Source organism: Amphibalanus amphitrite, unplaced genomic scaffold, assembly GCF_019059575.1.
Source record: "Amphibalanus amphitrite isolate SeventyFive unplaced genomic scaffold, NRLGWU_Aamphi_draft 000674F_arrow, whole genome shotgun sequence".
NCBI lineage: Eukaryota > Metazoa > Arthropoda > Thecostraca > Balanomorpha > Balanidae > Amphibalanus > Amphibalanus amphitrite.
In genome coordinates this window covers 92,409-234,337 of record NW_024882168.1, presented here as the reverse complement: position 1 = coordinate 234,337, position 141,929 = coordinate 92,409, and the positions used below count along the sequence as shown (strand labels likewise).

The 141,929-nt window shown below is 53.4% G+C and overlaps 5 protein-coding genes and 1 long non-coding RNA gene across 10 annotated transcripts in view; 3 read left to right on the top strand and 3 right to left on the bottom strand.

Moving 5' to 3' along the window:
- LOC122364399 (kin of IRRE-like protein 3) overlaps positions 1-37,857 on the bottom strand; it is a 62,978-nt gene extending 25,121 nt beyond the window's left edge. Inside the window, exon 1 of the mRNA XM_043334723.1 lies at positions 37,596-37,857. Coding sequence (XP_043190658.1) covers positions 37,596-37,656 — 61 coding nt within the window. The 5' untranslated portion in view covers positions 37,657-37,857. The remainder of the gene's footprint in view (positions 1-37,595) is intronic.
- Positions 37,858-51,887: 14,030 nt separating this feature from the next.
- On the bottom strand, positions 51,888-69,205 carry LOC122364394 (DNA replication licensing factor mcm5-like). Its single transcript, XM_043334707.1, has 15 exons — positions 68,696-69,205; positions 68,272-68,398; positions 68,010-68,138; positions 67,599-67,771; positions 67,064-67,219; positions 66,557-66,638; positions 66,202-66,315; positions 65,672-65,801; positions 65,156-65,349; positions 63,350-63,490; positions 61,981-62,157; positions 57,500-57,612; positions 55,989-56,117; positions 55,092-55,362; positions 51,888-52,618 (listed from the first exon to the last, which is right to left on the bottom strand). Exons 1-15 carry the CDS (start codon positions 68,845-68,847, stop codon positions 52,517-52,519), a joined length of 2,190 nt encoding a protein of 729 aa, XP_043190642.1. The 5' UTR covers positions 68,848-69,205; the 3' UTR covers positions 51,888-52,516.
- A 2,279-nt stretch (positions 69,206-71,484) lies between these two features.
- Positions 71,485-78,045, top strand: LOC122364388 (pecanex-like protein 4). The gene is made up of 12 exons (XM_043334698.1): positions 71,485-72,035; positions 72,349-72,490; positions 72,758-72,784; positions 72,942-73,098; positions 73,583-73,614; positions 73,816-73,921; positions 74,248-74,372; positions 74,647-74,869; positions 75,143-75,379; positions 75,669-75,772; positions 76,052-77,311; positions 77,965-78,045. Exons 1-12 carry the CDS (start codon positions 71,746-71,748, stop codon positions 78,043-78,045), a joined length of 2,784 nt encoding a protein of 927 aa, XP_043190633.1. The 5' UTR covers positions 71,485-71,745.
- Positions 78,046-78,069: 24 nt separating this feature from the next.
- LOC122364387 lies at positions 78,070-81,028 on the top strand. The gene is made up of 4 exons (XR_006253546.1): positions 78,070-78,208; positions 78,548-78,734; positions 79,187-79,336; positions 79,738-81,028. It is a non-coding gene; the product is annotated as an uncharacterized LOC122364387 (long non-coding RNA).
- An 808-nt stretch (positions 81,029-81,836) lies between these two features.
- On the bottom strand, positions 81,837-85,451 carry LOC122364405 (dnaJ homolog subfamily C member 16-like). 4 transcript variants are annotated; one of them, XM_043334730.1, is made up of 3 exons: positions 85,290-85,440; positions 84,735-84,757; positions 81,837-83,211 (listed from the first exon to the last, which is right to left on the bottom strand). In XM_043334730.1, the coding sequence occupies exon 3, from the start codon at positions 83,168-83,170 to the stop codon at positions 82,562-82,564; it is 609 nt and encodes a 202-aa protein (XP_043190665.1). In that variant the 5' UTR covers positions 83,171-83,211; positions 84,735-84,757; positions 85,290-85,440; the 3' UTR covers positions 81,837-82,561. The 4 variants fall into 4 exon arrangements, with proteins under 4 accessions (XP_043190665.1, XP_043190664.1, XP_043190663.1 ...); XM_043334729.1 differs by lacking the exon at positions 84,735-84,757 and having other exon boundaries at positions 81,837-83,201; positions 85,290-85,451; XM_043334728.1 differs by lacking the exon at positions 84,735-84,757 and having other exon boundaries at positions 81,837-83,186; positions 85,290-85,427.
- Positions 85,452-86,257: 806 nt separating this feature from the next.
- On the top strand, positions 86,258-140,720 carry LOC122364396 (interference hedgehog-like). Of its 2 annotated transcripts, none has more exons than XM_043334719.1 (17): positions 86,258-86,269; positions 92,770-93,150; positions 115,415-115,524; positions 119,209-119,314; positions 119,791-119,917; positions 121,306-121,513; positions 122,741-122,963; positions 124,263-124,468; positions 125,040-125,299; positions 125,640-125,757; positions 126,157-126,382; positions 127,089-127,329; positions 130,600-130,741; positions 131,089-131,280; positions 135,120-135,325; positions 138,484-138,703; positions 139,550-140,720. In XM_043334719.1, the coding sequence occupies exons 3-17, from the start codon at positions 115,446-115,448 to the stop codon at positions 139,585-139,587; spliced, it is 2,592 nt and encodes an 863-aa protein (XP_043190654.1). In that variant the 5' UTR covers positions 86,258-86,269; positions 92,770-93,150; positions 115,415-115,445; the 3' UTR covers positions 139,588-140,720. The 2 variants fall into 2 exon arrangements, with proteins under 2 accessions (XP_043190654.1, XP_043190653.1); XM_043334718.1 differs by lacking the exon at positions 86,258-86,269 and adding an exon at positions 86,626-86,957.
- Positions 140,721-141,929: the final 1,209 nt, after the last annotated feature.

Here is a 141,929-nt window from a genome sequence, read left to right as displayed (position 1 = left end):
GGCAACCTCAAAGGTCAGCGTTTACCACGTGCCATGAACTTTTCGCTAGAAAAGATCTGCTATATTTATTATCATAAAGCTGCGAACGACCCATAAACAACAGCAAAGGTCAAACAATACGCCACCTCGTATTGCTTGACCTCGTATAGTTTCGGACTGCCTCACCAAACGTTCTCTTAAACTCCAATACGGAATTTAATCAATATCATCCCGGTAAAGGTCTCTAGGTCTATCGCCAGTGCACCACTCTCGCTGCTGGTAACTGAGCTATGTGTGTGTGCAGCTAGTAACTGGGTAACTGAGCTTAGTTACTAGCCGTAACCTAGTAACTGAGCTCAGTTACTAGCCGTAACCTAGTAACTGAGCAGCTGGTAGCTGCTGCAGCTGGTAACCAAACTGTCACAGCTGGTAACCGAGCTACCGCAGCTCACGGCTGCTGCAGCGGTGGCCCGTCGGTACAGCAGGCCAGCCCAGCTCGAATCCGCTATAAATGTCGAAAGGATGACGTCATTCTTGGAAGCATGACGTCACCGACCGCTTATCTATCAGCAAGATGGAGGAGGGCCGCGCCGGGACCGGCCCGCCGAGCACATCTAACGGATAACGCTGATGACTTTTAAAGCCGCCCAGTTAAATTCAGACACCCGCGATCCCGCCGGTCATGCGATCTGGGGACGATATGGGACACATTTAGCTTGATTTGGGGCTCGAATAGAGGGAGCGGAGGATGGCCAGCACGAGGAGGGAGGGAGGGGCAGAGGGGTGGGAGGAGACCCGAGTCGTGGCGCGGTTGACGACCCGGGTCCAGGGGGAGGGGACCGGGCTTCGGCCGAGGCGAGATAAGACACGCACAGTACACAGGCCGCAAAACAGGTCGGGCAGTCCAAGGCGCGCGCTCAGAGGCGGCGGACAGTGCGGAAGGGTGGAAACGAAGCGACAGGCTGTGGAAAACGATCGTGCGGTCGCAGAGGTGACGGACAAAGCGAGAGAGTGGGAATCGAGCGTCGAGCTAAGCGCTGTAAAACGAGCGAGCAGGAAAAGTAGACAAGGCCGGGAGACAGGTTTGTGGAGCGACAGAGTACCTGGTGCTCAGCAGAGGGGGACCAAGGGAGACGGACATGGCCGGTAAGTCAGGCTAGCGTGCTAGCGATACTAGTCATATAAGGAGCCTGCTGCCTGCATGGCTGACTCGCCGAAAAGTCAAGCGAATGGATTATGCTGATGCTGTGAACGAATCAATACCAGTGGGATAGACCGTTGTGCAGAGACGCACATGGCAGATGTGTGTGTCCAGAGTCATTGATAGTGAATAACTGATACAATACCACCCTCTCCATCTGGGTATGGATGTATATACCGGCTTGTCGTCCATGTCACAGTAACACAGAGCGGAGAACCAACATGTCTGAACCATGTTGACCCAGTTGAATTCGCTGTTCGTCAGGTACGACAGAACCGTACCGTCGCTGCTTCTACACATGGCTGAATCGTGTGGGTTCATTAATGCGCCTGGTATGCCTGACCCATACCGGTGCAAAGCAGCAACAATCAACATGCATGAACCATGTAGACCCAGTTAAATTCACTGTTCGTCGGGTACACGGGCTCATTTGGCGACCGGTTTGCCTGACCCATATCGCAGTAAAACTCGCCGACGCAGCGCCAAGCCACACATGCCTGAACCATGTGGGCTCATTTATGCGCCGGGTACGCCTGCACCGTATCGGTGCGGCAATGCAACATGCCTGATTCATGTTGACAGAGTAAAAGTCGCTGTTCGTCAGATATGCCTGAACCATATCGACGCAGCGCCAAGTCACACAAGCCTGAACCATGTGGGCTCATTTATGCGTCGGGGACGACTGCACCGTATCGGTGCGGCAATGCAACATGCATGAATCATGTTGACACTGTAAAACTCGCTGTTCGTCGGATATGCCTGAACCATATCGATGCAGCGCCAAGCCACACATGCCTGAACCATGTGGGCTCATTATGCGTCGGGTACGCTTGCACCGTATCGGTGCGGCAATGCAGCATGCATGAATCATGTTGACACATTAGAACTCGCTGTTCGTCAGATATGCCTGAACCATATCGACGCAGCGCCAAGCCACACATGCCTGAACCATGTGGGCTCATTCATGCGCCGGGTACGACTGCACCGTATCGGTGCGGCAATGCAACATGCATGAATCATGTTGACACAGTAAAACTCGCAGTTCGTCAGATATGCCTGAACCATAGCGACGCAGCGCCAAGCCACACATGCCTGAACCATGTGGGCTCATTTATGCGCCGGGTACGCCTGCACCGTATCGGTGCGGCAATTCAACATGCATGAATCATGTTGACACTGTAAAACTCGCTGTTCGTCGGATATGCCTGAACCATATCGATGCAGCGCCAAGCCACACATGCCTGAACCATGTGGGCTCATTATGCGCCGGGTACGACTGCACCGTATCGGTGCGGCAATGCAACATGCATGAATCATGTTGACACAGTAAAACTCGCTGGTCGTCAGATATGCCTGAACCATATCGACGCAGCGCCAAGCCACACATGCCTGAACCATGTGGGCTCATTCATGCGCCGGGTACGACTGCACCGTATCGGTGCGGCAATGCAACATGCATGAATCATGTTGACACAGTAAAACTCGCTGGTCGTCAGATATGCCTGAACCATATCGACGCAGCGCCAAGCCACACATGCCTGAACCATGTGGGCTCATTTATGCGCCGGGTACGCCTGCACCGTATCGGTGCGGCTATTCAACATGCATGAATCATGTTGACACAGTAAAACTCGCTGGTCGTCAGATATGCCTGAACCATATCGACGCAGCGCCAAGCCACACATGCCTGAACCATGTGGGCTCATTATGCGCCGGGTACGACTGCACCGTATCGGTGCGGCAATGCAACATGCATGAATCATGTTGACACAGTAAAACTCGCTGGTCGTCAGATATGCCTGAACCATATCGACGCAGCGCCAAGCCACACATGCCTGAACCATGTGGGCTCATTCATGCGCCGGGTACGACTGCACCGTATCGGTGCGGCAATGCAACATGCATGAATCATGTTGACACAGTAAAACTCGCTGGTCGTCAGATATGCCTGAACCATATCGACGCAGCGCCAAGCCACACATGCCTGAACCATGTGGGCTCATTTATGCGCCGGGTACGCCTGCACCGTATCGGTGCGGCTATTCAACATGCATGAATCATGTTGACACAGTAAAACTCGCTGGTCGTCAGATATGCCTGAACCATATCGACGCAGCGCCAAGCCACACATGCCTGAACCATGTGGGCTCATTTATGCGCCGGGTACGCCTGCACCGTATCGGTGCGGCAATGCAACATGCATGAATCATGTTGACACAGTAAAACTCGCTGTTCGTCAGATATGCCTGAACCATATCGACGCAGCGCCAAGCCACACATGCCTGAACCATGTGGGCTCATCTATGCGCCGGGCACGCCTGCACCGTATCGGTGCGACAATTCAACATGCATGAATCATGTTGCCACAGTAAACTCGTTGTTCGTCAGGTATGCCTGAACTATATCGTCGCAGCGCCAAGCCACACATGCCTGAACCATGTGGGCTCATTTATGCGCCGAGTACGCCTGCACCGTATCGGTGCGGCAATGCAACATGCCTGATTCATGTTGACAGAGTAAACTCGCTGTTCGTCAGATATGCCTGAACCATATCGACGCAGCGACAAGTCACACATGCCTGAACCATGTGGGCTCATCTATGCGCCCGGTACGCCTGAACCGTACCGATGCGGTGATTCAACATGCATGAATCATGTTGTCAGTTCAATTCGCTGTTCGTCAGGTATGCTAAAACCATATGGACGCGGCGCCCCGCCTGCCTAAGATGGAGCCAATGACGCTATTCGTTGGGTGCCGGGTGACGTCACCAGAACAAATGCACACATCAAAGCATTGTCACTGTGATGGTCGCCGGGGAGTGCCAGCTGTACTTCCGCGGACGGGGCTCCCCCACCCATTCCGCTGCGCGCGCCCACCGGTCGGGCGGCCAACACTCGGCCGTCAGCAGTAGTAGAGCCGTTACGTCACGTCGTGACACCGCCGCCGGGCGTCGCGGCGTGTAAAACCACCGCCAGTTCACGAGGGGGAGGGGAAGGCGCGGGAGGGACGCAGGGGTCACCTCTGTGGGGCCAAGTGGTTGACCTTTTGTCCGATAACACTGGGGAGGGACCCACGACTCCCGCAGTCGGTCGGGAGCTATTTGCACAGGATAACCCCTCACGCAGTCAGGGAGGACAATGGACGCAGCGCCCATTTAAGCGCCCGGAATGCCTGACCCATATTGGCATGAGGAAGCGATTGATCATGCATGAACCATGCTGACCCAGTTCAATCACTGTTCGTCGGATATGACTGAACCGTACCGACACGGCTTACAAGCCACACTTGCCCGAATCACGTGAGCTCATTTGTGCGCCCAGTCTGCCTGACCCACATCGGCGTGAGAAATTGATCTATCAAACATGCATGACCCAGTTTGACCCAGTTAAATTTGCTGCTCGTCAGGTACCTATGCCTGAACCGTACCCCGGTATGCCTGAACCTTATCGGCGTGAAGAATCGATTGGCCAAATATGCATGAATCATGTTCACCCAGTTAGAATTCGCTATTCGTCAGGTATGCCGGAACCGTACCGACGCGGCTGCAAGACACCCGCGCTTGAATTACGTGGGCTCATTCATGCAACCGGTATGCCTGAAACATATCGGCGTGGCGAGTTTGGCGTCTTGTTATCGATCATGATATGAACGATAACGCGATTTGGGTGCAGACGGCCATTAACAGCCAATACTGGACAACAGATCTGGGGAGCGTACGGTATGAGACGCCCTAATCAGTAATAGGGCCCACCTATTAGCTTGATTTGGGGCTCGAATATAGTGAGCGGAGGATGGCCAGCACGAGGAGGGAGGGAGGGGCAGAGGGGTGGGAGGAGACCCGAGTCGTGGCGCGGTTGACGACCCGGGTCCAGGGGGAGGGGACCGGGCTTCGGCCGAGGCGAAATAAGACACGCACAGTACACAGGCCGCAAAACAGGTCGGGCAGTCCAAGGCGCGCGCTCAGAGACGGCGGACAGTGCGGAAGGGTGGAAACGAAGCGACAGGCTGTGGAAAACGATCCCCTCCCACCATCCCCAATAGCAACTTTCAATCCAAAAATACCGTCCTATAGACACATTCGTCGTCGGCCTAAGTCTTGTTATCGATCATGATATGAACGATAACGCGATTTGGGTGCAGACGGCCATTAACAAGACAGTAAGCCAAACTATTTTGATATTTTTACTTTTCAAAATAAATAAATTTTCTAAGTGAAGATAAGAAGCCAATTATGGGGCAGCCAACCAGTTATCTCTAACGAGCCTCTACGAAAATCCCTTCACCAAGACACTGATAGGAGTTGGGGTGATTCTGGCTGACATCCAGCCCCAAAGTCTGTTTTGATGCCCCAGTCCAGCAAATGTTGCGGTAGTCACTGCAGCGTGCCAGCAGCGATTTGCCACATAACAAACTTCCGCGAGAGTTTTGTCAGAAACTCCATTAGTTTTATCGCAGAGTGGAGGCTTCGGAACTGCAGATGAGATCCAGACAAGAATTGCCCCATTTATCAAGCAAATCGTTCTATTTGCGGAAATCCCGGCTAAAAACGCGAGTCGAGGGCTAGTCCGATAAACAGTCCTCTACAGACCACAGCTGCGTCTGCTGATAGTTCTGCTTTCCACAGCGCCGCGTCTCCGCGTCTGTCCTCTATCCGGTGTCCAAAGCTCACGGCGGAGTTCGCTGCAGCCAAGGATCAGCGCAGTTGCAACGCACAGCCCTTACGTCAGTCAGCCGTGCTTGCGCAGGACTGCTCAGTGTAGTGGAAGAAATGCAGGACTTATGGTAGGGTACTTTGCCAGCGTCTCAATCGGGTTGACCTCAGTCAAGCAGAGCGCGTATCGGGATGCGTTTATTTATTGAGATCGTAAATCAGTCGGAAAATGTTTTGCGATAATTTTGAATCCTAGTAAAGATTATCTAGTGGGCAAATGAAAGAAACTCTGATACTTTCGAGCATCGATATTCAGAAAAAAAACATTTTAAAATTGGAGAGAAAAGGAGACGGAAGAGAGAGAGAAAGAGAGAGAGAGAGAGAGAGAGAGAGAGAGAGAGAGAGAGAGAGAGAGAGAGAGAGAGAGAGAGGGAAGGAGGGAGGGAGAGAGAGATTCTCACTCGCTCCGGAATTCCCTGCGGCGTTGTCTCTCTCCAGGTGACGACAGGATGAGGCACTGTGTCCCGACACGGTGAGTGCCCCGCCAGCACCCGGTGTCAGTCCAGTCGTCACCAGCAGCTCGCGGTCTGTCATGGTCCGCTGCGGTCCCACACGTGACTTTCAGTGGTTCACCGCGGTCCGTCACGGTCTGTCATGGTCCTCCACGGTCTGACGTGGTCTGTCATGGCCTATCGCGGTCTGCCATGGCCCGCTGCGGTCCTCTATGGTCTGCCACGACCCTCCATGGTCCTTAAATGGTTCACCGTGGTCCGGCGCTCCACGCCGGCCGGTTGTGACGGAAGATACGGCGCTCCAAACCCTCCCAAAGGACGCTTCTGCACGAGAGCAGGGCGTTAGCGGCAGCCAGGCGGGCTCTTCACATCAGCAGCCGTATAATGTGAGAGCCGAGAGTTGGCCGAGCCGCCGAGAGAAGTTGGGCCGATCTTAACAAGTGCTGATAAACTAGATCGAATGGTTCCAGTGCCGACATCCAATCGTTCTATATTGGAATGTGTTTGATTGGTCTGATATTTGAAACTAGTTCGAACGGTGGTCCGTAACATAGTACGTCATAAATTCTTTTGATATTAACTTCCTGTAGGAGATTCTTAGAATCACGTTTATTAGACTATTTGAAATTCGAGGCACTAGTTAGCATTAACTAAATATTTCCCATACGGAGTCGTAATTATATAATATAAGGCGTCTCTACTATGACAGAACGTCTTTTAAGAACACAATTTCCGCTTCTGTCTTCTATTTTGTCCTAACTAAACCCTAACCATTCCAGCGTTTCCATTTCAAACATTACAAAAATAGCTACACAGCATCTCTCCCACAAAAACTTCACCCGTGGTGCCGGTCTCTGAAACCCGCGGCGTTTTTTTCTACATAAAATAGCCCCCTCTAAGGTCGTCGTCGCCAGGGCTCAGGGAGCGTGCCGTGGCGCCATGTCTCCACCCGTCTGGCGACTGTGAGTGACGGGTTTTATTCGGGTGCGCAGTGTGTGCGGTGTCGGCCGGCGGACGGGCGCCATTGTTGTCAGCGAGTAGCGCCCGTCAGCGGGGCGGTCATCCGGCAAATGGCGGCGTCCGGAACTGGCCCAGCTGCCGAGAGGGACACCACAGAGCTGCCGAGGATACGCTGAAGCTGTGGTGAGGGCTAACCAAACTCGGAGGGCTATTCCGCAGCTACAGAGAGAGACGCCAGAGCTGCAGAGAGGGTCGCTAAAGCTGCGGAGAGGGTTACCAGGGCTGCGGAGGGACACCGCGAGCTGCCGAGGGTCGCTAAAGCTGAGGAGAGACACCAGAGCTGTAGAGGGTCGGCACAGAGCTGCGGAGAGGGTCGCTAAAGCTGTGGACGGACACCGGAGCTGTGGAGGACCGCCAGAGAAAATGCAGGAGAAGGGCCGCAAGAGCTTTGGGTGTCACCCTAGAGCTGTAGAGGGACGGGGCACCGTCCAAAGCTACATCAGTATCGGGAACTACATCAGTAGGCGGAACTATGGTCAAGCGTACCCATTTTCGGGAACGCATTTTCGTTCCCATGTTTGGGAACGATAAACCCAAATATGGGAACGCCATGTAGGCATTATTTAAAACAAGAAAAAGAACCGTTAAATGACGTCCAAAAAATATAAAACGATCGTGAACCGCCTGATATTTGTCTCAATATTGTTGGGAAAGAGTTAAATATTGTAAGGCCCATCGTATTTTCAAATCGTTCCCCTATTTCTAAAGCAGTCCATCATCCGGGCCGCGAACCCAAATTTGGGAACGCCCTCGTACACTGGCGCTGCAAGCGTTCCTTATTATGGGAACGGCGTACCCAATATTGGGAACGATTTCACCGACGCCTTTCAGGGGCTCTTTTCATTAACAAGCATCACATCCAACGCCGCAAATCATTGTTAACACAACAATCATCAGATGACCTTTCCGGCAAGACCGTCGCATGTTTCGCCCGGTCTTCTGCGCTTTTATTCCCGTCGATCTCGCAGCGGGCACGCCCCCCTCTGCAGGATTTCGTAATTCACAACGCTCAGCGATGTTCAACAAGGTCTTCCATACTAGAGGTGGCAAAAGATGAAAATTTTGGGAACCAGACTCGAACCAGACCCGGCTGGACATTTCTGGGACCAGTCGGACCCGGTCTAAATTGGAACCGGAACCAGTTGGAACCAGTGGCGGCGGAATAGGGGGTGCAGGGGGTGCAGCTGCACCCCCATCGAAAAACATGGGGGTGCAAACATATCTTTTTGCACCCCCAAAATCCGTACAAGGGGCCCGTCGCACCATCCAATACATTTCTCCTGAAAACCAGTGATCGGGAAACGAACACTGATGTGGAATCATCCGGGATGTCCAATTATGGTCAGGAGAGCCCCATGCTGGTCTTTGGGCCCCCACACCGGCTAGAAGTGTCCCGAGCCGCTTTTGGTGCTCCACGCGGCATCTGAGGGCCCCCACGACGGCATCAGAAGGCCCTTTTATGACGATCTCTGAGGGCTCCCACCTGAGGGCTTTGTCCCCTGGGGCCCTACAACGGCCACTAAGGGCCCTCATGACGACCGCTGAGGGCCCCACAGGACTCCAGGGCCCCACTGGTCTCTGGGGGCCTCTACGACGGTCTCTGAGGGCTCTTGTGACGGCCCTAGACCCAACTCAAGTCTGAGGGCCCATTTGGCTTCAGACGGCCCAGCGACGGCCTCTGAGGGCCTCAACACAACCAGGCTGCAGGGGCTATGCTGGCATCTGAGGGCTCTGCAACGGTCTATTGAGGGCCCTAACAACGATGGCCTCTAGCGGTCTTACCAAGGCCTCTGAGAGCCCTGCAAAGGTATCTGAGGGCCCATGAAGACCCTCAATATCGCCAAGGACCCTCATGACGACCTCTGATGATCCTCTCGAAGGCTTCTAAAGGCCCTCACAACAACTTGAGGACCCCAGGACGGTCCCTGAGGGGCTGAGAGCCCTGACGACGACCTCTCTGGGCCCTCACGATGGTATCTAAGACCCAACGCAAGCTCCAAAGGCCCACACTGGCGTCTGAGGGCCCCACGACGGCCTCTGAGGGCCTCGACGCAGGCAGGCTCCAGGGGCCATGCTGACCTCTAAGGGCCCTCTTGACGGCTTCTAGGGCCTAACGAAGGTCTCAAGGGCCAACGCTGGCCTCTGAAGAACCCTACGACGGCCTCGTAGGGTCTCAACTCAACGCAGGCAGGTGCCAGGAGACATGCTGGCCTCTGAGGGCCCCACAGAGTTCAGATTCAGAGGATCCAACGACCTTTGTGGACCTTACGAAATACGAAGGTCTCCGAGAGCTCACGCAGGCTCCTGGAATTCCACACTGATTCTCAGGCCCCATGTCGGCTTGTTGAGGCACTTTATCTGCTCTTGGTGCCCCGTCGCCGGCCTCTGAGAGTCTCAATGTCGGAACTTATAGGGCCATGGGCCCTACACCGGCTTTTATGGCCCCTACATCGACTCTTAGGACTCAGGACCCATGAAATGTGGGTCTAAGCAGCTTCTAAGAATCCCCATGCTGGTTCTAGTAGCCGCCAGCCGAATATTAGGACTCACACGCGAGCTCCTGGGACCCCGTGCAAGTGCATACCCCAGGGGTCTACCTGCCTCTAAGACCCCACACATACTTTCGGGGCTCAAACGCTTGCCCCTGAAAGCCCCACTGAGACCCCTTTCCTCTATTCAGTCCTCCATACCGGCTCTTTAGGCTAAACATCGGCTCCTGTGACCTCCATCCCGGCTTTGGAGGGCCTCCATACAGGCTTTTTTGGGGTCCGATGCCGGTTTCTGAGAGCCCTCAAAAGACTTTCGAGCCTATACTGCCTTCTGAAACCTTTCAGCAACTTTCAAGGGACCGACCCTGATCGGAGGGCTCATTCAGTCTGGGGAGTCATGTAGGTCTCTGGAGGAGTCCCTATGTGGTCGGTTTCCAAGGGGCTTCTAAACACGGTCTTCTTGGAACGGTCTCGTAGGACCCTCAATGGTCCTCTGCGGATCCAGAAAAGTGGTTTGAGACGCTACGGGTGGTGGCTAGACTAAAGATTAGCCGATAAAAAACTAGCTGCATTTGCTTCTTTATGCTTTCATTATTTGAGACAGGTAGGTACACTGCAATTTCACACCTTCTACAGAACTTGTGAGTTGTGTGTATGGGGATAGTTTCTCAAAACCTTCGTTTTTAACCCTCGCCGGCACAGGGGGGGGGGGTGATGCAACCCCCCCTAAGGTTTTTCGCGAATAACTCACGTACAAAGCGGCCGATCGCGACGAAACTTTCAGTACCCTCGCATTGATCAATTTTACACCTACCCTGAAAATTTCATGACCCTGACCCCAATGACCTTTGACCTGTGATCTCTTTTCTGTGACCATGTTTGGCCGAAATCGCGGTTCGGCGCATGTCGGCTCACATTAGCCGCGCGTTTGCAAGCTTTTCGTGGTTTCAAACGTTCAAACATGTGATTTTATGTTGCTCCCATGCATTAGGGTGGGTGTCAAGGTCACCTGAAGGTCAGGTCAGGTCATTGACCTTTGGTGACCTCGGGTGACCTCGGTTCACTTTTTCGAGTTTTACATGTTTCTAGGCTAGTTTTTGGAGCTGAATTCGAATTTACCAACCATTTGAACATTTACGAAGTAGTTTTGGTGCCTTCGTAACATGTTACGAAACTGTCCGAGGCGGTTGACACGTATTACGAATACCCGTCACAACCCCTACCGGTTGACCTGACCTGACCTGACCCGACCTGGTCTAAATGCTTAAAGACATCATCTCTGATCAAAACTAACACGATATTCGTGATCAGCACCCCGGAAAACCACATAGCAGCCACACTTTACGACTTTCTAACAGGTCCCGATTTTCCCGGTTTTCGGGTCATTGACCTGACCTGGAAGGTCACCCGATGACCTAGGACCTTAAAATTGGGTATCATCGACTTCCTCTCGTGACGGGCAACACGCTCGTTTTTTCCGCGAAGCTCTAGCTCGATCAGGGGCCAAACGCGAGGGGGGTCGTACCACCCCCCCCCCCCCTTGTGCCGTCGAAGGACTCAAAATGGCCTGTGCCGGCGAGGGTTAATAAATCAATAATAATCACTCAAAAAAACTGAAGGGGGCCCCAAAACTTCCAGAGGGGCCCCTTGAGAAAACTTTGCACCCCCATCCAAAATTACCTTCCGCCGCCACTGGTTGGAACCGTTCCCCAAAAGTCAATTAATACAAACTACTTGTAGGAATCATTAGTTGCATCATGTAAAACAGCCTATTTCCCACTGGGGATACTCATGAGCTACTGTGTGCAAAGAAGCATTCACTACATATTTTGCAATAATGTGTAGTGTGCAAGATGTAGGACCCGGTTGGGCCCGTCAGAAAATTTCCAGGAACCGGTCTGGACTAGTGATGTCAATTACGGAAAATCGGAATACCGATATCAAACCAAATACCAACCAAAATCACGAGAAAATACCGAAACCAAACCACCTTGGGAAACTGAGAGAAATACCAACTTTTTACCGATTTCATAGCCTCTTATACATTAGTGAGGGCTTATGATACCAACAAAATACCAAACACATTACGATTGAAATAGCAAATACCAAGTTGGTATCGGTTTGGTATCGGTATACCAAAAAGTTGGTATCCGATTGACATCTCTAGTCTGGACCCATATGGGTCCAGACTAGAGAGGGTCCATATGGGTCCAGACTGGACCCATATGGGTCCAGTCTGGACCCATATGGGTCCAGACTGGTTCTTTGGACCGGGTCCTCGGGTCCACATTTTGCCACCTCTATTCCATACCTATATCCACCGTCCGCGCCGAGGGTGGAGACATGTCAAGCACCTGTCTGTTTATCACCGATAGTTGACGAGCACAAAGAAGTATCCAAAAATGGGAACGCTGAATATGTTACACCCTCAAAACACCTAGTCCCAATGAAAATCTAATTTTTTCCTTTCTTAGTGAGTGTAAGTGGCAAAAGGCCTGGTAGGATGGGCACGAGGAATGATCGAAATCAGCATAAAAATTATAAATAAGCCACACAGAGCGACCTATATAAGAGAAATTCCCCAAAAACGATCATGCTTAGAAACACGGAAGACAAAAACCACGCTCATGACGCTCCTTATAAAGCAACGCTAAACAGCTAGCATCCAAATAAAATATGTCTTTCCGGGCTGATTAAATACAGCTGAATAATTTTAAACCACTGAAACTGAGTTTACAACAGTAGTTCGGTAGAATCGTTGACGTTCCACGCGGTCGTGCGCCCCGACACCAAAAGTCAACAATATTACCTCGGGACTGTCCGCGTGTTCGCTTGCATATGTCAGCATCTGGTGTCGCTAGTATGAAACTTCATAACCAGGCGAAAATTATTATACTTGACCTCAAAATGTAAAAACGCTTCATTTTCCTTAAAATTGCATGTTAAATGTAGTATAACCCATGTTTTCACCATTCCGTCATTTCAAAAAATCATTAAAAATATCATTCGACGGTCAATTTCCTTGTTCAACGGTCAGATTAAAGATAATTTTATAGAGAATTAGTAGATACTTAAATAAGCGTGCACTTTTTTGAGACGTGGTGCACTTTTGAGTTTTCGTGGACGAACGGCCGAAAAATTGCCTTCCGTTCTCATAAATGGGAACGCCCGTTCCCATATTTTCTTCTGACTTCGCCAGAGCGGACGATCTTGAAATTCGACAGCAGTATAGGTTGCTATGTTGTAGAGCTAATTCCCTTATTCGTAAATTTGCTTTGTGTACGCACTATGTGAAGAAATACTTGTACGATATTTACTGTTCTAATATTAGCAACATGCACCTGTGGCATTCCTATCACATGTCAGATTTGAGAAAGTTTAAGGTCTGTTTTAATAATGCTGCCAGGATGTTTTTTGGTTACGATCGATATTGCAGTGCCTCGGAAATGTTTGCTCAGCAGAATGTAGATGGCTATGACGCGGCTCGCCGCAAATCGATGTGGAATTTTTTGTCTCGAATAAGCATGTCAGAAAATCGTATCATATCCACGTTATATCATAGTGACTTGGCATGCACATCATCTATGAGGAAGTTGTGGTCAAGAGCTCTCTATGGCTGGTGACTGTCATTGTTGTACCCATGTGTAAAGTGTGAATATCCCCATTCCCATTTGTGGACCACGGGTCTGTAAATAAAGTATCTCTCTCTCTCTCTCTCTCTCTCTCTCTCTCTCTCTCTCTCTCTCTCTCTCTCTCTCTCTCTCTCTCTCTCTCTCTCTCTCTCTCTCTCTCTCTCTCTCTCTCTCTCTCTCTCTCTCTCTCTCTCTCTCTCTCTCTCTCTCTCTCTCTCTCTCTCTCATATTTGGGAACTCCGTTCCCAAAAATGGGAACGTTCCTATATTTGGGTACTCATGACCATAGTTCCACCTACTGACATATGGTCGCCGAAGCTGTAGAGGGCTTCCAGGCTGCAGAAAGGAGCGCCAGAGCTGCAGGAGACGGTTCACCAGAGCAGGGGGAGGGCGAACAGACTGGCCAAGACTATCACTCAGAATGGTCGAGAGCACTACTGAGGAGCGTGAAGACCGGATAGTCCGTCTCTCAGTCTGAGGACGGTGAGTGTACCCGAAAATGGCCCATGTTCGGCTGGTTTGGAAGCATCGGTGGTTTTATGTAGCGGCAATAATTCACGACAGTGCTGACATTCATAGTCACCAGTAGACATTGTCTGAGTTTCATTAAGGACACTACCAATTTATTCCAAAGAGCACCAGCCCGACGGGTGCCACTCAATGCTCCGCGTATGACGCTCAGTATGACTGACTTGTTGTGACACTGCGTGAGCCTCCGCATCGGCCCAACGCAGCCCACATCGCGCCTATGTTGAAAACAGACCACATGCGAACACTAATAGCTCGCATTACTCTTGAAAACAGCTCAAAGCTGCCGCACGCGTGCCGTGGTTGCCGCGAACGGGTGGCATTGTTTGTGAGTGGTGTGAGCCGTCAGTCGACTGTATTGGCGTGGAGGGAGGCATAGACACGGAAGGGGCATTACCGCATGCGAGGATACGTTCTCCTTGTTGGGCATACGTTCTCATTTCGGAACCATCATGAAAATGTGGAACAGAATACAACATGTGAGATAGTTATATGCATAGTGAGAAACGTTTCTTATGCTTCAAACAGCGTCACCACTTGACAGAATCGGCGTTTTCTCCAACGTTTTCCAACAGCCCGCTCCCGTCTGCCGTCCTTTGCCGCTCTCTGCCGTTCCCACACGCCGGTCGGTCCTGCCTTCTGCCTCGTCACGTCAATACTCCCCGTGGGATCCGATAAACTGGGCCGAAACAATGATTTATAAATGCGCTGCCAGGGAGAGATAGACGTAGCCCTGAACTTCCAGCAGGTATTGATGGAATAGCACTTTTCAGAGGTAAACTGATTTAGTGATCTAATAATGGTACAATTATCATTATAATGGACTATAAATCTAAAAAGACACTTCTCACGGAAACAACACAGGAACCCATATTTGCGAAAAATTATAAGTGTTGCATAGCACAAGAAAGTACAAATTATAAAGCACCGCGATAGAAGGATAAACGGCAGATAAGTCAGAGCACATTCAAAGACACCAGTCACCCAAGCATATGTAAAGTGAGTAATTATTAGTCTGTCCTATGACTCCATGCAGTATTCGTAACGTTCATACCACAGAGCGCGACAATCATCCATCAGGTCAGCGGGCAGCCAGTACCGTCACGCCGCTCCGCTGAATGGGCCATTGTTCATACCGACATCTCTATACAGTACAAATGCACCAATAAGTGTCGTATAAATGTCTCCATAAATAACGCACCACCCCTGATGACTGTCAATGAACACAGTCGAATGAATGCCAAAACGAGCTCCAATGGTGTATAATGCAACATTTGAGGGGTACACCCGCCGCCGGCACATACATTATTGCCCGGCGTGGCACGTGGCCGGTATCCACTGACTTTCCCCATGGCCCGGCGCTGTATCAGTGGCAGCTGCCATGTCCCTCCTCCTGTGCCGGTCTGACGAGTCACTGCAAAAGGTCGATGTCGGGGCGTGCCGAGCCGCGGCCGACGGTCACAGCCACCAAATTAGCACCGTTAGCGTGTCGCTATGGGTCGGAGCGTGGGCTGGTGAGAGGGCCGTCATCTGGTCATATGGAGAGAGGTCGCTAGGGAGGAGACACGGGCGCGTCTTAGGAGATGACGGCAAGGTTAGACCGGCTGCAAAAGAATTGATGAGTGATGAATTATATTTATCGGTTGCATGAGCATTAATAATGCACCACAAAGAGGATTGAAAATGAGAAGTGCATTTCCGTACTCACGAAACCAGCATAGCCTGAGCCCGCGCTCAAGGGCAGATCACAGAGCAGCAAGCATCTAAAAACGAGGCAATGGGAAAAACAGCCACGAATACAAACCCGCTTATGCACCCTAAATCTCGGCATTTCCTGCTCGCGGGTCGGCTGAGCATTATTCCCCGACCTCGCATTACCACAAGCCTCCATAGCTGAAAACAGTAAGCCAAGTCCAATCTCGAGTGAGGCCACAGTTTGTCCAGTCCACATGCAATCACATTTTCTCTGCTGACAGCCTCTATTGCCGCAGCTCCTTTTGGCCGTCACCTCGGCACGCAATATTTCCCAGGAGAGTGTCATCAAGGTACACGGCTGAGGTAACCCAGAGGAATAGAATGTGTGACAAACACAAGTGCACAGCACACTAGCGAATGTTGCATCATTGCAAATTGTCAGAAATAGGTAAATGTCGTCATGAACTCCCACCGTTTGACGAAGACGTTGCTCCTCACCCATCGTGGCTTGGTTACAGACATTCTCAAGTTCTGTGTACTAAGAGTATCACCGTTAATACTACTGACGCACAGACAGTTGACACGTCAACCCGTGTGACGCGTCACGCCGTCACACGCCGGGTTAAATGTCACCGCGCCGTCCGTCCAGCTCGAGTCCCGTGACAGGGGACAGTGACGGGCCGTACTGCCCGTGACGGGGGACAGTGCACGGATACACGGCACGCTCCGCCGCAGCCGTCCGTGTCATTTCACGGCCCGTTGGGCATTCCGCCACTCTGTCAGCCGCATTCCTTTACACGCGCCGCGTGCTCAGTGAACCAGGGCGGTCGGGGTGAGGCCGACTCAGGTTCGCTCGTTCACCGCGCCGGGAACTCGTCCTTCTGTCTCGGCAGCTCCAGGACACTGGCACTGGAAGCCTCTGTACCAAACTGTCGGCCGTGGGGGGGACGGTACAGCGGCGCCCGTGTCGAAACGCCGAGAGCAATTTGTCACAACCAATGTCATAATCTCCGATAAGAGCGGAAAGAAGTGCTGAGAAATGGACCGGGCTTTCTCAGGCTCGGACGAAAGCACTGCGAAATTGCCTAACGCGACGACGAGGTCCAACAAATCCCTCTGAAATGACGGGATCACAGGCGCGGGGGAAGACGCACAGAGGCAGAAGTCAGCGCGTCTTTTGATTCCGGGCGATGTCTCTTGTCTAATGAGTTCTTCAAAGTGTCGTTCACCAAACAACAGTTGAAATTGTCCAGATTTTAACTAATTTGGAAAGTACAAACTCGTTTACGATGGTGTGAAATCAGAAAGAACGGAAGCCAACACGATGTTGAGTTGTGTAAAGATCCACGATGCGCTTTTCTGAAATTTGAAAAGTATGTACAGCCCACCGCTAAAGTAATGTAGGGTTTTACCAATCTCAACGGTTGGCTTTGACTGGCGATTGTTTAATGCGGAGTGATCGAAAAGAAGATGTCAATAGCTAAAGTTGCAGCTGCAAGGGTGACGATACATATAAGCTACATTCAAAGTTTCATTGTAGTCTGGCTAATCGTTCCTAAGCTTCAGAAGCAGAACATACCCATGACTGAAACCCCACATTACTTCTGCTGTGGACTGTACATACATCATGTTTGAAAACTCAACGCATTGAGCAGACAGCAAAGAAGTGCTGTGTCATGTGGTGAGCAAATTGACTCACCATGGGGTTCCCTTACTGTGAATGGTTGGTTGTCAGGAAAGGTCCATACAACAAGCATGCCTACAGTCGGCATACATTGATTTCACTAGTCATTTCGAGGCGTTTACGCCATGATTTATAAATGCTTACAAGTCGTTAATGGGCTCCACACTTACCGTTAATTGGCCCGTGGGAACAGGCACCAGGGCCACTCAGTCTTACATATTTCATTCAGGCGTGCGTGCATGGTGTACCCTATAGTGCGTGTCAACACGCAAACCTTTCCGGCGTTTTAGAACGCCTCCAAGTTTTACGGAGGTGATGAAGCCTTGAATCAGTAACCACATCAGCTGAACCTTGTATCAGGTCTTCGCGTAAGCCCTTGCACCTCACTGTTGGTAATAAATAATAATCTATCAAGTATGCAGGACCTCATTACTTGGATGGCTTAATGCGATAAGTTTAGTAGGGTTAGAAGCTAAACGTGTAGCAGTTTTAACTCCTTAGTTTGTTTAGGTCAGACAGGTAGGACCAGGCCAGGTTTGAGTTCGGGTCGAGTCAGATCAGGTCAGATCAGTTCAGCTCAGGTCAGACCATGACAGCTCCCCATCAATCCTGCCCGGGGCGGTGGACCCATCAAATATTGAGCGCCATCGAACTGAAATATGCAGCTCGGTTCAGTAGGTCACACGGTAGCAGTAGAGTGGGATAGTAACAATGGTGAGGGGGGATAGGGGTGATAGGGGGCAGCGATGGCAGTGACGGTGGTCGAAGGAGGGACAGCAACAATGGGGGGGGGATGTCGGGGGGTGGCGATGACAGTGGTGTTGGTAGGGGAGACGGTGGCGGTGACGCCCAAACAGCGCTGCCAGTGGCTGTGGCGGACGGAGGGCAGTAGCCAGCAAATGGCACTTACATAGCTTTATTTAACATTAAACACACCGTAGCCAGTAGCCACCGTCTCATCGCTTTGATTGAAGTTCCATCTGTTGACCTGAGCCCACTGTCCCTGCGGCAGAAAACACCCCGACGAGCCAAACACATAAAAACTGACCCGCACGTGACCTGAGCGAAGTGCCCTCTCCGCCGCATCGGTCACGGTGATATTCCCAGCTCGGCGCGACGCTGGTTTCCAACCAAACATCGGCCACTTAGCATCACCATAAAACCATAATCAGACTCTATCTTGAGTCCACCCGAAAAGTTGGTCCATTTCGCCACGTGATGGGAAAAGCCAATAACCACATGGCTTTGAGGCAGTAACGACCATACTTCAGGTCACAACTCTCCCATAAAATTCACAAAACTTCCTGACAGAATATGGCACATTTGTATTCGTCGCGCACTCCGGGCGGCGGGCGGCGCGCCATTTCACGTCTGCAGTGCGCGGTGTTCGAGCCACTCTGACGGCCGCTGCTGCTCTGTATATCAGAGACAGTGCGATCGGTGGGTCCCGAGGGACTGCCCCGAGGGGAAATCCGTCAGAGGAAGGCCATCTGATCGGACAACGAGAGGTCAGCTGATCGGGACAGTGGGAGGTCAGCTGTCCGGACAACGAGAGGTCATCTGACCGCGATCTCCGACGGACCGACGCTGCATGTCATGGCATGAAAACGGCATAATGCAATATAACGACGGTCGACGCGGTTGAAACAGACTTGAAAAATAATCTGCATGATCTGACTCTGTTTTCTGCGACAAAAAGCAACACCGCATCCCCGGAGCTACATCGAACACTGGCATCAGCCGTCAACTCCATAATGTGGTCGTTCGCATACTCCGCCGTACCACTTCCAATCAAACCGGACCAAAGATCAAACCCAAAAGCCACATTTCGGCGATGAAGGACGCCGTAAATCCAAAAATGGAAAAGAACGACCGGTCATAAATTTCCTATATATCCGCGGTGGCCGAACCCCCGCGGAGACACAAGCTTCCGCACTTGGCATTCACGGGCGGCGCTGGTGTGTTAAATTTAGCGCCGCGGACTTGCCGTTTGGTCACCGTCCATCCTTTAGAGTGGACAAATATAAAGCGGACGAGTTTTGTCACTGGCGGTCGTGAACGGAGGACGTCCGTCACCGCTTTCTCGATGAGAAACCACGCCGGTTCTGTGTATCGTTCGCGAGCATAGCGAACTTGACGCGGCATGCAAACTGGTAACGTCGTCGATCGCTGCTTTATAAAGGTCAAACGAGCCATGATGCAAATGTATCGATTTGACGTGTCATGAATTAGGCATGGCGTCGCGGACAGGCGTTGAGTTGATGAATTGGTAGGCTGTCACTCGTTGGACCCGCCGGCAGGACGGAAACCCGGATAAGCCGGAGCATTATTCGCCGTCACGAACACGGAGGACATGAATTTGTCTTAATCATTCCAAGTTATTACATTTTCACTCACGGAGAAAATTACAAGTAGTCCGCAGCAACGGCTAATCAATCTCACGGCCCGGTCCAACATCCGCCAAAAGTCGCCTCGAATAAGTGGATACATGCATCACGCCTCACTAAAAACTTAGTGTAAATTTTCTAACAAGAATGAATGTTTCGGCACACTAACAACAAGATATAAAGCAATAAGAAAACGTTGTTATAGCACGGTGCAACATTTTTGATATATTACAATGTCGAGCAACTGACGGCTCGGGGGTGGTTGAAAATAACCTCAATCATAACCACTGGCGCCTCAACGGCTTATCCATTAACGCTGCTGTGCCTCTACTCTGTGAGACCAAGGATCACATTAGCGGCCTATCCATCAACTCTGAGAATAGAAGTAGCCCGAAATATTTAGATTTATAGGCAGCCAAGAACATTAAATTATGTGGCCTTTGTTACATGACCGACCATAAAGCATGCTGCCAGCTCTAGCTGGATGCATATATTGAGCCCGGCTTGCATACTTACTCTAAATTTAATAACCGTGATGTCGTGCTCAAAACAACTGTTATATGGCAGAGTGATGGGATATGTTAGACTCAGACAGTGATGTAAATGTCTCTGTGTTATCCTACGATTCGATTCAAAACTAAAGCGCCCTGAGTGGAAGGAGTACGCCCTGCATCTCTGGTCTCGCTATGCTGAACCGGTCTCTTCTCCTGAGTCATCACCGCCACATTTCCCTCTATCCTCTTTGACACCGCCAGTTTGTTCCGTGACATCCACTGACACTGACGCAGTGTGACAAGCAGTCGTGTCCCTGATATCCATCGAGTTCACCGTGGCCGAGACAGATCCCCTCGCCACCGCCGGCGGACGGTCGCCGCTGAAAGAACCAATCGGTCACACGCTCTGAGCAGGCCTGAAGAAGTGTCGCCGCCCGCGCATCAATTCCTGCCGGATCACGGCGCCATTCAGCGCGGCGTTGAACCCTCCGAGCGGCCGCGGATAATTCATCACAGGCCCGATCGCGCCCAGCCCAGATATTGTCCGCACCAAACAAATGGTCCGACCACTGCTCCCCAGAATGGTAAAACAGAAAAGGAGGCATAAATAACGACTGCATGTGCGATAAGCGCGCTGTAAATCTTGCCATGTGAGCAGTTCCTACTATCAACATTTTCGGACACATTGCACTTTTGGTTGGTCACTGTAAGCATCAACATCCCATTCGGAATGAGAAATTTGAATTTCCAGCACACTGCTATAAAGTATTACATTTTTACGCCTTGCTGTCAGATCAAATTGGGTTATATTTCTCTTTAAGTGCGAGGTCATCTTATAAACCAACTATTTTGGAGAGTAAATATTCAACTTCCTACAGTCTAATGGGACACTTAACGTCACCATGAACAAGCAGAATTTCGCTGCTATCTACATTTATGGCTCACCAAGATTAAATAAAATCGTTATTAAAGAGAATATGTCAGCCAATGGGGCAAGCGCCGGTCAAGCGAACGTTAAGCATCGTAGAGATCGCTGATATGGTATAAATTCGCGCATACCTAACAACAAAATATCTTTGGATTTCATTAAAAAGGGAGGCAGGCCGGGTTTTTAGTTCTGACCACCGTTCTAGAGTACCAAAGCATGGTTCCTAGATCTGAAGTAAAAATAGCAGCCAGTCATTTTCCGCAGACGACATACAATTACTCATGTTATTAATCGTTGCTACCATTATGCAAATAGCAAGAACGCTCCAAGAAAAGGCAGCCTGTTCAAACAAATGTTTTAATGAAAACAGTGACAGGTCAGCATGAGAACGGCTGTAAAGCTCAACCCAATGACAATGCCATCCATCTCTCTCCAGGCCCAACGTAAACCCCCCTCAGCCCTCCTTCCAGTCTCAACAAAGTTCAGCGACATTCCCCTCCCCATTCAGTGGCAGTCCTTCAAGCCTATCGCGACAGCCTCCTCCAAGTATAGCAGCTCCTTTCAGCCTATGCCACAAACCATCCAAACCTATGCCACAGCCCCTCCTAGCCCCCTTCCAGCCCCATCCAGATCCAGTGACAAATGTCGCACCTCCAGCTTAGCAAGCATGTAGTGACAGCCCTTCCCAGCCCGGTGCCGGTTCCATCCCACTCAGTAACACCCCTCCCCCACTTCCCGTCACAGAGTTAGATCCCCCCGACCGACAGCAGCAGGTGCTCGCTTCTCCCAGTGATGGCGCAATGAAATGTGGCTGCATCCCTCCTCGTCTCAAGGTAAGACCAGTTGACACGAACTGCAGGCGAACTGGAGCGATATCCAGCAGTGGCGGAAACGGCTACAGCCGCGGCTCGATGCGCTTCCATGCTGATGCATGGGTTGTTATTGTTGGTAAGCCAGATGATATGTCAGGATTCCATTGAAGCGAATCACTTTGAGGAGGCCTAAAAACGTTCCCACCGGTGATTCAGAGACGTTTGTGAATGTGGGATACGTGTCAGTGTGTCTGAGACAGCTTGGACCAGCATCCGTCAATTCATCACCAGTCCCTTGCTGTGAGGGCAGCCAAGAGGGGACCATTTATGCGTCTGACCTTGGTTTCCATTGGAGCGTCTATGAGCTGGATGTGGGAGGGGGACCTCGGCCCGCTCTAGCAGTGCTCCATTGGCGCGAACTTCCGCCGAGTCTCATAGAGATCTCAGCGGAGACACTTGACGTCAGGTCCCTCATCCGGAGCCATCGCGAGCTCCGTTGGACCGTGAACACAGGGTTAAATCAGGACAACGTTCACTAAACGTCCGACCAAGCGCGCACGAAATGTTCGAACCAGCATCCACCAAAAGTCGGGCCCCGGCGTGCAGTAAATGTCCGAGCCAGAGCGACGGCTCAATATTTTCTATGCCGTGCGAAACTGTATGGTGCGAGGAAGTTAGATATATCGAACGTTTATATGTACAAATCCAATACCTAAACATTCTAAGCCCTTTAAAATCCTGAAACGTCTTCTCACGTCCACTTAAGACTTCAAACGTCTTTCCACATCTCCAGTCCTAACGTCTCTCAAAGTTCCATAACTTTTCCAATTTTTCGAACGTCTCCCAGCATGTTGTCCATACTCTCCAACGCTAGCCATGGTCCTACAACACCTTCTAACGTTATATTGCATCTCCCAACATCCCATAAGCGCCTGCAACGTCTCACAAACGTGTCCTACCATCCCCAAACGTCCTCCAGCGCTGTGCCGCCAGCGTACGACCGCAGGGCTCTACCGACCGGCGCCGTCTGGGAAAGAAACGGCGTCGTTGGCTCAACTTGAACGGCGGTCGGATACTCAGATAACGGCAGAGTCGTGAGGGTGCCCCCCTCTTTCACCCCTCCCCCCTCGATGGATGGTGATGGCCCACATAGCCGACGTCAGTGCGCGGTCACACTATGGCGATACGATGATATTGTCAGGGCCCCAGGGAGCTCCCGAGATTGACTTCCACCGTTCGGGTGTTTGATGGTGATAGGTATGCGCCGGTGCTCCTAGAATAAAGATACCTACCTCCCGTCACGAAGCTTATATTCAGTGACAATTAATGCAATTAACGGCATAAGTAATAGCATGTTAAGCACCAGTACTTAATGACTGTAAATTAAAAAAACTAACGTTAAGTTGCGCCTCCTGTCGGTTCCGTCGCTGTCTGCTGCAAAGTTAGACTGCAGCATTGGAACAAACTTAAACGCTGCCTCTTCTTCCGTCCCACATTTCTCTAGCTGCCGATCAAGAAGCAAATCGAACATAAACACAGTGGTGCTTATATACATATGCTAAAGAAACACTACTTTAATTCACACTCCGATAAGCCCGCCGTTTTCCTCTCCATCCAATCTACAAATAAGGTCCTTGACAACTTCTCCGGGAAGAAATGGATTGCACACTGGATATGGTAGATTGCAGCTATTCACTGCGTATCCCAATATGACAGCTTGTTTATCGGTAGCGTACAGTTCGATTTGTGCCGTCACCGTGTCGATTGGAGCCATTCATTTCAAACTCTCACCCTGATGTCTTTTGCCCGCAAATGGATCTCAGAAGTCCGGAACATTGGCCAGACTTGTGAGGGAGTGGCAGGAGATTTCGCAATCCGGTCTTCACAAAGCGATTTTTCAGGCACGGCGCTCGGTAAATCACATCAGGTGAACGTGACCGGAATTTTCAGCAGAAGTTTGCGATTGTTCGTCAGTTTGTCTAGCGTGATTGCGCCCTTATCAGTCCACGTGCTACACAACACGTGGGCTTGAGAACCGAGACAGGGAACCACCAGCAATCAGCAAACTATACACGCATAAGCGTAGGAACCATGGGTGCAGTGGGTGCAGCTGCACCCACAATAATTCTCCAGTGGGTGCAGACAATGTATTCTGCACCCACAATAATCTGAACCAAAAACCCCTTTTCTCATCAACACTACTTCCCATGCAGCACGGCAAATTCAGGATATGTTGCCCACTATTCATCTTTCGAAACATTTGCTACTGTGATGGTTATTACTTACATTTGTGCTGAAGAAAAAAAGGAAATGGAGCATGTGATTGAACACATACTGATGTCCCACTGTCAAAATGTTTAGCCCGATATCTTCGAAAATGGCTAAGTTGGCCGCTTTTACTTTTTGCGGTAGTCAATTTTGACAATCTTAACCCTCGCATGTGTGCGGCGCTTTCCAGCTTCTTATGTGTAGGGGAAGGGTATGCACACCAACTTCTCAGTATCCAGACCAACTCTACATTTGTTTCAACGTTTGTTTCTTAACCAGTTTTGGAAACTTGTTGCCGCATGGTTATTTAACCGGCGCCTAACTTGTACTGGTCAGCTGGTCAGCATACACATGGTCAGCTGCGCCCATGACGTCAGACTTGGCGGACCAATCAGCAGTCGCCGCCAGCCGTTAGCGGGCCCCGGCGCGGCGGTTTCAAACCAGCAGTTGTCGCGCGGCCGCCGTGCAGCCTGGAGCAGCGACGAGGGCTGTTCCAGCATTTGTGCAGTAAAAAGTGAAATCTGTGAACTGTGGTGTTCGTGCTGTGAGTGAGGCCCCCTATGGCCTGCGGGACGCACTAATCGTGCCTATACCCGCGATCGAGACGCCTCCCTTCCCCTGCGCGCGCAATGTAAGTGGACCAGACCTGTGCATGCACATGTGAGCAGATGTTTTGCGGTCGGTGTTTTTTTATATATAAATACATTTAATTGTCTTTAATTCAACTCTTTGTATTTTCAACTTAACTGATGGACATATATGGGCTGTAAAAGCTAATCTGGTTGGCGATCATGATTTATTCGAATTATCTGCGTGATCGTGCAACTGCCATGATTGTTATGCTTAATGTTCAGGAAATATTCGTCATACGGGCATGTTATACTTCTGGCTTGATGCGGTGCACAAAACCATGTTCTTCCACATATAATTTTCGGAATTGTCTCCAGTCAATAGTATTAATTACGTGACCGTAATAAATACTAATGATTCCAGAAACTTTCGAATGGATGTGTTGTATGCATTCATTCACATTCATTGATTATATAACCCATCAGTATTTCGTTTCTTGTCAGCGCAAGCCTTTGAGCATGAGCAATAACTGATGCCAGTCATGGTTTTGTGCACCACTTCCAGCCAAAAAATAACCTGTCCGTATAGAAAATATTTCCTGAATCAGTATCGTGGCAATTGAAAACGAACGCGAATCGTAAGTTCTTAAGGTTATCAAGTATCAACGCAAACAAAGCGATTGTAAGGAAGAGCAAGTTCGAACAGAGTGTTAGTACACTTACTTGTTGACAATTTGTAAGCTAGCAATGTCCAGTCAAAGGCTAGGCTAGTTCATCAACAAACCAGGGATTGGTGAACCGACAAGGAAACGACTATGCCTATCCAGAAGTTGGTAGGTCCACAAGGCCCAGACTAGTACTCAACAAGGTGACGCCTATGCGAATTGGAACCAAACTTGTAGACAAACTGTTAGTTTGTTGGCCAACAAGCCTGGGGTTGGTGAATCGACAAGGTATCGACAAGGTGACGCCTATGCGAATTGGAACCAAACTTGTAGACAAACTGTTAGTTTGGTGGCCAACAAGCCTGGGGTTGGTGAATCGACAAGGTATCGACAAGGTGACGCCTATGCGAATTGGAACCAGGGGAGGGGGTCGATCGGACCCCCTGCCGTTCGGCACCTGATCGAGCCAGAGCTTCGCGGAATAAACGAGGGTGTTGCCCGTGGCTAGAGGAAGCCGATGATACCCAATTTTAAGGTTCTAGGTCATTAGGTGACCATCCAGGTCAGGTCAATGTTCCAAAAGTCGGGAAAATCGGGACCTGCTAGAACTGCGTAAAGTGAAGCTGTTGTCGGGTTTTTCGGGGTGCTGATGACGAATATCATGTTAGTTTTGATCACAGATGATGTCCTCATGCATTTAGGCCAGGTCGGGTCAGGTCAGGTCAGGTCAACCATTAGGCGTCCTACCAGTACCGGCTATCCAGAGTAGATGTCAACTACCACTGCCCATGTTACGAAGGCACTAAAACTACTTCGTAAATGTTCAAATGGGTGCTAAATTCGAAATCAGCCCGAAAACTACCCTAGAAACATGTAAAACTGGAAAAAGTGAACCGAGGTCATCAAAAGTCAATGACCTGACCTGAACTTCAGGTGACCTTCACACCCTCCGTGATGCATGGGACGAACATCATTTCACATGTTTGGACGTCTACAATCACAAAAAGACTGGAAACGCGCGGATAATGTGAGCTGACATACGCCAAATCGGATTCCGGCCGAACATGATCTCGAGAATCAGGTCACAGGTCAAAGGTCTTTTGGGTTAGGGTCATGAAATTTTCAGAGTAGGTGTAAAAATGATCAACTCGAGGGCACTAAAAATTTTGTCGCGATCGGCCGCTTTTTGCGCGAATTATTTGCGAAAAACCATGGGAGGTCCATCCGACCCCCCCCCCCCCACGCGAGGGTTAATGCTTCCAAATGCACTTTCAGACTTCAGTACCTTTTCGACATGGTACACCCTCAAAGCTCGTAATGAGCCTTCGCTCGGCTGTCGCTCCCTACCCCCCCCCCCCCCCCCGCCTCACCGGCCATGGCTGGATTTCTGCACCCATGCATCCACAATGTTCCAGCCGTTCCTACGCCCATGTATACACGTGTGCCAGCGCCGCACGTACCAACGCCGGCCGTCGTCGCTTAGGCTTATTTGATGACAAAAGGAAACCTGGAGACTTCTTGAAGTGAGGCACACACATGCCAAAAGATTGAGCTAGCTATGCAAAGGTGTCTTGTTTTAAATTTTCTAATCTATACTCCTTTACGCAACACCATTGCTCTATGCTCAGTGCTCACGCCTGGTATGAGCTGGGCTGGGCGCTGCAGAGCGCCAGCCACTTGTCACTGACAGCGAAGACAAAGACAGTAGCCGCGGACAGCCGAAAACAGACGCGAAACCGGAGTCGGGGCGGGCGGAGGTGGCGGCGGCAGCCGACGCGCGCCGTCCACGCGTCCCAGAGACGGATGGCCGGATGGACGGCGAGCCCCGACGCCCGGCACCCGGCGGTGGCGAGCCCCGGCGCCGGGGCGGCGAGCGAGTGAGGTGCGGCGGTGGCACGCGCCCCATCAGAGAAACGGCCACTGATGGATCGACGGTGACAGCCGAACGAATGGAGAGGAAACGCGCAGCTTAGCGGACGGGTGGGAACGGGACAGCATGCTTACAGCATCGGGTGACACACTCGGGAAATGTGGGATTTGAAAGGATTCTTCCAAATGGCCTTCAATCTTCCCCATCTCAATCTAACCACGTGTTGAGGCGACGGGTATCCGTCAAACACAGAAACGATCATTATGTCGGTCCAACTCTGACAACCAGCCCCTCAGGACGGACTGTGCCGACTGCAGGGTGTCTACAGCTCTCCGGGACGGATGCAGTAAGCTCTCCCCGCCACTCACTCAAACCCAGACCTCCCCGGGGCAGCAGAAAGCGCCTCCTCCAAACCCTATACCAAGCAGTCACTCTCAGAGTAACCATAGCGATAGCTGAGGCGCCCCATTTCCTCAGTAACTGTCGACAGCGCCGACAGACGTCCATCGACCGATCGCCTGCATAACTCTTAGCACCGCACTCACCCGCTGTAAGGACATCTCAATACGAGAATTCAGAACGTCGACCGATTCGACGACGGCCTCTGTCGTCACCACTTGGCGCCGGGAAAGCTTTTGTCAGATCAGCGACCGAAGCTAATGCTCCGAGGCGCGAATAAATCAAACATCAAAAAGACTCATGGACGTCGGTTCGACCCAGTGCTTTACAGTCGATCGGGTGCCGTCACGTTCGCTTACTCGTGGAGGCATGTCCTCTGAAGATATATGCATGTCGGGAGAGCCATGCCAGTAGGGTGTAAGGCCCATTCAGTCGAGAGCAATATCCATACGGACGTGGGCCGGATCGGCCGGTGGACCTCTCGTGGGAGGCCTGGACAAAGGCTCGCACCGGACCCGGGGGGCAATAGGCATTGATTCTGGACGGCACGAGACGGACGACCGACCGACCGTCGTCGGGCGGGGGCGGGGGAGGGGGAGGAAGAGACCGCCGTCCATTCGTCATATCAGAGCACGCGGCATTGACTGGCACGCACGTTAGGGGACAGAACGCGCCAAATACGTATATGGCGTGCGGTGACCGAGAAATTGCCATAATGCGCGAAATGGCTTCAGCCAAAAGAGGAGCTCTTACCACGGACAATACGTTTTCAGGCTCAGTCACATGTCTTCCTTGAAAGTCAAATGGAGGTATATACGAGTATTTGTAGATTGTAGAAGCTGCATTTCCTACCCTTAAAATTTAACCAAAAACGTTTGCTTTGCTTCTTCATTCTTGTGGCTAGCAATAAGCAAAGCTGATAATGACATCAGTCTAAGTGAAGTTAAAGGAAGGGTGCCACCTTCCGAAATTTTTGTTCTATGAATCTATTTTACTTATTTGAATTTTTAGACGTGGTTAGCGCGTCCACAATATACAAAAAACCGAAACATTGCATTTAATACATTGGCCAAAAAAAAAAGATCGTTGTTTATATCACCACTACAACTCAAGGTCGTTTGATGTGGCAGCTAGGACGGCTGGCATATCCTGTTGTCATGGCAACATATCATTCTGCCATTTGCATTGATGGCGCAACTGAGACAAAAAGATGAACAAATAAAAAGGAAGAAGATAACATGATTTGAACTAAGTTGTAGGTAACCAAGTAGGTAACTGTTGGCCATATTTGCCAACAGTTAAAGAACATCAAATAAGTCGAGTAAAGGTTTTTCCTTTACAATGCTTAAGAGATCTATGGAACCCTTCACCCTTCATGCAACTTACTAGAAAAACTTCCCAATTAAAATTTTAAAACTTAAGTGTATACCATAAAGAAAAAATATACCCTTTCAAAATGATAAAACATGCTTCAAAAGTATAACTTTTATACATACCTTTGCTGATTTCATGTTTTATAAAATACCCTTAACACGACGAGGAAATGGTGCTGAAGATTTTTGCCTGCCCGAATGCTGGCAGCAAAACTCGCAAATGATAACTTCACGTGCGGATTCAATGCTGACCGTCTCGAGCATAGGTAAGTGAAGCCGGTTTTTAGGTTCATGTGAGGCTAATCTTGTAAAAACTGCGTTGTGTCCAAAAGGTGGCACCCTTCCTTTAATCAAAGCTAAGCTCGACCCAGCTGAACATAGCCTAAATATCATCAGTATAGGTACATATGGGCATCATAACTCCCCAGGCCTTAATGAAGTGTCGAGTGCATTACTTCCGTTCCAGAACGCACTCCTACGAGCGCCATTTGTAGCTGCAGTGAGCGCTGGAGTTCAGCCGAGTTCAAAGAGCATCCACTGACGCATACGAGGAACTCAGCCATTCATGAAGCGAAAACTGGGGAAATGCATAACGGAGCACGACCAAAGTGCGTTGCATCAAATAACCATGCATGATGAAGTCAGTGGTACGTGTTCCGTATGAACTAACAGCTAACTCTGAACGCTAACAATCTATTTAGGACAGAAGACGAGTGCTTTCTTGAGTTAAGATTGATGATCAAAGGCGTTCACTATGACACTTCGGTTGGTCTCGCCGGCAAAATAAATGTCCGTTTGAATGAAAGAGTCCCCGGAGCAGTTTATCACAGACTCGTTTTGACTTGGTGCATGGGGCTACAGCCTAGCATTCCGAGCAACGAAATGAACCAATGGCAAATATTTATACAGTATGCTTACAACAGACGAACTTCAGCACTGCAGCATGAATGTTATACAATGGGAAAATGCCTCTCATGACTGATGTAAGGATTATCGGGAGTGCGAATAGGAGTGTAACGATCTCCAGCGTCCGGTCAGCACGTGCTCAGAAAACTCCTCGACCCCAACCCTCCCCCCTCTACCCCCTCCCTCTCTCCCCCGACCTCGACCCCGAGCCGACCGCCCCGGTCGTGGGATGAAGACTAGCCTCTCCGGCGCCGCAGGGATCACATCAATCTCCCCTTAGACTGCCGAGGCGGTCAGCAACTGCCCCGACGAGACGGTGCCGGGCGGTGGGGCGGTGGGCGGTGGTCGGGCGGTGGGCGATGGGCGGTGGGCGGTGGTCGAAGCGGCGGGGCAATGGGCGGTGGGGCGGTGGGCGGGCGGTGAGGTGGTCGGGCGGCGGGGCGGTGGGCGGTAGTAGAGCGGTGGGCGGTGGGTCGGTTCGGCGAGGCGTTAGGGTGGTGGCGGATCTGTATTCTGTCTGGGCGGTGGGCGGTGTCGGAGCGGTACACACTGGTCGGAAACGCCCTCACGAGAGGCCACGGGCGATTCCGGAGTTTTGGATTATTTTTTATATAGATCGATTTGAAATTGATCAAATTATTATACTTAGGCCAAAAAAACTAATCCGGGTGACCAGAAATAGCTGTAATCAGCCCCCGAAGATGGGATATCCCAGAACTCGGAAACTGACGCGGAGCAAGAGGTTTCTTGAGCCGGATATTCAGAGTCTTATTGCTGATAGACACCAAATTGAAATCCCACATATTATGCATCAAAATGTTCGTTATGAAGTTGCCGACTGGTCAGTGCAAAATTTTTGGTATACTTTTTCCCTAACTAAGATGTACTATAGCTTTTTTATGAAGGTTCTCCTACAGTGATTCTGGAATATAACTGCAAAGTTTAGGTAAGGAAACAACAGGTAGTCCCATCTAGTTCCACTCTGATTTTTTGTGAGATGAAGTAGGATTTAAATTTACACCAGGGCAACATAAAAGCTAACTGCGCATATTTGCGCAAAATTTGCAGGAGCCGCTCTTCCTACCCAACTACCGCCCGCCCCGCCCCAGTTTCGGCTCGGCCGCCGCGCCCGGCTTACGGTGACCTGTGTGGCCTGCACGCATCCATGCGTAGTTGACTGGTCATTAAAACAGATGCGCTTGAGTTTATGAATTTTGTGAAAAGCGCGTTTTATGTATGCACTTATGTATTTATTGACATCAAAAGCCTTCCACATATTGCGTGGCGATTACGGCTTGCATTTAGAGAGCCTTGCTATTGACAACCATCACTCGGCTGAAGAAAGTGGAAATTGAAACCTTCGTGAATAGGTATAAGACGCTGCAAATATAGGACACCTGTCACTGACGTCGGGTTACCTTGGGCCGTCTTTTTACATTAGATCACAATTCCGGTATTTAACCCTGGCCGGACCGATTGGTTTTCTACATTGACCGGGGAGTGTTGGTACCACTCCCTCGCCGTTTCGCCTCTAATTGAGCTAGAGCTTCGCGGTAAAAAACAAGCTTGTGTGCCGTTATAAGACGCAAAAATTAGGTACTACCCGATTTTAAGGTCTTAGGTCAGCCAGTGACCTCTTAGGTCAGGTAAGTGCCACAAGGCACGGGCTCGGTTTTAGGTTAATTACTTTGCCAAAAATGGTCGCACTGCCGCGATTTTGGCATCATCGTGTTTGTCTAGCTCAGGCGCGTTGAATGCTTTACTTGGTGTTCGGGTGAAGTCAACTTAACCCTCGCCGGCACAGGCCATTTTGCGTCCTTCGACGGCACAAGGGGGGGGGGTGGTGGTACGACCCCCCCTCGCGTTTGGCCCCTGATCGAGCTAGAGCCTCGCGGAAAAAACGAGCGTGCTGCCCGTCACGAGAGGAAGACGATGATACCCAATTTTAAGGTGCTAGGTCATCGGGTGACCTTCCAGGTCAGGTCAATGACCCGAAAACCGGGAAAATCGGGACCTGTTAGAAAGTCGTAAATTGTGGCTACTGTGTGGTTTTCCGGGGTGCTGATCACGAATATCGTATTAGTTTTGATCACAGATGATGTCTTTAAGCATTTAGACCAGGTCGGGTCAGGTCAGGTCAGGTCAACCGGTAGGGGCTGTGACGGGTATTCGTAATACATGTCAACCGCCTCTGACAGCTTCGTAACATGTTACGAAGGCGCCAAAACTACTTCGTAAATGTTCAAATGGTTGCTAAATTAGAATTCAGCTCCAAAAACTAGCCTAGAAACATGTAAAACTCGAAAAAGTGAACCGAGGTCACCCGAGGTCACCAAAGGTCAATGACCTGACCTGACCTTCAGGTGACCTTGACACCCATCCTAATGTATGGGAGCAACATCAAATCACATGTTTGAACGTTTGAAACCACGAAAAGCTTGCAAACGCGCGGCTAATGCGAGCCGACATACGCCGAATCGCGATTTCGGCCAAACATGGTCACGGAAAAGAGGTCACAGGTCAAAGGTCATTGGGGTCAGGGTCATGAAATTTTCAGGGTAGGTGTAAAATTGATCAATGCGAGGGTACTGAAAGTTTCGTCGCGATCGGCCGCTTTTACGCGAGTTATTCGCGAAAAACCTTAGGAGGGGGTTGCATCACCCCCCCCCCCTGTGCCGGCGAGGGTTAAGGTGTTAACCTCGGGTCAAGGTCAGGTCGGAGCCCCTCAGGTCACGAAAATGGTTGAAGGAGGTCATATCGCATATCATTCGATTCGGCAGTTCTTCCTGAGTCTAATGGTGGCTTTCCCGACTCTCTAGCTCCATCTGATCAGGAGTTATTGACGAAAAACTTACATGGCCTTAGTGACGTCATAAATGACGTCACGCAAAGTCAACAATGCTAAAGTCAAGCACTGGACCTTGCAAGGAGTGCATGAAACCATTCCCGGTGCCCGAATAGCAGCTCCCAATTTCCCTTGTTGACTTAAAGTGGTGCTAGATCCTGCATTATACTCAATTATGACGTCATAACTTAACAGATTCACGTCATATATTTAGTGCTTGACATCCAAATGATAGATTACATATGGCAGAGAAGGTATGCAAAGTTTTATGAAGTTTGCTTCACTAGTTGTGGAATAACAAGCAAAAAACTTCTGCGGAAAAGCCGCTGGCCTCTCGCTGGAGCGTTTCCGACCAGTGTGCGGTAGAGCGGTGGGCGGTGGGCGGTGGTGGCGATGGGCGGTGGGCGGTGGTCGAAGCGGCGGGGCAATGGGCGGTGGGGCGGTGGTCGGGCGGTGGGCGGTGGGCGTTGGGCGGAGCGGTGGACGGTGGGCAGCGAGCGGTGGGCAGTGCTCGGACGGTGAGGCGGTATTCTGGCGGAGGTCTTTAGTCCGTGGTCGGCCGACGCTTTGTAACTTGTTAACGGCGCTTACAGCTAGGAGTCTCGTCGGTCGCGTGGTCGACTGTTGGATCGTTAGAACGGGCAACAAGTCGGCGACGCTGCGGCGACAAAGCTGTGACCTTTCCGTGGCGACAAGACGACCTTTCCGCGTGTGCACCGCCATGCAGCGGCTTCCTGTGTTTTCACTTGTGTCCGTTACCTAATGGCGGCACGATTCAAAGACGTTGTTGCTCCATCGAAAACACTGAAAGGTCGGTGGCCGATTAGTCGGCTCAGTAAGATCCATCCACGCAGTCGGATGCATTTCGTGTTTCCTGTTCTCCCAACTTCAACCAGTTGGGAGATCACAGGGCGCTGAGCGCACAACAGACGGCGCCGCTCTGCACCATCGCACATTGCACAACCCGTCTTCACATAACGTACTTAGCGCTGTACGTCAGGCGCATACCAGTTACCACGTTATATCCACGCGGCAGATATAATGAATGCGACGTCGTGCCTGGCGCCGGCTGTTATTCCCGCACAGAATGGCGCAACGTTAGTAAGGCCCGACCGAGCATATTTTGAGTTGTGGACTGTTTTCTCCAGAGAGAACACAAAGTTTGCCACCGCCCCCTGTACAGTGCGCCAAAGACGAGCCGCCGCAATGCCGCATGCATTATGCATATGCATATGCATGCCGGGCATAGATGACTACTGGGGGCGGTAAATATTGTATGTGAAGAGACCCTTGTGCGCTATCAAGGCGAGGTCTTTCCGGGCCGGGTCGGCCATTTCTTGGATGAATGGTCAGTTTCGTCCGCGGCGGGTCGTTCAGACGCCTCTGAATCTGCATTCCGCCTCGAACTAGAATCCTGCACGGGAAGAATAAATCCAATTACGTTATCCACTTTCATTCATCCATGCCTTGGTTAGTATCAGCAAGGCGGGGCAAGCATAGCCAATGTTATCCTTACTCATAGCGCCGACGCCAGGGGCGGATCCAGAAAATCTCCAAGGGAGGGGCCATTAGAAACCAGGAGGCCCCCCCCATAATCCCACCTGTTGGAGGCCCCATCTTCCCACTTGTTGCCCCCCCCCCCCCCCCAAAAAAAAACTGCGTCTATTGAGCTTATCTAGCTGTTCAGGCAACATCTCAACATCTGTGCAGGCTTGGAGGCCCTCTGTGCAGGCTAGGAGGCCCTGTAAAAGTGGTCATTTCTGTGAGTATAAGAGACCTCCAAGTTATGAAAAGCTTTACCAATCTTCTAACAAAGAAGTCTTCTCAGCTAGTCTTCTAAGAAATAACTAAGTGGGTAGGTTAAAAAAAAAAACTCATCGGATTTCGGCCACTTTATTTTCAGGAGGCCCCCTTTTCAGCTTTTTAACTTTTTAACTTTTTATTTTATTTTTGAAAAAAATCGGCCAAGGGGGGGGGCCATGGCCCCCATGCCCCCCCCCCTTGTATCCGCGCCTGGCCGACGCGCTCCCCCAAGACCATGGAGATCTCCGTTTCCCCAGCACCCTAGGGAGAGGCGATTGGTGTACACATGATCTGCGAGGATCCACGCCGGCTCTCCCGTGTCTACAGGGATCAATGGACGAGGGTGTGTGCCCAGGAATTGCTGCGAACACAGACGGATATCGCGAACAGCCCCTTGAGGGTGGAGTCATGTGGTCACTGGCTGGGAAAAGGTTATATAGGTGAGGGCAGTGATGTAATTGAAACATTCACAAGCGAATGATGTAAGACAACGGATAATTGAGCCGTTAGTCTAGACTGGTTCAGCATAAATGATAAATGTCGACCTGTGAACATGAACGAGTAACCACAGCCGTTTAATATCACAAATATAATTGCATAATGCAGCATGAATATGTTGGGAGGTGAGGTGTGCGGAAACTTCCTGTCATCAAGTCAGCGAGGTGCACGTTTAGCAGTTTGGGTTAAACGACCATCATAGCAGGGCTCATTTAGGGCAGTTCGCACGGCTCATTCGGGGCAGTTCACAGTGAAATGGAGAGGATATTAGTCTTCCGCTGATGACGGGGCAGCGTCTGGCCACCGTCGTTTGGAGGTCGCCCGAGTGGGGTCGTCTCCCGCCGCCGCTATAGCCGCTCACTTCTCTCCGTCTCCCTCAGTGCCGTTCAGGCCAGATTAGAGACCTGTTAGAGCCATTCAGTCGCCGCCAGAGACGGCCGAGCTGTCCGCGGACCGACATTCAACCTCGGCGCGCTGGGAGGGTCCGACTGAGACGGTCCCAGACGCTGCCAAAACGGTTCGTGCTCACGAATACGGCCCGTGAACGGGAGCTTATTCGGGCCATGGGCCGCCGAGGCGGAGGGTGGGTGGGTGGGCTTGATGGGGAGGCGGTGAGCTCAGGCACACGCTAAGGTCGGCTCTGGTATGAGGTCAGGTGCTCACAATGGTGGAGGCGGGGTCGGGGTCATCAGCAGTCTCGGCTCCATGTCGAGCGAAAATGAGGACGGATTGACCAATGATGAGGTGCTTTTATTTCACGATGAGAGCGTAACTGACCGCTTTTGCACAAAATGAGTGCTAAACGTGGCCTAACGACCGGCTCAACGGCTCAATTCGGACTACCGTTACGTCCAGGTGCATTAATCATCGCTCGGTGGATCATCGCTCAACCCTTTAACCCTCTTTGTAGCCATTTATATCGCGCTTTACATTCACTCGCCGCTAATGCTGCACTGTCGGAGAATACGACGCCCAGTCTCGAACGAAGATTTATGAATGTTTCGACTCATTCGTTCATCGGCCTGCTGAGATTCTTTCTGCGGCAGCGATAGAAGTTCCAACAAATTCACCACCATCAGACCTCAGGAGAAAGCCCGCTGAATTTTCGGTAGTCCGGACACGCTGTTCGGGACATTAATGGGCAGTGTATCAAGGTGAAAGCTCCGCGCAATATGCATGCGGTGTTCTCGTAAATTACACTCGGTCTGGCGGTAAGTGCCCGAGGCGATTGTATCGGTGAAGCAGCGGGCGGCGGTCGGCAGTTTACACCGCCGAAATTTGGCCGCAGGACCAGAGCGATACTGCGGCGGAAACGGCGGTGCGAGGCACAGAAATGTAACGACTCGGAGACGGTCATAGCAGGGTGCACCGTGCTGAAAACATTTCGTGTATACCATAGAAGACAGAGCGATTGAAATACCTCATACATCCTTGCAGTGACACCAATTTAGAATCTTGTTTGAAATGTTAATTGGGAGTGAAGAGAAGCAAACCACAAATTACCCCATCCAATCTTAGTGACAAGTTACAAGGAATCCAAACGTACGGCTAACTTGCATACTAAATCAGTCCTCTTACGTAACCACAAATCCCGTACCAGCATCCGATTATATCGTAGCCAATCCATTAGACAAAATTAGTATTACGCAAATAGACATGCCAGTTAATGTGTCAAAGACTCGGCGGGTTCAATGAGGTTGCAATTAAATATGTGAGGCGAGGCTGCATGGTTTCGAACTGGGTAAATGATTGCTCAACATGCCCATCCCTCACGCCTGGATTTCTGCCCGGATCCAAACGGCGAGGATTGTCCTCAAATGACATTCATGCTTTCAACTAGAACTGCATATAATTCAAATTCTATAATTTCAATTATAAAATTTGACATGTCCGTGCGAACTTTATCAAAGGCTAGAGACCGGTGGATCTTGACTAATGTGGTGTTGGTTTATAGATCCCTTGTCATCACTGATCAGTCGTCAGCATATTCTTTCATTGTCAGTTGGATTCGCTCATTCCCAGTCGTTCGGTACGACACTCACCGACGATCTGAACCACCCTGATCATGGGCAACAGCTGCGCGCTGGGGATGGATGATTTGGAGCGGCCCGCACCGTCAGACGCCGGCGAATCGGGGGCGAGCGCCACAAAAACATCCCACCTCGGAGATCAGTCACCGCGCGAACAAAGGACCTGAAAATCCGCCGGTCCGGACCGAACGCCGGGCGCCGAGAACTTCGTGCGATCATGGCGAGGCATGATCATATACTGGGTGAGAACGTGCAACGGTGCGGATCAGAGACCCACGCCGGTGGGTGTGTTGGTAGACCGTGCGCGCCGGCTCACCACGCGGTGTGGCGGCGCGCGTTGGCGGTCGTTCCACTCACCTGCGTTCACTAGAGCGAGACCAGCGGCCAGGAGCAGCGCGGCGGCCCACTCCGCACCCATTCTCCTAGTGCGAGTCTATCACCTCACATCTCACACCAGCGCGTCACCAACGCTCACCACTCACCACCGCCGCCGCCGCACCAACACACATCACCACCACGCGCCAGTCCCTCTCACGGCCACCTGCGGACGCCGCGCGGCACGTACCCTCCCCTCTGCCGGTCTGGGAGCGACTGATCGGCTCCGCGCACGCCGACGGACAGCCGCCCGCCGCCGACCGCCGCCGGTCCGCCGGTCCGCCGGCCCGCCGCCTCAGCGCCGGCGGCGGCCGCGTGCGGCGGCGCGCGCCGGGGCGTCTAGCCCTCCGCCCAACCGCCCGAGTCAGCGCCGCTGGAGGCGACTCCAGTGAATGTCGGCAGTCGGAACGATCGGTAAATACCTGGTAATGAGCCGAGCAGACGTCGGCGCGCCATAACAAGGGAAGATGTCGGCTGTTTTGACGTGCACTGCCGCCATTGGAATGCGTCCCGACGCGGCCGAGAGACTCGAGAGGTAATTACCCTAATGCGACCTCCTTTGAGGCCTTTCATATCTTTCTTCGGCAGGCCGGCAACTTCTGTTTGAGACTGCATCACAGAAGCTACAAGACGGCCGCTTAAATACCTACGGAGAACAGTGAAGTTTGCGTTGCAAGTTCTGAGTTTTCACGTTATGACCTTCCACGCACTGATAAAACGTGTGTAGGACCGAGGACGTATTGACTCCTATTCAATTACCAGCCACGCCACCACCACAGCTGCTACCAAAATCACACCCTCGTCGCGCCGCGGGGGGGGGGGGGGGCGAGGGGAGACGGGAGACCGCCACGGGCGTCCCCCGGGGATCACGCGCCACGAGGTGACACCCCGCCACGTGCCCCGGAACTGCCGTCAGCGTTCGCCGGGCGCCCCTGCGCCCCTGACACTCCCAACGGCGCCCCTAGCACGCCCAGTGTGGTCCAGACAGGCGCTCGACGCCCGCGGGGGTCGGCTCTCTGGTGCGGATTCCTGCTGGGTCCCGACGCGTTCTGTCAATCTCAGGAACATCATCGGGGTAGGCACTGTCGTCGGCATGATATTTTAGTCGTCAGGTGTCACGCTGGTCCTCCGGGTATGATTTACGTGTACGTACGTAGAAGAATCTATGCTACCTAGTTACTGCTGAATTCATGAAGCAATACAACCGGCTGCCGTCTCTGGCACGTCACGGATGGAAGCCACCCTGCTCACAAGCCGCTCGCGTCTCCGATTTGTCGCAATTAGCTCCACATGCCAGCGTCATCCCGGCGCGTTTGTCGCCATCGCGCCACGCTCGTCTCGCCAGGCGTCAGCGGAGGGGAGGAGGCCGACCCTCTGTGAGGGTAATCGATCAGACGCGGGGCAAGCTGCCGTAAAAAGGCCCGGCGACACCACGGGGAGCGATGGGGAGAGGTGGTCGTCCGCGCCACGACCGCCGCCACGCCCGGAGAGCGCGCCGGAAGTGCCGCAGTCGACACTCGACGGCCCGCGGAGGCGGAATGGGGAAACAGGCACGGAGAAATGATGAGGAACGCAGGGCGCCGCTGCGGAGTGTTTTTGCAGGCAGCGGATGACAAATGTCTCTGAAAGATGGTGGGCGCTCAGATCCGATAGAGACAAAAGAAACGGACTTTGTGGCTTACAAAGTGATATTGGAATTTGGAAATATCAGGGCCAGAATTCCAAAAAGCAGTTGTTCCCATCCTTTGCTATAAAAGCAGCAGCTTATTTTGAAATTTACAATAGGTACCTATACATTTCCAAAACATTGAAGTGTATAGCTGTACTGTAAGCGTTTAGTACCTACATAGGCACGCACAAGGTGTTTTTAATAAGGACGTTTTGCCATCCGAGTCTACAGAAAAACTCTCCTTCACATTCTGAAAACACAAACTTTGTCTAGCAACTTTCGGCAGCTCGTCTCAGCCTTCAAGCCCGTCACTGTGCAGGACGTCTCCCCTGCATTTTCCGACACTCTTTGTTCGACGCTGTGTTTCCCCAGTTAATCAGCCGTGCCCTGGAGCGTGCTGTCCTGAACTCGGTGTCAAGCTTGATCAAAAGTCATTGAAGATTACGTCGGGGCCGTCGTCCGAAGCTGGGCTTTGATTAGCTGAGTTTAAACTCAAACAAGCTCGCTGATTCACGGTGCAAAATCACTGACCCGAGAACACTTTAACTTCTGGATGAAGACAGGATAGAATCGAATTACGCTTGGTAATTATCATCAATGCATCTAATGTTTTCAACCAGCGATAAAAATTGGTAAGCATTATAGTTAGATGACATTGATTGGAGGCCCATAGTCACGCCTATAGACAACACCTCACCACAAATGCTTCCCAAAATTTAGCATCACGCTAGTACCTTTACGTAATTGCAAAAGCGTTGCTGAACACAGAGCAGCCTATTTCTCTAGGACCTGACGCCTTATTCGGATTCACTTTCGGAAATATCGGAGCGCTATTCATTCTTCCCCGAGTTTCACGACTCGGACTGGCTAATTATGTATTCTGTTCATCTTCCTTGATGACAAGCTCTAAAGTGAGTTACGGCTAATTTGCATGACAGTGTCTTTCATAATACATTTATTCGCATCTCAATTGAAAGGCCTTTACGGTAGTTCGGAAGTGCGCGAGGTGACTACTGGCGGAGGGTGGTCCGATATTCAGTTGAACTTTGTCATTTCAATACAAGCCGTCCAGTCGGAAAACGGTGCAGACAATTCTACTTCGCAATTTCACAATTTGATTGCCATAGCGAATCAAAACTGCGAATCACATCAGGTACATGCCAATAATAATATATTCCTCATGTGGGACCACTAATATAAGTTGTCCTATAAAATATAACTCCTAATTCATGTAGCGAACTCCAAATCATATAGGACAGTTCTAATCGTGTTACACGATGCAATAGGTTCCCTTAGTTGGTATAGCGTCACTAGCTGTCCTCTCGTCGATTCTACATATACCTCAGCGCGATTCTGGTCGCATCCATTCTCAGGGATGCAATTCCAAGCGGCGCCTATCCATCACACACACTCGGGCCGACACATGTCGCGGGCCGGATCAGACGCCTCCAAATGAACCGGCCGCCGGTGCCAGCCGAGACGGACGGCGGGCATTATTCCTGCAGGGGCGGACCGCCGCCCATCTGCTCGGCCCCTCTGGATCGCCGTGACCCCCATCTGGACACAATTTATGACGCCGCAATGCCTCAGACCAGCCGGCCGGCGCCTGAAGCCAAATCTCAACAACATCCGACCAATAGGAAGCGCGACCGCAGCGATTTAGTTCAACGAGCCTCTAGCCAAGTCTCGGCCCTTTTCTCAGAAACCACATTTACTAAATGAGCAAAAAGATTAACGGCCTTTTCAAAGGTCGTTTGTTCGATTAGCTGGTAGAATTCAAAACTCTTGCCCGTCATAGCAGAGACTTGGTGCACGCCAATGAACGATCACATTACTTACCTACGAACCTTAAAGACGAGAACAAGCGCCACATTCTTATTTGAGCGGAGTGAAAACCCGGATTGAATTCGCCAAAAATCAAGCTTTTTTTGCAGAAATTGTACGTGGGGTCTGGTCTACCGCGCAATGGATTATTAAAAACGTCCTGACTCTGTAGGTGAAGTTTGGAAAAGAAAAACTGCGGAGACGCCACAAAACGCCACAAGACTGTGAATACATCCTGAACATGCTGATTACTTCAGAAGCCCTTCAATAAGTCTTCCCGATACCACTAACCGGTTTACGATTTCACAGCGTGTCCGTCAAACCGCACGTCAACCCGTATCTCTGCTAACCACAATACTACTTTATCAGCACCGAGTTATCCGGCATTTGATTTACTAGTACCAGAGAACAATGCTCGGCGGAGTGAGGACACGATAACGTCAGCCGATCCATCCCAGCTCCCCATTATATATCACGCCACCAAGTGAGTGACCACGGCTCTCCATTGAGTTTGCGGCAGTAAGTCCAATTTCCGCCGGGTTTGATTGCGGTGGCGTCTGCGAGATTGCTTAGCTACCCAAGAGAGCAATGACCAGCGTCTGACGATGGGCCGGTCGACCACTGACGGCTCAGTCCAGTCTGTCTGTGACCTCAGAGGTCGAGCAGGTCACCGGACAGCGGTCAGCGACTCCGACTGGACATGGTAAACCCGTCACTCAGCCCTGACAGCACGACCAGCCCACAGTCCGGTCCCGTCTGGTTCCACGAGCGGATCAAACTGCCGCGACGCCGACTTCTTTCAATTTACTTCAATTATCCAGATTTGTGATGTATGAGTCGGCTGAATCTTTGACTTACAGCACGCACAGCGATATATCCCGGACTGTCTGGCAGGCCGAATTTGGTCCGGAGAGCCAGCTCCGGCGCGCGCCGGAACTGCGTCCGGAAGTTGGAGCTTTCGCAGTTCCGAGCTCCGCTGACCGGAAATGAGATGCCTGTATCGCACACGGCTGTCCTAAAGGCCCTAACAAGCAGCTCACTTCTGTGCGTCACCCATAAAAATAAACAGATAAGTATGAGCGTAAGGCAACGATGCGGTAGGTAGCTTTATAAGATGTCGCACACAATTCACTACATTAAAAAAAATATGCTTTGACTTCTCCATCTGTTAAACGTTAATACTTTTTCATTTTTAGCTTCCGTTGAGGCAAAAGCTTTTCAGCCAAAATTAAGATGCGCGCAGGAATGACGATAACGGCCAATTACCTGTCTACCTCACATTGTGCTGAATAATTAGGATTACTTATGAGCTAAGGCATGAGTGAAATTAAGCCCCAGCGATCAAACCAGACCTGACATCCGCCAAACGCCTCCATAACCTCGGGCATGTCCCCAGGCTCTCGTTAAATTGGCGGAGCAAGCAATCAGCGTCTGTCGCGGCAGCTGACCGGACCCGTCGCAGTCGGACACACAGCGCATCCGGCCGTCACTGTATTCCGAAAACCACTGACTCCGGCCGCCCGGCTCGCGGCCGACCCGAGCACCACGTGACCGGCCCAGGCCAAGGTCACCTGAAAGGCGCCGCATCAACAGGCGCGCCCTCGACATTTCCCCCCTTTTCAAAAAAAAAAAAAAACGAAAACGTTTTCTACACAGCACAACAAAATATGATGCAGTCACACATAAGTACAACAGAACAGTTGGCGCACATAAACACCCTGTTTTCGACGTTTCCGGTTTCACACAGGACACTCAAACACACGCTTCATATTTCGCATGTGCGTACGACGAATGCGACCCCGATCATCCTGTACGTCTACATGGCGACGGCCCACACGTTGCACCACAACATAAGGTCCCAGCCAAGGATCATCCATCTTTGACCTAGCTCCAAAATTTTTACACAACACGCGGTCACCAGGTCGATATTCTACATCCTTAGCTCGGTGCCGCCGGTCATAATAATGTTTGTATTCACACATTCGCTCAGACTGCCGCTCCCGAGCTCGCTGGAATACCTCCGATAATAACCGCAACCTTTCAGAAATGAAATCATCTGAGTACTTTCGCACTGGACGAGTAGCTAAATCAGAAATAGGGCTATGAGGGTATCGTAAAAAGTACAAGAAAAATGGGCTGAATCCGTGTGTCCGGCATGGCTCATTGTTCAACGAAAACAGGATTCCCGGAAGGAGCAGCTCCCAATCGGCCCCATTGGAAGACGACAGTGCTCTGAGACGCCGTTTAATGTCTAAATGTCGCCGTTCAATTTTGCCCACTGCCTGATGGCAATAGCCCACACTGACTCTGGTCTGAACCCCAAAGAAGGTACACATTTCTTTAACCCTGTTATTTTTCAAAAGGTTCGAACCAGCATCGCATTCCGTGCGCTCAGGCGGACCAAACGTCAGAAAGTGATGAGCTAGTGCATCAGCTACACAGTCCGCCGAACCCGTTTCTAACGGGTATGCACTAACAAATCCTGAAAATTTGTCAATACAAGTAAGCAACTGACATTTTGATGAAATGGTACTACGAGGCATAGAAACGATATCTATGACTAGGACCGCATTTGGGCAATCAGCCCCCTGTGGTATCAAAGGCGGATTTTGAGGGCGTGTGTCCTTTTTCTTGCTGCAGCGTCTACAGGTACGGACGTATTCCTCACAAAGACGTTTCATACCTGGCAGCCACACCCGGCGGCGAAGTACCTCGCACATCTTACCCGCACCGCAGTGCGCCGCTGTGCTCACGTCGTGATGACAGCGCAGAAGCTCGAACCGTTTGGCCGCCGGCCACACGATCACAGGCGTCGTCTCAAACTCGCGCTGATATCTGACAAGCACCCCGTTCTGCAGCGAGAATTCCGCTATACATTCCCGTCTAAGCGCCACGGGAGTGGATCGAGGCCATTTACCATGCCGCAGACGGTGAGCGATGGATCTGCAGTCCCTATCATGTTTTTGGTACCAAATCAGCGATTCTCTGGTAAGCGACAACTGCGATAGAAAATCTTCAGAAATCAGGTTAATTTCCCCTGATTCTGAATCCTCGTAGGCTTTGCCACGACGATCTGCTTCAACAGGAGTTGCAAAACCAGCACCTCCGTCGCCCACAGACGCCTCTTCCCTCGCCGGCTGAGGATCCGGTGCTGTCGGCCCGCACCGGCCTGAAACACCGCTCTCTGTGGCGGCACCATCCGCGGCAGCCGGACCCGCCGCGCTGCCGCACCCAGACGCCCGTCTATCGCCGCCGGAGGCGCCACAGCCGCGCTCCGGCCGGCTCAGCGGCTGCCTTGATGCACCGCCCTTGTCAACTCCCTCCGGGGGGGAGTGAACCGAGTCCTCGTCTGACACATCCTCATCTGACACAGACATTTTCCCGTCAGTCCGCTCATGAAAACGCGAAATTGCGTCCACATGTTGCATTTGCGATGCAGGCCTATGCTCGGTTTCGAAGCGAAATTGACTCAAAAATGCTCTCCATCGAATCAACCTCGGGTTCACGCAATCCTTGTTTTTCAAAATTTGTAGGGCGCTTTTACAATCACAAAGCCACTTAAACTCCGCGTCGGCTAGATACTTGTACCACTTTTTAACCCCTTGAATAAAAGAAAAAAGTTCCAACTCGAAAATGGTCCACTTCCGTTGAGCCCGGCTATACCTGTGTCCACTGAAAGCGATCACCCGCTCTCTGCCATCAGGGAAAATCTGTGCGAGCATTTGACCAGACCCAGTGGACGAAGAGTCCGTATATAGGAGAAAAGGGTAGCCCCTCTTTGGATAGCTCAATATTCTATTTCCGCACAGCTCTGCTCTTAGATTATCAAAACACCGAGTTAATTCATCATCCCAATAATACTTCTCGGCGTTGCATAATTTTACCAGCGGCTCGGCTATACTTGAAAACGAGGGGACATATTTTCTAAACCAAGAAAATAAACCAAAAATTCTCTTCGCTTCTCTTAACGATTCGGGGCGCGGCATGTCCCGGATCACGCGAATCCTTTCCGGATCCATCCCGATCCCATCTGGGGTAATCAAATGGCCCAGATACTTAAGAGATGTCTGAAATAATTTGCATTTCTCAGGCGCTACTTTCAATCCTGCTGACTGTAGCCGCTCAAAAACAGTATGAAGTAACTTAAAATGGTCTTCTACGGTCTCAGACACCAATAGGATATCGTCACTGTAAAGGTAACATCCTTCAATGTCCCCCAACACTTTTCGCATTGCAAGGTGCAAGAAGTACGAAGACTGCATACACCCCATGGGCATTCTCCGAGGGTAGTACGTCTTACCGAGTGCGTGGAATGCGCAAATCTTGCTCGACTCGTGTGACAACTGAAGACACCAAAAGGCGTGGCGCAAATCTAGTGATGAAGCCACTTTCCAACCTCCCAGAGAAAAGACGAAATCATCTATTTCAGGAAAAACAAATCGCTTTGGTAGCAAGCATTTATTCAGCGCCCTTAAATCCTGTACAATGCGATATTCATTCGAACCCTTTGGAATCAATAAAATAGGACTGTTCCAGTCCGCCGGCTCACCTTCCTCTAACACCCCGCAGGACTGTAATTCATCAAGCTGAGATTTTAACTGCTCCTCCCGAGACCAAGGAATAGGATAGGGCTTGACAAATTGAGGGCTTGTTCCTGGCTGTAATTCTAAATTTACGTCATCACCCCTAAACTTGCCAATGTCAGCATAGCCGCGAGAAAATACCTCCGGGAATGTAGCTAGTAAGGCAGCGAGTTTGTCCCTTTGTGCGCCTGTTATCGGGTCACCTATCACAAATTCCGACAAAATTTCATCTGTGTCCTTGCCAACAAACCGCCCATCATCCGCCGAAACCGAGTTCACCTCAATGTTGGGCTCATCGGCAGGCTCGCAGCCATCAGGAGCGGCAGCGGCGTCACCCTCACACATATCAACATCTGCGACTGCTTCTGCATACCCGATCACACTCCGCCTGTGCATTGTAATCATCTGATTAGTGCGATTCCTAATGTATATTGGAATCACGTTGTCGGAGAGGGGTTTCAACAAAGCATCAGCCACTTCTACGTTACTGGACCGCTGTCCAACGAAAAGATATTCCGCATCCGACAACTTCCGATCTATCTTAACCTCTAGGCACACCGCTGAACGAGGGGGAACATTGACAGCCTTTTTCAGCCTTAACTTAATCTTAGCACTTTGAGAAGGGGAACAATTAAGAACAACATGGTTATCAGACAAAAACCGCCACCCGAGCACAACATCATGGGTCAGGTTGTGCACAACAACAAAATCAACACCTGTCAATGTTTCACCATTCCCCAGCACGTCTACACTGAGACGACAGGTTCCCAGCGTGTTCAGACTGTGTCCAGAAGCAGATACTAATGGGACGGGCGGCTCCAGTTTCGCGTTAGGGGCGAGGACACTGAAAACTCTACTGTCAATGAGATTTTCTGTCGCCCCGGTGTCTAGAAGGCAATCACTCACCGCGAAACCGTTGATGTTCACTTTGGTGATAGGAAGGTTTACCACCGTCCGCCCCGGCGCACGTTTGGGCAGTCGCGTTTGAGATGCCCGAAGCCTCTGCACGCATAGCATTGCGGCGGACGTCTGCGCTGGTGCTGTTCGTCCTCTGGTGAGGACGAATCCCGCCTGTCGACCGAGGACCGGCCCCCGGCCCGCCGGCCCGGCGAAGATCGCGGTGACGGGGCGCCCGAAGCGCCGCCGCCCGGTGACCGGCCACGTGAGTCACCGCGGCTCCGCCACTCGTCACCAAAGGGCCGCCGCCCCGGGGAGCGGCCGGGAGACCGGCCACCTCGACCCAGCGGCGGGCCTGGTGATCGTCGTCGGAATCCACATCCGTCGCGCCCCGGAGGCACGTTGTAGCGTCGAGAAGTCGTCACACGGTCCACGCTTTGACGCCGATCCTCCCGGGCTCGAGGCGGCTCCGGCCGGCCGTCGGCCGCGTCCACAGCATCACACTCGGCCCAGTGAACTCTGGGCCCCTCGGCCCTAACACCGCCGTCCTGAAGAGCTTCCTCTCGCAACAACTCGTCGACAGCTGCCTGAAACGTCGCAACACCCTGGCGAGAGAGGAGGAGTTTCTCCTGGTCACTGAGGCCCACCAGCAGATGTCGGTAGAGAGCCGCCTGATAACTGGTGCCACAACAGTTTTTCACTTTCCCTGTCGCGTCGAAAAACTCGGGACATGCCAGCCGTATCATTCTCTTCACTTCCAGAGAATACTCGAGGGCCGACATGCTGCCCTTCTTGAGACCGCTCAGCTGCGTGGCAGCGGCCGCTGTAGAGGTAGTAGAAAAGGCGTGACGAAGGGCTGTCGTCACCTCTGCCCCAGCGGCTGCGCCCTCGACGACTCGCTGTGCCAGTCCGCGGCATCTGGCTGCGATTATACTCGGCAGCTGCGACACCGGAATACCACCCAAGTGAGATAAGCGCTCACACTGTTGAAGAAACGACTCCAGAGACGTTGAGCCGTCAAACAGCGGAAAATCCCCAAGTGCCACTCGCATCACCGGCTGGCTGCCAGCGTCGGCTGCTTCGTCCGGGTTCCCCATGGCCGAATATCACCGAGACACTGTCTAATAGTCACAGAAAGCGGCCACACCGACTAACCAGACCGATCCCACCGCTGCCACCATGTCGCGGCAGCTGACCGGACCCGTCGCAGTCGGACACACAGCGCATCCGGCCGTCACTGTATTCCGAAAACCACTGACTCCGGCCGCCCGGCTCGCGGCCGACCCGAGCACCACGTGACCGGCCCAGGCCAAGGTCACCTGAAAGGCGCCGCATCAACAGGCGCGCCCTCGACAGCGTCCGCGTTCTTGGAAACTTGTGATGGAGGGTGAACGAAAGCAGAGCACGCAAATAATGGGACTACACTGACAGAGATTGAACAGAGCAGCCGTAACATGGTAGAATGGAGATTAGAAGCGAACGGAAAACGAGTAGGAATGAAACCATCGGAGCTGAGGGTGAGGAAATCTCAGGAAAACAGATCAGCCTGAAGGAGACGAATGGCGCATCATTGTCGCTATTCTCCCGCTCGATGGCACGGTCGGCTTCTGGCGCCGACTGAACAATGCCGAATGAATCGGACCGGGGAGCGGGATCCGTCGCCGGGAGGAGCTCCAGTCAGCGCCGCTCATGCCGAAACAGCAGCACAAAGCGGCCCAACACGGCCCGATCATCGGTGGGTGGTCGACCGGCAAGAGACGATCGGTGTGTGAGGGGGTGGGGTGGGGGGTGCCATACGCGGTCTTAGCTCAGCCATTGGCATGAGGCTAGGGAACTGAAACCAACTATAAGACTGGGATAAAGGCAGCAAATATATGAATCACCTTGGAGTGCGCGTACCTATGATAGATATACGAATTAGTGTAAATCCAATGATGATAATTTTGGGCTTTTGGGCGCCCGGACTGCAGAAAACAACTCCGTGAAATGCAATGCAATGTTAGAGCTAAAAAATAGCTAACATGAATCAGATGCATTACACATTACGTCGTTCATTTGGCACACATCTCCGAGCGTTAGCGTCACCCTTTTTATCGCTAAAACTAGACTGAAGCCATCAGTGTCTCGTTATACAAAACAAAGATGATTGGGGCTTAGCGTTGCTACGACCCAATGCTACGACCGGCCAGCAACTCGCGTCGTATTCGTCGATACCAAACATCTCGGGCACAAAATCCAAAGACAGTTTCGCTGAAAGCGTCGCCCCGGTAGCGGCGTGGCGTTTGGTTCTCAATTTGAGCCCACATTCGCGGCTATGCAACAACGCCAACAGCCACTTTTGTTAAACGGTACGAGAACCAAACTAGAGACAGCAATGGAGAAATGAAACACGAAACATTCGATCAGATAACATTACATATTAACACTCTAAGTCCTGTCAGAGCGCACATAGACAACATTTTACAGTAAACCAGCGACGAAAGTGAAAGGTTCCTTCCAAGTTCCATCGCCCAATCGTTAACTGTTTTCCCGTGTATCAGACCCCTCCAGATATTGACCCAGCCTTGAACAACAGTCGCCACAACACGGCACCGACAAAGCACCCGCCTCAGTTGATGAGAGACGTACCCCACGCAGACAAGGAGTCGGAAGTGTTGAAACAAGTGGCTCGGTCCCGACCAGACAGCCTTTGATCCGCTCGCAGTCGACAAGTGCCAACAAGTCGGTTGCGCAGGCCCGTCTGTAAGTACCCACTTCCACGGACTAATGAGAAGATCAAGAGGCTGCAGGCTGAACGAAATAATGTGTAACATGCCGAGCTCTTTATCAGAGTGCCACTGTATGAAAAACACGCCTAACTCGCGTAAGTAAATAATGGAGATGTAGGGGATTGTGGTGATGTTTGCTTGTTATGAAAGAATGAGGTGAAAACCAGGAGATACTTTTACATAATTTATTTTGGTGCAAAACGGAAAGCTCCCCCACAAAGCTGCAATGCCTACCTAGTACCTATCATATCCCACATTTATTTTATATGATGATTTTGATATCTAAAAAACCACCAACTCCCATGCTGAACCGAAAGTGAAGTAAAACGCTGCGGTCGTATCTATCTCACTCATCCTCCGTCGTTCCGATCCATCACCTAATGAAAGAAGACCCGAGTAAAAACGGCCGAATGAAGACAAACGACGGGCGCAATTCGTATGTGGCGACGATCCGAGCCAGCCCCGTGGATTCAGCAGCGCTGCGTGGTGGGATACATTAGAAGATGACATCCCTTTATCGAAAAGGACAATAAAGGTAAGAAGAATCGTTGACTCCGCTTCAGTGAAGCGACACTCGCACTGGAGAAAACATACCGACAACGTTACGCCAGCGAGGGAGCCGCGAGGCAGTGCGGCACAGTCTATCTGCAGGCGCAGACTGCTGCTGCCATCTATGGGAGATGACATTAACTTCGAGCCCGGCTGCTCGCTGCTCGACATGTAAGGATCGTAACAGCACCGAGTCAATGTCAATCGCAAGGCACATGTGTCAGTTGTCACGCTATAGACCTTTGTATACCAGACCTATGATAGAGGTCTATGTACAGATTCACAGAGGTCTATCATGATCACACATTCATCACGTCAACCAAGACCGAGGGCTGTCGAAAAGGGCGCAAGCTTTTCCCTTTAGATCATCCCTTCAGCACCTACTTACTTGCTACTTACCCTTCTCAACTTCGGTACCCAGCGCATGAAGGAAGGTCATTTATCAACAGAATGATACATAACCTATCAGATTTAAAAACATACGTATATGAAATGTTAGGTGAAACGGTTATCGCTATGCCAATGAAATACTTCGCGTGCCAATGATCCGCATTTCCCCTGCTGTTCTATCCTAAGTCGCGCACAATGGTGCGCCGGGAGCCCAATAAACCCGATCATCCACGAACAGGCGTCCTCTGACCTCTTCACGGGGCAGATGAGCACCTCTTCACCCCTTATACGGCTGACGATGTTTTCGTCACACTCGTCCGTACGGTCTCCGAGCCAATATTGAGCGCTAGAAGGGTGTGGGGAGAGTGGGTGAGAGGGAGAGAGAGAGAGAGAGAGAGAGAGAGAGAGAGAGAGAGAGAGAGAGAGAGAGAGAGAGAGAGAGAGAGAGAGAGAGAGAGAGAGAGAGAGAGAGAGAGAGGAGAGAGAGAGAGAGAGAGAGAGAGAGAGACCGTGCCGGCTACGATTGTGATGGTTCAGTAGTCACATCGTGTGACCCTATTTGGTTATCCAAGGGCACCAGGGAATATAGCGTAAGTGATGTGAAAATCAGGTCACCATGCCTTTAGGCTGTGATTGTGGGTCCAAGCGCAGTAATAAAGCGTAAGGTACTCGAGGTCTCAACCGATTTTGCAGCCTTGTTTACCACTACTTTCCCTCATCCAATATCGCTTATCTTCTCTGCTCCATTGACAGGACAATCTCACAAATGTCTACGCGGCTAACAAGCTCAAAATTCACGGAAATAGCGGACCACTTTCAACTTTGCATGAAATGTGCCCGTAGGGGAGCGTTGAATCACGTCACGTATTTCCGGCACGTACACGCAAACACCACACGGTGTGGGCACAGGGGAGGACGGGCCCCGCACGCAACAGTCGGACCAGCCGACCCGCACGGGTCTGCTCGACAAACACCATTTCTCACAGGCACGCCGGGCGTCGATAAAAAGCGGCATAACTGGCGCGTCTGTGGCGGGCAGTGGCGCAGCCTGCCGCCGACAAGAGCAGCCATCAGTTATTGTCGTCACTCGAGGATAATGCCACAGAGAGGAACTGTGGCGCTGCTGTCTGCTCTGTGTTATGAGAGCATTGCAAGAAAAAAGATAAAACAATGTAGCAAAGAGAAATTCTATAGATTAACATAAAAAAGGTCTGAAAATAGCGTGACGAACTACAAATTTCTTGAAACCCACTGCGAATAAAAAAAAAACAGCTATAATGCATGTGCCTATCGGATATCTAGGGGCCCAGCGGCTTATTAAAAGCTGATGAATGCGTGTGATTACGCTCTATTCTTCGCGAAAGCTTGGAATCAGCGCTCCATGTATAGAAGTGTGCGGAAATTGCGTTTTCCCTCGAGGGGCGCATGGTCCAGATAGAGGCTTTTCGAGATTGAGCGACAATATGAAGACGCTAACTTTATGGGAACAAAGTTCAGATACTGGAAAACTCATCAGCAGAGGAGCACCTGTCAACCACCGAACACAAACTTAAACTCAGATCAGCCTTTCATGTAAAGAAACCAAACAAACTGATAGAAAAACGCGCCTGTATTTGGCCAAAACCATCGTATCAAGCCTGGGGCAGCACGGACAACTAACCGCAGCATCACTAGCAGGTACACGGTCCAAATACAACAGTTCAGGCGCCGTGGCACGCATGCACCTCAGTCCGCGGACATGGGACGGGAATGTAACGGCCGGGCTGGGACAACACAATGCGTCAGCCATCAGCCGGTGGTCCCAATCCTGGTCAGAGACGGGCTACCTCCTAAGGTACAAGGCGGTCTCAAAGACAGGCTCTGTAGCCTAAGTACGTGACCAGAGCAGCTTGGTCCTCTCTTGGTCCCACTGGTGCCATACACGGCTACGCAACGATGAGAAACCAGTGCAGATACCTCACTGCTGACATGAATTCACAAGCTACGCTCTTCTCGCCACAGGACTGTACTGAGAGACCCACAGACCCACTGCGCCGGGTGGGTGGTCCCCTGGCTCACCGCACCAGTGTTGCCCTCTCGCACTTCGTTCACACTGGAAGATTTAGCACAATGCCGCCCCGTGCTGGCGACCGAGGTCCGCCCGCCCGACTGTACACATTTCACGCGCCAGAGAACCGGAAGAGACACGGAAGGAGGAGGGGGGAGGAGGGAGGGAGGGGACGCTCACTTGAGTCGGTAGAGCATCTTGCGCTGCAGCCGGTGCTGGAGTTCGCCTCGACGAATCATGAAGTGCAGGACTTTGTAGATGGCACGCTCGGGGAATTTCTGAAACAGCACAGGAATACACCTGGTCAAACACACTGCAGAGAAACAATGGAGAAATAATGCGTCTTGTGATGTGTTGTTTGAAACGATTCCTGCGGCACGCCAAAAGGGGACTGAAGAGATAAGTTAAGAGGAGACGAGCTAAGATGAAAGGAGAATAGCCGAAGGGACGTGAGATGAACGAGAACGATCAAACCTGCGTTGTGCGACCGACAAAGCCTTGGGAGACAAAGGTACGCCACACACTGGGTCCAATGGGACGAGAAACGCGGGCTGAAAGTAGAAACAACGGGCTCAAAGAGGAAACGTCGGCTCAAAGTGCGCCTTTGTACAAGAACAACCGACACGACAGAGACCTAGCCGCCACAGAAGAGCCACCACAGCCAGGCTGGAAAGTCTAGACTGGATCAGGAGTCAGGTAAGAGTAAAACTGGGGAGTCTAGAGTCAAGCTAGAGAATACGTTGGATAGGGGACCCAAACGGTGCGGCGAACAGAATCGAAACACATCCAGCTCCGACCGCGGCAGAGAAAACGGCCAAAGTTCGGTCTGCATACGGTCCTCTGGCCACCGGGATGGGGCAATGGGAGGGGCTGACACCCAGCTACCCCCTCCCCCCTCTGCTCATCAAAGTGAGCAAACAACAGTCGCCCTCTGTAGCCGTCAGTGTATAAACACGAACCAGGGCACAAGCTTACAGCATCCCGACGGATGGCTCGACCGGGAAACGTTACCACAGCGCCATAAATGTGCTATTGCTTGTGGTAGTGCATTCAGTCAGATCATTGAGAGCGATTTGTATTCCGGCAAGTGAGACGGGCTTCCACTTATCAGCGACGAAATAAGTTCTACAGCAATCAGCATGTCAAAACAAAATAAACAAGAACTGGAAAGAATTATAACCGCAGACAAAGCAATATACAACACACATTGTTAACTACCGCTGCTTAGAGAATCATCAAGTACAGACGCCTATCGCCGACCCTCCCCCCCCCCCCCCGATCTCAGTGGCACGCCCCAGCGGTCTGGCTGAGGCAGGGGGCGGTCACAGTCCCCTCGCTGATCGCCCGGAGCCATTAACACAAATGGAGAGCCACCCCCCAGTGACCTACATAAATAATGTGTCCCGAGACCTGCCGACGAATCGCTCGGTAAACGGACGTCATGTGGAACAAATACGAACCATTTACAAATTTGCTTATCACAAAATATCTGCACGAGCCACGTCTTCAGTAACTACACCTAAAAAAAACAACAAGAAATGGAAATGTATAGTGGATAAATATTGATTGCGGAGCGAGCGAAGCGAGCGTAGTCTTTCCTTAGATTAACGGAAATTTCTGAGTATGAGCGGCCGGCCGGCCGGCCGGCCGGCCGGCCGGCCGTGGTCACGCTTTTGCGAGGCTTATATCTCAGCAACCACTTGACCGATTTACTCGCGGTATTTTTTTGTAGGGTAGCTTCATTCCTTCTACCAAGTATTGGACTATTCCCGATGCATGTGGGTGACCCCTTATGCACGTGCCACGTGCAAAACGAAGAGGTGTCACTTTTGTAATTGTTGCAATATCTCGGTAACTACTTGGCCGATTGCGCTGAAAGTTGGCATGTAGGTAGGCACCCACTAGGCACTGCATATCCATGTGCCAGAGTTGGGGTGCTGCTGCACGTGCGCACGTGCAGGGGTCGTTTCCAGATCTCGGGAACGGCTGGACCGATTGCGCTCAAATTTGGTACATGGATAGGGACCGGTTAGTAGGGTGCCGTGCACAAGTCAGTTGGGACCCATTTTGCACGTGCGCACGTGCAGGGTACCGCTTCCAGATCTCGAGAACGGCTGGGCCGATTGTGCCCAAATTTGGCACATCGCTAGAGACCAGTTAGTAGGGTGCCGTGCACAAGTCAGTTGGAGGTACCCCCTCGCAATTTCGCACGTGCAAGGCCCACCCTCTCGCTCGCTCCGTTAGTCGCCCCAAAAGGCGTTATACTGGTTAATAGGACGTGTGTAAACGGAATCGCCGAGTCATGACAGTAATAGAGGCAAGTGCCAGCAAAGTGTCCGTCAGCGGTGCCCCAAATATGCGCATGGTAATTGAAATGAATAGGTAGGCACCGCTGCCGAGGACAGTGCGTGATGACCAATGATTTCTGCGCTAACAGCCGTCAGCGACAGACTGTGGATACGCCCGGCAAATAAACCTAGAAATAAACCATGTCGGTTAATAGATGTGCTAGTAGTTCGGCGCCAGATGCCAATGAAAGACCAATGCTAGTTGCTAGCAAACAGTGTACAGCAAAAGTCAGTAATCAAGTGGAAGATCCATAAAAATAGCTGTCACTCGTGTCATCAATAACAGATTCCTGGCGCCCATCCCGTTTGGGCCTCGCCAAATAAAATGTTACCTTCGTTTCTCATTCCTCGCTCCCCCATCCAACCACCCCAAATTTACCCACAGAGCACCCCGCCAACGCACCTGTTTGAGGAAGTCCTGCACCACGGCGTGTTCCGACACCTGCGACCCGACCGCGAACCGGCGCTTGATCTGCCGCTCGATGTGAACCAGCATATCGTGGTCCTCCTGCGTGGTAAAGCCCTCGGCGCCGGCCAGTCCACCCGAGGTGGCGGCCTCCAGAGTGGACACGTGGAACAGGCGGAGGGCCTCGTCCACATCCTCACCAGTGGCGAACGGCTGCAGACGCATCTTGGCCTGAGACTCGGAGACGCGGATGATGGCCTCCAGTTGACTGTGGGGAGGGGGGGGGGGGAGGGGGATCATAAATAAGCCAGGTATGCGATGATTTTGAGAATGATCGGCTGTGGGTCGGCTGTAAAGGTCGTTCTCCACGGTACATGTTTTGCGCGTTTTTAATGACGTTTTAACGCTTTTTTATGTTTTGCGAGTTTTTCATGATCCGGCGTTGATCTGTACCATTAAATTACACGGTGCCATCTCCACGGCGGAAGATTTGTCAAAAAATCGAAAAACGCGTGGCTTCATAAAATCAAAAAACTGCAAAACTCGTAAAACGCGTCAGGTTGTGTCATGCAAAACTCGTAAAACCTTTAAAAAACGCAAAACTCTCATTTGTAAAACGCGCGATTTTATCCATTAGGGTGTGTTACGAACTGAGAATGGAGTGAGACATATTTCGGGAAAATATAATACAATATAAAAAAGGTTTAAGTCACCAGAAAACACAAGCATGCTTGCCCTTGGTAAACGTCACCGTGAGACTTGAAGCCCCAAACAAATCGATGGAGTTTTCGAGAACTCGCCCCTCCTCTCAAACATAACAGAAAAGTCTGGTACCGTTCATCCCCATCCCGAGTTTCAAAATCCGCCCCAAAAGGTCGCGCCGCTGTGACTCACCGCACGGTGATGGGGATGGCCAGTCGCTTCTCAGACTGGTTCTCGTGCTCGCGCGCGCCGCCCCGCATCAGCACGTAGCGGTTCTTGAGCTTTTCGGCGGCCTCCTCCGACACGCGAGGGCCGCAGTGGCTGTGGAAGGGAGGGACATGTGAGGGACGAGAAAACAAAACACGCGCACACGGAGCGCAAAACACCTCACCACACAACTGACACGCGCAACACATACATTTTGGAGTGTGCAATGCAGGGCGTGTTTCTAAACAATCATACTGTCAACACAACGCGCTCTTGTGTCGCTAACGTAATGCTCCAATGAGAACGACATGCAATCATCGATTCGGACAACGAATCCAGGCAGCAATGAAATTACGACAGAGATTGCAAAAACTATGAGATATCTGCTGATACAGGAAGTGGTGGTTTATCCTGTAGGTACTGACAAATCAGCACCACAAAAACCATCAATTTAGTCCAAGTTGAGCTAACCACCACAAATCATTATCTCTCCCGTACCACGTCACACATCGGGTGTTATTACACCCTGGGGGACTATATCTCATCGAAATACACCCGGTTAATAAGTCGGCCGGCAGTCCGCATAAAGCCAGACGAGCCATTACCACCCCGGCGGCCGATAACTTCCCTCGGGAGGAACTGGTGGCGAGCATCGCTGCCATAAGCACACACCCACGTGGCTGGTTTATCACTCGGGGTGGGATATTGTTTTATGGTCAGATACGATATTAGTGATCAAGTTTGAACACACATCGGCATCGGTTGCCATAATTTTAGAGGTAGTCATTTTGGAGCAGCGCCGGTTTTGCCTCATATTGGCATAGGAGGTGGTTATGCATGCTTACTATTTGCATCATCCCCTTCCTCTGCTAACGAATACACAATGCTCCTTTTTATACATTCGGAAGTTGTATTCCTTTTAATAACCCAATGACACGGATGGCATAATCGACTCCTGTATCACGAAAGAGACTGAATCAGTCCACATTTCGACACAAACAGCCTATCAGGATCCCCTCACTACGACATGCAATGCGAACAGAGGGGCGTCGACCCCAATTATTGCGTTTGGTGGCCGCAGGGCGTCCATATATCCCAAACAGACCCGACGACAGCAGAACTGTTTGATATGCGACTGTGCGAAACGGCTCAACTCACGATAAATCAGAATCGGAGAGAATAAATCGTGTAAATCAGTGTACAGTAGCGACGAGGGCAGTGGTCTGTGGTAGGCGTGAGTCAGGGGATTTCCAGCTCTGCAGCCAATGGAGGGGAAGGAAACCGGGAAACGGCCAATTATATACGCTGAAAATCATACAGAACAGGCCCAAAATGTGATAAAATAAGGAAAACTACTCCGGCCCACACGGCCTGACCAGTAACTTTTGCTTTCTCACGGCATCGAATCCTGTCTTTCTTTTTTCCCGTCCCGCTTCACGATATGCTCCTCTCCTTATTCCACAGTAAACAATAACGTAAATATAAAGGTAGCATACCTGCGGCAGTAGGCGATGTACTTTTTGAGGAACTCCAGGGAGAGCTCGCCCTCGCCGGGCGGCTTCTCCTGCAGGGCGTTCATGTGGATACCCATCACGTGCTTGGCCAGGGTCTGGAGGAAAAAGGGCACAAGGCGCCTCGGTTAATCACAAGGCGTTGAGCAAGGCGTTAAGCGCAGACGTTGAACATCACATAACACACGTAACAAACGAACAGTGACACTTCCCCGGGCTTGTTCAAGCGTGGTAAGCTCCCAAAAGATGGAATACAGCTGTGAGCTGACTTAGCAGCCACGAGTGTTACCCGACCATCCAAATGAAACAATTACGCGGTAATTCGCCATACTTTGCGCGATATGACAGCCTCCAGAAAGTTGGAACTAAGCCCGGGGGAAATTACAACGGTTCCGGGGAAAAGCAAACGTCTGCCATTGCTACCCAATCTACAAACAAAAATACAGGTGGGATCCCCACAGCCATAATTGCATAGAACGTAACAGTGTCCTGAAATTGATTTTTCGGAGAGTGTGATTGAAGCTGCGAGGACGTCGCTATTTCAAAAGGACGTCGATATCGGTGCGGAGCCTAAGCCACTGAAGCCCTTACCTAAATCTCTTAAAATTAGCGATTTTCACTGGCAATATTGACTAATACCACCTCAAGGCACCTCAAATGATCATATATAGACACAAAGTAATGCCAGTTTACCCCTAGTAAAATACAAAATTCAAGCATTCACCACAAACACCAAAACAACACTTTGAAGATGTCTAGTTCTTGTCCATGATCGTACATAACAGTCAACAACAAATATGATTCAACAAAAATCAACCCAAGAGCCAGCGGCTATCACTAAATATTGACGTCATAAGAGGGATATCATATCGAGCAAGAGGACTGATGTAAAAAAACAGACGTCCAAACAAAGAGGTGGAAAACGGCTCGGAAAATTAATTTCCATAGCTTCCTTTTATGAAATTCAATTAAGAAAACTCCAAGGTGGACGCTGAATTTTTCTTGGCTGGAAAAAATGTGAAATCATTGTGCACTTTTCAGTTTTGTACCGACGTCGATTAAATGGGAATAACAAGGTCAATCGACGTCCCCAACATTGCGTGTATTTTTAAGCCAAGGACGACATACTTGAATTAATACTGTTGAAATTCGGTGGCCTTATTTTAACTCAAACAGATAAACATTAAACTTTTTCCCCAACCACTATCAACATATGCAAAATTAACTACTTTTAAAGGGCATGTTCAAGGGGCAGCGCTAACCCGTTACTGTGACCTTCTGAGGGGAAAAAATAATTAAATATGTTACAGTAATTTGATACAAAAGGTATGTTGCTTGCTTATAGATAAATGTCCAAGTAATATATTCGCATGATTAATTTCTATCTATACACTGCACAGTTACTAAAACTGAAAAGTGGAAAACGACGTCCTCAGATCCCTCTATTCCGACATCTTTTCTCCTTCATATGGCAGCATTACCTTCACATGGTAAAGGAAAAAACTTATCCATATCTGACGCACAGAAAACAAAAATAAAATAAAACCGCGTTGTTTACTGTTGCGGCAGTTGGCCAGGAAAGACGGTCGTCAAGTTAGATGTAAGTGAATCCTAATCTATAATCTAAGATTCGGAATCAGGTGAGCCCCTACGATTTAGACCAAACTTGGTCAGTGGATAGTACGTAACGTCCTGATTACGATGCAACCAAAATCTAAGCTCGGCCCGCCATATTTACGAAGTTACGGATGTTTGAATTTCAAGGTCATTCGGGAGAGCCCCTACGATTTCCGTCAAAATTTGTGTACGGACACTCTAGATGCTCCTCATTACGAATATCACAAAATTTAAGCTCGGCCCGCCATATTTACGAAGTTACGGAGGTTTGAATTTCAAGGTCATTTGGGTGAGCCCCTGCGATTTCCGTCAAAATTGGCATACGGACATATTACATCCTCCTCATTACAAATATTATTAACCCGCGCCCTGCTGGGGGGGGGGGGGGGTGTTTGAACACCCCCCCTTGTGGTTTTTCGCGAATATCTCAAAAACAGCGGCGCGGAGCGCCGCCGTTTTTGGTACACCTTATCATACATCAATTCTACACATGTTGTGAAAATTTCAGACCAAGGTCATTCAAGGTCAGGTCACCAGGTCACTTGAAGTGACCTCACCTCATAAAAACTTTCAATGTCTGTCATAGCTACACCGAGTGACCGATCGCTTTGAAACTTTCAGCGATTGCTAAGAGCAATAGCATGTACAAAATGTATATCTCAGAATTTTGATATCGATGACCTAAGGTCAGGTCAATTTTGCGACCTCCCCATTATAAGTCAATGGGAGAAAATTGAAATGCGCCTCTTTTGGATGAAAGACATTATACACACTCCCAAACACCGAATTACAAGTGGTTTAGACACACTGAACTTGAAAATGGTGTCCGTGACCCTTGTTTATGCCCTGAGGTCATCTTAGGTCACGAATGGTATCTAACAGTTTTTCGCAAATGACTTTTGATAGAGGCATGCTAGAGCGATGAAAACGCCTTAGATGTGTTCAGCTCGACGATACGGATCGACTGATATGCAACATGACCCTTTCCGGTCAGGTCATGACCTTGACCTGAGGTCAAATTTTCAAGTTGACCTTTCAAGGTCAAGTTATAGTTCATTCGATGCGTCTTGACGAGAGGAACACGATGCCGGTAAAAGTAAGCTCGTACAAGGCTTGGGTCAAAAGTTATTGCAGAAAAACTGTTTTCGAAAATATCGGCTATTTTTGCAGTTTTTGCCCCCTGCAGGCAAAACCGTTGACCTTAGGTCAAATCTGAGAGAATTACTCAGAAAGGGCGTTAATAGGGCTATCGAATGCGCTTTTCCGCGGCGCTGTAGCTCTATTGGTTCCCGAGTTATGCGTTGGCTTCTTGGAAATTTTCGACATTCGACCTGGAAATCGGCGAAATTTTGCCTTCAATGACCTCTGGTGACCTGACCTTTGACCTGACCAAAAAATTGACCGAAGTGATTTCGTCATTATTTTTTACGCTCTTTCGAACGCCGCCTTCCGCGTATCGCTACGTGGCCCAGGAGCCGAGTTACAAGGGGGGGGGGTGTTCAAACACCCCCCCCAGCAGGGCGTGGAAATCCAGGACCCCCAGCAGGGCGCGGGTTAAAGTTAAGCTCGGCCCGCCATATTTTTCAAGTTACGGAGTCACAAAGTTACGGAATTTCAAGGTCATTCGGAGAGCCCCTCCGATTTTCGTCAAAATTTGTATGCGGACACATTACATGCTCCTCATTACGAATATCGTAAAAGCTAAGCTCGGCCCGCACTATTTCAAAAGTTACTGACATTTGAAACTCACTGAAATTCAAACATCTCTAACTTTTGAAATAGTGCGGGCCGAGCTTAGCTTTTACGATATTCGTAATGAGGAGCATGTATTGTGTCCGCATACACATTTTGACGAAAATCGGAGGGGCTCTCCGAATGACCTTGAAATTCCGTAACTTTGTGACTCCGTAACTTGAAAAATATGGCGGGCCGAGCTTAACTTTTATGATATTTGTAATGAGGAGGATGTAATATGTCCGTATACCAATTTTGACGGAAATCGCAGGGGCTCACCCAAATGACCTTGAAATTCAAACCTCCGTAACTTCGTAAATATGGCGGGCCGAGCTTAAATTTTGTGTTATTCGTAATGAGGAGCATCTAGAGTGTCCGTACACAAATTTTGACGGAAATCGCAGGGGCTCTCCCGAATGACCTTGAAATTCAAACATCCGTAACTTCGTAAATATGGCGGGCCGAGCTTACATTTTGGGTGTATCGTAATCAGGACGTTACGTACTATCCACTGACCAAGTTTGGTCCAAATCGTAGGGGCTCACCTGATTCCGAATCTTAGATTATAGATTAGGATTCACTTACATCTAACTTGACGACCGTCCAGGAAAGGGGAGTTGAGTGTTAGAGTGAGTTTTTGAGGACTTAGGATATATTTATTGTCATTTTGCATAGCCGTGTTTTTAGGCTACAGAGGTGATATTTCTTTTTGTTAGTTTGCTTTTGGTGTTCGATATACCTATCGACTTTTATCTGTCAGGGACGTCGTTTGGCTTTCCGGGACGTCACAAAGAGAATCTGTTAGGTGTGGGTTTCCACCCAAATTCACGAAAATCAGGACACGAACGTAATACACCACCGCTATTTCTCATCACAATTTGACTCAAAGGCCATCGCGTTCCAAAATTTTGACCCATTTAACCCAATCATTAAATACAATGCGTTTAACACAAAAGATGCAGAGGAGTCATAATAAAGTCACAAAACGGAACAGCGCAATCGCACGGGCTACTCCAGGCCTCGACGAGAGTCCCTCAGACCGCTGGCAGCCGAGCGCGATGCCACAGCGCGAGTGACACCCCCAGGCCCCTGCTCTGCTGCCGCGGACTACTCACCATATCCCGAGTGGGGTCGTGCTCGTCCTTCACGATGAAGATCATGTCGAATCGAGAGAGGATGGTCGGCATGAAGTCAATGTTCTCCTCTCCTTTGAGCTCGTCCCAGCGGCCGAAGATGGAGTTGGCGGCGGCCAGCACGGCACAGCGGGAGTTCAGCGTGGTCGTGATACCCGCCTGAGGTCACAGAGGTCATACGGGTCAACACGTTGCATACAGGTCACGTTAGGTGGCGGGTTAGAGGTCAGAGTGAGGCGGTCCAAAGGTCGAGCGGAAAACGGCCGGCCGGATGAAACAACTCGGGCCGCTTATCTTCAAAGAATCAAACGCAAAGTTCAGCCCCGGAACATCGGAGGCAGTGGCAGTCACGTGACATAGATTCCGGGTCGAGTTGTTTAAAGGTCATCGCGATGCACCGGAAGCGATGTACGGAAGACGTCCATTTTAGGCACAAATCATCGGATTTTTTTTTGCGACCCAACAACTCAGGTTATAACACTCACAAGGCATCACCAGCAGCATGTAATGATGCGGAAAAATATGGCATCGCTGTAAAACTTACGCCATTCAATGATTGCTGGGTCCATAATTTGCAAAATTAGACAATAATCGCCTACTGTAACCCGTATCTCCGAGTTCTAGGTGATACTCGTCACGACACCGAAAGGAAATAAACCCCCATCCGAAGAGATACCGGGAATTAATCAACCGCTGTTTCCTTTTTCCATTCTCTCATCTCGATCACTGTTGATCTACCCACATTTCCGGTGTACTCAGAACACGCATATCACGGCGTAATTTTCGGCGAAGAGCCGCATCCGAAGAAAGGACGGAAAGAAGGGAGCAGGGAGTAGAAGGGCAGAGAGACCGTGCCCTAGAGGATAGCGTTACTGAAGGGACGAGTGTCGATTGTCGAAGTCAGAGAGACTGGCGTCCGTAGTTTCCCGAAAGCTTTTCAGAGTTGTGCGAGTTGCGGACCACGATGGTGCAATGATGACACGGTCGTCGGGAGGCCGAGTTCATTAGACGGGCGGACGCAGAGGCTCTCAGGACCGTCCTCTCGAATACCGTCCAGCGGAAAATAAGGGACTGACTCGCGCGGAGGGAGAAACAGTAGCAGACAGATTAACAGAGAGATTAACACCGGCAACAAACGTGGCGAAAGTCACCATACAAAAGCCGCAATATATGACACAGAACACGCCGAAAAACCTGTCGACGACGACAATAACTTTTCACACATTGTTTGGAATCGTGTTCGATATCCTATTTTCCAGGGAAGCCAGAAGAGTAAATGTCTTTGAGATATTGGATTGCCCAACCCACTACATCCAGAATAGTCATGCACGGTGAATCGCCGAAGCGATACCTTGGCGATGGAGATGGTCTGCTGTTCCATGGCCTCGTGGATGGCCACGCGATCCTCCTCCCTCATCTTATCGAACTCGTCGATACAGACCACGCCTCCGTCGGCCAGAACCATGGCGCCGCCCTCCATGATGAAGTTACGCTGTAATCACAGAGGGGACAAACGAGGTCACCAGCTGAGTGGATGGATGGGGGGGGGGGGGGCAGACAGGGGAGGGGATCACGACGCTCGGATCTGAGTCAAGTTTCTGCGCTCTTTGACAGCTTTTTACCGAATGTTGGAGCAGAATTATCATCCAAGCTTGAATCGATTTTCACCCAGACCATAGCTCGCATAGTTACTGCGACCACCAATTTACAAGTGTGGCAACGTTTCATAAAGATACGTGTTGGACAGATTTGATTATAAACGCAGTATAATAATTATCTGCGAAATTTCACGCTACATAGTAAAATACTGGTGAAATCCACAGAAGAAAACTGACGAGGGGCAACTCACGTTCCACGGAAAATGGACTTGTATGACCAATCAGCGCGGCAACTCCACAAACAAGTAATTCAATCTCACATTACCCATGTAATTCCGCAGCATATTACCGACTAGGCAAACACAAATCAATTCCGACCGACGCCACCTCCTCACAATCGCCATCAAAGTCTGAACCACCGTGCGAACGATACAGCTCGGCAAACACGCATCCTGGCAACACCATTCAATACCGCCGGGCGCGGGGAGCCGCGGTAAGTAACTCACGAGTCGTACCGCCACTGCGCGGCTTGCACACAGAGTCAGCGGCACGGCCCAGCGGTCACATAAATCCAGCGGCGTCAGATAGCCGGAGGCGTATTTCTCCGCCCGGCGAGTTGTTCGGTGCATAAATCGCCGGCAGCAACATCTATTGTCGCTCCGGACAACTGGGCCGTCCATCAGGGTTCGCGGAATTCGCCGCCGCAGTCACTGCTTAGAGGGCGTGGCCGCTGTCTGGTTTACGGCGTATTGCCCGACAGTGGAATTAGTGCCCGAGGAAAGTGGACTCCGTGTCCGATGGAATTAAATGGAAGCACAGCTGGGAATCAAATGTCCCCGTGGTGAGCTGGCTGGTTCACATTATTTGGATACTTTGATTTTACATCATTTTGTCATACCGGAAAATTGTTTCCAGTAAATAATTCTCAAGTGACCAGTGACGACCACCGCTGACATCTGAGCCTGCAGCTACATTTCGTTGCAGCTACACTTTCTGAAAACATTGCGCCAAGTTACGTCCCTCCTCAGACTTCCGCAGACTTGCCGCCGGCCACTCCAGTTTGCCGTCCAAGTTCGTGGCTAACGGGGTGTCACATCGCCAAAAGTGACAGTCAGATAAGGGGCACCGGGTCGAGAGGATGACAGGCTGGACAACGACGTGACTTGTGCTCACGCGTCTCGGAGACTTTTCACGGCAACTTTCGAGGCTTCCCATGCCAACTATGCCGACTTTGCACACCAACTATGAAGACTTCCCACGTTAACCATGTAGTTATATCGGCTTTGCACGCCGAGTTTGGCGGCGACGAACCGTGCGATCAGTAACATAGCACTGGGTAAAGGTTAGAGGCCACAAGACAGAGTTTCAGAATCACAGACTATAGTTCAACTTCTAGCCTTGAGTTCTACCGACTTCGGGTGACAGACTACGTGCTACAAACTCATACTGGTAGCAAGAGGACTACTGATGGTGTTACAGACCCCTCTAAGCGGCGAAAATGCAGTCGACCTCCCACAACACCCAACGACCCTGATGCCCCCGGGTTTCGCGTCACTCACCGACTGGGGGTCCCTGATGACACTGGCCGTCAGACCCGCCGCCGACGAGCCTTTTCCAGAGGTGTACACGGCCACGGGCGAGACGCGCTCCACAAACTTCAACAGCTGGGACTTGGCCGTTCCCGGGTCACCCAGCAGCAGCACGTTGATGTCACCGCGGCGCGTCAGACCGTCCGGCATCCGCTTGCGGGAGCCTGTGAAATATATATGACGTCATTGGAGCAAAACTAACGTGGTAGGGTGAAGATAGTGTCAAATGGATATTTAAAATTTTCCTTGAAAGTAGTAATGGACCAAGTTCTGGCAATTGCCAGTCATATGAATATTGAACGACATAAACCCTGCCGAGTTCAGCAAGTTTTACGACCTTGTAAGCCTGATTGCTACCAGCTGCCAGTCGAAAAGCAAAATCGGAATAAAAGCCTGAAAACGTAAGATAAAACAACGATTTTATAGCCATAACCCAAGCCACACAGGCCGTTCTTCCTACCCTACCCCATCAGCGGCGGCACCCACCGGCGAACAGGAGACAGGCGATGGCTCGCTTCACGTTGGTGAAGCCGTAGATGCTGGGCGCGATCGACTTGGCGATCTTCTCCACGACATCTGGCGAGGCGGCCAGCGCGCGGAACTTTTCCTCCTCTTCCTGTCCGTGAGATGGCAGCACTGGTCAAAAGAGACTGGCAGAGCGATGCCGAGACGTGCGGACACCGACGGCTAATATGTTATGAATATATGAAAATACGGAAGACGTACTTTTTGCTTCAGCATGGTCCAGATAACGTCATCATGTGACCCTCTCTAGTAGATTGCTCTACTATCAAATACTCAAGATCTTGATAAAAAGCGGCGACTTTAATACGCAACGAGAATAGGCACACCGCACCGACAAAATCATACGGGAACCCGCCATTCCGCGTCCCTTTCACTCATCAGGGCACCTCACGATTTTAACGGCTCCTTGTCGCTGTGCTGGTAAAAGCCCACAGACGCAGACCAATCCCCAAACACATATCGCTCTGCTACGAGGGAGTTTCGTCACTGACCTGGGTGAAGTTGATGGTAGATGTCCTGCCGGCTCCCTCGTTGTTGATCTGAATACCGATCACCCTCAGGTACGGCGCGCGGATACCGGCGCCAGGCTTACCCTTGTCCTGCTTCTGAAAACACGAACACAGGGTGGCGTAAGGCGTGGATCTACAGAAGTGAGCAAGACAAACACAGGACAAAGAGAGATAATAGGTAGAGAAGTTTAGCATCGCTAAGCAAATTCGACTTATGAAATATGAACATTCCGACAGACAGTACTCCAATCGCAATGGTGCTGAATTTTCCCACAAACATTTCGATCTTCCACCGCGAACAGTTTAAGTTCTCGCGCCGCAGCTCTGCCGGACTTACCTTAGCGCCCTGCGTCTTTTTGATGGAGTAGAGGCCGATGATGGTGACACGGTTTCCCGGGACGGCACGCTCGCACAGGTACCTGAGTGAGGAGTGGCGCGGAATTAGACGAGTATCAGACGACGTTAAGTGAACTATACATTATACAAGTCCTGAGTGAGGATTGACCTCTTCGATTCAACAACTCAGCTCCGATCGACCGATAAAACTCAACTCGTCTGAGCCAGTTCAGTTATTCTGCCGATCAATCCCTCTGATCCACCCGACCTATTTGCTATTTCATAATCGTAACTGATGAAACGCAACCAAATCGACGGCCTTTTTGACTATTCTCATGTGCTCCTAACTAAAACCGTTATTTTGAATAACCTACATCGACAGGTAATTTGGAAAAACTCGCCTCGTGATCGTTCAGACAATCCCATCACCCGGACCCATCCCGACAAACATTCGACCAGATCTGCTCCGTGACCCGTGTTCCAAACCATCATACGACCCCGTCCTAACCTGTCGCAGAAGAGCTGCAGGTGTCGCGGCATCTCGCCCTGCGGGATGCTCTCGGGCAGTTCCTGCATCTTCAGCACCTGGGAGTCCACGCAGCGACACTTGTCCGGCATGATGAAGTACGGGTCCAGCGGACACTTGGGTCGGCCCGGCTGCTCACTGCGTCAGGGGATACACACAGAAACGTGAGAGCACGCAGACGAAGGGAACAAAGGGCATGTAGTGCAAACACGTAGCTAGATCAGATAATACTCGGATAAAATGTCGGTAAAATTTGATAAGCGTACGACGTACGGCAGTGATGAAAATCGGTCATTTCGGCCGCGAGTCCGTCCGATATCGGTAAAACGAATACTACGACCCCGATATGACGAAACATTGAATACCCGAACACCGCACTGCATTTACAGCATATCCCATTTATCGTGTCAACACATGCAGCACCATACCCGCTGGTCAAACTCCAAAATGTCCATACCAGCCCCTGTCACGTGTCACGTTCCGTTCTCCCCTAGTCCTGTCCGGTCCCTAAACTCACGTGTTGCACTTTCTGGGCAGCTGGTAGCCCTCGAGACCCGGCCGTACGGCCAGGTTGGGGATGACGGTACGGCAGGAGCGGCACTGCACCGAGAGCCGCGTGGCCTTGGCCCGCACACCGGACGCCGCCACGATAATACCGGGCACCTTCACCAGGTGGCTGACCGCTTCTGACTGGAGGGCAGAGGGAGTATGGGAAATGTTAGTTGTTTTGGAGCAGGCCTTTTGGAGCAGGCTAGTTATTTATGTCCATGTTTCATTCCATTTATTGGTTTTCATATTTTATTGTCATTGCTCATTTCATCCTCAATTGTGGATCGCCCATGATCGTAAATACAAAAGCTTTGTTGGCATCCTGACATCATATTTGCATCCTAACTGTGGGAGTTGGCATTTACTCCAGAATTCTCACCTTCAAGTCTCGGATGTTGGAAGGATTGGCATTGGAGATGAGGCAGACCTGGATGTCTTCCACCTCTGTCTCGCCCTCAGGTCGCGGAGGGGTGATTTCATCAGCCACTTCCCTGGCTGCCTCTTCAAACTGAAATGCATAGAACAAAAGGTCAAACATCACTTAAGTCATGGGAGAAAGATAAAACAAGCATACAACAAAGCATCAATGTTACTATATCATGGCTGATGAGACCAACACTCAGTGCTTAGCTAGTGCCTACCAAAGGAAGATGTTCAGAAGGCTTCTTGTAGAGACAATCCATAAGAGCTTCATCATAACTGGCCACATCCTCCAAGAGCACCTCCAGGTAATATTTTTGAAGATTGTAGTTTCTCTTCAGATTGTCTCTGAAACAATAGAAAGGCATGTTCTGTGAGATAGGTGCATAAAATCTCATTTCACAATTGTAAAAAATTCACAGAATTGTGTCAAAACATCTAGAAGTTGAAGTTGAAGTTGAAGTTGAAGTTGTAGTGAGCTGTAGTAGACTAGGTCTATTCAGTGCTCACATTGAGCCGGACTAGGAATGAGGTCAATTGTGGTGCGAGGAGGCAGGTTCGGCAGCCCTGTGGTCTAGCCTGTTTTTAAACGTATCTAGGAAAAAATTCTTGAATTAGAATGGCCATCAGTCATCACCGACATACCTGTATTTATAACTGAAATTGCCCTCATGAAATTCACGTAGGAAATCTTTGAACTTTTTCTTCACAGCTTGCAAATTAGCCTGATTTTCATCGTGATCTTCGGCACCAAAATTGTCGGAGAAGAAAACACCAGCATCATCGAAACCAGACATCGTTAAGAGGAAAATACGTTAAATATGCTATCGGTTCTAACGTAATCACTTAACAAAAACACCCAACACGAAGCGAAGAAAAAACAGCTCCTATCAGTCCAGCTCCAGCATAAATCACACAAACAAAATATATAACGCGTGGGGAGAGCAAGGTTAGCGTAAATTTGGCGGGAACACAGCCGCTGGCCTGTATTACTGTGCAAAAATTTGAGTGTACTACTCTTGAATCGCTTCGTTTGTTTATTGAAAAGTAATTCTTTTGTGATATTTCAAATTTTTCTTTTAAAAAGTTTTTGTATGCTGAAACTCATTTTGATGTGTATTTTAGTCGGCAAATTTTACCCAAAAATAACACCAAATATATTTTCTTACAAATGAGGGGAGGCATTTTTGCCCTGTTCGACTTGTAACACTCATAGAGCTTTTAGAAGTTGTTGCTTAGCAACGAGGAAAAATTTTCTTTGATTTTGGTTTGCGAACACACAAAACCTGTTAGTGAACAGAATGAGCTTGGAATTCTTCTGTTTGTATTATCTGCGCCAAATATGTTTACTTTGACAAATAAGCAAACAAACAATAAACAAACAATATTGCAAACCAAGGCCCTATATAGAATTGTAAACAACGAACAAACAACGCTAAGGTGCTGTAAATTGAGGTAAGTTGTTGTCATCTGCTTGAATTATTGGATAATGCTGTAATTTTGTTATGCACTTTTCACATGTGTTTCCTTTTTAAAAGCGTGTTGGTCTCCTTGTGCCATACTGATACAAGCATTGTCTCAATAGACGCGTTTACATAGGGCTTGTTGCAAGCCTATATCTCCGTCCATGACGTTGCAAAAGATGCCAATGGTGCTTAACAATTTACAAAATGATCCCTTCTAAATATTTGAAGACCACTGCATCGAAATTATCGCCAAATAAACGAGCTAGAGCCTCGTCAAATATGCTATGTAAACCGGGTTAATATAAGTATTCATGCAAGTCACAGGCTGATGATGATTTCAGTGCATTCAATTACCCAATGTTTATTTTGATCACTGGCCCAACTTCCCAAACTGAAGTGTTTTTTTTTTAGATGTCTGAGCTATAAGAGTACACGACGTCCTGGCACTGCTGCTTCACTTTCGGCTTTCCAGGAAAAAAAACTGGGAAAGTGAAAACTTGCCAAAGAAAAAAAACTTCAGCAACTCCACAAATGTTTCTGTGTGAAGCAAATGTTGGCTCCTGCCTCTGCAAACTGAAATGTTCACATCTTTTTGGCATCTGCAGGAAGCTGGGCCCATCTTGAGACTGTGTCCAGGCCTAAATCCATGCCATTATATCTCCCAGTCCCAATTATATTCAGATGATTATCTAAAATGTAGGCTCAAAATTTGGGATTTCTGTAGGTTATGTGTGAATAATTTCAAGACTTTGTGTTAATATGATTATGAGTTCAAGTGTTTCTTAATTTTAATATCAATGGAAAGGGAAGCTTTTGCTGTGTGCTGTATCTAGGTATATCACTCTATGAGAGAAATTAATATAAGGTACTATTGGTATGCTTTCTTGCAACAACCTCAGTTTTCCTTTACCTACCATCATGAGAACATTTGTAATTTTCTCATTAGAGGTCTACCACCAGTGGCTGAACAAAGCTTACCCACTGGACCTTGCATGGTGATTGTTGTATTGAGAATATCTATTTAACATTATTTCAGACAGGCTGTGGCCACAGTATGCATCACATTAGAGCCTAGCCAATTAATCACAGCATCAATATCAGTCTGCAGATTGCACTGTTTGCAGCATGGGATTCAAATTAGACTAAAGATTGGTATACCCTGCAGAACTAGTGGGCCACAAGGGTGGTTGTGTTCTGCATCTTCAAGAAAGCTGGTGTACAGAGCATGATTAATTCATCTGTTCAACATGGTTTGCTTATTGCCCACTAGATTCCCACTTTAAGTTGATTTATGGCACACACCACTGGAGTACTGACCTGGGGAGCTCTGGTAGTCTGTCAGGACTTCTGGAGCAAGTGTTAAGCATATGAGTGTCTCCAACAAGGACCTCATCACTGACATGCTTAGAAGTTGGATTATCTCCCCCACTAAGCTATTTAGTTGGCAAGCTCAGTCACCAATTTATGTCATATTTTATACCCTTTTTTGCAGGCTGACTTGTAAGCTAATCAAGATGAATCCATGCCATGGGAATTGGTATTGTCATAAGGTTGTACTTGCTTCTATGGACCAGTTGAATCTGACCTAAATGGGTCCATTCCATACTACTCAAGCTGTGTAAGTTGAATGCATGACTTATTTGAAGTAAATGATGTGTGCACCCAAAGAGGCCAGCCCAGACTCCAGAGACAAGTTTTCTGTCATGTTCGCCATCTGGGTTAACTCTGATGGCCATCTGAAGTCACTGAAGTGAAAATGAAGCATCAGCCAAGACCACAAGTTCTTCGTCTGTTTGGGAGTCCCTGGATGCCCCACACTGCCACCTGATCCTCACGATGGACGCTCCAAACCTGAACGTCATCAACGACTACAAGCGGGAGTACCTGTGGCGTCGTCTGGCGCAGACGGCGGCCGGCGGCGCGCGGCTGCGGCTGCCGTTCGCCGCGCCGCTCTACGTGCCGCTGCTGCAGCTGCTGCTGCTGCTGGCGCCGGCGCTGCTCGGCGTGCCGCTCACGCTGCTGCTGCGCGCCCGGCTGGCCGCCCCGCTGGTCGGTGCGGGCGCCGCGCTACTCTCCCTTACCCTGCAGATTGTGGGGGTGCTGACGGAGCGCCGCTCGGCCGCGCAGAGGGACGTCAAGACAAACATCCTCGCGCAGGATGATGAGGTGGTGTTTGAGGGGGTCTGCCACCCCTCCACCTGGGCGTTCATCATACCGGCCAAACGGCGGATGGTGAGCCTGGCGCTCCACCCTCTGGCGGCGGGTCTGGCCGCTGCAGCCGCCGCCGTCGCCCTCTCCCCAGACACCCTCCCGGCGGTGTCCCGCCACGGCGCCGCTCTGGTGGTCCTGTTCCCGGTGCTCGGCTGGCTCAGCGTCTGCACGGGCCTGTACTCGGTGACGGTGGCGCGGCCCCCCGAACCGGCCGCGCTGCGAGCACTGGATGACTGGGAGGTGGCCGCTCTGAACCGGCCACTCCACCTGCTGCTGCTGTCGGCGCCGCTGCTGTTCATCCAACACGGGTGAGTGGGCAGGGTGACGGACGAGGGATGACGTGGCTCAGTTGTGTGATGGTGTATCATTGCTCGCTAGTGAAACATGTTTGAACTTTGAAGTCTGGGTTTTTGTCGCCAGCAAGGTGCCTCGTTCGGATGCATTTGCTTAAATGTTTAGCAAATAGCAGGTCACTCATTTTCGTCACCCTGGTGTTTAGGCCATTCCCTATGTCTGTTAGCCATGCATGCATTCAAGATAATTCACTGTTTGTTGTACTTGGGTTCCCGACCTGTGACCTAGTCTCCTGTGCTGACCTCTGACCTCTCCCTTCTCCTGCAGGTGGCCCTCTCCGACCCCCGACTGGCTGATCACCTGTGACGTGGTGGCTCGCCTGACGATGTGCGCGCTGCCGCTGCTCTGGCTGTTCGGGGTCATCCCGCCGATGGATGTGGCCTTCGGGTGGCTCTCAGAACAGACGCTGGTGAGTTTTGAGTGGACGTAAAGTTCTACCTGACTCAAAAAAGATTTTAAACGGGCTTGTGGATAAGTAGGCTGCTGATAACACGCTATGCCAGAACAACCTTTCATTTTTTTCGGGGATGTGCTGGTGAGTTGCAGTTTCTACAGGGCTGCTCTCTTGACTCTTGACCGTCATTTGCACTTTGTCTTTTAACCGTCCTGTCTCGGATTCTGCTGTGTTATCGTATCTCAAATTCTGTCATCTCTGACCCCATCCCCCGTCCCTCAGATTCTGCTGTGCGGCGGCTCTCCCTGTGTGACGTCGTCCCGGTTGGCGCTGCAGCTCCTGTATCTAACCCCATGCCCTCTCATCTCCCTCAGATTCTGCTGTGCGGCGGCTCTCCCTGTGTGACGTCGTCCCGGCTGGCGGTGCAGCTCCTGTATCTAACCCCATGCCCTTCCATCTCCCTCAGATTCTGCTGTGCGGCGGCTCTCCCTGTGTGACGCCGTCCCGGTTGGCGGTGCAGCTGCTGCTGGCTGCCGCCCTGGCCGTCCCTCTCTGCTGCATCCCCTCGGCCGACCGGCTGCTACCCGCCGCAGTGGGAGGCTGCCTGCTCAGCGCAGACGTCGGTTAGTGCTTTGTTTATCACAAGAAGTCTGCGGCTGTCGTAGTCAATCGGAGAATCTCCGTCATAGCTCTACGAGGCAGTCACTCGCAGAGGGGACTCACGGTTACACCTTAGCGTCATAGTTGTCTGCACGAATTCGAAGTGGAGTTCAAGGGTCCACCTGAGTGCGTTTGCGTCTTGCGATGCGTTATGTAATGTTTATGTATGGCGTCATCTTGAGAGTGCATTCTTGATCAATATTGGAGCCATATTATGACGTTGAGGAGACGCATTAGTCAACCTTTTTATATTGGTCGATTAATGCTAGGTGGTTTTTAGTTCCTTAGCGAGACATCAGTAGCATGTGGTAATCTGACGAGTGACGCTAAGCGGCAGCTAACACAGCAGCTCAATGTTTCAACAAGGACTGCAACAGGCGTTGATACGATTCCCTTCCATCCCGGGCTGTCACTCTGACCCCTCTCTACCCCCGTGTCTGCCCACAGTCGGTCTCCTGCAGTGGCTGTGGTGCGCTGCGGTCAGCCTCTGCCGCCGGCGCCCACCCTCTCTCCCCGGCGGCTGGTGGCGCTCCCTGCTCTACCCCGCGGTCTGCTGCGCTGCGACCGGCGCGGTGACCGCCGCGGGTAGCCTCCGCCGGCCGCCGCCAGGGGCGCTGCCGTCGCTGGGCGCCGCGCTGCTGGCGCTGGCCGCCGGCCGAGCGGTGTTCGTGGAACTGCAGCGGGTGTACTGCGCCGGTCTGCTGAGGAACTGTCTGTACCGTCCGGCCGCCGGTCGGGGGGTCACAGGCTGGGTGCGCGCCGCCGGACTGCGGCTGCACACACTCGGTGAGACGGGAACCGTGGCGAGCTCGGTCGGTGGAACTCGGTATGTGACGGTGACCAACCTAAAGGGCGCGAAATGAATATAGCAATCAACGCGCACTAAACCCCGATTAAACAAAGAAGGACGGGCATTCGGGATGAATCCATGGTTATGAGAGACGTTATCACACTGCCCATAATGGTCAAGTTTAATATTTTGTCATCGATAGTTACATACGTTTTATATCTGCATTACCTCAACTTTCTAGCATCTAGTTCTGGTATCGACCCAATATCCATCTTGCGACGTAACACACTGTGACTGACCTCTCTTCTCTCATTCACCACAGGTGCGCCTCTGCTGCTAACTCTGTTCATCGCCTGGGAGATCGAGGCGGCGGCGGCGGACCGCCCGCCCCGCGGCTCACCGGAGGACCTGCTGTCAGCCGTGTGCCTGGCGCGCTGCTACCGATGGGTAGGTGGAGATTTCGAGTGTTCTGAGTATGGCGGGAACCTCTGGAAGGTGTGGCAGGCGTGTGATTGTGATGTAGAACGGTCTCAACTAGAGCTGAAGGAAAGGAGGTCGTTGGTCGATCGTTCGTGATGTTTTATTGTTTTATGTCATAATGCGCGGTTGCAAGTCACTTGTGCTAGCTGCACTTCTTTTGCTGCCTCGACTAACTATCGGTCCTGCCGTAGATCGTCCTGGGGTCTGCTGTTTTTGTTCACTCCCCCTCCCCCTGACACAGGTGTGGCAGAACACGGAGGCCGCCCTGCCGGAGACCGCTCTGGTGTTCCTGGTGCGTCTGCTGTGGCCCACTGCTGCCGCCTGGCGGCCGGAGTTCGTACTAACGGCCGCCAGCGCTCTGAGGGACCGACTGACTCAGCTGCGGGGGAAGCTCTACATGGCGGCCGTGCTGCTCTCGTCGTGGCTGAGCGTGAAGGAGAGGAGACGCGCTCACGTGCTGTTCGGTGAGTTGATGGGGGGGGGGGGGGGTCGGTTTGAGACTTGAGAGGGTGTGTAGGTGCTAAATGCTGACTGCTGCTGAGCGGGACCGTCCTTATGGGATGTAACTGGGTGGGGAGTTGATCGTGGACTATCGACAGACAGAACTCCTTGCTAACTTAAGCTGCTACATGATTTCCCAAAACGTATTGCCTTGCATCCACTACGTTGTTTTGTATCTCGTCGCGAACGATCTCGTCATCCATGCTCAGTATTTCTTTGTGTTCTCTCTGTTCCAGCGCTGAACACGGCTCTGCTACCCATCACTGCCGGCCTGCTGGCGCTCTCCTGTCTGTTCTCTGCCCCCCTCCTCCCCGTCTGCACGCTACCCCTGTTCGTGGCCACCTTCCCCCGTCGGCCGGCGGGCCGGGTGCCGGCGGCGCCCCAGACCGCCGGTCCAGACGCCGTGTATTACCAGCAGATGTCGGCTCCGACCGCAGACGTGCTGGGGAGGGCCGTCTGGGACGGATGTGCCGGTGAGAAGGAAGGATGGGACTGATTTGTGCACGGATTTCTTAGTAAATCGCATGGGAAATGTATCTCTATACGGACTAGCCAAGAGCCGTGCCTTCTTTTGGCGAACGCGGATATTTAATAGTTCCTTTGGCTTTATCTATGATTATTTGTTGAAACGATCGTTGAGGGAAGATTGCCATGATTGTCGAGTGTCTGTTATGCTACGATTATAGCCTGCCACTCTGCTGCGCCGCTGAAGAATGTAGATGTTTCGACAGACATTAATGATCGATGCGTTGCGGCTTTCAGGGTTTATCCAGCCCGGGGACTATCTGCTGCTCCGGTTTGAAGACAGGCTCATGTGGATCTATGTCGCCGAAATGGGAAACGCATACATCTACTTCTGCATCAAGGTATGTGATGAATTCGTCCCTCGCTGGCAAAAAGCAATCAATTCAAGAGCTTAAAAGATCGATAAGCCTCCGAGCTTGTTTATTTAACAGCGATAAACGACTTAAATTAATCCGATGGATTACTGCCCCGTACGCATGACATTGCCTGGTACGAACTACATGTAATAGCTTGTAGCTTATGTTCTAATATGCGTTTTCTTCTGCTGTCTGTGATCTGGACCTCCATCTGGCTCGATCCATCGCTAGCTCTCTCAGTAACCCGTCCCCTCCCGTCGTCAGGGTCTGGAGCTCCAGGAGACGTCCTGTCACGCCGCCGAGGCTACGCGCGTGGACGCCATCTTCGACTGCGCCTTCGACGAGGAGCGTTCAGCCGAGTCGGCCAGTCCTCTGGCACCGTTCTGGTTCCATGCGCTCACACCTCTCACCCAGCTGCACGTGCCGGGGTACTCGGACGCTCGCAGTCAGCTGACGGGAGTGATCGACAACTCTGCCACTCTGGCCGCGGTGGAGGAGCTGTTCCCCAAGGTGCTGGCCTGGACGCTGGTGCAGCACCTCCTCACCACTGACGCGGTAGCGGAGGAGCAGAAGCTGCTCGCCAAGGCGGTGCAGAGTAGTGACACGGCCGGTGGGAAGAACACGGCCCGCGCGGACAGCATGGAGCGCTATAAGACGGCGCTCAGCTCCCCGGCGCCGCCGGCTCTGCTCGGAGAGGTGGCGGAGTGGTCGGACGGCTCGCAGGGCTCTCTGCTGCTGTTCGAGCCGCAGAAGCCGGCCGGGGTGGCGCTGGGAGCGGCGCCCTGGCTCAGACAGGTGCTGGACGCGGATGACGGCTCGCCGGGGTCGGAGGGAGAGGGTACCGCGCCGCCGCCGCCTCCTCTCGTGTCGAGTACGACCATCATGGTCGGCCCGCCGGCCGGGTCTCCGTCTGGGACGGGCGCGCCGGCCTCCCCCCGCCGCTCCACGCAGCTGCCGCCGATACCGACCTCCTCGCGCCCGTCCCCGCCGCGACGTGCCCCCTCCGGCGCCGGGTCGGTGACCACCACCCCCAGCCGGCGCCCCAGCCGTCTACGCAGCGGCTCTCGGGTCGCCCCGGCGCCCGGCTCCGAGAGGGACACTCCGCCCGGCTCGACCCATGGCTCTGTGACCGCCTCTGTCGGCCGCGTCAGCTCGTCTCGGCGACCCTCCCGCGCCGCCTGGCAGCCCCTGATACCCTCCGCGCCGTCCGTGCCGCCCCCACCGACCGCCGCGGCGCGCCGCCTGACTCCCCCGGCAGTGTGGACCCTGGCGGCGCCTCCGCTCAACACCGAACTGTCCTCTCCATTCCCTCGGCAGTTCTGGGTACAGACTGTCACCTCACTACTCGAGAAGGAGGCACAGAAGGCGGCCAAGGGGCAGTCGCTGACAGAGACGGTGGTGGGCGCGGCGGCGACCGACCCGGTGGAGAGTCTGGGAGGGGACGCGGCCGTGGAGAGAGTGATGGAGAATCACAGAGTGGTGTGTCAGCTGGTGGACTCGGCGTACCACGGCACCGCCAGGCAGGTCAGTGGGGTCGGAGGGTGTGCGGGATCGTATCGCATTTATTTGCCTTTCATTTTTGGGATTAGTCATAATTGGTGTTTAGGGAGTGATAACGCAAGTAATTATTTGACAGCCAGGCACCACCGCGGTGTCTGACATTGTAATTCTTTCAACTCATAAAGCTGTACGCAATCGCACTGTTTTAAATTAATTGTATTTTGGCATTTATGATCAACATTTCCTGCTTTGCTGGGCGGTTGAGTGTCTAACCTGTCTAAGCTGTCACAGACCTTTCAGACAGCTGACATGTCACACTGTCACAGTCCACTGTAAATGTCATGCACCAGCTGTCAGCTAACTTTCCAGTTTCGTCCGTTACACTCGACCTTGATATGCCTCTCTGACCTGGTATGACCACCACAGCTCACCCTCTCCCACTTTCCCCAGCTCCAGTTGGGCTCCTCTCCGGCCCGTGTGCTGGCCCTGTACAAAGAGGGCGGTGCTCCGGACACCCCTGAGATATCCTAACCCGGTGTGTAACTCCCCCCCCCCCCCAGCTCCAGGTGGGCTCCTCCCCGGCCCGCGTGCTGGCCCTGTATAGAGAGGGCGGGGGGGGGGGGGACGCTCCAGACACACCCCTTTGATACCCTCACCCGTTGTAACTCCCTCCCCAGCTCCAGGTGGGCTCGTCCCCGGCCCGCGTGCTGTCCCTGTATAGAGAGGGCGGCGCCCCGGACACCCCTGTGATACCCTAACCCGGTGCAACTCCCCCCCCCCCTCCCCTCCCTAGCTCCAGGTGGGCTCGTCCCCGGCCCGAGTGCTGTCCCTGTATAGAGAGGGCGGCGCTCCGGATACCCCGGCCGGTACCTGGCTGCGAGGGGCGCCGGTGGTCGCAGCACTGGCACGGAGAGCCTACAGGTCAGTAGTTGTCGACTCTGCCCGAAAGCGACAGAGCTGCTGACAGCGTTGATCACCGATCACTTGTGATGTTATCAATGGCGACAGACCGGTAACAGCTCCACTTTCATACGCAATACGCATGTTTAACGAACTTTTTTCTGTACTGCAGCCGATATCGTGTTCAGATGAGATAAGAACATCCAAATTTCCAGAGCACTCTCACTTGGCAGTCTAAATGTTATTGTTTTCCCCCATTTTCCGTATGCACATTTCCCGAATTTTCTCTCTGACATAATTATTGCAGCCGTGCCTTCCTCAAATTCGGTCTCGGTTCCTCACCACCACCTCCCCGTCCAGGTGGTCTGTGAAGTTGGCGCTCGACTCGATCCTGCTGGGCGGGTTCGACTCTGACGACGAGCTCCTGGACACGCTGGAGGAGTACAGCACCGACTGGTACATCGGACTGGACTCGGACCCCGGCTGGCGGCAGGCGGTCCTTCAGCACAAACCGTCACTGTTCTCGCTCGGATATGATGACTCCAGGGTGAGAGGGTGGGGCGAGAGAGGGTCTGGGCTGATATGGTGAGAGGTCAGAGTTTCAGAGTTGGGGGAGGTTAACAGTTCAGAATATCAGGGGTGTGATGGTTAGACGCCAGTTGGTTGAAAGTGTATGCATGTGATGATGATTCGAGTATCACGGGTAATATATTCTGGAGTGAGACTTCAGCTTCATATGCGGGGTAGAGGTGCAGATGATGCGACTTCGTATTTACTTTGCCTCTTTTCCTCGCATTGTTCAACCAAGCGAAGTCTATTCGGATATTCTGTCGTAAATGATGCGTGATAACGGAGCCATGCATGTTGTAAATGCAAATGCCTCACTCTCGGCCATATAATAATTATCCATTCTCCAAACACATACACGTCTCGCAAACGGCGGGCTTCGTGTATGCGTTGCGGGATTTGCGATAACCCCTCCCTTCGCCATCTCCCCAGAACACCTACACGTCGCATCTGCTGAGTCTGGGCGACCAGACTGTCTCGGTGGGCAGTCTGAGCGCCGAGCTGGTCCGAGGAGTCTGGGCCAGTCTGGCGCTGGAGCTGCTGTACGTCACCAATGACGACGAGGAGCGGTACAGCATTCAGGTACGATCGGGTACTGATAACTGTTGCTGACTGGCACAGACAGGTATTATAAATACATGCAGACGCGTACGGACGGGTACGGGCGAGGTAAAGTGCACTTACGACAGCAAGGATACAGGGTAAATAGACGATACCGAGGTTACCACAGACAGCTGCTGTGTGAGGTGCCTATGACCAGTCACCTGTTTGGGTCGTGCGTCTTGTTTGTTGGTGACATTGGTTGCTAATAACCTGGTTCGCAAGACGTTTCAGTCATGCTTGATGGCGTTCCTGAGTCGCCATAGACTAATTCTCCATGTGCTCATGTTTGCACCTCCGAACTCCGAAATTAAGTCCGCCGTTTCCACCCACTATCGCTCCATACTGCCCTTTGTATGACAACGGTCTCTCTGCCCCGACAGGCGCACCCGATGATCCTCCGTAACCTGACCGTGCAGGCGGCCGACCCGCCGCTCGGCTACCCCGTCTTCTCCGGGCCGCCCGTGCGCAGCAGCCACGTGTGAGAACCAGTGAGTGCCGCGGGTGATATCACGTGTGATGACAGTCAGCAGCCACGTGTTATATACGCAGCAGCCACGAGTGAGTGCCACGTGTGATGACCGTTAAAGCCACGAGTGATGTGATGGCCGTCAGGGCCACGTGTGATTTCAACACAGCAGCCACGTGTTGGATATTCACAGCAGCAACGAGTGAGGACCACCGGGATCACGTAGCCACTTATAATGACTGGAGAACCCACGTGAAATACTTGCCACTGCTACGTGTAATAGCTACGTGTGATAATGGCCATCATTGGTAGATGTGGTGAACGAAGAAGTGACACACGATGACCGTCAGTATCACGTCGTGTTATATGATCACATCAGTCACCTGTGATAGCACCAGGGCACCTCGTTGTAAACTGCACTCAGGCTTTTTCGTGATACCGTCCGTGGCTTTAGGTGACGTGTCATATTCAGAACGTGTAATGACCACTAGTTGTGATTATGTAAGATCTCCACTATTGTGATGGCGTGGCGGTGGTACAGGGAAAGGCAGCTGCAGGGAAGGATTGAGGCAGCCACTGCGACGCGCGGGTTTTTCCACGTGCACACTGTGATTTCTCACGCGACGCTTCTCGCATTGTTTCTGTGTGATTCACTTCACTCGCAGGGAATATGGTGACGTTGTTGAGCACTAGTGCGCCTTTGGTCCTGTTGGTAGTTAATGACAACAAGTATTGATCCGAGACCGGCCAGTCGCTAGTCATGCACTTGTTGATGTTCGTACAAAACGTGCCCGCTTGATCTCAAATCTAGTCACTCAGGGCTGAAGCCATGTGAGGGGAGCCCGAATTACACATATCCATTAGTGCACCGCCCACATAATACGATGACGTCATGACGTTCGTAGTTGGTACACGTCACGCCTGATGACGTCATAACTTTGTACACGTCAGCTGATGTTCGTCGGCACGGTTGCTAAATGTCTGTTCACGGAAATTTCGAAAGCGTTCGGCTATGTAAAAAGTTATGTAAAAAGCGCTCGCTGTTCGTGATATTTGTATAATAAGCGCTACAGTTCAACATTGTTGAGAGAGTTGGCTGCCGTTTATTGTCAATAAGCTAGATTACTGAAGTTGAGTGCGTAAGCTTCGCAAATCACCGCGAGCGCGCGATAATTGTGGTCTTCATAGTTTTGTGATCGTGTAAATCAGTGGCGGATCCAGGGGGGGGGGGGGGGCAAAATGGGCATTTGCCCCCCCCCCCCCCAAACGGCATGATTTTAACATTACGCCTATGGACGATGCATGGAAAGAATCGATAAATTTTTATGGTTTGCCCCCCCCCCCCAAACCTCTGAGCTGGATCCGCCTCTGGTGTAAATTGCTAGCGCTCGCCGTTCATACGAAAACAGAAACCTACAGTGATATTACCGTCCAATGTTTCTACAACTTGGTGACATGTAGAACTAGTTGTGCAGTTAGCTCTAGTCAGTAGGTGTTTGCACGCATGCACAAAGTGATACCTCTGTACAAACGAGCGCCATTGGCGGTCCGCTAGCGTCTCCTGTTCTGCGCTGATCTGAGCTGTTGTGTTCACTCGTGGCACGGGCTGACCAATAAGCGTAGGTACATTCGATAGTTATTCGATAGCCTTAATTATTAACATCACTGACAACGAAATGGAATCCCGAGACTTGGCTCGTAAGGTCAAGCTCTGGTCATAGTGAAGAGACGGTCAAATGTTGTGTTGTCTGGCACGCCACCGCTCGGGGGGGGGGGGGGGGGTTGTCTGTCAGTGCGGTCAACGGCGGCTTCAGGGACCGCTGAGAATATGTGTAGGCGTTGTCAGTTGTCACTGTACGGGTTTTGCGTTCGGATATGTGCAATACAAGGTCGCCGGAGTGCGTTAAGTTGATAAAGGTTGATACGGCGAATGGGGGATCGGCAATTTAATCGTTCGTTTCGTACCGTTCGTTCGTTCCAGTCATGAAATAGCTTCCAGACAAAATTACAGTAGAACAAACCGAATATATTTTACGAAAGACTGGCCGCCGTCATTAAGTAAAACACGGGCCGGCATCAGAGGTATTCGACAGCATGCTTCACATGGCACAGGAGCACCGCGCGCGGGAGAAAGACTCTATATAATATCCGCTGAAAACAACCGACCCGCTGGCTGCTGGCAGCTTAGTCCAAAACGTTTCTAAATCGCTCACCGAAGTCAGAAACGGGATCGGGAACGGCTACCACGCAGGTTACAGGCAACAGAGCGCCTTCTTGCAGCTACGGATCTAGTGTGATACTAAACAAATAGCTAATAAACATTCTACAAGGAACTATTTGGTAGCAGGTTGTCTTTAACAATGTCCGATAAGAGTTTGTCAAAGCTCGGTGCGTCAGTCGGCGCGGACCGCGGTTACAAAAACCGTAGCAGTTAGAGCGGGCTCACGGCTAACACACAGCTATAATCTACCTATACATATAGCTCTGACCCGTCATGAGAGGACATTTGTACACTTGCCCGACCCGCGGCTGTGCGCCCAGCAGAGTTCCCACACTCCCCGCAAGAATCCACCTCCCGCCTCCCTGAAAGAATCCACCGGTTCAGACCGCAACAGCCCTTCCCACAGTCCCTGAAAGCATCCACGAGTTCTGGGCATTCACAGCCGGCTGAACAACACGAGTGGCACAGCACCGCGGAGTGCGGAGACGATCTCAGATCGACAGCACAGCCGTAGGTATTAACTACACTGCGTGTGCAGGTGAGCCCGGCCGTCCACGCCCTCCTCCTTGAAGGTGCTGCAGGTGATGGAGCCGTCGTCGGTGTCCCAGCCGCTCTCGGGGAGGCGCAGGCTGCCCCGAGGACGCAGAATCCGGTCCGGCGGCGGCTGGAAGCCCGACACCTGATCCATGCCGACGTAGAACCCGGTGACGACGTTCCCGCTGTCGAAGGAGGGCTGCGCGTCCGGTACCGCCTCGTGCACGGCGCGGAGGTTGTTGAAGACGGGCATCCGTCGGCGGTGGCCGCCGCGCGCGTGGTGGCGTTCCACCATCTCTGGGTAGCGCTCTGCCAGCCCGAGGTTGATGTCAAACATGCCCCTCTGGATTGGATCCGAGAGAACCTCGAAGGCTTGCTGAACCTCGTAGAAGCGCGCCTCTGCCTCTGGAGAGTGGTTCTTGTCTGGGTGGTACAGAACGGCCAGCTTCTTGAACCTTTCTTTGATTTCTCTCTTTGTAGCCTCTCTGTCCAGGCCCATAACTTTATAGTAGTCCTTAAATGCAGCTCCAAGGCTCCTCTGGGTGAGACTCAGTAGATAAATGCAGAGCAGACATCCCATGAAGGTATCCATTGCAACCAAGATGTCACTTGCAAAGTTCAAACTGGCAATATCAGTAGGCGGAACTATGGTCAAGCGTACCCATTTTCGGGAACGCATTTTCGTTCCCATGTTTGGGAACGATAAACCCAAATATGGGAACGCCATGTAGGCATTATTTAAAACAAGAAAAAGAACCGTTAAATGACGTCCAAAAAATATAAAACGATCGTGAACCGCCTGATATTTGTCTCAATATTGTTGGGAAAGAGTTTGATATTGTAAGGCCCATCGTAGTTTCAAATCGTTCCCCTATTTCTAAAGCAGTCCATCATCCGGGCCGCGAGCCCAAATTTGGGAACGCTCTCGTACACTGGCGCTGCAAGCGTTCCTTATTATGGGAACGGCGTACCCAAAATTGGGAACGATTTCACCGACGCCTTTCAGGGGCTCTTTTCATTAACAAGCATCACGTCCAACGCCGCAAATTATTGTTAACGCAACAATCATCAGATGACCTTTCCGGCAAGACCGTCGCATGTTTCGCCCGGTCTTCTGCGCTTTTATTCCCGTCGATCTCGCAGCGGGCACGCCCCCCTCTGCAGGATTACGTAATTCACAACGCTCAGCGATGTTCAACAAGGTCTTCCATACCTATATCCACCGTCCGCGCTGAGGGTGGAGACATGTCAAGCACCTGTCTGTTTATCACCGATAGTTGACGAGTACAAGGAAGTATCCAAAAATGGGAACGCTGAATATGTTACACCCTCAAAACACCTAGTCCCAATGAAAATCTAGTTTTTTCCTTTCTTGATGAGTGTAAGTGGCAAAAGGCCTGGTAGGATGGGCACGAGGAATTATCGAAATCAGCATAAAAATTATAAATAAGCCACACAGAGCGAGCTATATAAGAGAAATTCCCCCAAAACGATCACGCTTAGAAACACGGAAGACAAAAACCACGCTCATGACGCTCCTTATAAAACAACTCTAAACAGCTAGCATTCAAATAAAATATGTCTTTCCGGGATGATAAAATACAGCTGGATAATTTTCAACCGCTTAAACTGAGTTTACAACAGTAGCTCGGTAAATTCACTCACGTTCCACGCGGTCGTCCGCCCCGACACAAAAGTCAACAATATTACCTCGGGACCGTCCGCGTCTTCGCTTGCATTTGTCAGCATCTGGTGTCGATAGTATGAAAGTTCATAACCAGGCGAAAATTATTATACTTTACCTCAAACTAAAAAATGCTTCATTTTCCTTAAAATTGCATGCTAAATGTCGTATAACCCATATTTCCACCATTCTGTCATTTTCAAAAAATCATTAAAAATATCATTCCACGGTCAATTTCCTTGTTCCACGGTCAGATTAAAGATAACTTTATGGAGATTTAGTAGATACTTAAATCAGCGTGCACTTTTTTGAGACGTGATGCACTTTTGAGTTTTAGTGGGAGAACGGCCGAAAAATTGCCTTCCGTTCTCATAAATGGGAACGCCCGTTCCCATATTTGGGAACTCCGTTCCCAAAAATGGGAACGTTCCTATATTTGGGTACTCATGACCATAGTTCCGCCTACTGATATGCAGCCCTGAGAGCAAAAAGTACCTGTGAAGAAAGACCAATTAGTTTAGTCAATATTGGTATCATACATTCACCAGTTCTCACCTATGACACATATTTTGATTTCAATTTGGAAGGTGTCGGCCATGGGCGGTGGATCGCCAGCTCAAGCGGTATATGTCAAGTTTAGGTCCTAACTACAATTGTGGCGCTGTTGATACGAATATGAAACAGCAAAAATTTTAGGTTTTAGGTTAGGTTAGGTTGTAGGTTTGTAGGTTTTAGGTTGTAGGTAGGTAGGTTTGTAGGTTAGGTTAGGTTAGGGTAGGTTTGTAGGTTGTAGGTTGGTAGGTTATAGGTATATAGGTAAGGTTAGGTCAGGTTTGATTATGTTTTTTTCTTTTATTTGCGAGACATGAGTATCATTTTTGGATTCAGGATGTCAAATTATGTAAAAATATGAAAAATTTATCAATGAAATCTTCTTAGGACTTAAACTTGACATTTACCGCTCAAGCTACGAACAGAAAACAGCACGCAGTTTTCCAGCTCCTAGAGAAAGTAGCATACATCTTACCTCACTCAACGGGGCAGACTATGAAATAAATAAACTTCCAGCCGACAGGATCTCTGAAAAACGATCACAATCAGAGCACCACCAGCAACACCCCACTCCACCACACTACTCCGAAAACAGAGCGGGAATTTCACGTGTGCGCCTGACCGACCCCCACCGGACACGATTTGGTAGCCGAGGTCTGTGACGTCAGCCGGGCGTGAAGTTTTCCCTTCACCATAGGCTTCACACACAAACCGGCCGAAGTTCATGCCAGGATAGCCCGGCTTGAAAGTGCAAAAATGATTGAATTTTGCCCTCAATAGATTCATTGCTTCATTTTATAACTAAAAACGTCCGTTATTAGGACTCAATGAAGGTAAAAAGTACTCAAAATCGAAGTTCAAGAAGATGCTGTCCGAGCACAATCTGGTAACATCACGTGACCTCTTTTAAGCAAAATGTATATAATTTAAGGATGTTATTACACGATTGCTGCCTAAAACATCATAAATAATACGCTTGTAACATTTATTGCTTCTGTTTAAGTCATAACATTGCAAAACGCAAAGTTTATCATGGAAGTCACGTGACCAAAGGTATAGCAGGGGTTGGGACAAGCACTCAAAGGATTTCAAGTTTTTTAATTAAATTATATAAGTTTCATGATGAAGTTGATAGAATGTATTTTTTCCGAATGAAATACAAATTTTCGTATGTAAAATATTTTTCTTATGGGCGAAATTCTCCATATAAGAAATGTCAGTGACGTCACCAGGGCTTTACGTGGGCTTTACTCAAAACATCGGACCTACCTGTTTCTTATAGGTATCTTGCGCCTGACCTCGGAAGTAAACAACGTACTGCGCATGCGTATACCAGTCACATGGACGTGGACCAATCAGCGAGCAGCATTCGGATGAATCCAGAAGTGCCCAGAAAATAAAGCGCTACCAAATTAAAACAATTCAGGATAGAATGATTGATCCATTGATCATATGGTGCATGCCTATATTCAGAGTTTAAAATAACGCTTCATATAATTAAATGAGGTTTAATTATCGAGCAACAGGCATGAAAGAGTGCGAGGGGTGCTGTCAGAAAATATTGCAAAGGATTTTTCTAAAGCCCTTCGCAAAATTAAAACAGCCGAAAAAGTTATAGACACCAAACGCCCCAAAGAAGCCCTTCCTATAACACCTGCTGAAAGTTGAAGCATATATGAGATAATTGATGATTTTTAAAGCAAGCTCTTGGCACTTATTTAACTTTTTAGTCCCTCTGTTTTACAGCTCATGACAAATATTTTATTTAGCGGCGGCTACTTGTCAAGAAATGTAGCAGGTGCGGCATGTACGCCTCAACTTCTGGCGCTAAGAGTGTGTTGGCATTGTTTTTGTTTGTTTACTTTTGCTTTGTTATTATTTTCAAATCAGTCCAACTACCTACCTCTTCTTGCCTCATTTTTTAGAGTTCTGTGCATAAAGTAACTGATTTCGCCTACAGAAGTAGAATAACACTCATAGCAAGATTAGTAACAAGTGCGATTTATATGAGGAAATTAATATTTTGATTTGAAGCATAATTGGCATATCAGTAGGTTGATTATCAATATTGAGTCATTGATGCCACCGAAGTCGGTGTTTGCATGACCATAAAACATCAAGTGTCAACTCAATAATTCATAAGGTATGCTAAGATCCTCAGACTCATGATATTGTTTTAATCTAAGCTGAAACTCCAGCCTATTTTGTGTTGAATCTGCGCGAGCTCAACGACTACAATGTAATTGTTTGTTGCAGCTGCACACTTGAAATCTTTTGCTATTCATTTGTATCACTTAAATTATTTGTGTTTTTAAAAAAAGCAAGTGTTCTGTTTAACTCTCATCACTCATGCCATTCCAAATATCCAGGGGACAACAATGCAGCATCTAACTTGGAAATCCATTTCAAATTGAACCAGAGTTCTGCAATCTGTCATGTTTTCAGTTTTATCAGCATGCTGCCAGTTTTCCCATGTTTGAAGGGTGTTTACTGGCCTTTCTTGGCTTTTCATTGATGAACTGAACAGACCATGTAAATTCAACAAGTGAAAAGCCAACAAATGTGAGGAAGTTGGCAGTCTGCTAATGAAAAATTAATTCTAAACAATGAATGATGCCCTAGCATCTGCAAAGAAAGAACCCTAATGGCTAGCAGGGTGTAGCCAAGGGGGGGGGGGGCTAGGGTGGCTTGCCCCCTCCCTCTTGAGGGGATCTAGATTCTAGAATAATTAAATTGTTTGACTGAATTTTGGTTTTTAAAGTCACCTCCCATTTTGCCATTTTTTAGCAGCCTGATACCCATGTGGGTTGTGCAGAACATCAAGCTGTATGTCAAGGACCTTTCCAAGAACTGGCATTTTATGATTATGTTTGGGGGATGGGAGTTGGGACTTGGGACCATGAGGAGCTTGAGACAACTGCAATCTCTGATCTCATTTCACCTCTAACCCTGAATGGAGCACCCTATGACAATTAATTATTTTATTCCTTGAAATGGTTGTGTGCTGATCTGTAATGTGGCGACATCTATCCTTGATGCTTTGCCTTATTGTAATCTGTAGATGCCGCTTCCAGCTGAGGATTTCGCTGGACTAGATTGGGCCGCGAGTCACAACTCACATTGCAAACAACTATCATCTTATATATATATATATATGTGGTATTAATGGCTTTAACTTAGTTTTAGATGAATATTTTTGCAGTTTCTTCTAGTGAAATGAGCTCCAAGCACCAAGATCACCTTGTATGCAATCGAATATAAATCATCTACCCTTCACCTATCGACTTCAATAAAATGCAATAAATGCAATACAGTAAAACCGATAAGATGACCGGGACGTGTTCCTTGACTTATCTCAAGTTAGTAATGTCGCGCTCTCACTCCTGGGATAATTTGTGTACGTCTGCATCGCCGCCGTATTTAATCAGCGTGACGTTTATGATATCGGTCCGTGATCGCGGTATCAGCGATGTCTGTCTGACCGAGCACCAGTTAGCTGTCTGAACTGTCTGTCTGACTGGCTGTCTGGTTTGCTATTCTACTGGACTGTCTGAATTGTCTGCCTGTCTGAGATGTCTGACTTTACTGCCCCACTGAGGAGTTGCTCCAGACTGGCTATTGCACCCGTCACTAGTAGCTGATTCATTGAACTGCGGTACTGCTTCTGAGGAACTGTGGGGTCGGACGAGCTGAAATTTACTTTAGTAATAGAGCTAACTGGACAGAAGTGCCGTATTTATTACCATCCCGCTGTTGTTAAACTTGTCTGTGCTGCAAGGGCATCGGATGGTTCCGGAGCAAGGCTCTGCGATGTCCCGGCGGAGGTTAGACAGGAAATTAAATTGTACGGCGGGATCGGATAATCGCGCTGCATCCTTTTTAGGTGGAAGTAACATGGAGGACTTTTGCAGCTCAATGCTGTTGAGATATGGACCTCAGGAACTTGGTCTTTGGCTAGGGGGTGATCATCTGACGTCTCGTTCACTTACTTCGTTTGTATCTGGTTGTTTTGCCCTTGACGTTTCGCTCCGAGCAAGGAACAACTCTATCACTCCAGGTACCGGAACATGCGGCTTCCTCCTGAATGTTAGACCCGTCACCAACCCGCCGGCCGGACGTCTCAGCGCGCTGTGTCGCCGCCCCGTCCCGGAAACCACCAGCTGTGCCCCTCCCCTCCCCTCCCCTCCGACGCCCAGTCGTTTCCGACAGTTGTCGGTGTCGACGCCTCGCTCCCCGTCTCCTCTGGCTGGCGTCGTGTTGTTTTCTGCCGTCCCCTCCAGACTGTCGCCCCATACCCCAGCCTCGGTCTCCCCTCACAAGGTGTGGGGAGAGGAGAGACGTCTGTTTCTCCCCTCCCTCTCTCTCTCTCTCCCTTTCTCGGACGCTCCTCTCTCCATTTCTTCGTCCACACATTCGTCTGTCGCTGAGCTCGTTGATCGGCTATTTTTCAGCCACCGATTGCTGATAGGAAGATGGGAGGATAGTGATTGTACAGCCGACGAAATAATGCCGGGGGTCGAACATTGCAGTTTGGTGGGACATTAGGTTCTGATATGACGTGTGACGGTGAAGAAAATTGGTTCTTGACAGGTTGACCATGACTTGTTTCGGTTGTTGTTGAGGCTCCTGAGCCTGTTTTTCGTGTTTTCATTGGAGCTACGAGCTTATTTGTTCTAGAAGGGAACCGGGATCTGACATGACACCTCGTTCATGTCTTCCTCCTCTCACTCTCAGTCGGATTCCGTTACTGTCCACTGGTCACATTCTGCACAACTGTTCGCGTCTCTCCGCTAGTTTTTGTTTGCAGTGACACATTCTACACGGCTGTAATACGACAGCGATGCAATTTTTGGCGGTCAATTTTGGCCTGTGGTATTTGTGTCTCTCCAATTGAAGCCTGGATCATCATTAAGTTTCTCTGGAGACTGATTTTTGCATTGTGGCCGCTTATATTTTGTTGTATTCTGTTGTTCGATATTCTGTGACCATTTCATTTTTGTAGCGACAGGCTGGTGTTTCTGTCGAGTCCATATTGCTAGTGACCAGTCAGTAGTTTTGGTGGCAGCGGCAGGATTTGCCTGGGCTGCAACTGGGGTGAGAGTCTGCCAGAGCCGACTGTGAGTGACGTCACTGAGTAGCCCCTCACCTTGTATGACGTCACAGCGTCCCTGGATGTATCTCATCACCTGTCGGCCGTCTGTATTGTCTCCACCGAGCGGTGACATATCATTTGACACCCTCCCAGTCCGTGTATCAGGTGTAGCTACACGTGAAACGGATAGCGAATCGGCGCGACACTCCCGTAACATGTGTCCGTGTTGCACGTGCTCCACAGGGCCCTGTCCGTGTCTCTGTAGGGGCTAAATGAAAACAGATGCACCTGCCAGCGCTCTGATGACGGCCATTTATCACGTTCATTAAATTTAATCAGGTAGCTTGTTGAAGGATTTAGCACGCACGTTTTGGAAGGTGTTGCGCCAAGGCCAGGTCCGACTGCGATTCCGTCTCGTTTTTATCGCTGTGGTCTTTGGTCTGGGACTTAACTCGCCGTTGTCTTGTTCTTCGGCGCGTCTTTGTAAATCGTGATCTGTCGATCACGCCAAAAATAATAGCCCTAATCCTTATCTGTTCGATTCGTGTTCCGTCCAAGGACACTGGGCAGTGTGCACACCACTGAGGACCGGTCAGATTCAGTGCTCGCTCAGGCGGTAAACTCAATAATATTACCATATAAACCGAATAGGCTCATCAGGAGTCGTGTACCGCAACCATTGTAATATCATCCTGCTTGCAATGCATCCGATAAGTTTAATTTTCATGTTTTGATACGGGTGACTGCGGTACGTACCGTTAAGATAACTTTCTAGTTTCTACCTAGTTGCGTTATGAACGGTATAGGAAGTGCCTATTGAATGGAACGATCAGTGAAACTACATTGTCGCTATAAAATAATGCCATTGGGCTTCGTATGGACCTTACCTTACCTTTATTTTGGGCTACTTTCTACCCGCTTCGCCCTAGGCCGGTGATAGGGGCTCGATACATTTCAAAATGTCCCGATGACTATTGTACTCACTTTCCCAGAAGCCAAACAGTCCGCACTCCATCGGGATTTATTGGGGTGTATAAAATCCAGCGGACATTTCAGTCACATTTCTTGTCTCGTATCAGCTGATTGTTCGCCGGAAAGGGCGGCTCGTCAAAGGGAGGGGCAGATTGCGTCTCATGTCGAGCCAAGTTAGTTGGCCCCCTAGCTCTTTGGAATGGAGAGAGCGTCAGCGAGAGCGTTTGTCTTTTAAACTTGAAGAGCAGTTTTCAAGGTCTCCCTCACCACCGCTCACCACTAGTAGCAAAGCCTCCTTCGCCAGCAAACCTATAATTATTGGGCGTGTTTGGGTGCGTATTGGTCCGCTGGTAGTTTTAGAGTGGACCTAGCGGATGTTGTGGCGTGTTTACAGACAGAGATACGGTGACCCTGATCATTTGCGGTGGCCGTGTGGTGAAAACAAGATCGCTGGTATCTTGTTTCGTCAAGACGTGCTGCTGAATCGGTCGTCTGTATTCCATCTTTCCGGTTGTTGATTTTCATATTGCTCGGTGAATGGCGAAACTGTACTCGCTGACGGGTTGTATCCGGTTCGGTGATCTCTGTATTCGACACGCTGCTTCCCGGGTTGTAGCTCTCCACTCACCGAAGATGGCTAGATTGTCGACACACGACAGACTACATGCTAACATTTCCGGACACTGGTGGTCGCGGACAGTCGCCCTTCACTTGCGCAATGTTCCTATCATCGGAATCAGACCGGGTTTGCTTCTCTGCATTCGTTTCTTGCAAGCTGTAAACTGCGCGTCGCTGACTAAAAATTCTGGCGCACCTCTGCTGTTTGTATGTCGGACGTGACGAATCGTCTGCCGGAATTAATCAGACATCAGTTTCTGGATAGTTCAACCACCCACCGGCGCGGCCGTCTGTCCGTATTATTAGTTTGTTTCTCGTCTCCGTGCAGACGGCCGGCCGGGCGTGATGTCTGCTCGGTGAGAACGTCTGCTCTGCTCGCTATCCAGCAATTATCGGCCGCTGGCGGCGGGCACACCGGCGCCCCGGCGGCGGCCGGAGCTCGGCGCGGCTCGGGCCGCCATGGGCGCCGATCACGTAGATCGTGCCCGGCACCGATCGCCGACCGCGGGACGGCACGGAACGCCGCCGGCCTCTCCTGACGGATGGAGAGAAGCGGGCGGGCGGGCGGGCGCGTCTTCGCGAATCGTTACCCACTCCGGGGTGAAACTGTGAGAGAGGGTTGCGGCCCAGAGGGTGTCAGACTTTGGGTCGGGCTGCTGTAGTTTAAAGTCTGTACTGGTTTCTGCTGTTGTGTGACTGTCATGGTTATCACTTCTCTAGTCGTTTTTTGTCATTCAGGATCCACTGTGCAAAACACTCGTCTTATTTGTCCCTCGGTTTAGCTGCGTTGTGTTGTGTTGCTCCCCCTTTCAGGCGCATCCACCACTTCAGTAGCGTGTTTGTTCCCCTGTTGACACTCCCCACTCCCATTACCATCCCTCCCTTCCACCTTCGACCGTCCCCGCCCGTTGCCGGCTGACGGTTGGTGGAGAGCGCGGGGCGCCAATCCCGGCGCGGTCATTACCTTTTCGGGCCGAGCACAAAGGGTGTCGGGCCGGCGCTAGGTGACGCAGCGAATCGCGCGTCCCTCCGCGTGCCAGAAACAAACAGCGCTCTCCTGGCTGTCAGGTGCGTCCGTCCCGTCCCCAGTCCCCACTCCTCCACTCTAACCCTCTCCCGCTGTCCACCTGCCGTAGGCCCGCCCCACCGTACTGCGGGCTGTACGCGCCTCCCTTCCACTCTCTCGTGTGTGTATGCGTGTGTGTCATGTGCGCGTGTGTATGAGTTAATGAGTTAGTGCGATGTCGCTGACAGCGTGCCGGCTATGCTCCAGGCCGAACGGAGCGGCTACATGGACGGAGCCGGCCTCTGAGGTGCGTCCCCCCTCGGGCCGAGACGCCGCGCTCGGCGCCGGCCAATCACAACAGCGGCCGGCTGGGCGGGCGCGCGGCCCGCCGCCGCCGCCGCTAGCGCCGCCAGTTGTTTGAGAAGAGGCGCCGCGGAGGGTGTGTGCCGTGCCGGGTCCGGACGCGACGCAGTGTGTTTGTGTGCGCTCAGAGCCGAGAGTGCGGCTCAGTGAAGCAGACGGTGTGCGGAGAGGAGTGTGGTGATCAGTGGAAGAGATCGCATCCCGTGCCAACTATCTCCACGGAATCTGCACTCGACCGGCGCCGTTCCGTCGCCGTCGGAGAGTCAACACGTGTCCGTTGCTCAGGTACGTGCCGGCAGATCGGCGTTTTTGTCTCACCGCGCCGCTTGTTAGGCGCGCTGCCAGCCGCCGAGGCTGAACGAGGACGGTGGCGGTGGTGCGTGCGCCCTCCGCCCGCTCACGAGGGTGGGTATTTATATTGGAGGGGAGCCGGCGACACGCGTCCCGAGCCGTGTCGCGGGCCGGTGTTTTTACACGGACGGAGTTCAGTGGGAGGGGAGGCCCGTGTCGCTGGTCATAGAACCGCGGTGTTCACGAGTTGTGAGGTGTTGGTCGGGCTACTTTGGCTGCCCTTTTTGAACCAGCTCATGCGCTTAAACTGGGTTGAATCACCGCGGAAATTCCGGAATTCTTAGTGGTTACTGGTCGGCAGACCCATATACGACAACAGAGCTGACGTTTGAATGTTTTGTTCGCTTTATAATCACATTGCTGCACCTTACCGATCAACCTCTCGGGTTACGTAGGAGAAACTGGTGAGGCAAAACTTTCCTTGAATGGTCACCGCCCTGCCACTGGAATGGGCGGCGCTCCACCACCTACCGGCCCTGTCCAGCGTCCTCCTCTCTCTGCACTGGCCAGTGGTGTGCGTCCGACTGCCTGGCGCCTCTCCTCTCCCCTGCCCTCCTCCCGTGTGTGTCTGTCAGGACGGCTCTGGCCGGACTGATAACGCAGGCTGCAGCCGCTGCCCGTCGGTGGTGGGCGCCGCTGCAGCCGCCCCGTCCACCGGCCGTGGCGCAGAGCGGAGGAGAGTGAGGGCGGCCCTGACCCGACCTGACCTCGCGGCTCGCCGGCTGTCGGCACCTCGGGTCCGTGCCTGGCTCGTACTGTACTCCAACGATGAGTGTGGAATATTTTGGGCTATGGAATCAGTGCCATGTAATTTCAATCTGACGCACAGCTCTCATCGGTGTATCTCAATCTCTGTGATTCAGTGTAGCGTTGCAGCGGCGTTGTCTGGTCGTTTTTCGTTAGCCAAACGACAGTTTCACTGCTTCAGTCTCACTGGGAGACTCCACTCCAGTGAAAACCATCATGAGTTGTGGGTACCTCTGTGCGCGGCACACATCAATCAAAGAGAGACGAGAGACGCGCTGGACGGACATATCCGGCGCGGTTCGCAGGACATGGACACCCCGCCGCAGATGTGCGTCCTAACCAGCGGTGTCAGGTGACACATCCTTTTCACAGCTCTGTCATGGCGTGATGAAAGAAAACCCGTTTTTAGTCCTGCCGAGCCGACTCCAAAGAAGCCCGCAGTCCGGTTCTCACACGGATGTACCGTGAGAATAATAAACGCGTTACCGCGTGATGAGTCTGACGCCTAATGCCGCGATGTAATGAATGATAATGATTGGAGTGTCAAAAGAGGCACGTCTAATTTTGGTGATGACTGAGTTTCTCTGCACCAGCAGCCCACAGGTGTGCGGTGCTATGCTGTACGATCTGTGCGATCTATGTTGACTCTGTGTTTCGGCCCTCAGAGCTCTCGTATTAAACATGTCTTGTCCTCGGTGGCCCTCGGCAGTGGTCGTTGAAAGTTGGAGCTCTTCTCTCAGGCGTAATGCGACCTTAGTGGCCTTGGAGTGGTCCTCGCAGCCCTTTGACTCCCAGAGCGTGGTACGGCCTCAGTGGCCCTCCGTAGCGGCTCTCAGTGGCCTTCCATAGCGGCCCTCTGTCCTGCCCTCTACAGCCTGCGCCCCTCCGTTCACCGATCTTCGGCTGCGCCCCAGCACGTCATCACCCGGCCGCCGCGCGGCGTCTCAACAGCGCGGCGCCGGGCTCCGGGCCGGTGATTAGGACCGATTGCCGTCCGCCGCGCAGTGAGCGGGGTCTGTTGGACGCTGACGTCACCTGCTGTATGATGACAGGGGCACAGGGAGTCGGTGTCGGCTGCCGCCGCCGGCGCCGGCGCCGACCGGGGCCGGACGAGGTGCGAGAGACACGCGGACGATTCATCCGCGCCGCCGCCGGACCGACGAACGGACGGACTGAGAGGGGCACAGTGGAGTGGCACTTGACCATGAACGTCTCGGACGAGATTTAACTATATTTCAGATGGTTGTCGTTTTCAGACACGGACTTCGTCATAAGCTAGTTTCAGCTTCCACCGAGACCCATCTTTGACAGTCTCGGTCATTTCTGTTCTCTCTTCTCCCCACTCTATCTTCTGGTTTGCAGGTGTGGCCTCAGCGTTTGCCGTCGTGGCCTCCGCTGTCTTTTTCGTCCTGCCTCGTCACGTGTCCCATCCCGTCTCTCGTCTGATGACCGCGCTATCCCAACGATTGCGGGGGCGTCCGGGATTCACCCTTCTCCCTCATTCATCCCTACCCCATCCCTTGTCCGTGAATCGGCCGATTGAGCGTCATCCGCCGAAAGGTGCGCGCCCGGGGTCTGAGCCAGATAATCCACCTCCCCCGGCGGGCATCGCCAGACCCAATTAGCGCATTCCGAGCTGTTGTGTGGCAGTCCTGGCAGCACATCGGCAGCCGTTCGCTCGGAAGCCCAGCTGATCCGGTGGAATGCCGTCGGTGCGTCGTGGGTGGGGTGGGGTCAAAGGGAGAGGAGTGGAGTTTCAGGAGCGCTCGGAAGCGGTCACGCGGGAGGGAGAGGAGGGGTAACTGCGTCCCGTGGAGCCATTTGTCAGGCGGGAGGGACGGCGCTGACAGGGCCAACAGCCGTGGAGACCCGCGCGGACCCGCGGTATCGCCGCGCGGCGACCAGGGGCGCACTCAGGTGCGTCCCTGGTCGGACTGGACCGCCCCGGCCAGGAGCGTCCGGCGGGGCTGCGATGGGACCTGTGAGCCGCCGGGTGGGACTGTGATGGGACCCCGAGACTGCGCCCTCGGCCGATGGGCGTTGGTTGTTTGTGTGCGCTCAGCCGAGTCGCGCCTGGATCCAGACACGCTCGGTAAAGCGTTTAGCGGCAGGTTTCACACCTCGCGAATGGTCTGACAGCTGAGGGCTGTTCACGGGCACCGCACACTGCTGCGTGCGGTGTGTGCGGAGCGTCCAGCAGGCGTGGGGGTAGGGGATGGGTAGGCGGCTCTGACGTCACGGCTGCGTGCGGTGGACGGTCCGCTGTGGCCAGTCCCGACCGGCCACAGCGGTCGCTGTGTGCGGTGACGGAAGGCTGACGTAGGGACGCAGTGGGAGGAGCTTGGAGGCTGTGTGCGGTCTGACCGCACACAGGGCCCGTGAACAGCCCTCTGGATAAATGACTTCCTCGGGCGGCCGGCTCCTCGCCGCGCCCCGAGCAGAAAGACGAGAGCCGCGCGAGGGCCGCCGAGGTTCGCTCGGCCGCGCGACTCAGCGCATTCCTCACCTCGGCTGGCCTTCGCGCGGCGCCTTCTCTCTCTCCGTCTCTCCCACGGACGGAGAGGCTTTTATGGCGGCCAATCTGTGACGCCTGCTGCCGCTGACCGGTGACTGAGGCCGGCCTGGCGCTGCGGCTGACCCCAGCATGACTCAGGGCCGCTGCGACCGGCACTAAGTTAGACTAGGGAGATTCTCTGGAGGCCAGAGATCGTCACACCTGTCGGCGTGAATCCGTCCTACCCAGTGCTGAATGCCGCTCGACGGCAGCGTCAGTTGCCGTCGGTCATCTTTCGCCGATCAGCACCCACGGACGTGCCGCATGACCGCTCACTCGGCGGCCGTCAGAAAGCACAAATCATCGACGCGCCGCGCTCCGAGTGGCCACCTGCCGCGCGGCGTGCCGATCGGACCGCGGCGCTGCAGCGCGGGCCGGCGCGCTGCCTGTTTATGGCCGGCGTTCATCAGCATGACGAGATACACGGCAAGAGGGTGCCTGCCGGCGGCGTGACCGCCAGATGGGCTCAAGTGGCCGCGGCCGGCGCCATGCGGCTGACGCCGGCCGCGCCAGGTGAGAGACGGGCCGTGGAGGGAGAAGGAATGGCTAAAGACGGGGTCAGTGAGTTTTGAGGAGGTTTGTACTGCCTCTAGGCGCCCGGTTCGGTGGCCGATTCCGTCGTGTCGGCAGTGTTGTGACAGCGCCCAGCCGCCGGATGTGGCTCTGATCGCGGCGTGCTCCCCCGAATTCCTACAGCGCGGCGGATATGCCAGCGCGGCGTGCGGCGGCCGTTCTGAGGCGGATGCGGCGCACCTGCGGCGCCTCAGCCGCCCGCGGCGCCCCGACACCCGCTGGGCGCCCGGGGCGCCGCTGGAGCGCCCGCCAGCCGCATATTCGTCATCGGACTTCTCCCGTGGCGGAGAGGCGGCGGACGCTGCGCTAGGCCGGCCGGCGCGGCCAAGGCTGCCGCTGCCGTCAGCTCTGGGGCCATTCTGTAAATTGCCACGCGCGGTGGGTCTGTGGCTCGGCCCTGCGGGTGGTCTCGGGACCCAGACGGCAGCCGCCGGAGAAACGCCGACTCAGAAGGATGTTACCAGCAGTCAGTAGCGGGCATGGGTTCGAGGTTTCTGAGCGGCGGTAGGTCCGAGGGTCGATACTCGATATAGTGTTGGGCGTTCCTGTGATGTTACTCCGTTCAGGCCTTATACGTCCATCCCTATCGTACCCACCCGGCTGTTCCCTCCCACGCCGGGCCGCTCACCCTCCTCTATCGGCCCTGCTCAGTGCTCAGCTGCCTCCACTCTCCGGCCATGCCTGTTCGTGTTTTCGCCGTGATCCGACGGGAGTGTCCGCCGCTCCGCCGGTATGGCCCGGGGTCAGTGGCTGACCCCGACCCTCCGACCTCAGTGGCGCCGGCCGCGCGCCCCACACCACCGACGGGGAGTCGCCGCCCGCCGCTCGGTGCCACCACCGGGAGAGGGAGGAGAGGTCGGTAGAGCGCCGCCCGGCGCCTGTTTACGCACCCCGGCACGCCGCGCGCCGCCTCCGTCGGCCGTTATCGGCGCCGCCGTCGGCTCTCCGGGACGGCGTCCCTCTCTCCTCTTCATCATCGGCCCGTATCATCTTCCTGTCACGCCGCCTCACCAGCGATGGCGGCGGCGGGCGGCTGCGGAGGTGATGGTGGTAGCTGCTAGACGGGCGGCGCAGCGGTGGTGGTCCCGTGCGCCACTCACTTGTCCCCAGCCACGCACGGGGAACATCGAGAGCGCCAGGAAGGCGCCGGTGGGCGGGCGGCCGGATGCAGACTGTGTTCGGCCCCTCGCGGTGCGCTCTCGAGTGTCGCTCGCCCTGCTGCGGGTAACGGGTCGCGCCCGACGCGGGCGGCGCCGGCCGCGGACCACCGGCGGCGCGGCTGCAGCCTGCGCCGCCATCACGCTCCATCGGCGATGGGCCGTCGTATAATGGACGATGCGCTGATGCCATCGCCGGCACCGGGGCGGGGCGCGACGAGGCGGACACCGGCCGGGCGAGGACCGACCGAAGTCCTGCCCGCTGCGGAGGAACGTGTCCGAACCGAGTAGAGCTGAGAGCCGAGCCAAGCCGAGCCGAGTGGAGTCTCGCTGTAACGGAGCTCCGAGCCGAGAGAAGCCGGAGCTGGCGAGCGTCGCCCGCGGCCGCCGAGATCCGGCTCGTTACGTGATTAGATAGCAGGTCATTATCGACATTGGACGCGGTAATCAGTTTCCAGTCGCGGCCGCCGCAACCCGACCGGTTCGGCCGTCTCTATGACGGTGGTGGGCCGTTTCTCTCAGCATGACCTCGTGACCGGCGCGGCGGGCCGCCGCGCCGGTCTTTGCTCCCCCGGCGGCCGATAGTTACCTCTCTGCCGCGACGGGCCGCCACCGATCAGCGCATCGCTGGTGGTCCATGGAGAGTCGTCTGTCTCCCCCTCTCACTCTGCTAGCCTCTCCACTCCAATAGCTCCTCTCTCCCTCTCTCCCCTATGCCTCTCATCCCTCTCTCGTTCCATCTCCCACTCCTCCCTCTCTCTGTCCACCTCTCTCTCCGCGGCTCATGAATACCGATCTCTCGAGTGAGAGGGGCGGCTGCACGGAACGAAGCGCTAATGGCCGCCCACGGACGGCCGCGCCCTCCTTCCGATGTCTGTCCGCCCTCTCTGGGCGTCCCGCGCCCCTCCCCGCCCTCTCTCGGGCGTCCCCCGCCCTCTCTCCAACGGCTGGCGTCCCTCGATGGCCTCCGGGAGACCCCTGAAACAGTGCGCCTCTGTTCTGGACCCGTCAGCACAAACGCCCTGCGCCACCCGTCCGCTCGTGACATCCGACCGTCCCAGGGTCTGCTGGTCCATTTGTGCGCGTCGAGTTGCGCGTGGCTCGAGCTTCGTGTCACCCGTGTGGCGCGTGTCAGTGTATCCGGTCTTCAGCCGAGGCCATAAATACCCAATTTCTATTGTCCGATCACGTGCGGTCGTGTCAAATCCCAGCGGTCGGCTGTCGGTCCGGTCAGATGAAGGAACCGAGTGTCACCTGTCGGAGTCGCGGCGCGCCGAACGTCGCCGGTCGACCAGCTGCCGGGCGGGGCCGCATAGCGAGCTTTATACGGCACGGAATGGCGGCGCCGGCCGGTGCGTGGGACGTTCTAACGCCTCAGTATGTCCGCTGTGTTGAGAGCGAGGCTGAGGGTGGACAGACATGTATGTGGGGAATGCGAGTGTGCGGCGTATATCCAGAAAACAAACAGCGTCGCTTCATGGAAGCTTTCTGCGCGCTGGCAGGAGGCGTGGAGAACAAACGGTCCTTACTGCGAATGGCTGGTTAAATCCTGACGGACGATGCAGACTGGAGCTGTAACCAGAACAAGTGCATGCAGGGTTGCACGTCTTACATAAACGGTCCTCTGCGTGATGTCAGATTTGTGCGCCGCATAGCGGGCTGGATGAGACGACGCCGTCTACAAAGTTGTGAGTGATTTAGCCTTAGGTATTCTGAACTCACGACATCCTCTCAAACCGGCCCAGGCTAAGCCACCAACAATCAGCAGCATGGTGTGCAATGCCGTCTGTGGTCAAGGGCTCCATTGAGCTGCGTGCTGTGTGCTGTTGTCACCAGCTGCCCCGCCCTGGTCAACCCCCGGTGTTGAGGGTATCAGCTGGACCCGTCACCGCGTCTCCGTCCGTCCGTCTGGCTCGTGCGCCGGCGCCGTGGCCGGCACCGGCGGACGTGCCGTGTCGTTGCAGGCGGTGATGAATGGGGCCTGTCGGGCGGCCACATGGCCCGCGCCGGCGTAATTGAGACAAACGAGCGGCGACATGGCGCCGGCAGATGTCACCGCGACACGGCGACCGCGACACGGGGTATGAGCTCGACACGGCGACCACGACACCACGGGGTAGGATCTCGGCACGGCGGACCGCGACACGGGGTCTCAGCCTCAGCCGCGAGCCACGACACGGAGTTTCGGCTCGATACGGTGACCGGGACATTAGTCTCAAACCCTTCTCGGCATAGCTGGGCTTAGGCTGGTATGGTGCGCAGAGCACGGCGTGGTGACGAAAAGAAAGGACTGAGGATAGGGACGGTCAAGGCTGATGGTACGACAGCTGACAGTACGGCGCACGATGGTACTACGGTTGAAAGTACTACGACGGACCGTTCAACGGATGGCTGAACGACAGCATGCAGACGACACTGACAGGCGCCGGACGTCCCGCAGACCTCGTTGTGATGGGCCCGAGACAGGCACCAGTGGCGCTGTCCAGGGATTGCAGACCGGCAGCTCGGCGGCAGCGGAAGCCGTGCTGATTGGAGCTCCTGCAGAGATCGTGACAGCCTGTGACGTGCAGGCTGACAATGACGTGCCGCTGGCGCGGCAGTGTGCTGGGGAGGACCTGTCACGAGTCTACTGTTGCGGGCCGCTGGGATTCCATTTGGAGGTATGGAGGTCTGAATGGCTCCCAGGGATACGACTTGTGACTTGGGAGTCATTCGGACATATGCGTAGTCGCTCTGCGGTGGACGCTCAGCTCATCTACCTACCTGCAGACCGATCAGGATTTGTGAGGGAACCGGACGAAGAATCTCGGCCCAATGGCCATCCTAAGTATCTGTCAGCTGCGGAATTTCGTGAGCTCGCTCAGACGTTGACGAACGGACGCTGCCCAGTGTTCTCTGCCGCCGACCCAGCTCAGTGGTCAGTGAGGCTGACGAGACGGCTGGCGGACATCTCTGACGGACATCTCTTTCTGAGCTGACTGACGCTGTTCGCTGCCGTCAGATTTGCGAGTGTGAGGCGGCGATATGCGAGACCCGACGGCACGGAGATGCTCCCCCGCGGTGCGCCGTGACGTGGTGGTATGCGGGCCGGCGCCGTGAGCTATTCGAGGCGCCTGCACCGCGTCGTTCGCTGCCAGCTTGCTACCACAACCACCACCGCCGCCACCGCAGCCGTCCTCTGGCGCCGGCGGAGTCCGTTTTTGCCGCGGTTTGTCGAGCGTCCGAGATGGGCTGTCCGAGTCGCCGCCGGCGTCCCTGCCAACCGTCGGGCCCGGCGCTCGGCGCCTTTTTGTTCGGCCCCAAGGCGATGCTCATCTAATGCTAATGCTTCGAAGGCAGTCGGTTCGGCGGTGAACTGAAGTCGCTCGTCATAGGCTGACCGCGAGACGGAAGTTTCGGTCGTAATGGAGCCGATTGAAGCCACAGGGACGGGCCGAAACGGCCCCGGTCGTGACTCGACCGAGCTGAGTCATTTCCGGCGCCGCTGAGTCAACTGAGTCAGTGAGTGGCCGGTTTGGGTGTGATTACCACTTCAGTCCGTCGAGATCGCCGCGGATTCTGTCGTGTCTTCGTTCGTTGACTTGTTTCTCTGAGAATTGCCGTTCCCACGGTGGTGGAATAATAGAGCGCAGGTGTCTGTATCGATGGTGATGTAATGATGAAAGTTTGATTATTCCTCGACAGTGAGAGACATTGTGTGAGGACTTCAAAGGTTTTCACAAGGGTCTGATTCGACCAATTTCACTAGGCGGTCTCCCCAGCTTGTGTAAGTGTGATGAAAGCTCCTCCTCGTGTCTCAGTCCTTTCTGCAGAGAACTGGGAAAAGGAAAATGAGCCAGCACCAGGTGGCTGATGGTTCATACTATGAATGCAGGTATCTTATTATTCCCCCAGGTACTTCCCTCTAAGCCTTTACTTTCGTGTCCCCACTCGGCCGTGCTCGCACCGCGGCGGCGCACTGGGAGAGCTGCACCGCTCACCTTCTGTCCTCTCCACCCGACCAGTGCCGCCGCCGCGGCACCCCTCGCCTCCCGCCGGTGTCATTACGGACGGTGACTGTGCGCTAATGACTGGGAACGGCCCTGGCCGCGGGCCCGGCGGCCGAGGTACGAGTGGTGATGGCCGCCGCAGTGCTTCTGGAGACGACCGGCTGTTGTGGAGGGTTGGCTGACCTGCAGGGTGGCAGCGCGCAGTGTCAGGGCGCGGTGTCAAGGCGCGGTGTCATTGGTGTGGTTAGGAGGTAACCGTTTGCCGTAGCGTGCCCTGCGGACGGCCGACAAAGACCAGCCCGGCAGTGACACCCGCGGCAGTTCAGGAGGTGAGAAGTGGCCGTGCTGGGCGACCGCGCGGTCACCTAACGACCTGTAATTGGCGGCTCCGTGGGGCTGAGAGCGCGCAGGGCGCCCCGCGCCGCCACTGCATGTCGGTAATTGTACGGTGACAGCTGGCACGGCGAACAGCACTTTGGGGAACCTTGTCATTGCCGCCGCGCCGGACGCCGAAACGGGCCGGCTGGCCCCTCAGCGTGTGTGCTCGGGCGGGCTATTAGCGTGCTAAGTGTAGCTGTTGTTCCAAATGACGTTCGCTGAATCAATTTACCGTCCAGGAAACTGAGACTGCTGTGTAGCTCCGGGTAGGGGATTTGCAGACTCTCCGCTAAATGCTTCTGCAGTATTTTTCTGTGTTCTGTGGTTTCTATTTCGGTACTCGGCTAACAAGCGTCAGCTCATCGAGAATCTTAGAACCTGTGTAGGGCTTTTCCGCGGGCACAAAGTAGCTGAGTTATGCTTAGCTTAGTGCTGCACCAACGGTGAGGTGATTTGCATTAATGCCGATTCTCTGCGCCACTTGGCTACACCGGATCAGCGCCTGCGACCCGCGTCGTCCTGAGAGCGGCTTAGCGCGCACTTGCAGTGATACTGGCCGGGCGGCGCCCTACGCAGGTCTCCTGTGATTGATTGTTTGGTTTGGTGCCGGTCAGACGGGCTACCGCGGCCGGTCCGCACCAAATACGACCCCTCGCGTGCAGCCGTGCTCCGCCGGGAGCCGGGCCGCCGCCCGAAGGGTCGCCGGTCTCTGAGTCCGACTCTGTGGACGGGAGACTGGTCGCTGCACACTGCACAGTCACTTGTTTGTGGAGCCGGCGCCGATTCCGGCTCGGCACGATTAAAAGTTATTTGCTGCAAGGCTGCTCGGTTGCAGGTGCGAATGATAAAAATACGTCTCAGACAATTTGGCCGGTTAGCGAAGTGCCTCGGTCTTTTGGCTGCAACTCTTCCCGAGAGGATGCCTTTGAGGTTACGGGGTAAATCCACAAAACTGGCCGGCTCAAAAGCCGGACAAAAACCGGCCTCCTGGGCCGAAACTCGGCCGGCCAAGGCCGCATCTGCCGCCCATGTGGCGCCATGTGGGGTAACCCTTGACAGGACAGGGAAGGGCAGAGGAAGGGTAAAGACGGGACCAGGCAGTGGCGGATGTCGCACTGGGGAGCCAGGTGACAGTGGCGTCCGTTACCCTGCCCATTGTAAGATCATGGGCAGGAGGGCCTTTTTCTACAGTAGAGGCAGGCTTTCCAGTGCTCCCTCGCCTGCCAGTCCTTCCGTCCATCCGCCTATCCGTTCGTCCGTCCACTCCCTCGCCTGTCGGTCCGTCCGGGTCCGTCTACCCGCCCACTGCCGTCCCCCATCTCGCCTGCATATTTGTCCGTCCTGCCGGCCTGTCCATCAGGGATCTGTCATGTCTCGTCAGCCGGGGCGGGAGGGAGGGAGGAGCCGTAGCCCGTAATCCTCAGTGGGGAGAACGGTGACTGACAGGCGGCCGGAGCCGGACGGAGACGCGAGATCAGCGTCCGTGTTCCCTCTCAGACATCTGGGAGAGATTGTGGATGCATATGAGCCCAAGGTCGAACAACCACTTTGTTGTGGTGAGCTTAAATCCGTTTCCATGGCCATGCAGTTGGTCTGCTTTATCCTCTTTCTCCTGTGCCGAGCTGAGAGGTTTTTGCCACCTGGCTACTATAATTACATCCTCATCTCTGCTGGCCTGCCCTACCCTGCTCTGCCCTGCTCGGCTCTCTGGACCGGACCACTCCCCGATGCCCCGCGGCGCCTCTCGCCGTGCACCGCGGCCCGTCTCGAGCCGAGCCCATGCCGTGAGAGGCCGCCAGAACAAAGCCGGAACGTGGCCGGCGAAAGAATGCGGCTGGCCGCGCGGGGCTGGGCCGCGTGCGCCGCTCGGACCGGCCCGGCTGAGGAGGGCTCGCCGGCGCGCTTCTGAGCTGCCGCCGAGGTATGTCGGATGATGGGTGTGTTCTTTATGGGCCGCTATGGTCCCCGAGCCTTTGTTCTGACGCGGAACGAGAGCAAAGGACGGCGGCCACCGAGGCGGGGTCGGCGGCGGTGCTGATGGGGCGATGATTCGCCGGCCGGGGGACGGGGTGACGTCTTGTCCTCTGACGTCACAGACCGCCCTCTGAGGGTCGTTATGGTCCGTCACGAACCGTTACGGATCGTATCAGACGGTGGACCTGACCGAGCTGCGTTCAAACGTCTCGGCGCTGTGTGTGGGCGGCGTCCGTCACGGCGCTCGTCACGAGTCGTGACTCGCCGTGACGCTCGGTCGGATGTCGTGACTCCTTCCTTCAGACTCCCCAAACAGTCGCCGGTGCAACTTGCGTGTCTAAAATCGACTGTTAGCGAGGAAGTGGCAGCTTAAGCTGACACTTACTACGCTTGTTGATTTTTCAAGCGTTATGATCCTATCGCGATACTGTTAGCCCTTCCGGTATTTGTGGTCAAATGGTAGGAAATTTCGCGCTACTTTTTTGTTTTCTGTCCAGAATCGTGGAACAAAAGGGTGAGTAGCGTCACTGCTGACTGGCCTGTTGCGTTCTTCCCTCATCGGAGCTGTTTTTACGCCTGAGTCCTGTCAGGAAATGGCCATTGCGTGGCTCGAGTGGTCGACGAACAAGAGAGCGGGTCCAATTTGGTCCGGTAGTGGTATGTCCATTCTGGGTATTTTCCTGTCGGGAGGGAGGGGAGGGACAGCCCGGCGCCAGCGCTCGCCAGATCCGGATTCCTGGTGCAGTTGGCGACTCGAATCCCGTCTGGAGACCCGGCTACAATCTGCACTCGACTCGACAGTGCACGGTCGCCCCATGCGTGATAGTTGGGATTCTTCTGTTTGCTGGACCACTGAGGCCACCCGGCGCCGGTGGTTATGACGGCTGTGTTTTGATTTTGTGGTATCGATAAGTCACTCTGTTGTTAATTCAGGCACGCGAAGCAATGAGCCATCCTACTCATGTTTCTAATTAAACAAGAAAGTTATAATTAGGCAGCTACAGAATAACGTGTTCTACATGACTTAAACCACAACTACATTTTTAAACAAATAACCAGGTTTGTGACGTGTCATGCGGAGCACACGTTTAATTACCGCTGGGGTATCATCGTGTCGTCGACCTGTAGCAGCCGCGACAGCTGACGTGCCTTTGATGCCGGCTGCGGCGGCTAACCTGTCGCTCTAACAGGCGGTGTGGGGATGACTTCTGTCGGAGCAACAGAAAGCGATGCCACACCGCTGCCGTGTGATGATGTCGAGGAAAACAGAGAGCAGTCGGAGCTCCTCGTCATTTGCCGGTTGTAATTAGGTACACCTGCCCAGTGTTAGTGATTGGCCAGACTCAGGTTTGATTGTCGATCCGTTGTTCGTCGCGGAAATCCAGGCAGAGACCATTTTGTAATGATTGCTTTTGGACGTGTAGGTAACCGATATGCTAGTTCCTCATTTCAGCACCCCTTGACTCTATATAATTACGATATTGTGCATGTTTAAATGCGGTCACTGTGAAGCAAAGACACCCAGCTACTATGAGATCATTGCCCGTGGCTGAGAGATTTGACTCGTCCGAGGCCACCTCGTTTGTTCGGCTTTACAACTAAAATGACTCATCCAAAGGAAACTGGTCTCCAAATGCTATGCGTGTCTGGGGCCGATACACGTCGGCGACGACATCGAGTAGAACTAACGACATGCTGTGCTCAAGTAGCCTGTCTGACATATGCTCATTGAACTGGAAAATCTCCAATGCAAAGCGTTGAGTCGTTTTTCATGCTTGCATGTGTAACGACTGTGCGCTGGCCAAGTCAGATGTCCATTGTCTGTCAGCACTGACTGCCCAGTGCCCGGCGCCGCCTGTCGTCTGTGTGTCTGTCTGCCTGCCGTTTGTGTGTCTGTCTGTATGCCTGTCTCTGTCTGTGTGTGGTGACTGGTGGGTGGAGCGATTCGCGTCCGGTCCAGCCCTTTACACTGCCACAGAATCTGCGCAGCGATATGTTCGTGTGAACCGGCCTTAAATCGGCACAGAGATAAATCACCGGTATGAACGGCCCTCTGCTGCGGCTGTCAGTAGTTGTCACTGAGATTCGGACTGAGCTCATGAGATAGGTGACCTCGCAACGCGCACGTCAGAGGTGGCCGGCCCTCCGCCGCTCCGTGAGACAGGGTTTGTGAGTGAACCGAAAACTGCAGGATGTGTAGTGAGACTGGAGAGACTGGAGCTCAGCTCGGCCGGCGGTCGTGTCATGAAAGTAAATTAATAATGTCAGCGGCTCTTGTGTGGCTGTCGGGTCGGCTGTATTGAGGATATGAAAAACTCGGCGCTAATCAGACTGTCCGGCAAGGCATCCGTGAAGTCGCCTCTCAGGGACACTCATATTCCTCAAAGCGGATGCCGCCTCTCTTGCTGACATCATGGTGATCTGCCCTGGATTTTCCGTCAAACCACCTGAGCTCAGCCGGCTGCAAATGTCTCTAAGAACTCGCGGTCCAAAAATGCATCTAGGACAGTTTTATTTAGTGTCCGCTCTTGCCTCTTGTGTCGTCTGCAAGGGTGACAGAGTGAGCTTCTTCCGCTCTCCCGGCGTTCCTCTCCAGCTGCGTTTCCCATCAGCTCGCCCTCTCCCTCTCCCGGGAGAGCCGTGGACGAGTCTCCCGATGACGTCAGTGGCGCCAAGCCCGCTGATTTACTGCGGCCGGCTGTCCCAGAGGCTGAGACCGGACCCGGGCAGCGGCGGAGACAGGAGCTATCCAACCCGCGACGCACGCGGGCCTGGCGGTCCTTCCGTCCTCAGGTCCTGTCCTGATTCTGAACATTGTCTACTGTCCCCTCGTTCCCGGATACCCAGGGACGCCCGGACGCTGTTTGCGCCAACCAGCGGACACCTGAGCCCCCGTGTAAAGGGAAGGGATTAGGATTGGCCAGGGATTGGCCGCGACCCGCCCCGAGGTTACGGGCTGGTAATGGTGTTAGGATTGGGGCGCGGTAATAGCTTCTTTTGTGCTCACTTTCCGCCGAGCAACGTGTCGTGAAATTGTCCGGGATTTTTGTGTCATGCTTCCTTGCGTCGGCTTTTTCGGGCTGCGATATTTTTATCGGGGTGTTCTGGAAATTTCCTCGTGTTTTGACCTGACGATGGCGTGTAATTTACGTTGTCTCGTCATCTCATCCGGCAGTTTTATTTTCTCTGGCTTCGGCGCTTTTCCGCATCCGCTGTTTTCAGAAGTCATCACGCTTCCGTGTCCATTGACATCAGCTCTCTGCTCGGGCATCAGCGCTCTGATTGTGCGGCAGCTCGGCGCCGGCAGTCATGTAACCACCCCTGTGTTTGCGTGTGCGCACCGTGTCGCCGTTTTGCTGACCGTCTGCGGCGTTTTTCGTCGCGCCCGACCGGCTGGCGGCGTGATGCCGGCCGATAGCCGTCCGCCGCCCCGGCGCCCTCTCAAACCGGTCCGCTTAATTAACACACGCCGCTCGCCGGGCGCCGGACGGCGACTTTATCTCGATCGTGCTGGCCCGGCGGCGGTGGCGGCCGGCGCCCGGCGGACCTGTTTACCGGTGGGTCGGATGGACTGCGCCGCGCCTCTCCAACGCCGCGCTAATCAGACGTCGTCTACAGGTGATGATTAGTGCTCGGCCGCGCTGACGCCATGACAAAGAGGGATGTGCTCTCGGGGAGTGTCGGCGCCGCGCCGCAGGCAGTGCCAGATCCGGCTGACGGGAGAGCGAGAGGCGGATGACCCGCACCCAGCCCTCCCAGGAGCCAGTAGTCTCTCGCGCCTCCAGCTGAACTGATGGTCTCTCCGCCACCACTTGGACCCGGGTGTCGTTGACGTCCGAGCTGAAATATATCGGCGACATGGTCGACTGTGTCGGCAGCCGGGATTAGGCTCGGCGATCCGGGCAGCAGCGGTGGCCGGTCCGGCTGGCATGGCCGCGGTCAGGGACGCCGCACGTTTTGTCTCCGGGTCGCTGACACCGCCGTGGTCCGTCCCACCAGCTGTTAGGCTGACGGTGGGCGGATGGTGGAGGCGGTGGGTGGGCACTCTCTGCTAGCATGTCAGACCCTATCGTGGCGACTCTCGACGTCGTTCGCTGCTGCTGTGGTGGTCCGCCCCAACAAAAACAGTCATGACTCGTGCGTTGCGAGTTCGGCGACCCAACCTGTCATAGCTTCCTCCTACCTGTCAGTGGCAGGAGGAAGCTCTGCTGGCCCGCTGGACACACTCCGCTGGGTTCTGGAGCTCGGATGGGCTGTATTGGGTCTCGGAGTTCGGATCTGCTCACTGACAACCAGTGTCGTGATTGGGTTCAGTCAGTCACAGGTGTTGATCGTGGTGTGTTATGACTTTGGAATGCCTTCAATGCTGCTGCTAGCTGATCGGCCCTCATGTTGGCATGACGTGTGCTCACGACATCTGATGTGTCGCCGATGTTGTATTTTATGACCTCCGGTATGTATTGGTATGCAGTACAACTGCTCAAAGCATCTCGGTTTTCACTCTCACTCCTGTCTCTCAGACATCCCCGTCCCCTGCTGTACGCCACTATGACACGAGCCATGTGCAACTGCCGGCGGTGCACGGGCCATCATCACCGCGCCATCATCAGTACGGGACTGCAGACCGTGTCCGCTCGAACCCGGCGACTGACAGGGGCCATTTGTCAACGGAGCCACTGACGACCGGTCGACCCCCTCCCATCTGAGGGGGACGGTGCCTCCGTAAACAGGGCGTGCCGGCGGCCCGCGCGCCGTCAGTACCTCCTGAGCGCCGCCAGTCTGCCGCCCGGCGGTAGCTGACGACCCGCGCGGCGGCCCCGGTGACGGCCATTACACGGTCGGTGTCACGGTCACTCAGTGTGCGCGGTGACGCGCTGTGAGGTCGGAGCAGCAGCACAGCCTTTATCTGTGCAGAGCCGGGACACCAGGTGTTGGCCGGCAGTCCCCCGCTGCGAGCAGGTCTCGCGGTCACCCGGCAGGGCCACTGTGCGGCCGTAGAGCGCCCCGTACAGCCGTCTGATGTCGGCTAATGTCCGCCCGGGCGCGGCGAGCGCGTTGTCCGGCCGGCGCCGGCGCGGGGCGCCCGGTCGTAAACCCCGACCGTCCGGCGCCCGGCTGCAGTGCGCTCTGCAGGCGCGCCGGCCGGCCGGCCGTCATTCTCGGTAGTAGTTACGGCACTGTGCAGGTGAGGTCGCCGCCGGCACCGCCGCCAGCTCCTCGAACCGAGGTGTGAACGACTCCGTCCGCGCGGACCGACCGGCGGTAGGCCGAGCGACCTTGAGCCGTGGCCGTGAGACGAAGGAGCTGGTAGCGGCGTCATCGCCAACGGACGCTAGCTTAGGGACCTGGAGCTGCCGGTGTGGCGCTGTAGCTGGTCTTTTATGTACTGCGAGGAGCTTTATCAGGGCGATTTCTACAGGTGTTTCAGCGGCTGGGAGGTGATGAATGCTGATGACAGGATACCCTACTATTGGCTGTGTTACTTTGGTCGTTCCATGCCTCAGCCCTCACCGATATATCCGATCGAAACCACGCCGGCTGTGCTAATACGACAGGCGGGTCAACAACCGCATGTCTCCTCCTTCCTAGTCCCTCGACCAGCTGGCCGCGGCGTGTCCCGGGCCCGGCCTGCCGACCCGTCCCAAACACGCCATAAATCAGTGGCTGCCGGCCGGTCCCACCCTGCCGACTTGGCCCGCACGCCTCCGGAGCACGGCCATAAACCTCTGGACGTCGCTCCTCGGCCGTCTGCCACGCTGTCGGCGAGAGCTCAGGCGTGGGAGGTGCGAAACGGGCGCACACACGACCGGAATGCTGATGGGATGTTACACGGTGTTTGGAGATGCAAGGGTGGCGGCCGACTGTCAGCAGGTGATGGTAAGGACACACCCGTAGTAGATCCAGCTTCCCGCCTTTCTTTGGTCACAGCTGAGCTAGAATGCTGCATTGCCAAGCCGCGCCTTCCTGGCCATATTGGCCTGCTGCCTGTTGTCCGCCTGCCTGACTGACCTACCGCCCGTCAGCTCTCCTGTTTGTGTATCCGCAGCCGCCTCACACGCGTCCAAAGTCCCAGCAGCCAGTGACGGAGACAGATCGGCACGCGACGCTGCGTACCGTCCGCGTGCGTCTGTACCGCTCCAGGCCTGTCTGGAAACTAACTGTGGACTCTCAGGGGTATCGGCTTACCAGGAACTGAACTGCGTCGGCCGACAACAGCGCAGAAGGATGACGTTCACGAACTCGGTGTGTAACCTGACCACTGATGGTCCAGTGATGTACAGTGATGTACGATGACGCCTGGTGTCGTCTTGTGACGCCCGATGACGCCTGCGGTCATGTGATGACGCTCGTTGACGCGTGGCACGCCTCTGTTAGTGTTTCGGTAGGTGCCAGTGCCCGGGACGGGCTGTGTATTTAGTGTGGACCGGGGTGCGCCGGTGACATATCATGTGCCGACAGAGTGGCTGTCGTCCAGCGGAAGTGCGGCGCCGCAGGGCCTCTGAGACCCGAGATGGAGCAGGGGGCGGTGATAGGGCGACTCAGACGGATAGCTGGGCCTCAGGAGACGGACGGACGGACGAATGGGTCATGACAGGACTAACTGATCGACAGACGGAACACAACCGTGCGGTTCTCCGTCATTCCTACCTCCTCAATCACAGCCATTCGTAACCTCGGCTGGGCTGTGTCAAGCGGCGCTGTGATTCGGACTTTCCTGGAAACGATACTATCTTAGTAGCACATCTGACATGCCAGGCACCAGTCGAGCTAGAAACAAAGGAATTAACAGCGCTAAATAAACAAGTGAAGGTTGCCATTTTACGGCGTTTCCCCAGTCTTGGCCATAACCGGTCGGTAACAAATGGATTTTGTGGGCTCTTCCTTTCGCCGGGGATCCCCTCGATGCAGCGACGGTTCGATTCAGTGGCACCGCCCTGCCGTGACCTGTCATCACCGCTGTCGGCGGCGGCCGTCCGTCCATCATCTGCTCAATCGAGCCAGAGTGCATGCTATTCAATCGACTCGGTCCGTCGTCCGGCTCCTGCTCGACACTCACTGCTTGTTTTCGCTCGTCGCCCGCTCGCTCCAGTGTAGTGTTTGAAAGCTGCTAGAGTTTACCTACTCCCGACTCTTCTCACTCTGAAGCTCACTTAGAACTCGTTCACAACTCCCCGGTGCCTTTCCTGGTGCCATGCAGTGTCGCCGTCTCGGCCGGTGATTGATGGGCGCGGCGCTGACAGCCGGCAGAGTCGCTGATGCAACCGCAGGGATGCCGCGGATACCCGGCTGTGGAGTGTTGACACGGCCCCCGCCGCCGGCGCCGGCGACCACTCGACGCGCCGTGTTTGAGGGCGCGCCCGTGGCGGTAGTTGAGTGCAGGTGGCTTGTCAGGGGACTTTGTGAGTGTTTGTCTACCTCTGAGCGAAATGAGATGGGTTTGAACTTGAGTCGGGATGTGTTTGTGATCAAGTGTGATTTGTCTGCGATGATCTCGCCCGGTGTGTGTTTTACGTTACTCCGCCGCCTCCACCGGCGGCTGTCTCCCGATTCGTCTCGCGCTGTCTCGGCGGCACGCACCGGGTCGCGCCCGGCCGCTGGGGAGGGTGAGGGGGAGGTGACTATTTCGGGTCGCCACCTGCGCCGACACCGTCGTCGGGGGCGACGGGGACGTCCTCGTGCGTCCGTCGGCGGCTCGTCCGTCGGCCGGTACTCGGCGGGTGTTGTTCCGTCCTCCTTCCCTCTCCCCTCTGGCGGTGTGCCGGCCCTCTTGGAGGTCACGGGGCGTGCCGTGGGAGCCTTCCTCGCGCGCCGCCCAAAAGGTCCGCCAGCCTCGCGACGCGGCGTGGTCAGAGATTTACGAGACCCGGCGCTCCGCGCGCTCGTCGTGAAGGCCGCCGAATCGGCGCCGCTCGCCGCGCGGATATTCAGACCGCGTCACGATATCGGCATGCCGTTTTTCCGGCCGGCTGGGCAAAAATGACCACCCTTTCTCGTCACGTCGCTGCGCCGAGCTCCGCATGGCGAATGTGGAGCTCGGTGGCCTTGTTTTGTGTAATGACGCGGTTTGCATGCTGCTCCGGCCGGGGAGGGGCGGGCCGGACCGCGGCGATTACCGAGACAGTCCGACGGGTCGACGGCTGTAATCGCAAATTGGCCCTGAAATTGCGCCTCTTCAGTCCGGGCCGCGGCACAAAGCGGAGCGATGTTGGTGGCCGTGGAGGCACGTCGCGACAGATGTGAGTGTGTGGCGCGCTGCCAGGGGACTCCCTAATGTTTGACGCGCTGAGCTTGGCTCGGTAGCAGCTTGGGAGTGCATCGTTGACTCGATAATAACTCGATAATAGCGCCTCGCGTGTTCGACACTTACTACCTACCGACCTTTCTCGGTGGCTGAACGCCTTGACAAGCTGCTTCACAGTGTCGCGTCTCCACCAGCCGCTCATTGCCGGTCGCCGGATTGCGCCAAGCGGTTCTATGTAACCCAGTCCGGCCGGACCAGACCGCAGCTACCACAGCGGCGGCACGGCTACACGGCCACCCGTGCGGCTCGGACCGCCCACCGCGCTGTGTGACCGGACCGGTCGGCCTCCGTGACCTGACCACCGGCGGCGCGCCACGCACCGGCGGACCTCGTGAGCCGCACGGACCGGCTCGTTAGTCAGGTCCATTGGCGGAACCAGTGGAGAACGGCTTCCGATATTGCTGAAATCACGGCGCGGAAATGCAATTTGTTGCGGAATTCGTGTCTTCTTGGGTTTTAAATTGCTGATTGCGGTACTGATTCCGGTCCTGATTCCAGCTTCGAATTTCGATCTTACAGCTAGGTATTTTGTTACGATCCTATCAGGCATCAGCTCAGTTGCTGCGTGTCTCGGTGTGGCTACCGGCAACGCCTCGACAACGCCTCCCAGCCCGTGTTCCCCCTTTGTGCAGCCCCGCCCAGCTTGTGTTCCCCCGTGTGCGGCCGCTGCTACCCTGTGGCCGTGCAGGTGTGTAGCAGCGGCGTGCTGACCTCGGCCGGCGGCCCCTCTGATGAAGTACCGGCTCTCGGCCACAAAGGCGCCGCCTGGCCGGCCTCCGCGCTGTTGGCACGTCGTTACCTGGGGCTGGTGTGCTCCGGACAACACTCCGGACACGGCCGGACACGCTGCTGCCTCCGGACACGGCTCCGGACACGTCCGTCGGCGCCGGGGCCATGGCGGCAGCGGCTGGAGAGGCAGCTACAAGAGCCTTGTGTGTTCCGAGATCTGAGTTGCGACTTTAAATCCCAGCAACCTTAGGTCGTTAGAGCGTTCCACTGCAATTGCTGGTCAATTTCTGTTGTCGTGACGACAGTGGCTGGCACTGGGTGATCGAACAGCGGTCATTTATTTGAGCCGATTGTTTGGTCCGGATTATTGGACCTACATGGTCGGCATGACCGACGTGCCATGCTGAGAGTTAATGCTGAGTAATGATTGAAGGGGACTGACTGATCAGTGGAGTCTCCGTCCTTACACTCGTCAGTCTAAGTCCTATTGCACACTTAAGTATGGAACGCATCCGTATGTAGGCAACCGTACTCAGTTTGATGTGAGCTCGTCTGGAAGTCGAGTGAGTGATGTCACAAACTGACGTATCATTTCGGTATGCTTTTCAACCGAAACAAACAAAGGTTTGACGGAATGATTGATGAAAGGTGTGGCAGTTGGCAATGCTGAAACATCGCTGGGACGCTTGACCTTTTCTTCTGGTTTGACCACTTAGACTGAAGAACGTTGAGAAAGAGTGAGGAGGAGTAGGTAGAGTGTGGAGAGTGGTGGCCAGTGAGGCGGACAAAGGCCTGTATAGGCTCGGAGAAAGGCCGAAGGCCGAGGGGGCTGAGTGCCGAAACTGGGCCGATCTAGTCGTAGAGGGAGGGCGTTGTCGACCCTCGGCAGATAACTCGACGCTAACCCAGCAACAACACGACATTAATTCGAGGGTAGCCCGATCGGGGCGCGATATGAACCTCCCAGAGTCCATCCATAACCCGGCTCCGGTCCGATAACCCGGCACTAACCCGCTGGTGACGGTCCGACCGACCGACGGTCCGCCGCCGGAGCGCGCGCGTCGTGGGTGGTAGACCGGTCGGTCGGCCCGCCGGCCGATCATGATGGCCCGATAGTGGGCGATGTCGACGCCCGTCGACCCGGCCCAGCTGCTTATTTATACGGCTCCGCCTGATTGGTTAAGTGGTGACGTGTGATTTGCGCACCACGCCGGAGCTGTTTTGCTGTTTTGCTCGATCGTGTTTTATCGCCAACTGTCGACGGCCGAGATTTGTATGCTTTTGTTTCAACAAATCATGCAGAGTTAATGATGGTATCTTGCTCCTCTGCTGGCGCGCCGCAGCTGAGATGTATTTATTCGATGGCTGATGGTGCGTTGATTGATTTGTCACGTGGTTACTGCCGCTCTGGAGGCGGACGGCCGGTTTTTACCCGGCTGTTTGTGAGCCCGGTCAAATGGCCGCTCCGGCCGCGTGCGCTGCATAATGGAGTCTGTGATAGGTGCGTCGCCGGTCCATCGGAAGGGAGGGGCTATCGAGTGAGACTTTCACCATGGCTACCACGAGACTTCCACGTGCATGTTAAGTGAATTCTAAAAAGTATTTGTAGACTTTCCCCCCTTACAAATGCATTAACGCCTACTGACATGATGATCCACCCGAAGGCGCGTATCCACGTTGTGTTGTGTGCTATGTTGTGAATCAGATGTGCTGTGGTGCTTCCCTATCACACATGTAGCGTACAGTTGTCGGCGGACCCTCCCCTGACCGTCCCGTCCTCTCCGTTCTGTTTCAGGGGATGATAGAGAGCCGTCCGGTCCACTGACATGGAGCCGGCGCCGATCGCCGTATCTGCCGCGGTACTGCTCGGCCTCTGCTGCCTGACCGTCCGCGCCGCGCAGAACGGTGAGCATAGCTGCTGGGTATACGTCAGGGACGTTACAGGGCAGCAGAGGTCCTTTAGTGACGCCATCGGTACTGTATTTCCTGTGTTACCAGGCTGCAAATTGACGCACGTCGCATACGCACTCCATACGCAAACCCAGCCATGCCCTTTGGCCTTTCAGGCACCTCGTGTAATTCCTTACTGGGAATCCAATCTCAATATACATACAGTCTGAACTGCTACAATCACGTTCACTGCTAGTTGCTATTGGCGTCAATACTCTAGCCCTGCAGTCTACACACTGCACAGGGGACTCGGCTGAGTTGTTCATGTTTGGCGGCCGGTCCCAGTCCGTCGCGACACCTCGCGTCGGTCTGGTGCTGGTCGACTGATAGTACGGCTCTGGCCGCCGTCACAGTCTCCAGCTGTTTGGCGGTGAGAATCGCCAAACGTGACGGCGAGAGTCACCAAACGTGACGGCATGCTGGACACTACCGGTCGGCGGTACACAGACATGTTCATCGTCACTTGTCGGAGGTGTTCGCGTTAGCGGCGTCGCGCTCTGATGCTGTTGAGAGTGGAAGTTTGCGTGGCAGAGGATAAACACCAACCATTTTGCACTGGTGCGAGCAGTGGAGTCAGGAACCGACTGAGGCTGTGTTCTCTGCTAGTGTCACAGACTGACACCGTGTCACGTCTAAACCATGGCGTGAGTTCAGTTCTGACGCGACCTCAGCCTCCAGTCTGACACGCCAAGCAAGTGCTGCCTGTCTGCCGGCGCAATGTCCGGCACGCGGCTGGACCGGGCGGTATCGCTGCTGGCTGCGCTCGCCGCCGCTGGTCGTAGGTCCATGTTCTGTTTACACTCGGGGAGGTGTGGCTACATCTGGGTCACCCTCCCTCCCCTCCTCCCTTCCCCCGCCGTCTGCGTGTGAGATGACCACTGGCCAGTCCAGGCGGAGCCAGGCTGCGTTCTCACTCTGCTCGAATAAGCTAAGTAGCTACGCTGGGGATTGATCCGCATCAGAGCACGGTGCTGCGTTCTACAGTGACCTTCAAACCGGTTCACTCGCACACAGTGTGTGTGGCGTGCTGCCGCGCTTGGGTCAGCCGTCCTCAGACCGGAGGGGTGAGACACGCAGCTCGACCAACAATCAGTCCCCGTCTCGATCGCGGACCGGACGGTGACAGCGATGGATGTCACTCCGTCGGGAACCGGCCCTGTTCCGGCCCGCCGACCTGCCCTGTCGGTTCTGGGCGACCGAGTGACAAACTGGGAGTGAGGATGAGGTCTGAACACACGGCAGACGCAACCTGTTGAGTCGGCTGTCTTATTGAATTAATTTTTGCTGCTGCTTAAATTTTGTCATAATCTGAGTAGTGAGTGTGGCCCTACAGTATGATTAATGATCTGTGAAGATCGTTTGGTATGGCCTCCGCTAAATCGTGCTATGGCATTATTATTGGGAATGATCCCATACCATTATCTGATCCGCGGTTAACATTGGAAGGATTTCAGCAATGCAAGGTTTGACAAGCCTCTCAGGATTGTCGTTGTACCGAACTGCTGACCGAAATCTATCGGATTCCTGAACCACCGCTGTGGGACGCCGGTCAGCCGTCGTTTCTGACCCAGTGATCGGATTGAGCTGCCACCGCGGTGGTCCCCGGTCCTCTCCGACGGAGGCAGGGACGTCTGACTGATCGACTCCCCGCTGTCTGCGCCGCTGTACCGCTGACCGGCGCACTGATAGCCCGCCTGTGACCGATGCAGGGGCGGCGACCGGCGGCGCTACAGACCCCTCCCACACACTCCCGACCGCGCCGCCACGTAAGGACACAACGCATCAATAGCGCGGCGGTAGGAGCGTGGCCAGAATATCGTACTCGGGTCGGGCTGTGGTCGGCGGCGCGGGTGGCTCCGTCGGTCCCACTCTCAGGGAGTGGCGGGCGATGACAGCCAGAAAAACGATCGGTAGGCTCAGTCGGTGGCTTCTGAAGTTTGTCCGCTGCTGCTGCTGTTGCCACTGCCGCTCCCTGCAGCCTGAGGAAGGGGCTCGGTCAGCCTTTCTGAGCAGTTGGTGCCGCTGAGTCAATGTACCCCGTCGGTAGCTGCGGCTGTCACCTGACGTCAGAGATGATATGTGTGCGATGGAAGAGCTGTCCGACCATCTCCCAGACTCCACAAACGGGTTGAACTGACGCCAACTTATGTGCTGGTGGGACTGGCGAGGAGATTGGAGGAGGCAGACAGCAGTAAGGTGCCCTATTACATAACCTTTTGATGATGATTCTGATCACGAGACCGCCATCGACTGGTTACCAAGGATGGCGAGTCGTCCGCCCAGTGTCCACCTGGTACTGATGGCTCTTTTAACCGCAGAACACCCGTCGACCTTCCGATTTGGGAGAATTCTAACAAGCCACAACTAACGATTGGAGAATACTCGACTGTTTGACGGCGCTCGTTGGCATTGACAGATCGCTGACAGGTCGCTGATGTCATCCCTTGCACCGATTTCTCATCGTTTCGTTTGGAGTTTGATTTCGGTGCATCACGGATCGTCGGAGATCGCTATCTGTACCGATGATCGGTGCCTTTGATGGTGAAACTGGAGTCGCTCGGCGCCGCGTGCCCGGCCGGAGAGTTGATCGTTCTGCCACGTGCATGAGCGAGTATCAGCTCTGCTCGCCGTTTATCTTCCGGCTGGTTACACAGCGAGGAAATGTGATCATGATGGGTTCATGGTCGGTGCATGCCGAGGTTAAAGCGAGACCTCTCGGTGTCTGATACCCTGGAGACGCCCGACTGTCCTTTTTCGCCGCGGAGGTACGGACTTTTTTAGTCCCGGCTATAACCAGTAACATTCCTTTCATGATGGAATGTGCCATTTTTCAGTAACGTTTCTCTTGATTGAGTTATCTCGGTATAATCCCCAGCTCAGTATCACAAGATGACGTTCCCAGTGCCTGCCGCAGCGCCGTGAGGAGCGTGCAGCGTGCGGTGCACGCAGGTGTTCGCCTTCGTGCGTACATTCCTGGACCGTGTCTGTCGCCGCACGTAATTTATGGACAGGTTTCGCCGGAGCCGAGATGACGTCATCGATTGCTGCCATATCGCGTCATGCGCGTGGTGATAGGATCTGTCCGGGGTCGGGCCGGGCCGCCGAGAGGCTGAGATCGTTTGTCATTGTTGCTGGCGTGGCGACGCTGGGGGTCCGAGGACCGGCTGGCTCTGATCGGTTGGTTCTGAGCACCACGTCAGTAGGTACCACGTCATGGTGCTGGTGAGGCTGTGATGCAATTGATGTAGCAACTGATGTAGTGAATGATGACCTTTGAGACAATCATGTTGACATTTCACACAATCAATTCAAGATTTTGTTGTTCACCAAAATCTCTTCATGTTCATGTCATGCTTATATGTATGATCAATCATCACTACTACAATGTTCTTGCATGGCTCCCTCGGTTTTGCAATATGTACAAGAATCCGCCTATCCCTTATGATCGCTACGCTGCGGTTAACGACTGCTTACATCATGTTCTCTGTCATCAATTGAACTATGAGCAACAGATCTCACTCATCAGTAATCCCCCACCCCAGAATTTGGTAATGTTTCTGAGTGTCTTCCCCCGTGTACTGAGTGTTCCGCGGTGCTGAGAGTGTCTGTACTGAGTGTCCCCCTCTCTTTTCCCCACAGGTCTGGTGGGGATCTCGTTCACCAAGGAGCCCCAGTCGCTGGTCGTTGTGCCCGGAGATGAGGTGGCATTCACGTGCGGAGTCAACCTGAACGCCGACCACCTGACGTAAGCATCAACCTGACCGTCACCTTACCGTCAACCCTGTCAACCCTACCTTTGCCCTCAGACCCCCTCTGCCGGCCTCCGTTCGCTCGACCGCTGTGTTTTTCCGCGCGGACCCAGAGAGAAAAGTGTCGCAGCCAGTCGTTTACCGGGAACCGGTCGTGTTCTTGTGGTGGCGAGCCGAGTTGAACGCCACGTATAGAATGCACGCGCTGTTTTCTCCCTATTCGGAAATACCGCGGTACCCAGACGTTGTTTTTCGGTAATGTCGTGCGGTTTTTCGTCATGTAAGCCTCATGACGATGGATTAGCGCGAATGTAACAAAGCACAGCCTCGTTCAAAATCCGATCCGGGCGTCTTTTCTGGGAACCACCGCGTGTTGTTTTCCGTGAGGATGCTGTGGAGGGGAGTCACGCTCGGCACTCCTGGCCACCTGTCGGTCGATCGGTGAACTAACACTTCCCGTCTCTGCCGACAGATGGCTGCACGACTGGAAACCGCTGGAGCCGGGCAGCGACCCCAACATCGACGTTTCGCCGGGCAGGCTGCTGATCAGGGTCGGGTCCCAGCCCGACGTGTACAACCGGCAGACGGGGGAGTACAGGGTCAGTATGGGGATGGGGTACGGGGTCTGTATGAGAGGGCATGAGGGGATGGGCGAGAGCGTATGGTTGAGCACTGGATGAGTATGGGGAAGTGAGGCCAGAGAGTGACAGTAGCTTGGTGTTAGATAAGACAACATTTGCATTGTTTGCTTGGGTAGATGCTAGAGCTGAAAGTTTTCATAACAAATGTGATCGTAGCGAGAATAGGGAAGACAAGTTTCACTGTATTACATGTCCAAACTTCAGGTACCTACACTGCTCATACTAGTAGCTTTGCTACCAGTCACAGGAAAACAGTGAATTACACAAGGCGCTAATGGTGTACCAGTTTTAGACGTCTAATTGGTGGCCCCATAACACCATGTTTCGTAACCGGCCAGCACACCAGACACCCGTTCCGCCCTGTATTCTGCTGTCGCCCGGTGTCAGTTTTTACGTCTCCGCCGCTGCTGGACAAGTGGTTAGCCCGTCGCCGACTGTCTCTGTCCGGTCCGATACCGTGACAGAGCGGCCCGATCGCGGTGGATTACGTCTGAGGTGTCATGTCCGTGTCTGGAGCGTTTTGTATCGGTTTGTCCTCTCTATCGTACGAATTTGATCGATCGGGGAGATATGTCAATCTGTCGTGTTGATCACATTCCGAGGGATATTTTTGTCGCATTTTGTCGCGTCTTCTCACTTTCTGTCGTGCCGAGCGTTGACTTTTTGTCGACTGTCGCATTCCACAGACATTTCACTCAGCCGCCGCGAGTCGACGTTACATAAACGGCGACAATTTGTCCTGAACTCCGCCGCCTCGACTCTATGTTTTCTCCCCAACGACTCTCTACCGGTATTGTTTATCCTCCCTTTGCTCACTGAACCGTCTCATGTGACCATTGTTCCTTCTCATTCCTCCAACCCTACACGGCTTCTCAGTGTAGTCGGAGCGACTGGCGATCATTATCTGTGGATTACACGCGGATTACTGCCTCACGAAGTCGTGTCTCACTCAGCGGGGCGCCGATTGTTATCGCGGGGCTGTTCGTGATGACCACAGGTCGCCGCTGGTATGAAGTAATGTGTGCACAGTGCTGGGTTAGTTTTCCTTGTCTGTAGGGGAGTCGTGTTGTGTTGTGCGTGATTCTTCTCTTGCTGCGTGGCTCAAAATGACCATGTATGATATTGGCAGAAACATTGCAGCCACTGGTTATACTTGCCAAGAACTGAGCGCATTTATTGCAGTTGGCGCTAATGGCTGATACTGAACGGTAGACATAACCCTACAGTTTCCCAAATATCGTCTCGTTTGTACATACTGTTGATATTCGCCCCTCCCCGATGACCCGATGGATCCCCCAATGCTATAGCCCCTGTACTGACTTCCATCCCCTTTCTCTCTTCCACAGTGTATGGCCCAGATCGCTCCGATCGGTCTCACCTCGTTACCAGCCACTCTGAGTATCGCGCACATCCTACCGTTCGAGTCTCGGCCGAACAGTACCCTGGTGGCCCCGCCCGGCGGGATTGTGTCTATACCGTGTCCGCCGCCAACCAGCGACCCGCCGGCCATTGTGCAGTTCTTCAGGGACGGACAGCCCGTCACCAATAGAGGAGGTGGGTACGATGATACGCGAGGCCCGAGGGGCGTCGGTACAGCTTCGTTGGAGTTAGATCATGGGTGCGAAAGCGTTCGGTCTTACCTTAGGAAGAGATAGAACGTTCCATCTCTCTAGGAGCAAAAGAGAGAACGTCTTACTGTAGTGCTTACGGTGCAGTGTTTCTAAGGGCCTGTACTGTGTGCAAAAATAAACTATTAAAGAATGCTAGAGAAACAGTGGCATTGTACAGACTTGGGGGCTGATAAGAATGCCAGTTTATCCGGGAATGTCTTGTGGTATTTGATGATCACGACCCATTTAATTGGATGAACACAATAGACGAGATCTCAAATAGTTCATGTCTATTTTAGCGTTCAGTGATCATGTTTCTGGCTTTGTCGTGGTCACAAATGCCCATTGTTACAATCGAATCTATGAGAAACCGTGATCTCATCGGAAAATCACGCCACCCATAAGTGGCGCGTCGGAAACATTTGATGATCCAATACAGCATCCCTTTTTTACTGAAATAACCCTGAATTCACCGAGTATTTGACCACCGACTTTGTTTTTGATCGCGTAATTGGTCGCATGCGGTTAGAGCCCTTGTCAGCTGTCTGATGCGATATTACGCCTCTGTGTAATGAGCCGTGCTATCTGTCTATTCAGTATTGTGTCGGTTGACGTTCACCTGACTATGTGTCAGTTCCAGCATTGTGATCCGATGATGTCCTATCTATTGTGGTTGTCTTGGTACATACAGGGTATATCTGCACGCGATCCGTGTGACATGAGTGGCTGGCTATTGTTGGGAACCTTTGACTCGACACGTACTATTTGAACTACAACTGGCTCCAATCATGGAAACTCATTGCCCCACTGCGTCCTAGCACGCCAGTAGTGAGTGGATGCCTACTTGTCTCCCTGATTGTTTCCTTCTTCACACGCGACACAGGGAAGCGTTAACCTTGTCGTGCGCCCATCCCCCTGAACATTCCAGCTTGGCACTTCATACTTCCCGCGCGTCAGGCAGCATCAGAGAAACGTTAACCTTGTGCGCCCATCCCCCTGAACATTCCTGCTTGGCACTTTTTATTTCCCGCGCGTCAGGCAGGATTAGTTTTAGCTTAGACAGATAGTCCTTCTTTGACATTCATTAGGCTGACATTAGAGTCTGACCGTCCTTTCTAGGATTACCCGGCTGTCCGTTCCAAGGTCTAACTTCCCCCTCTCTCTCCCTCAGACTCTATAACGGTGCTCCCGGGCGGCCGTCTGCACCTATCGGACGTCAGCGTCGCACAGGCCGGCACCTACTCGTGCGCCGCCACCAACCACCTGACCGGAGAGACGGTGACAGCGCCGTTTGTGACCCGTCTCGAGGTGCGCCAGCCGCCGCGCACCAGCGCGCCGCGACTCGTGGTGCCGCCCGAGCCGATATACAGCGTGAAGGCCGGAACCACGCTGAGGTGAGAGAGAGGGAGAGGAAGGAGGGACGGAGGGAGGGAGAGAATAGAGGGTCTAGGGAGGAAGGGAGGGAGAGGGGGAGGGAGGACAAGAGAGGAGAGGAGGGTACGAATGAAAGAGAGATTTGGGAGGGATGGAGAAAGAAGGGGCGAGGCAAGCGCATCGGATGATGAAGAATGTGAAAGGTTGTTAGTTGTCGGAAGAAGAGAAGGTCGTTTTGGAGAAAGGGCTCAGAGACGGACCCTGCACGCTACTGGCGTTTAGAAGTACCGTAAGTCACATGCGAAAGCTTGCTTTGCTTGGAACTAAATTACATACGTCACGGTTGCGTGATAGTCGTTAAACGGGAACCGAATGCCCCTGGTTAAGCTAGACAATTAACAACACGTAGCGACTCATGCACTTGAAGTGTGGCTTAGTTCTGGAGGAACCCGCCTTGCTACTGTTGCGAGTTGAGCATATTTAGCGGAGCAGCCTTGGGTTAATTCTGAGTACATCCGTGTTAGCGTTGACCCCTGGTTGTCGTGCCGACTAATACCCTGTTTGCGTCCGTGGCCAGCGCCGGACCTCGCCGTGCCCTCAACCGGACCGTCCGAGGCCGCATTACCCACAGACCCGTGACGACTACAGACGGTATTAGCACCCGCCGCCGAGCTCCTGACGGCCTCTTTATAACCTCAAACACACCGCAGCGCTTTGGCGGTGTTTTGTTTTTGAAGAGCGGATCAGACCTGATAGCTTTATGAGAGTTGTCAACCTGCCCGCCGTTAAATACCTTCTGCATTCCGCGATATCGTGCTATGATGTGGTTATCTGGGATCTCCGTCTCGGGGATGGACGCGGTGACGCGGTCTCACGGCCGCCGCTGTCGAGGTGTCGGGGAGTTCACGCCGCCGGCGGATCACCGTGAGAGGCACGCGGTGATAGGATCGCTATCGTGATTAAGAGTCATCGGTATCGGGCCGGGACGATCGGCGCTGTACTGTCAGTTTGCCGCTGTCAGAGATGGCTGACCAGCTGATCAGTCCCTGTTGGGCGATAGGATGGGGTGTTAGTATGGAGCGGTGGTATGCAGACTAGATTAACCACTCACTAGTGGAATGATTTTGTCTGGAGCAGGCTGAAGTTCGCAGTCAGCACCGTGTAACGCTCATGGTTTGATGGTGATCGAGGTGTTTCTGAGCACTCGGAGTGTGAGTTTTCACTGTGCAGTGGCGGGCACACCCCACTTCTGACGCATTGAAGTGAGCTTAAAACTTTTCCCCTGCCCTGACCTTACCTCCCCAACTCCCCTCCCGCAGGATCGAGTGCGTGGCCGAGGGATGGCCGCGTCCCATCGTCGGCTGGAAGCGCATGGACGCCCGTCGCACGGACGACAGCCGCTTCGTGCAGCACGCCGCCAGCCTGGAGATCCGTAATGTGCGCCGCTCCGACCAGGGCAGCTACCTGTGTGAGGTGGCCAATCAGAAGGGCACCATCACCGCCGGAACAGTCGTCAGGGTCATTGGTGAGAGAGGGAAAGGGAGAGAGAGGGAGGGAGGTGGGAGAGAGGGGGCTGCTGTACTTCGTAGAGTGACTCTTGCTCTGCTGGTATCCAAGTTAGCAATGGGCATATGTTTTTATGATATAGCCGTATACAAGTGATATATCGGATGTTTCATAACGCTGTGTCAAGTTGGGTAGTGTTACCCTCCAACGGCAGATGTAGCTCCCGCGATGGGTTTATTGCATCCGGCAGTATGATTACGGAGCCGACCGAGCCGTGAAATGTAACGCTGACGAGTTGTATTGGATGTCGGCTCGGCGGCGGCGCAGGCTATTCTCAGCGACCAGCTCTCGGTTGAAACGTTACCGATCGACAGAATATAACTCATATTTCATACGTATCTTGTCCTATGAGTTGACATCTAAATAGTACATTCACCTATGCTGAGTAGTGAGTATTGAGCTTGAAATAAGCACCACTTGTGGACTGAAGATCGTCGTAGGTGAGCCATCACGAGTAGTTTTGGGTTGAGTATCCTAATAATTGCCAAGCACATTTCTCACCGACCCCCCCCCCCCCCCCGTGTCCACAGAGCCGCCCTCGGTGGAGACGTCCCAGCAGAACCTCACGGTCGCCGAGGGCGCGCCGGCAGAGCTGGTGTGCTCGGGCCGCGGCCAGCCGCCGCCGCGGCTCCAGTGGGTGCTGAACGGCCGACCGGTGCTGGGCGGGCGCCGACCCACCGTGGATAGGGGACGGCTGCAGTTTGAGGCGGTGACGCGGCAGGACGCCGGGCTCTACCAGTGCTTCGGACACAGCGAGGCGGGGGATGATAAGGCCGCTGTGCTGCTCAAGGTATGTAGGGGATGACTGTTAGGATGGGAGGGAGAGATTAACCGGGATGCTTCTCGGGGAGGGGATAGGAGACGAAATAGGAAAGATCAGAATATGACACCAGATACAGTTAGTGATTGATTGATTCATGCAATAACCTTGTTACTTGCGTAAAATCTCGATACTTACATATTTTCATTTCTTATGAAAATTGTTTTCATTCAATGAAATTAGCAGTTCGTTTCTCCCTGTGTCTTCTCTTAAGATGTGCTCTTGTTTCGCCGTTTCTCCTTCGTATTTCACCATTACGAGGGACCTCACGACTGACCCCTGACCTAACCTATGCTGCTCCCCTCGCCAGGTGATCCCGCGCCAGAGTATGTCGTCTGGCTCCGCAGTGATGACCTCTACCCCGGCGCCGACTGAGCGCCAGACGCCCGGCCGACGGAGAGGCAACGGCAACAGGAACAGGGACGGAGGTGAGACGAGATGGAAACGAAATCAGGGAGATGGAAAGCGGGGACAAAGATGGGAGGGGTATGAGCAGGGGAGGGAGCAAAACAAAAAAAAAAGAGTGAAACGGGGGATTAAATCGAGAACGGAGGAGGGAGAAATTGCAACAAGAGCAGACACGGGGTTAGACTGGGGGGCACTCATGGACCAAACAGTGTGGCGCTTGTCTCAGTGCTATCTGTTTTCACTATTTTCATTGTGTTTTTACTTTGGCCTCACAGAGGCCGCCTCTGTGTCCTTTCGGTGCCCCGCTCTATACTGAATGACCCCCCCCCCCCCCCTCCCTCCCTCCCGCAGAGCTGATGGTGCCGCCGTCAGCACCCAGCGTCTACCCCATCTAACTGACCCACCCCTCCCGCCCACAGAGCTAATGGTGCCGCCGTCAGCGCCCAGCGTCTACCCTATCTCGGAGAGTTCGGTGATGCTCAAATGGGACGTGCCGGAGAACGACGGCCTCTCGATCCTGTTCTTCAAGATCCAGTACCGGCGGGCGCCGCGGCGCCGACACGACTGGCAGACGCACGACGCCGACGTACCCGGCACCGCGCGATCCTTTGAGGTGGACGGACTGGAGGTCGGCGCCAAATACAAGTGAGTGTGGAGAAGGGAAGAATGGGGAATGTAATGGAAGTGTAATTTGTTTTCCGCCTATGCCATCTTTTGGCTTGGCGTCACTCGCCTATTGGATGGCAATGTGTTCATTTCGAAGCAGGTGGAAGCATCCCATGTTTAGTGTGATTGAGGATGTTCAATGTAATTACTCGCAGTCACTCGCTAGGTACTATCAACACAAAGCTAGCCTAAATTCTCCCGATCACATTTACAAATTGCAATAACGATGTTCCATACTCCAACATTCGGCCGTTATATGCCCGCTCCCCATCCAGTTCTGGTTGATCGCTGATGCCGCCGCCCGGCGCTGTTTGATGTCTGCACCGGTGGCCCAGCCGGCCGTCTGATCACTGCCGCTCCCAGCGGAGCCGCGCCGTCACCAATCCGAACTGGGAGCCCGCATATGGACCTAACGAGCCGTGTGATTCAAACGGCCGGCTGCCGGCGCGCCCGGTGATCAATGGACTCACTGGGACCGCTGTCATTGACCTTGATTGCTTCCTCGGCAGTAATTTGCTGAGACGGCAATCAATGCCCATCCCTGGGGATGGCAGTGGCCGCGGCAATTGACCCGAATACGTCCGCTGCTGACTGGGCCGCTCTGTTCTCTCTGTCCCCGTCACTCGCCCCCTCTGCCCTCCCCTCCCGCTCTACCCCTGCTCACCCACTCTCTCTTCATCGGCAGATTCCGCGTGCTAGCTGTCTATGAGAACAAGGACAACAAGCACGGCCCCAACTCGCGCAAGGTCAAGATGACTCGTATGCGTAAGAAGGCCAAGCCGCCTGGCGCGCCCGTGATTGTGTCCCACAGTCCGCGCAGTCCCAACGCCATCCAGTTCTCTTGGAAGTACAGTCTTCAGGCGGCTCCGATAGAGGGCTACTTCATCTTCTTCCGAGACACCACCATGGCGGGAGAGTACTCAAAGGTGAGAGGAGCGGAACGAGAGAGAGAGAGAGAGAGAGAGAGAGAGAGAGAGAGAGAGAGAGAGAGAGAGAGAGAGGGGGGAGGAGGAGAGGCAGACATTGGGGAGGGGTGTACTTACCGCGAGAAGGGCCCTACCGACCGACAGAGTGGGCGCGAACAAGGCGCCAAGTTGTGCGACGACTTGGACTTTGAGAGCATCGGCGCGCTCCTCGCAGGCGCTTAATCGCTGGTGAACTTTACGCCAAAGTGCAGCGAAGTGCGGCGGTGAGGTGTCGGCGAGTCTGACCAGCCGCAGCGCCGTCCACTCACGGCCGGTGGCGCTGCTAAAATCGCTCCGGGGAGGGATGGGGCAGGATGTTTTGCCTGTCAGCTTTTGTTACAGTTTTAAGTACCGGCTACCGAAGTGTAGTTACGGCTTACAGTTTGGTTACTAAATTGTGTCTGCAGCGATGTTTTGCAATTGCCAAGTGGAGGGGTAATTTTGAAGTGTGAATATCGAGGAGTGTGGTCTCATATTTCACTTCGCAATTGTGCGTGATTTGGTTACCGGTCTCATTCGTTATTGTGCGCGGCTCGGCTACCAATTTGGCTACCGCACTCCGTTCGGTAACTGCCGCCGTTCGGTTACCCCTCTGGTTACTGCGCTCGGTTTGGTTACCGTTCTGGTCACTGCACGCCGTTCGGTAACCGTTCTGGTTATGGGCGTAGTTCGGTTACCGTTCAGTTACCGCCACTGTGGTTACGGTCGCCGCCGGGTCGCCAGGTTGGCGGCGTCGTTGGCTCCTTGTTACATAGCCATGAGGCGGGCGCGGCCGGTCGAATGCCGCCGTATTTCTCTGGTAAAGGGCTGTGTGTCGCCAGCGGAGGCCGTATTCGAGCCTCATGGTGCGATAAACCACCGCCGCCGCTGGCCCGCCGGGACGCAGACTAGACTGTGACGCAGACTAGACTGTGACGCAGACTCGCCGGGACGCAGACTAGACTGTGACGCAGACTAGACCGAGCCCGGCCCGCCGGGACGCAGACTAGACTGTGAGGCAGACTAGACGGAACGACAGACTAGACTGAGTGAGGCAGACGAGACCGGACGGCTGACTGGACTAAATTGCTGACTGGAGAGCCGGCTGACTAGACTGGGCATTGTGGGCAACAGGCTGGGAAAACGGCAGATTGGACTGATCTAATGCCAGTGGACGGCAACCTGTGATGGGCTTCAGTCCGGTTATTTCCTGTTTTGACTTTGACCGTTCGTCAGCAACCCAGAGACCTAGGATGAACTCCATCTGATCATACCATTACCTTTGAGATCAGACGCCTCGCCACCAGGCCTTTCAGGCGGCCAGACCGGTCGGCCGGCCGTGCTCTGGGCCGCCGTGCCGTGCCGTGTTGGGACGTGCCGCTGGGTTTCCGGGGTTCGTGGCGGCGCGGACGGGCCGTGGGGTCACTCAGAGGTCGCTGGACGGTCAGGACGGTGCCAGCCGTGTGCCGCTGGGATGGGAGGCTGTCGCCACCCCTGAGAGTTCCACAGGTACCGGGCCTGTCTGAGCTATAGACTGAATGGTTGGTCTCGTAATTGTCGAGCGGCTAGTCGTCGTCTAGTTGGTCTAGTTTTTTGTCAGTTCTTTGTTGCGCTCGTGTTGAGCGGTAAAATAGCAGCCGTCATTGGTCGGAAAATTGGCCGTTTTTACTTTGTTGACCTCTCTCTCAGTACAATCATATTACTGTCATTCAATTCGCGCGGCCGGCGGCGATGTGGCAAAACAGCGGCCATCGCCTGCCCCTCCCCTCCCCCCTCCCCGGCGCCGACGTGACCGATGCGGCGCGGATGTAACGAATGTGGCGCGTCCGCGGCGGCCGGCGCGTCGGCCCGTGTCTATCCTATCGGCAAAAAACGGCACGGGATCGCATCCAGCCGCTGGGGGGCCGATCAGGGGAGGGAAGAGGGGGAGAGAGGGGGTGTCACGCGCCGCGTGCCGGCCGGTAATGGTGTGGCGCCCCCGCCCCGCCCCCGCCCCCGCCCCCGCCCCCGCCCGGCGGACGGACGGCGGCATTGGCGGCTGATGACGGCTCTCCGATGTGGTAATGGCGAGTCCGTGCCAACTGGGCTGCGCTGCCGCCGATGGGCGAGAGACGCCCCTCAGATCCGTCCAATGGACGAGTCACTGGCGGCCCAGGATCGACATAAGGTGATTGGAGAGCTTCATGGATATGCCTACGGTCAGAGTGAATGAGCTCAGCGTCTGAAATGTTGAAAGCGGAAGTACTTCACGGAGATTTTTTAAAAAGCGAAGCGGATATGTCTGTTATACATACAGGTCAGCTTGCATTGCAAATGACTACTACCTGAGCACGGCTATATCGCTACATCAATGTCATGAAGCGACACGTGACGTTTGATGTGCTCCGCCCGGGTCTCGCGTTCCTCGCTCCGCCGCGCCGGTGCCATGACGATTGGCCGGGCTGGCATCAGCCGGCCGACGGGCGGTGAGCCGGTGACATTTCCACTACGGTCAAATGTCAGCCGGCGAACGGCCCGCGGCTGCTGCCGGGACTGTCGACCTGCCGGCGGTGACTGCGGCTGACTGTGGTGACTGCTGCATTGGTATGCTGGTGTGTTGCAGAGGCTTTGTGCTGCAAGGGTGGTGTGTGCTATGCCGGTGTGTGCTTTGTGTGCTGCCTGTGTGTGCACTGTGCTGTTCCGTATCTACTATAGTCATGGATTATCTGTAGACAGACAAGCAAGCAAATAGACGGGCGACAGACAGACTGTAAGACGGACGGACGGACGGTCGGACTGACAGACAGACTCACAGACGGACTGTCAGCAGACAGCTAAGCGGGCGGATGAACGGGCTATGAGCCGCCGGCGGGCTGCCTTTGACCCGGCGTGTCGCCATTACCCCTCGGATCGGCTCAGAGTCGGCTGATCACCCGGCGGCAGATTGAATAGTCGCCCGTCGGCGGATCACTGAGTCGATCTCCGCCGGGGTGGCGATGACTGGGTGAGGATAGGGATGATAGCTTCCGGGGCGAGAACCGTGTCAGCGACTGGGAATTTGTGACCCTGAGAGCTATGACCCTGACACCAGCTGAGACCATGACACCTGTGACCTTGACCCCTGGCTAGTGACTCTAACGTAAGATCCCAGGTAAGCCTAAGCTGTCACTCTGCCTATGTCAGGGTCACTGACATGTCCTCTGACCTGTTGCGCTGCCCTGTGACATCAAGTGTCCTCTGACCTGTTACTGACATCTGACCTTTGACCCCCAGGTCACTGTGCTCGGTGAGGCCACCAAGGAGCACACTCTGACCCCGCTCCTGCCGAGCACCACGTACGACATCAAGCTGCAGGCCTTCAACCTGGAGGGCGGCGTGTCCGCCTTCTCACAGATCATCACCGAGCGAACCGAGGGTGAGTGAGGTTCTGTCCTCTTTTCTCCTCGGCGAAACCTTTGTCTTTGACTTCTGATATTCTCCGTTCACCTCTTAGGCCTCAGCTGATCTGCATGACTTCCTAGTTGAGCTCTGTGCTTGTCACTGGTCTAATGTAACACGTCAGCTACCTCTGCGTTTCTTGAGAATGTCTTATAGCTGCTGACCTCTGTATGCTCCATAGTTCACCCCTTTCCTGCCCTCACTGACCTCAAAACCCTGGTCACCAATGACCAGCGCCGTACGTTCCTCCCTGAAACCAAAACATCATCCTAACCTCTCTCACCCTCTCTCTAACCCCTTTCTGACCTCCATGCTTCCCTTCAGACTCTCCGGACGCGCCGACCACCGAGTCGCCGGGCGGCGGTCACACTGTACCGATCGTCACCACGCGCGGCGTGGGTCGGTCTCGGGTCAGACTGTACGCCATCGTGGGAGGTGTGCTCGGCCTGCTGCTGCTCCTAGCGCTACTGTTTGCGCTCATCTACTACTGCAGATCGAGAGCAGGAGCCAAACACGGTCAGTGAGGGAAGAGGTTGCAGGGGGATACGTTCACGGGGGAAGAGCTTGCTGCAGGGTGGTGTTCGGGGTAGTTCTTCTGGGTGATAAGTGGAAAAAACATGCAAGAAAAAGGCGATACATTGATGATTAGCTCTCTCAGACGCTCGTTCTTATAGAACAGTCAGATGTTCGCGATCGTTCATCTTGGTTAGATATCCGGGTCAGACTCCGGTTAGAGAACTCGGCCAGGCGCCGGTTCAGTCAGATAGTCCGGTCGGCGGTCAGATAGCTAAACAGCCCTCTCAGGCGTCAGTCATTCGTCCATGAGAGACCCCCGTAACCGCCGAGGAGGTGCCAGAGACCCCGCGGGCAGCGGCCGTAAGTCCTCCCTTCCTCCGGGCCCGGAGAGACGCCACCTGTCTGAGCCTTTCGCTGGACAAATGCCCCGTCCGAGTGGCAAACGGCGCCTGTGTGAGTCGTTCGGACGGCCATGAAGAACGCCGTGGAGCGCGCCGGTAATGGGCCGAGCAGACGGTCGGAGCGGACGGCCGACCGGGGACCCAGCCGCGCCGCGAGCGAGGGCGGAATGGCCGGCGCCGAGTACCGCCCGGTGGTGGCGGCGGAATATCCACCGGGTTATTGATTTGTCATCAGTGGATTTGTGTGGTCTGTATGCCTGGGTGGATTCGGGTACTGTGAGAGTTTTCATTAAAATGAATTGGGACGAAGCGTTTCGGGCGACTGTTATACCGCGCGGCCATACATTAGCTCGGTAACGAGCCTTTTATGACGCCGTTATGGTTCCCTCGCCATTTAACTCCGCGGCCGCCGTGTTCCGCGGAACCGGCTCCTCTTCCTCCTCAAAAGAAACAAAGCACACCGCTCTAAAATAGATCTCCTCCTGGTTACCAAAACCCGGCGCGGAGAGCGCCTCCAAATCGATGGCTAATGAAGTGTTAATGAGATTCTTTTGGGGCTCTGTCCGGAAAATGAACGAGCACCGGCCCTCAAATTTCAGCGACCGCCGTGGTGGTATCGAGTCCCTGGGGTGAGGCGGGCTTATCGCGGGCCGGGTGGCGGGCGGAGCGGCGGGCGGACGCTTCCCCAGTGGAGCGGCGCCAGCCGGCGTCGGACGGCCCGCGGACGCGGACAGGAGCGTACGTGTCGCGGCGGCGCTCATCAATTCACTTCTTGTCGCCGCCGGGCCGCCAGTGACGATAAGACTTCGGTCGGGCGCCGCTGATGGATTGTGACCCGGCGACCCGGAGAGAGATGTCTGGGAGACGGCGGACTGGGCGAGCGAACTGAGGTCGAGAGGGGCGGAAATAGGGGGAGAGGTGGCGGGAACAGGAGGCGAGAGTGATGGTGAGGAGATAAGCAGGGTAACTGGACAGGGGACAGGGTATGTCTGAAGATTGAAGGAGAGGTTCAACTCAACAGACAGAAGGCGAGATAGGTGGAAGGAGTGCCAAGTTTCCTTTCCTAAGGCAGGGTATGTCAGAGAATGGAAGGAGGTTCAGATTACCGTGCCTAGGACAGGCTAGGCCGCGCGGTGGAGAAAGGGATACTGTTCCATGCCTGTGTAGTGTGTAGTAATTGTGCAGCACCTTAAAACCAGAGGCGTCAGCCGGCAGACTGTGGATATGACCGACCGTGAAATGAGGCGAACTTTGGTCGGTGTCGGGTGACTCGACGGCAGATCTGATGACACTGACGTCAAACACAGACGTCAGCTGCTGACGTCGCTCTGGCGGCGCTGACGTCCTACACTGACGTAATGCTGACCGGGCAGACGGCTGACGAACGGCCGAGCTTGACCGACCGCCGGTTCAGGCCAGCCACGGGCCTTCTCTCGAACTCTGTCAAAGATATACCCAGCACACGGTCGATGCAACCAGCGCTACCCGGCGACAGAATTCTTACCCGCTCTTGGCCGGTATGCGTCCAAAACCGACCTCAGCGGCGCACGTGCTCGATCCCGGTGCGGGCTGCGTCTCGGTCCAAACCGGCCTCCCCGGGTCCTCAGAGGCGACTCAGTTCGGCCGATCCGCCGCCACAGGCTGGGCTGAGGTTCCATGAAGTCTGCGAGCCTCGGACGGAGTTAGACCGCCGAGCCGCGCCGAGGTAGCTCTGCCAGAGCGGTCGGTGGGCGGTGCTCAGAACTGCCCGGCGGCCCGCCCGCCACGCCAGACACGGCGCTTCGTCAAACGGATGTGCTCGCGGCGCCCTGAAGTGTCCCCCCGGGGAGAGAGGAGGGAGGAGGGAGGAGGGCAGGGTGGGTGACCTGAGAGGGAGATTCGGGGCAGTGAACTGGTCAGCTCTCGCTCAGGCACGCTGTGAAACCTACCAGATTAGATGGAATTCGTTGGAATTGTGTCCCACGAGAGTGATTGCGAAAATCAATGTGTAAATGAAGAGTCTATGAGGGTATGAGATATTTGTACGTGAATCAACGTATGGTGAACGACAAAAAATGGTGCTTCGCTTATGTTCACAGTGGTTAATATTTATCCTTACTGTCGCTGCCGGATCTTAATTTCGTAGTTCAACGCTCCCGACGTCCAACACCTTGAATACGCAGAATTCTCGGAGGAGACCATCTGAATAATATTGCCGCCGGCTGTCGGCCGGTCCATTTCCATGTTGTAGAGCGGGAGCGTTTGTCATTCGGTGTCGGGTGGCCATTCGTTGGCCGGGTTCACGCGTCGTCGGTCCGCTATGGCGCGGCATGGAGCCGGCTGTACGCCCGTAGGTGCAGGAGCTGGGGTGGGGGTGGGGTGTTCATCAGACCTGGAAGGTGGGGTGGAGGTAGGGAGGAGGGTGGGATGCGGGAGCTAGGAGAGGAAATAAGAGAGGGGACAGTCGCAGGACAGTGTTAAGGGGTAGAAGAATTAGTGAGGAATAATATGTAGAGCAAGTCAGTAGAGTGAGTGACCTGCCAGGGCCTGGTAAGAAATATCGGAAAGGAACAGCGGAAACGCCTGTTCTTTGTTATCGGCGTTGGTTTACAATCGTCAATGTGTGTTCCGTTTCACACTAACTTGCTAGCTAGACTGTCGGCCCAGCTGCCATCTCGCCGTACGCGGCCCAAGGTCTCTTGCTCGTCCACCGGTCATTCTCAGACCTGATCACCTGTCCGCCCGACTCTCCCGGCACACCCCTGATGGCCGGGTGGCGTGCGGGCCGGGGGGCCGCGGCGGTAGGATCGTTGCCGGGCCGCTGACCGCCCTCCGCCGTCTCTGGGGCGGGAGGGGGATTCTGTAAGACGGAAGGAGAATGTGTGTCAAGATAGAGACGTGGGATGAGGGAGGGAACAGGTAGACCATGACTGGTTGGTTTGGAATTTGTGAAACCTGGGTGACGTGCTCTAAGCTGTGAGGATGAGTCATCAACATCACGAACTGGCGGCGTTAGCAGCGGCTTCAGCCGATAGGATCGCTTGTCGAACATCATCTCTTGTACTGATGTACTCAATGTACTTGTAAGCATGTAAAACGTGCTCAAAATCGGCGTCGCGGTTACGTAATGGTGTGCTGTTTGTGGCATAGTGGCGCCATCGCTAGTGTCATCTCAGAGTTCGTGCGGTTATATGGCCTTGGTTCGTGCCTTGTCGCCTGTGTCTTTTTACCATCTGACGCCTTTCTCGCCTGACTTCCAGCTTTTAGCACGTGTGGTCGTGATCGAGAGCGCTTCTGATCCAGGAGTCCATTGACACTGGCACTCGTTTGACACCGACACTGACACTGATGACACTTTGACATTTACGCGTGGATTGCGCACTGACACTAACACCCCGTCGTCACTTCTGACACTGCTGACATTCCCCTGACACACTGACACCCATCTCTCTCCCGCAGATGAGGCCAAGTTCGGCGACACCTCACAGACGATGCACCTGCAGCAGCAGCAGCCCTTCACAGTCTCCGACCGGGAGCTGTCAGTGGCGCCACTGCGCAGACAGGCTTCCTATACAGGATCGGACGCCGAGCTGGCCGTGACGCCGCTGCAGCAGCCCGAACAGCCGGCCACGCCGCCGCCGCCGCCGCTGCCTTTTAAGCAGAGGGTGAGTAGGGTCCGTCGCTGCCTTTTAAACAGAGTGTAGGTAGATGTTCGCTGCTACCCGTCAGACAGAGGGTAGGTCTGGGCTGTATGGCCTTGGGTCTAGGTCAGCCGCTCTGGTTCAAACGGACTGTAATTACGAGGTCCACTATTCAGCAGCTGTTCTCCCTAGAACAGGGAGTGAGCCAGAGATGGCCTGCCCTGAGAAATGGGGGACAGACAGAACTAGATACAGAGAGGTCAGTGGAAGCCGGCCCTGAGAGCATGGAGCGGATCGTGTGAAATACTGCCCAGAGTCCGTCTGTGGGTGGCTGAACCAGTCCCCGGCAGTCGACAGAGTAGACCGATTTGTATCGGAGAATCGGCCAACTTCGGGCGTGCGGAACTTGGGCTCATTAACTTTGAACAGATAATGTTGAATGAGAAGTTCATTGACGTCGTCAATTGAGCTAGCTCGCTACAGTTGGCTGCGATGGAAGCTCAGAGTAGTTACCGACTGAGTGTTTGATGGCCTTGATGATAGCTCCAGTGTTTATGAAGTGTGGGATATAAACCTGACGCCTTTGTCTCGGCTCTATATCGGTCGGGGAGTTTCCCGCTCTATAAATACAGCTCCTTTGCGCGGTCGGTGGAGCGGAGGTGTGAGATATCTCGGCAGCCTCCCTCGCCGGGCTGAGCGATGGCTCTATGTCGCTCGCTTGTCGATGGGTCGAGCCACGGCTCCTCGCTACTACCATTGCTCCCACTATCCCGCTTTCCCTGACTGTCCCGCTGTCCCACCAGTAGCATGAAAATCTTTACATAAAATGTTATCGAAACGGTTACTCTGGGCAGAGGGCCTACTCTACCCGGGTGGTGAACCGAAGTGTCCAGTTCCGGTGTTGCAGCACGCCTGTCTCGTAACCGGTCCAGCGGGGGCCACTCTGTCGCCGCCAGGACCCGTTTTGTCCCTCCGGTGACAGATACGACACCGCGCGTGGCGCCGCAATACTTAGGCATGCATGACCCGGGAACTGAGCTGCGCCCGTCGCCGCCGGCCGTATTTTTGGGACGGCGTGACGTCACAGCACGTGACCGGAAAGGTAATGGTCGCGAGTATTCTTCACAGTGGAAGTCTATTTTGGAGCGGCAGTGCACTTTTACGTCATCGCGCCGCCCAGACTGCGGCGATCGTCGACAATTTATGGACTGCTGCGTCTCGGTGGCGTTTTATGTCCAGGTATAAATGTGATTGGTTTGCATATTTCGGATTTACATAGCTGGACGTTACAATGTGTATATTATTGGCTTTCCGAAAAGTAGTAGCAAAGTATCGTTATATAGTCTAGAGAGACAAACAGTGTAGAATTATCTGCGAGCGTGAAAACTTTGTTCTTTCCCTAGAAAAGAAGTGCTGTTTTTAGCCGATAGTTCCCAGGAATGTATGCCTTTTTCGTCCTCTTTTTTCCGTCGTCTATTAGCAGTCACATCCTGCCTGGTCGGTACAAATACCCCGTGACACTGGGGCTTCTCTGGGCAAAGCCCTATGATGCCTCGCCAATGCTCGGATGTTTTATTAGCAGTTTTTGTGCATGGCTGTTCCGCTATTAGGACTAGGGCTTACTCTGTTTTATCACGAGTTTTTACACGTTTGTTACATGTTAGCACGAAGGCTTATTTGCCTATCGTTCGGGACTGAAGCAGCGCTAACATTCTGCGGCGCTCCGGTTTGTCTGCATTCTGTAGCATTCATGGAGGTGTCTGGCCGAATCGGTGGACGGTGACGAATCTCCACTGGTCTGGTCGTCAGCTGACTCCACCACCACTCCTGTCTGATTCCTCTTCCCTCCACGATCTCCCCTCCTCTGCCCACCGACCCCCTCCCCTCTCTCCACCGGTCAGTGACATCAACATATCCTCTCTGGGAGAGTTATTGGCGGCTTACAATATCCGGAGTGAGCGGCGGCTGGCGAGGCCGATATTGGCGGGGAGTCGTATAACACCTCCCACCGGCCGAGTACCAGTGACCAGTGGAGCAATCAGTCATAATCCACAAAACTACCACCGGTGGTCGGCGGAGCAATTCGTCATAATCTACAGCAGGGCCCGCGGCAGTCGAGCGGAGGGGTGGTGAACGGTGTGTGGGTTTAACAAACTACACATCAGTTCATCGGTTTCAATAGCCTCAGCAATCGGACGCTCTAAATCTCAACCATCATCATTATCGTCATCGCATTACGACTCGATATAGCCGCCGCGCGGGTCGGAAGTCTGTATGTCGTGCTGTGATCCTTCCGGCGGCTCCGGCCCGTGGCGGGCCTCTGTCCCAGATATAGCCGCATCAGACGCCGCCGGCTGCGGTCGGGGCTGATTATCGGTGGACCCGGTGAATATGATCTGCCTGGTGTCTCTGAGGGTTACTGGGGCGGTCAGGAGGGGCCCTCTAATTACTGGGGGTGACTGGCGGATGTCGGGGACGTTCCATGTTCACGTCGTTCCTAGATTCTCTTGCCTGCCAGGCAGGGGAGGGGTAGAGTCAGAGTGTTGGGACTGTCGGGGCGTTCCATGCTCCTCGTTCCTCTGCCCTGTCATGGGAGGGAGGGGTTAAAGTCAGAATGCTGGACTGTCCTATGTCTGGTCGGCTGTAATGGTTCGAGGTCACTCCCCGCCTCCGTCCGCCGGTCAGCTCTGACCCAGTTGCCCCCGGCGGTGTTCGGATGTGACGGCGGTACCCCTGCCGAGCCGCCGGGCCGGACGGATGGACGGGTGGGGTCGGATGGTATGGCTCGTTAGTTGTCCGCCTGTAGCGCCGCCGACGGCACCTGAATGGGGGCGAATCGGACCCTACGTGCTATTCAATTATCAGAGAGATAGAGGAGAGGTTGTTTGCTGGCTGGTGTTGGCACTTATTTGTGTTTGTTCACCAGCAGTCGTGACAAGTTTTGGCTCAGTTGTTTTGTGTGTCTGACATAAATAATGAACCTGCCTGGGATGTAACAAGCTATGATTTTGCGTTTCTGGTCTCTTTATTACTTGTGCAACGTGAATGATCCACCGTAGGTCCTGCGGCCTTGAGCTCCCAATCGCATCATACTAAGTGTCCTTTCCTTCATGACCCCACTTTACCATCCACTTCTCCCTCCATACCACCCACTGACCCCCCCCCCCCTCCTCTCCCCACAGTCGTCGGCCATCTCGGAGACCTCGTTCGGAGCGGTGCCGGTAGCCATCCCGGTGCCGCCGTGCTGTGACCCGGTGGGCGCCGAGGGGCCAGCCTCGGGCGGCGGCCCGAGCGACTCGTCCGCCTCCGGAGCCGCCAGCGGAGCCGTGCTCAACAATAACAAATACACCGGAGGAGGCGACACGGTCGAGAGGAGACGGCGCATCCTCCGCCGGAAAGACAGTGAGTTTGGGTGGGGTAGGGGAGGAGGAAGGTTTGGGGTTTGGTTTGGGGTGGGGAGAGGAGAGGAGTCAACACTGCGATGGTAGAGTCTAGGTTGAGTAACGGAGTCAACTGACTGTGTCCTGTGCACTTTCCCGAGACACTTTTATCACTTTTAGCGCACTTTCTCGAGACAGCAAGAAACATAAATTTAAAAAATACCACGATTTGTATTTCTTCCGAATATATAGTAGAATGTGAAGAGGGTAGGATAATTGAACAGAGTCGAGACATTAGTAGAGGTCACCTAAGTATGCTGCGAAGCTGAGCTTCCCTCGTCGGTCGGTCAGCCTTGGCCGGCCTCCCCGGAACCATCAGCGCCAATAGTCGGATCATCAGTGGCCGTGCGCCGCTCTCCGGCCTCTACCCTACTCTCCCTGACAGTACTGTTCGCTCTACCATGCAGCTGCCCCTTCCTTACTCTCCCCCGACTGGGACGCTCACGCTACCACCGCTAGCCAATACTCTGTGCCAGTAAGTAGAGTAGAAAAAGGTTCACATTACCACATCGCTATCTCTACTTGAGCCATAACCAGCTCGTTTGTGGACGCGCAATATGTGTTCTCTCACAAGTTCCTATTTCATGTTTTGAACAAGCTCTGCTGACAGTTGTATTTGCGGGAAGCTCTACCAATCTGCGGTCCTCAGAAACTCGAACAATACAACATCGGCGACTGTTTTTACAACTGCACTTTAATAGTTTTCTCGCTGACTCGAATTGTCCAAGTTGGACCCGACGCGCGGCCGGCGCGCGGGGCGGGCGGGGTGTCTCTCGCGCTGCGCTGACGGGCCGTTGTTTATCGACAGGTATCGAAGCGCAGCGCCACCGGCTGAGTGGCAGGTAGCGGCACGGGCTGCCGTGATGGCGTTCGCTGTGATCCCAGCTCAAACAGTGCCTGACCGTGTGCCAACGGACGGACGGCGGGCGTGGGTGGTTCTCTGCCGAGTCGACGCTACGCTGGTGCCGTCTTGGAGACTCGGAGTTGGGCTTGGTGCGGCACCCAGCGTTCGGCTTTGTCGTCTGACACCCAGTGGTGGCTAGATTTGTCCGGTAAGGATAAATCAAGGTGGCGAGGTCAGCAGAGCCGGTGATCCGCCCCGTGCATTTGTTGGTGGAGGATCTCCAGAGATTATGGTCTGAGCCGCCAGCCGAGGTTGTCGAGTTGTGTGACGGCGGGCGTCTCCTTCTTGTGACCGGTTTTACGCGTCAGAGCGGTTAGAACTCGATCAGTTTTTGACAGGTGCCTTATCGTTAAGGCGACTTGTGAAAATTGGTTGCCTTTTAGCTCAAGCAGTTTTTTAATGAACTTTTCAACTGTAAAAGTTGTTTTATCGAAGTGTTTGACATGTTAATATCGTGTTCAGAAATGCGTTTGCCTCTGTGCGTTGCGAGTTCAAAGTGTTGTTGAGATGCTGTGTATTTATTAGTGTCGTGTTGGTGGGTCGGTCTCCCGGCCGACCGCCGTGGTCGGGTGAGGACTCCCCCTCCGCCGGGGCCGGCGGGCCTGTTCCTGTTCCCTGTTGGGGTCACATCTCTCAGAGCCGACCGTCTGGCCGCTCCCGAACCAGCCGGTTCTCACGGAGGTCTCCCCGTGAGCTGACCGGCCTCCGGACCTCTCCTGTGACCTGCTGACCGCAGCTAGAGTGCCCTCCCCTCCCCTCCGGCAGGGCGCCGCCTCTCAGAACCTCCCCCCCCCCCCGCCCCGCCCCGTTGTGTGACCCATCCCGTGCCACAACTGGACCCAAGTAGTACAACGTGATATTTATTGACATAGAGTCGTGCGTTGTGGTGTATGTGTGCCTTACGCCCGTGTATGGGCGGATATGTGAGAGCGAGTGAGAGTTCTTCATTGTGAGTGCCTTCTGAACTGCCTGTTTATATGAATTTGTACACTAGATCCATACTCATGTGCGAGATTTCATACAGCGATGTTGACGGTACATGTTGGTGGCAAGAGTCAATAAATAGCTCTTTCTACACACTGTCTTTTCGTGATGGATGTCACATGCAGGCGCACGTTCTACAGCCGTGTTTTGTGGCTGCTCGGCTGCGTCTGAGAGCGTCTTAGGGCGGCGGGATTAGTTAGGCAGATGGGTTTAATTGACGTCGGGCCGTCTCAGCAGCTCCGGCGCCCCACGGGCGGCCGGCCGTGGCTGACGGGCGGAGACGCGTTATTAAAGGTTCATCCGGATTGGGAGAGAGGGAGGGATGGCAGGAAACTGGCGGGGTGGGTCGCGGTGTCGGTTATTCGGGGCTGGAAGACGGGGGCTGTAGGGATGAGAAGGGGTTGGTGTGAGGTTTAGGTCAAAGTGAAAGGTGGAGTCAGTCGACCAGTAAAAGCGGAACAATTAATCTGTGAATGGTCTGTACGATAGCCTCCTTTCTCTTTCTTGATCCTGTCCCTCTCCCCTACCTACGCCAGCCGGAGTGACAGCCGCGGCGGCCAACTTGGCTCTCCGATCGCTCCGTGTTCTACGGGCGCTTTGTCAGCCCCGAACGACTGTCGAACTTAGCCGGGCGTAGGTACCCAACTCTGCCGGCCCGCTCGGCTGGCGGCCCGGTCCACAGCGGGGGCACGCCGGCCGCGCGGCGAATTCAGATTGTGTCTGCTGCCGAGTTTGGGCGGCGTCAATCTGCCACAAAAGTTGCCGGCCGGTCGTCGCCGCCTCTTTGGGAGTCTTTGTGACTATTCGCGAGTCGGCCAGCGACGGAGAACGTCATCAGCGCTCGATAAAATGCTGCGGAGTCGTCGGTCCGTGCTGCTCTGACGGCGGCGCTTCTGGTCGGGGCGATTCTCTCGCTGTTTTGTATCGTTACGATATCGTTTACGGAGCTATTGTGGAGGTTATTGCCTCTCGGTCCTGGCTGCCTCGCGGGCTCTCGGTGAATGTCGGCGGGTAGGGGCGGCACCGGCTGGCTCTAAGACTCTTACCGACCCGCCCACTTCTAATAACTTGTCGCCAAAAATAGAAATGCATTACTGTGCTACCCAGAACTGGGTTCACGTGAGAGTTGTCATATGATGACCAAGTGCCTGCTTTGGGCTGATATTGAAAAAAAAAGAAAACAATATATACCTTACCAGTGTGTTATTTCAGTCAGAGGCCATACCACCAGTTCTGGGACTAATGTGTGGCTGTTGCATTTTCGTGCATATTTTGGCCTTTGCCGACGACCTCAGCTGGG

Excerpts from the sequence above, each read along its gene's own strand:
- LOC122364388 (XM_043334698.1), top strand. The coding sequence starts at position 71,746 with ATGGTGAGCCTGGCGCTCCACCCTCTGGCGGCGGGTCTGGCCGCTGCA. Across the intron at positions 74,373-74,646 it reads TGGCGCGCTGCTACCGATGG|GTGTGGCAGAACACGGAGGC; the intron begins GTAGGTGGAGAT and ends CCCCTGACACAG. Across the intron at positions 75,773-76,051 it reads ACATCTACTTCTGCATCAAG|GGTCTGGAGCTCCAGGAGAC; the intron begins GTATGTGATGAA and ends TCCCGTCGTCAG.
- LOC122364405 (XM_043334729.1), bottom strand. The coding sequence starts at position 83,170 with ATGGATACCTTCATGGGATGTCTGCTCTGCATTTATCTACTGAGTCTC.
- LOC122364396 (XM_043334719.1), top strand. The coding sequence starts at position 115,446 with ATGGAGCCGGCGCCGATCGCCGTATCTGCCGCGGTACTGCTCGGCCTC. Across the intron at positions 119,315-119,790 it reads CTGAACGCCGACCACCTGAC|ATGGCTGCACGACTGGAAAC; the intron begins GTAAGCATCAAC and ends CTCTGCCGACAG. Across the intron at positions 127,330-130,599 it reads TGGCGGGAGAGTACTCAAAG|GTCACTGTGCTCGGTGAGGC; the intron begins GTGAGAGGAGCG and ends TTTGACCCCCAG.
- LOC122364394 (XM_043334707.1), bottom strand. The coding sequence starts at position 68,847 with ATGTCTGGTTTCGATGATGCTGGTGTTTTCTTCTCCGACAATTTTGGT. Across the intron at positions 66,316-66,556 it reads AAAAGACGCAGGGCGCTAAG|AAGCAGGACAAGGGTAAGCC; the intron begins GTAAGTCCGGCA and ends TCGTGTTTTCAG. Across the intron at positions 52,619-55,091 it reads TGCAGGACTTCCTCAAACAG|AAATTCCCCGAGCGTGCCAT; the intron begins GTGCGTTGGCGG and ends GTGCTGTTTCAG.